This window comes from Armigeres subalbatus, unplaced genomic scaffold, assembly GCF_024139115.2.
Source record: "Armigeres subalbatus isolate Guangzhou_Male unplaced genomic scaffold, GZ_Asu_2 Contig205, whole genome shotgun sequence".
NCBI classification, from domain to species: Eukaryota; Metazoa; Arthropoda; class Insecta; order Diptera; family Culicidae; genus Armigeres; species Armigeres subalbatus.
The window spans coordinates 84,662-207,784 of record NW_026942891.1 but is presented as its reverse complement, the minus strand read 5'-3'; the positions used below and the strand labels follow the sequence as shown (position 1 = coordinate 207,784).

General features: G+C 40.6%; 2 protein-coding genes, 1 long non-coding RNA gene and 2 pseudogenes across 5 annotated transcripts; 2 read left to right on the top strand and 3 right to left on the bottom strand.

Annotated features, from left to right (window-relative positions):
* Positions 1–1,913: 1,913 nt before the first annotated feature.
* On the bottom strand, positions 1,914–65,462 carry LOC134203658 (S-adenosylmethionine decarboxylase proenzyme-like). Of its 2 annotated transcripts, XM_062678541.1 has the most exons (7): positions 64,805–65,462; positions 37,539–37,625; positions 11,643–12,183; positions 11,483–11,575; positions 5,866–5,886; positions 4,562–4,717; positions 1,914–4,344 (listed from the first exon to the last, which is right to left on the bottom strand). In XM_062678541.1, the coding sequence occupies exons 1-7, from the start codon at positions 64,954–64,956 to the stop codon at positions 4,207–4,209; spliced, it is 1,188 nt and encodes a 395-aa protein (XP_062534525.1). In that variant the 5' UTR covers positions 64,957–65,462; the 3' UTR covers positions 1,914–4,206. The 2 variants fall into 2 exon arrangements, with proteins under 2 accessions (XP_062534525.1, XP_062534526.1); XM_062678542.1 differs by lacking the exon at positions 5,866–5,886 and having other exon boundaries at positions 64,805–65,460.
* On the top strand, positions 27,094–34,526 carry LOC134203659 (LSM12 homolog A-like; annotated as a pseudogene).
* An 838-nt stretch (positions 65,463–66,300) lies between the features above and the next one.
* On the top strand, positions 66,301–68,060 carry LOC134203672 (BLOC-1-related complex subunit 6-like). Its single transcript, XM_062678550.1, has 3 exons — positions 66,301–66,820; positions 67,229–67,739; positions 67,823–68,060. Exons 1-3 carry the CDS (start codon positions 66,514–66,516, stop codon positions 67,866–67,868), a joined length of 864 nt encoding a protein of 287 aa, XP_062534534.1. The 5' UTR covers positions 66,301–66,513; the 3' UTR covers positions 67,869–68,060.
* Positions 68,061–91,868: 23,808 nt separating this feature from the next.
* On the bottom strand, positions 91,869–110,516 carry LOC134203673 (fatty-acid amide hydrolase 2-A-like; annotated as a pseudogene).
* On the bottom strand, positions 102,430–107,083 carry LOC134203674 (uncharacterized). Of its 2 annotated transcripts, none has more exons than XR_009977663.1 (5): positions 107,016–107,083; positions 106,880–106,956; positions 106,758–106,824; positions 102,850–106,701; positions 102,430–102,456 (listed from the first exon to the last, which is right to left on the bottom strand). It is a non-coding gene; the product is annotated as an uncharacterized LOC134203674 (long non-coding RNA). The 2 variants fall into 2 exon arrangements; XR_009977662.1 differs by lacking the exon at positions 102,430–102,456 and adding an exon at positions 102,461–102,588.
* Positions 110,517–123,123: the final 12,607 nt, after the last annotated feature.

Here is a 123,123-nt window from a genome sequence, read left to right as displayed (position 1 = left end):
CCGCGAATACAACGTGCCCACACATCATCTATTCATCAACTTCGAAGCTGCATATGATACAATCGATCGGGACCAGCTATGGCAGCTAATGCACGAACACGGATTTCCGGATAAACTGTCACGGTTGATCAAAGCGATGATGGATCGGGTGATGTGCGTAGTTCGAGTTTCAGGGGCATTCTCGAGTCCCTTCGAAACCCGTAGAGGGTTACGGCAAGGTGATGGCCTTTCGTGTCTGCTATTCAACATCGCTTTGGAAGGGGTAATACGAAGAGCAAGGATTAACACGAGTGGTACAATTTTCAATAAGTCCGTCCAGCTATTTGGCTTCGCCGACGTCATAGATATTATGGCACGTAACTTTGAGAAGATGGAGGAAGCCTACATCAGACTGGAGAGGGAAGCCAAGCGGATCGGACTAGACATCAACACGTCGAAGACGAAGTACATGATAGGAAGAGGTTCAAGAGAAGACAATGTGAGCCACCCACCGCGAGTTGGCATCGGTGGTGACGAAATCGAGGTGGTAGAAGAATTTGTGTACTTGGGCTCACTGGTGACTGCCGAAAATGACACCAGCAGAGAAATTCGGAGACGTATAGTGGCTGGAAATCGTGCGTACTTTGGACTCCGCAAGACGCTCCGATCGAATAGAGTTCGCCGCCGTACCAAACTGACAATCTACAAAACGCTCATTAGACCGGTAGTCCTCTACGGACACGAGACCTGGACGATGCTCGTGGAGAACCAACGCGCACTAGGAGTTTTCGAAAGGAAAGTGCTGCGTACCATCTATGGTGGGGTGCAGATGGCGAACGGTACGTGGAGGAGGCGAATGAACCACGAGTTGCATCAGCTGCTGGGAGAACCATCCATCCACACCGCGAAAATCGGACGACTGCGGTGGGCCGGGCACGTAGCCAGAATGTCGGACAATAACCCGGTGAAAATGGTTCTCGACAACGATCCGACGGGTACAAGAAGACGAGGTGCGCAGCGGGCAAGGTGGATCGATCAGGTGGAAGATGACTTGCGGACCCTCCGTAGACTGCGTGGTTGGCGACGTGTAGCCATGGACCGAGCCGAATGGAGAAGACTCTTATATACCGCACAGGCCACTTCGGCCTTAGTCTGAATAAATAATAATTGTAACTGCGTTCTTGTTGCATCTCTCGTTTTCGTACGCAACAATTAAACAATTAATGGGAAGAGAGAGAAACTACACTAGTGATCGATTTTAGTGTGTTTCCAGGTGTAGTCAGGCAGCACACCCTGACAAAACATGTGCAGAATCGAACACTAAAACTGCAACAGTGACCACACCACTATCCTCAAATGACGAGTCGACTTTCCACCGATAAACAATAATGAAAATTCATCATCCAACTACGAATAAAACCGCGGCAGAAGAACGACCACAACATGATGACGAATGGAACGACGTCGAAGACAACGCATCCTATTCATCGTCCGAGTACAATAAGGTAACGCACCAACGCCGGCGATCGAAGCGAAGTAGAGCGATGGCAGCAAAAAGTACGGATCAGTGTTACCTCAACGCGGATCGAATCGAAATTGTTGAGAAAGTGAAGGAAATTTTATGAAATAAGAATGGAAAAGAATTTTTGGAAATAAAAATGACTGTGGTAGGCCGCGCGTGTGGCCAGCATGTCGTAAAAATACTTAGTGAAAATAGTTCTCGAATTCGATCCGGCTGGCACAAAACAGCGAGGAATGCAGCCAGCAAAGTGGAACCGATCAGGTGAAAGACGGATCATCTACAGAATGCGTAATTGGCGAAGTGAAACCATGGATTTAGAGTATTTTATTGTGTGCTGAAAATCGAATTGATAAAGACGATATCATGAAGAGATTGTGCCAATAGATTTCGGATAAATAAAACATCACAATAGTTCCCAGATACCACTAATGGAAGTCTAATGTAATCTATTTTGCAAATATAGTAGAGCCAGAAAGTATAGAAAGAGTCTAAAACTAAACAAAATGAATAATTAATGATCATTATTACTAATGCTAACGTAATTAGAATTAAACCCCTAACATGTGTTAACCAAATTTGTGCGGAAAAGACATTGAACTTACCGATAAGGATTACAAAAACCAACCACTCATATCCAATTCGTAATTCAATCCTAGCTAATCATTCCAATTATCAGGTTTCCTCCTCCGAATCAATTGCCGTCGAAAAATATACATAACAGAACAATCCTCTGTAAGTCTCCTAACGCTTTGCGCGCATTCCTAACACCCCATCATCATAGCCTAGTTTAGATCCTAAAACCTCTCGCTCCTACTGCTGCTGCTGATACTAAATTAGAAACGGTTTATTTTACTTAACTATTTCAATCATATAGTTAACTTTGTTTTATCTGTGTTTTTTTGTCAATATGTAAGGAAATATTAATGAGCTTTAAGTTTTCATTCAATATGTAAACCTTCTTACTTTTTTTTTTGTTTTATCGTTTCATCAATCTTGATTTTTATTTTATTTAGACCCATCTTTTCATATCGCTTTACTGTTTTGACTTACTTGCTACATATGTAATAGTAATGTTTCATTTTTAAACTTCTTTTATATTTAATTGGCTTTTCAGCTCACTTGCTTCTTGTTTAAATCTTGTTACATTTAATGTTATTTGAAAAAGTCATCATGTGTCATATTGGTTTAACGTCATTCAAGACAGACGTTTGATTTTTGTATCATCATTTTTTTTTATTTTGGGGAGTTTGTGAGATGTTTTTGTATGCGGGATTTGATAGTAAGGAAATTGGGATATAAAATATTACGACCTTCTGTTTTATTACAGTTAAATCTGCGTTTGTATGGGTTTGTTAAAATACTTTGTATTCTGTGTTTTTCTTTTCAATATGTTTTCATGCTTGTGTAATCTTTGAAATATCAAGTGTTGATTTTCTGAATCTGAATGGATCACTTTTTGCTACGAATACATGTCCAATGATATTAGAAAAACGAATATAATATTTTCAACGAGAACCTTCTTAGTCTGCGCAATCCTAATATTGAGAATGTTGGTAAAACTGTAATCTACAACATTAAGTAACTGGTTGTTTTCATTAGCGATTGTTTTATATAGTATCTTAAATTGTTTGATACCTTGGTGGTGGTTCTCTCGGTGGTGCTGATTACATTGAACGATTACTACATCTTGCTGTTTATGCTGTTGTTGTCTGTAGCTAAACTGATCTAGAGAGAATGTGCTCCACCACCGTCTGTTGCTAGAAATTGCTTGTAATTCTTTGAATTTCTCCACTGAAATCTCCTTCGTACCATTCTGTTTGTCGCGATTGGCGACGCTAAGGATGTTACTAATATTGAACGGAACAAAAGACGACCGATATTGGAAATGCAGCACATCGCATACAGTTACTGCAGCGATTATTGCAATGATGCTTACTAACAGTTGGACAGTGATCGTGAGATCGATTCCGAACCGAGAATTGTCGCTACAACATCGACTGAAGAAATCATCTGGAAAAGCATTGCTCTGCATTCGCAGAGCGGAACGCAAACGCGAGATGATCGATAACTTGTTATTATCAAAGCAATAATAATAACGGTGAATGTGGAAATCGAGAAAGGCATCAGAACGGAAGAAGGCAACAGCTTGCCGCTCGTTTGCCGCGTGGTAGTCAATTTCAGGAGATCTTGTTGCGCCACCAGCTGAATAAAACTAGCGGTGAGCATTCCTCAATGTTCAATACAAGTACGAATGATATCAATTGGATCAGTATAATGGAGAAAAGAATGGCTGGAAGGTCCAGCAGCTTTTTAAATTGTCCGCACAACTTTACCAATTGGTCATCGTTTTTATCGCTCATTTGCTGAAGATAATCCATGCCGGATTTGTTGATATCGTTGATCGTTTTTCCGTTTTCATTGATTGAATTCATGGCATTGATGTTGTTATTATTGTTATTGATGATGATTTCGCTCTTATTGTATGCGTCAGCAGTGACGCCACAGAGGAAGAAATTTTTGGCAAAACTCAAGGAAGTCAGCACGGGGAAGATGTTGACGAACAAACGGAACAAAGCCACCGAAGAGGATAGGTAGGAAAAGGGAGAGGGACGAATGATAAAAACGTTATTCTTGGAGGGGACAGCGGGAGAGGATGGGAGCGGGGAGGCAGGGTTAGCCCCTTCGGGGGCTAGGCACGGTAAACCTCAGCTTGGGTATTTGCAGTACTGAGCGTAAGTCAGGTCGTAAGTCGGAAAACGCGAAAACTGGATATCGCGACGTTTCCACTGGTCAATAGTGCCCAGATGTTCAAGCTCACGGGACACATTCGCGGCTGGCGATGTCTGAAAAGACAAATTAGGTGTTAAATTAAGGTTTTTAGGGGACAAGTAGAAAAAAATAATGGATCAAAACGAGGAACAAGTTGACCACAGGATTTTAAAGCCCATTCTATGTATTGTAATGCTTAAAAGAAGATAATTCAAATATTGATGGATCAACTCTTTAGCATTCGATTACACTAACTTGTCGAACAATCTTCAACCAAATAATGCAACTTACCTTGTTAGCAAAAACGGTCACGATAAACTTGCCCGGCTGGAAAGTGTCAATCACACGGGCAATCAGATCCCCATAGCTTGAGGATGCAACGTTGCTCTCGAAACTAACGTACGAGAAATCGGGCTCCGGAGTGATGTGGATCGTCATGTAACATCCCTGCGGGGGGAAAAAAGGAAGCTTATAAGCAAATGCGAGATTAAACAAACCTAACATTACAATAACTTAGACAATTAGTTAACAAAAAAACGAATTGTATTGTGATAAAACATGAGCAACAAAAATGAATGTGGGTATTATTATTTAAATTTAGAACCATTGTTCGATTTGCTTCAAATGTTTTCATCTCTATCCAGCATAATCGAATACTAATAATGGAGTACCATTATTTATGTTTATTTGTCTTTGAAAGCATTATCGAACCAGAACTCTCATCATAAAGAATAATCTCAGCCCAAGAAAAATTTACTTCACTTTGTCTACCGTGCCCCAGCACTTCATCTCGGCACGACCTTCAGAAGGACAAGGGCGGGCTACTCGTGATAAAGCATAAAATAAAAGTGGCACGTGCTAAATTGCTTCTTTGGCGCCATCTCCTCTTGCAGCATCGCACTACTGTCTTGTCGTATAGAACAGGGCAGTATGTTTTCGAATTTCTTGCGATGGTAGCGTTAGAATTGAATTAGGCAAAGTGCAGGGGAGTAGTGAAAACACAACAAAGGATACAGGACTAGAACGAAAGACATAAATGATGCAAGACATGACAATAAGTGACAACATTTCAGAAATATTTGAATACATCCATAGGAAGGTAGAAAAATTGCTCGACAAGCAAAAAGTCCGTCTATCGCTTATTTAGTTAAATGTTATCAACAATCAAGAAGACGTACTATTCAATTTAATTTTACTACTTCATATAAGAAACCTGTACAACAGGAGAAATACAACAGTATATGAATTGTAATTTTATTGCTGATAATCATCTTAAATATTGAATTAATGGCTTTTAAATGCAACAAGCATCTACGCCGCTATTCAAATGCGTTCACGAATATCCAAATTGATAACGACTCAAATCGTTCTTAAATCTACTAGAATTGATTTAAAAACACGAGTGTGAAGTTTAGGTACTTTCGATTTTATTTAACAAATGACGTTTAATCGCTTCACTTTCCAGATGTTTATCAGACATTTTAAATGCGTTTCCACATATCTCCTTTACAGGCTCTACTGTAAGTACGTTGCGTCAAATGAATTGAATTGATGTCAAAAACACAAGATGTCGAGCGAACAAAAATGAAGCTTACCTCTTTGTATTTCTTTCCACACTACATGCAGTTGATAAGTATAGGTAGTTGGTAGTTGCATAGTTCGAAGACAACACCAAAAAAAAAAAGAAAAAATAGTTAAGTGAACTGCTATGTAGTAAAGAGCTCGGTTAAGTATCAAAATTCACAGAATTAAAAGAGTAAAGAGTAGCATAAATTTTGCCAGATCTTGAACGAACAAATGAACTATGAGACGAAGAACCGGAAAATTATCCTTACTTAATGATAGATTCGTCTTAGCTTTTAATCTCCTTCAATAATGATTTTGAACAAATGAATATCATCCCTTCGAAACCTATTCTACAGAAAGACATTCAGTTACCAAAAATGGTTGTACGACATTTCGCGGTAAAACATTCCGCGGTTAACCATTTCGCGGTGTACCAGTTCGCGGTCTACCACTTCGCGTTCAGTATCATATCGCGGTATAACATTTCGCGGTTAGTACTATTCTGCGGTGAAACTTTTTGCAGGTTTAATTTTACTAATGTTACAAGTAGTTCAATAATGTGTTCTTTAGCTTTGTAAAGCCTCAAAATTCACCTAATTATTATGTAAAGCGAATAATCATAGAGTTTACATTAGACCTATATAGGGGAACGGTTCGCCACTTCATCTCATAGCTCCTATTTCCATAAAAAACGAAGCAATGGAAAGGAATTTGGTTTTTTTATTATTTTTGTGATTTTTTTCAGCAGTGAGCACGCATGTTGACAAAAAGAAGCGACGAATTTTGTGCCGTATTTCTTTGTTTAGCGATGAGATGGATATATGTACAGTGAGATGGAGATCGGAACAGTTCCCCTAAATTCAAATCCCAACAAAAACAATGTTTTGAAGCAAAACATATTTGCAAATACGACTACCGCTACCGCAACGGGGGTGACAATGGGTCTGGGGGTGAGAATGGGCCATCGCTTTCACCGGCAGTTTAGAGGTCGAAGAGCAAAATCGTCCAAAAAGCTCTCTTATATTTTAGTCTTCTTGCCCTCAATCCAATCTAAAAGCATTCTAAGTGGTTGAAATAGTGACCCATTCTCACCCCCATTTGACCCATTCGCACCCCCTACGACGGTATGTAAAGAATGCGAAACAACACACTTCGTCTTATACCAGGCAAATGCAAATATTAAAAAAAAGCAAAACATAACATTTTGCTTTATACCGGGCAAATCCAAACATTTAAAGAAGGCGAAACAACAGATTTTGCGTTATACCGGGCAAATGCAAACATTTGAAGAAAGCAAAACAACACACTTTGTCTTATACCGGGCAAATGCAAATATTTAAAGAAGGCAAAACATCACAATTTGCCTTATACCGGGCAAATGCGAACATTTAAAGAAGACGAAACAACACATTTTGTCTTATACCGGACAAATGCGAACATTTGAACGAAGCAATGGAAAGGAATTTGGTTTGTTTATTATTTTTGTGATTTTTTTCAGCAGTGAGCACGCATGTTGACAAAAAGAAGCGACGAATTTTGTGCCATATTTCTTTGTTTAGCGATGAGATGGATATATGTACAGTGAGATGGAGATCGGAACAGTTCCCCTAAATTCAGCACAGCACATGATATTTCAAGACAAAATTTTCAAAACGACTTATCTGCTTTTGTAAACAAAGATTCAAACGACGATTTGACGAATCTGATAGCTCTCCCACGCAAACCAACACCATCAGGAGGTAGCGGAAACCTTCACCTACCTATTGGTGGTGTTCGTTTGCGTGGGAGAGCAACCAGATTCGTCATATCGTCGTTTGAATATTTGTTTACAAAAGCAGATATAAGTCGTTTTGAAAATTTTGTCTTGATTTCGTCTAATGCCGGCTAACATTTAAGGAAGATACATTTTGCCTTATGAATAATTTTCAGTTATTCCATCTTCTAAATTCTACCAGAATACCATAGGCTTGTAAGGTATTAAGACAGCGACCTTTATCATATGATATAGTGTATCTTTAAATAACATAAAATAATGCGTAAAAGAAAAGAGAAAAATACTTGAAAGGGAAACGCAATGAAAGAAACGGCCATATAAAGAAGAGAAAATTAAGAGTTAGTTGAAAAGAATGGCAAACTCTTAAAAATACAAAAAAAAAAGTTAATAAGATAAGCTAAGTTTGAATACCGCGAAACGGATCATCGAGAAATTGTAAACCGCGAAATAATATATATCGCGAAACGGAATACCGCCAAATTGTATAAACCGCGAAACAGATTACCGCCAAATGATACAGACCGCGAAATGTCGGACAACCACCAAAAATACTTCGTTCATCACAATTATCCACAGAATTCCAAGATTGGAGGAAACCATACTACGAAATGTTTTATCCCTAAGATAACTGGTGCAAAAAAAAGTATAACGTCCACTTTTGCCTTATTTCAGAAAAATTGATTCTTTAAAAGTAGGGACCTGAGTAGGTAGATTAATTTATCAGGAATACCTCAAAGAAGCCAGTACTACCGTGAGAGACCGAAATCCGTACAGCACCGAATTCCGTCCCCCTCGAGAGATATTACTAAATTAAAGGATGTTTAAGGGTATACAATTATGAATCATCTTATCCAGCTATCTTATCCTGATCTTATACTTGACAGTAAGCTTTCTGGCCGTTGAAATGGAAAATATGCTTTGAAATTAAAATATCACAATTGAAAAACAAATCGCCACTCAGAAAACGCAAAGTTTCAGGCGCCATTTTGTCGGATATAATTTTACCGAAGGTGACTGTGTTTAAATTGCAAATTGTGTTATTAATAGAGTAAGATCATCAGAATAAAAGTCACTTCTCAAGATGCGTATTGACTCATTTACAGGAATATCCTGGTCTGCTTGAAATTAAATATTTTGTAAGAAAATAGCTGTACGCTGTACGGATTATGATCCTATGATTCGAAATCCGTCCACTGTGAACAGAATGTATTAGCATTCAACATTTGGCGAATTACCCTAATTTTATTCATCATTTTATCATATTTTTCGTTGTTATCAATACAATACAGTGGAGCACAGAAAAAATATAGGCCCTCGGGCACCTTTATCAGTAACGACCGTTCTATTTGAGTTCGATTCGTTTTTACCAGAGCCTTTCTAATAAAATTAAATGCTTAGGTGTACGGATTTCGATGCATCACGGTACCCTAGATTTTTTACTGTACATCAATGACATGGCCTATCCTCTATAGTGTCCCGTGACGTGGGCGATCTTTCTTCAGATTATTCTATGGAAGATTACCACCTTTAGCAAAATTAGCTTCTATCTGTCTCAAACGGGTGCATTATCAACCGAGTGGTTGTGGATCCAGCAAAATCACGCACAAAAATGTACTGTAGAAACAAACATATTTGAGGTAAATTCAAACAGAATTTTAGCTTGTTCTAGCAGCAAAAATAAATGTTTGGAACAAAGTGTTACATACTTTATTTACAACTCAAACATGCGTTTTATTTGTTTCAACTCGTGGGATATTAGAAACAAACATGCATATTATTATTTCGATTGATTTTGCGATAGTCGTTTTTCGATTATATCCATTTAAAAAAAAATGGATTAAAAAAACTTTTGCTTATTAAAAATAGTCAAAAATAGTAGTCAATTTTAGAAAAACTAATTGCATAGGGTAAATCACTACTTGGGCCTATGGACCCGGTTCCCGGCTCACTGCACAGAAAACTAATGATTTATACTGTTTGGAAGCCGTAGGTTTATGATTGATATTTTTTAAAAAGTCTCCCATTTATTTTTCACAATACTCAATATTTTTCAATCACTTGTTTTACTCCTAATTGATTCAATTGTAGAAAATAAAAATGTAGATTTCAAAATTTCGCTCTCCGATGCCACACCACTGAGCCGAAGTGATTCTTTCCACTTTTACAAAACGGTATCATCAAGAAAACACCTACCTGAAAATCGTCACAGTGCTCGATACAATCATTGCTTCAAGCTTTTAATCACTACACCATAATGCTAAACACACGCACTTCAATCTTATCACTAGAACATATCACTAGAACTTATATAAAAATACTAGAATACATTTGAAAATATATTTTCAAACCGAACAAAAATTCAGCTCGGCCCAAGAACTTCTAGCTGCACCGTGCTGCCAAAAGGCCAGGATTATGAAAATGATCCTTCATCGTTAATAGGAAAACGGTCTAATACGTTGACGCAATCATGTTATTTATAATTCTCTCGATTTCAAAACGTGAAAAAAATATTGTTTTTAAGTAGAAAATTTGATGAGTAAATATATCTTCTCAACCAAATAAAAACGATTATGAATAACACCATCTGGCATCTTGTTGTCGTGGAACGTGTATATTTTTGTTTACGTCGCATTTTCTACCGTCCCGAGAGAGAATGAGAGTAAAATGTTGAGAGATTGAGTAAAATTTTGTTTAGGCCGGGAACTAGTTTTATGTATGCCGGAATGGAAATCGCTATGACTGAAATGAGTGCTGCACCTCGTTAATTTAAATCAAATAAAAGCTTTTTTGAACGATATTTAGCACGAATAGCTATTTTTAAGCAGAAGTGAACCCCAATGCAGTATTATACAGCCCACAAAATTCAGGAAAAGTTGCTTCCTGTGATAAATATCAATTAAATAATGCAGTCATACGCATGCTAGGCCGGGAATGGGGTAAGAAACCCTACTTGGTGGCTTTTTGTGACAAAATTTACATGTCCAGAATGTTTCATTGAAATCTAAGAGAGTGCTGCCTGCTCCATATACGAGTTGGCGCGAAATGTGTCTTACGTTAATTGACAATCCAAAATTACAACAAGACGCTGTTATTTCCCTTATTTCTAAAACTGCTTTAGGCTGAACATAATATAACTCTACAGCATTTGATAACAAATGCTACATCTCCCTTGCACGTTGCATACATAATATAGGAAGTTTTTTGCTTGACATCAACATTTGGAAGTTTCACTGCTGGTATGCACTCAGTCTGGTATGGACCATTTGATTCTAGTTTGTTGTCTAGGTCTTCAACTGCAAAAAGCCAACATGCATGCGGTCTACCATAAATCTGGAAAAGGGATTCTCTCCATTCAAAAGCCACCATTATCCCTTTCTCAGGGTCTGGAGTAAGTCTCATATGAAGGTGCTTGCCATTTTAGGCCTACATTCATTCTTGGGCCAGTCTTTGATCTTTCCAGTATTTAGTGGGAAGATTTTGGATTTTTTATCTTTCTTTGAGCTGCGTACATGTTCCCCTATTGTAAGGGGTCATCCACAAAGTACGTCACTCCTCTAGGGGTGGGGGGTCCAGAGCAGCGTGAACATTCATACACAAATTTTAGAGGTTTGTTACAAAAAGCATGACGAAGGGGGGAGGGGTGGTTGAAAATCGACAATTTTTGCGTGACGTACTTCATGGATCTTCCCTAAATTCTCCGATTTCATTCTTATGTTCTAACAAAAATATTGAACTTAGTGTGTAATACTTTTTTTGCCATGAAGTTAATTTTAATTTGTTCAACGATCTCATCACCTCGAATTATTTTTGCCTTTCTCGTTCAACAAAAACATTAGTATTAACGCATAAATGATTGTTTTCGAAACACTTACATTCTTGAAAACTCCATTCATTGAGTAACCACACGGATCGAACAAGTAATCGTCGATTACCATTCCGGGAATCAGCTTATGGATACCAGATTTCTGCAAAAAGATGAAAAACAATTCTTTACATGCATAAACTTCCACCCGCAAACAACCGGACACATACCTGCGTAGCCTCCAAGGCCGTGCTGCACACATCTTTGGTAAAAACAGCCATCACTTTCGGGTCCAGATCGGTCATCAGTATCTCGATGGTCTGATCCGGATCAGGTAACTGCAGAGATTCAATCAAATTCATCTTGGCTGACTGATTTTGTAGCTGAGCGAGTGCGTTGCTCATGTTGTGATTAGTATGGTGGTGGTGGTTGATATTGTTGTTCAGCATTTGTTTGTTAGCGGAGCCCCCTCCCCCGCGGCTCAACGTGTAGAGATGCCAGCAGTCACGATTAATCGCGCCCAGGCTGTAGGCGCGTCCATCTTCGAAAAATGAATCCAGGAAGGCGACTTCCTCCTCGAAACCACGATGGGGAGAGACCTGCAATTCCGGCCGCTTGAAGTTCTTTCGCGAGTAGAAGAGATTTTCTATCTCGCCATAGCCGGCGATCTCCGATGCGAGACGTAGCAGCGGTTGCAAGCACTGCAGCGGCGTCGTGGTGCCGCACGTCTTCAGGATCCAACGGCGCTGCGATACGAACATGCTGCTTTCGCTGTATTTTGTTGTCGTTCACGATTGAGTACGGGGGTTACATGTTTGCCATTGACGTCAGATGGGAAATATGAAAAACAGAAGAAAGAATATATTGCAGGGTTGTTACGACTACGCGGATTTCGCGATTTTCGCGGATTTCGCGGTTTTCGCGGATTTGGCGCGGATTTACATAAGGATTTTAGGGTTTCGCGCGGATTTGGCGCGGATTTAGTTTTAGGTGGAAACTTCTAAGAAAAAATCTAAGGAAGTTTATTTGAAAATTAGTTTTATGCCTATCTAGATGGGCTTTATTTTCATTTCCAAATGTTGAGAACAAATTTGCGTTTCAAGTTTATTAACATTATTTTTCGGATATGTCCAAGTCCTTATTTGATGGCATGCATTACACTCTCAAACATTATGTAAACAAATGTTATGAGTAGAGATACGCCACGACGCACACAAACAATGTCTATTGAAGGACATGAACACTCATTTTCATCTTGTCAATTTCTTTCTAATTCCAAGATATTTGTCAGTTTCTGATTGGTTGTTTCATTTACGATGAACCACTCAGCATATAATTTTTCTAAAGTCGTCAGGAATTCTTTCATAATGGAACACTCAGCATATAATTTTTCTAAAGTCGTCAGGAATTCTTCCATATTGGAACATTTTATTTTTCCTTTATAACATTCATCTAGTACGTATAAAGGTTTATACAACAATTGAAAACATAAAAATGTTCTGTGATTTAATGCAGATGCCTCTTAATTTAATAAGTTCTTCCGCAGAAAGTCGATCCAAAATTAGAAGATGATTCTCAAAAGTTATTTCTGGGCTCTGGCGGGTTTTTTATGATATTTTCGACTAACTCCGGTGGTATTTTACAGGATTACCAACAGAAAACGAAGAAACTGATGATCCTTGTATAAATTCCTTGCAAATAAATTTCCACAGCGTAAAGAGGATTTCTGCAGCATTAAAACCCGAAAAATTATTAAGACATTTTGAAAAAATTTCCTGGAGCTGTGACCGCAGGAATGACTATAGAAAATCGAAAACAATGCCGCCTTGAATTTACAAAAGAGTTATAGCGATGATCACAGATAATTCTTTAATAAGTGCTCAAAAATAGAACCGGGAGTTTTTCCGCAGGAAGTCTCCAATCATTTTTTGCAAGAATTCCTAAAGCGCTTTCCGTAGGAATTCATGAAGGGATTTCTGCAAGCAAGCTCTGAAGATATTCCGCAAATATTTTTGTGGAGAATTTACTTGAATTCACGACAAATTTCCCAGGGGAATTTTTGTAAGAATACTCGAAGGAATTCCCACAGATGTTCTCGGAAGAATTTCCACAGATAATTTGGAGCAACTTCTGCACTTCAGCAGATCCACGGGCAGTTGGATTTCTGAAAACATTTCCATGAAAATTTCCGGGAGAATTTCCGGAGGATGACCCGCAGAAATCTTTGGGATGAATAAGTAAGAATGGTAAAAAAAAATTCTGCCTGAATTTTTAGAAAAGCTTGTTACAAGAATTGAAGAAGAAAATACGGACTAATTTCTGTTGGAGTTCACCCAAATTATTCTGCCGTATTTCCAAAGAAATTTCTTCTGAAATTTCTAAAAATATTCCTCTGGAATTTTTGAAGAAATTTACGCTTGATTCTGACTTAAAAATCAACGAAGCTTGAGCAACTATGTTAGATTTTGTATTATTTGTTTCTTGATATGGATTCAAATATTTGTTTCACAGAAGTTTTATTTAAAAACGGAGCTTCATTGTCTAATTCCTTAATATCTAAGCAAGTTTGTCTTGTGATCAATAACTACAACGAAGCTGCCTTATCAATTACTTTAGAAGAAATTGCGGTTTTGGCAGATATTTTAATTTTTGCCACGTTTATATTTAATCAATTATGATCAAATCTGGCCTTAACATTCATTTGTAATCAACGTACCTTGTGCCGAATTTTATAAAGTTCTATCAACAAAAAAAAAGGAATAAAACATGCCAAAGCCATCATCTAATCCAAAAAGCGGTTTTTATGCAAATACTTTTGACTGTTTAGTTCTTGTTCCCTTAGATTCAGTACTTCTAGTGCCGAATAAGGTCATTTATAAGGGTTGTAATACTTTCTGCCGGTTTATTAGTCATATTAGCATTTTGATACAAACAGTTGCAGTTTAAAATCATATTTGAAATCAGTAATAATTGTAAAAAAAGAACTTGAAGAGAAGACGCTCAATAAATTGTTATACAAAAATTGACATTTAACGTATATTTGCTTAGAATTTAGATCTGGATCGCGCGGATTTGGCGCGGAATGAATTTCATGTCGCGCGGAAATGGCGCGGATTTGATTTTAGTCGGCGCGGATTTGGCGCGGAAAATATTTCAGGATCTCCGTAACAACCCTGATATTGGAAAATTAGGGCTTGCGTATAGACTGTACACTGCCAAAAATATCTGTATAAGATATATGTGTCGCCGTTATAAATTTTTGCAATAGCTCCACTTTAATATAATCGATATAGAACCACACATAAATTAAATAATTGCTAATTCGTGACCACACATAAAGTTGATTTGGATATATATGTTATTAGTAGTTCGCGTGGAGATTGGCTATGTGTGCGCTGATATACAACATAAGTTGAATCTATGGATTTTTGCCAATAAATATGTGTGGATTTTTAGTAGTGTAGAGTGTGCAGGCCAGAGCGGTTGAGTTGAAATGATGCCAAAAAGACTAAATTAGGAATTTAATTAGTTATTTACTTCCACTGGAATTAGTTTTCTGTTTTCACGTGCTTTGTTAGCGCTACGTATGGTATTGCGTAGTGAATATTTTTGTTCATAAAGTATCAAGTGTACGGCTTATATTTATCACCTAGAGTAACAAAAAAAATAACAGGACAGCCAATGGGGTCATTTCTTTTGTATTTTCAGCAGTGAGTCATCGTTCAAAATAATAATCAATCGTCTACGCTGTTTGCATTAATATGTTCTATAGAATTATAGTCGCTCTCTACACTGTGCTATCCGTATTTCGTGAAAAGGACACCGTTTCAGGTTTCTTCACAATCCCACCTGACACACGGAAAATATTTCATATCAACATTTATCGTAAGATATCCTCAATTATAAGGTTAAAGGATGTCCGATACGACTTGTGATTAATTAAATCTGCTGAACGATGAATGAGAAATTTTTAGTTGCCTCTTGGTGTGATTTGGCAGAAGCCAGGCTAAATGGTCGAGAGCAAGGATACCCGTTGTATATTCAACACAAACGCCAGAAACCAGATAACGGCGTGTGAAAAAGATTCTGAAACTTCCTTGTTGACTTTAACCTGTGGTTGATCAATTGCACTAAATGTCAAAATTTGTCCCAGTTCGTCTAATTGTCGTCGTCGATTGCGTCCGACATCACCGTCATCTCAGAGCAGAAATATGGGACATCAACGGAAGACCAGCCACTCAAACTACGAAGAGCAAGCAGTGTCACAGCTTCCGGTGATGGTCAGCCTGGATATTTGAATCATCTCAACATTTGACTATTTGGGTTCGATTTGCGATGTGAGCATTACTTATTTGGTTAACAAACATTGTTTTATGAATTCCAGAAGGCAAGCGTTTACGTACCTGACAGAGGAAAGCTTATTCTGTCGGATACATACCGCGGTACCGTCAACTGGGGGGAAGATGATCATTTTTAAGACAAAACATGCAATAACAACGTGTGTTTACATTTTAAATCGAAACAAATATTTTCAAAACATGTACTACTATACGTTGCAATAATCAACAACTTTAGTTTTCTGAAATGCATTTGCCTTTATTAAAATAAATTAAATTATCACACATTTTTTGAGTAATGTGGTTTGGGGTGAAGTTGATCAAGACAGCTCTACTAAAATCATTATGACCTAGTAGTCAAAATACACTAGGTTATTTGTATGAATGTTGAATTTACTACATAAAGAAGTCTACGAAGTCAATATTTGAACCGAAAATAGCGTCATTTATAACTATCTCTCTCTTTCTTCCACAAAATACATTTTCATGATTATAATCGAAAAACTCCGATTTCTACCTAGCGGTAACATTACTTGAACGAAGAATATTGTTGACTACCGTTTCATAAAAAAATTTGGCACTTTTGACTTACACATCAAATGATCATCTTCACCTCAATGATCTTCTTCCCCCCAGTTGACGGTACTCAGTAAATTCTTGCTTTAGCAGAAATTTGTCTTTAATTGCATTTGCAAATTATATTTGCGGATGCTTTAATAGAAATTCGCTTACCATCAAGTCGAGTAATTTTAATCCTATTATCAATTTTATACCGTAGTTACTCAAATCCCCAACAGACTCATACTCGGTACACTCGTCACATGCACATTAATCTGAGACATTTTGTTACTACCTATTGCATAAATAAACACATTTTCTCGGAAACAATCAGATCTAGGACATTATAGTTGTCCAACAATGAAATAATGTTGAAATTTTGCATTTAAGTGCATTTAAGGTGGTGTTCGAAATTTTAAATGTGTTTGGAATTTGAGACAATTTTCAATATGCGTGTTCGGCGTTTTGATACAAAGTTTGGCAGAATAAAATCATTCAGCATTAATAGTTACCATCAATAAAATATGGTTATTTAGCGTTTATATTAACTCATTTTACGATAGACAGGGATACCTTCGAGGTGGTCGAGGAATTCGTCTACCTCGGATCCTTGCTAACGGCTGACAACAACGTTAGTTGTGGAATACGAAGGCGCATCATCTGTGGAAGTCGGGCCTACTACGGGCTCCATAAGAAACTGCGGTCGAAAAAGATTCGCCACCGCACCAAATGTGTCATGTACAAGACGTTAATAAGATCGGTAGTCCTCTACGGACATTAAACATGGACAATGCTCGAGGAGGACTTGCAAGCACTCGGAGTATTCGAGAGACGGGTGCTTAGGACCATCTTTGACGGTGTGCAAGAAGACGGTGTGTGGCGGCGAAGAATGAACCATGAGCTCGCCCAACTCTACGGCGAACCCAGTATCCATAAGGTAGCTAAAGCCGGAAGGGTACGATGGGCAGGACATGTTGCAAGAATGCCGGACAGCAACCCTGCAAAGATGGTGTTCGCTTCCGATCCGGCAGGTACGAGACGGCGTGGAGCGCAGCGAGCGAGATGGGCAGACCAGGTGCAGAACGACTTGGCGAGCGTGGGGCGTATCCGAGGATGGAGAGATGCGGCCTCGAACCGTGCATTGTGGCGTCAAATTGTTGATTCAGTGTTATCTGTTTAGATGTTAACTAAATAAAAAAATTAACTCATTTGCCTAAAATTACACGCGGCACTCCTCTTGGGAATCGACGCACCGCTCTGTTTGCTGCCAGTATACACGATTTTTATGGGGAGATAACATGCTGTTTCCTAAGGTGTGGTTGCTCCTTTCGTCTAAGCGCCGCGTGGAATTTCGTGCAAATGCGCTTTTGGGAATATTACGGGCCGATATCCTCGTAGCGGCTTTTTAAGCTGCGTTCACGCCGCGTCCACGCAAGGTACCCATTATCAAATGGAGCTGGATACGTAATTAATAGTAGACAAATAAGACGGAAACAAATAAAATTATTATGGAGGGGGTTTTCAAGTTTATACTACCGAAAATATAATAAAAATTTCAACCTTCCATGAAAATTCTTCAAAAAAAACAAGGAAGTTTTTTTTTTCGTCAATTAGTTTTTACTAGACGAACGGATCTTGCTCGGGTCGTTTTATTTTTGACCTAACCAATTATTAAAAGTCAATTATTTAGATGATTGAAGCCAAGGATGTTAACGATCATTCGTAATTTGCGTTCGATCATTTAGTAGTTTGTCAATAACACATTCCAGAAGCTGAATTTCAAAATATGTTGTATGATGGACTTCTAGTGCGAAGGTTTTTCTATAACTCTGTCTAATGGTTCGTTGTTTGAATTCCACTAGTAACGGAGTTATAGCTATAGTTTCAGTAACTTAGACTAAATGAAAACAAAATTCCAATCATTTAGTTTGAATTACTGCAACTAGCGCTCTAACTTCGTTATTAGTTGAATTCTAATAATGAACCATTAGGCAAAGTTGTAGAAAAACCTTCGCACTAGAAGTCCATCATACAACATATTTTGAAATTCAGCTCCTGGAATGTGTTATTGACAAACTACTAAATGATCGAACGCAAATTACGAATGATTGTTAACATCCTTGATTGAAGCATCGCACTTAAGATCGATTTCAGGTCGAGCTTGATGGTTTTCTTTAGAAGTCATGAAAACGTAGTATTATTACATTTGATCAACTTTTCCAGTGAATTGTTCTATCATTTCACATCGATTAGTGAGATCGGTTCAGCTGATCGTGAGTTATATTGTCCCAAAGGAAATGCAAACTCATTTATATATACAGAGATTTCCCATCTACTTCATTTCTGTTAATTTCCCAAGTGCAATAAATCAAAACGGAACATTGAAAAGTAGCGAGTGTTATATTTTGTATTCAACTTTTTTCCTTTTTCGTTTATTTATTACTAGCAGATTCAACGAAATTCGTTTCGCCTGAAATTGATTTATTCTCTGATTAGCACTCGAGTTGATGATGATGATGATACTACCATCTATTGTAGCAAAGCACCTGCCGATAGCACTGGCCATATCTGACAAACGATTTGATCATGATTATGCTATTGTTTGTATTTCATCAGACTCCTGTATGAAGGGCCAAAAATGGGTGGGGTGGTTCCATAAGCAAAGACGCTTATGCGAATCCACGGGATGAATAGAGAATCTCCTTCCAGAAGAAAGTTCGTCTAATCAGTGCTTCGATATCATCGTTCTCGTTGAGACTCGGCTGAATGATGACACGCTTTCCAGCCAGATATTAGGTCCTGCTTAAGGTAGCCTCACACCTCGGGAAAATTTTCCGCCCTATGTTTTTTTAACGGGGCCAGGATTTTGATTTTCCGTGCCCAAATCCCGAAAACATCGCATAATGTAAAAACACATGGGGAAAAAATCCGCGGAACAAATTCCCGAGGTGTGAGGCTACCTTGACGAGGTTTTTCGATGTGATCGAAATTCCAACAACAGTCGTAAAATCATAGGAGGCGGGGTACTGGTTGCCGTGAATTCTAGTCTCAAATCAAAAATTGTTGTAAACTCTTCGTGGGACTGCCTCGACTTATGTCGTTTTCGTTTTTGAGGTGTAGCGACACCGTTTAGTGCAGCATTTTGCACGGCAAAAACGATCGTTTTGAGTGCAGTTGGGTTTGTTTGTTATGGATACCTGTTGGAAACCATAAAAAGAAAACAATAACAACGGGAGATACTTGACAACAAACTACACTACACGGCACACTCTGATTTTTTCTGGTGCTACACTGCTTGTTTCAGTGCAAGAAAAATGCTACACTGGTGTAGCACGAAAATCAAAAACGAACATTTTTGGTGCAAAAGTGTAGCACGAGTGTAGCTACACCGCAAAAACGAAAACGACATTAGTGACCAGAAACAGTTTTTGTGTGCGCTGTATATCCCACCCGACCGAGTCCGGAATACAGCAAACTGCAGTTCGCTTTCCTATATTTTAGAAATAGCAACTGCTTTTGATGAGATCATAGTTCTGGGGGATTTTAATCTACCAAGCATAATAAGCGTCGATGGGCGTGTGGTCTACATACCGGCCTCCCGACCCCGACGTCCATGGTTCGAACCCAGTCTGCCGCACTTTATTATACCCGTAATGCTGGGTAGACACCTTTACGTGGTGTGTTACGGGGTAAGATCTACCACGGTTACATTGCCAGCTACAGGCAAATCCTGACCCAACGAATACCTTCCTCATTATCCAACTCCGTGGTACTTATGAGGGTGTCGCTAAGTCGGTGGCCTCTCGTTAAGTAAGTATTACATCAACACTTCCTTCCTCTCCTTAGTTACGGTGAAGATGGGCGTGGCCAGGAGTAGTAATCCTCATGCTTTTGTTATTTTTGTTTAAGACTGGAATCAAGGACCACTCCCCTTCTTGATTTCTGATAGCATTCTAGATAAGGATCTCAAAAGTAAAACATGAGTACACTCAACCCTCTTTTTACGTCACTTATTGGGGGGACGTAAACCGAATGTGACGTAAAAAGAATTTTTGCTAAAATTTCTAGTATTTCACTTAATTTATTGATCGTGAGGATACTTTCAAATACATTCACTTGCGTCTTACATGAGGTATTGTAAGATCTCTCCAAATCCAGGAGATGTTATAAGATCTCCAAATCGTCCTGGAGTTTGAATCAAATAGTCTACCGAATCTACCAAAGCCTTCATGATGTCCCAAGCCGTGGTATCAGCTCAATTATGTCCTCCAAGGATTTGTCTTTCATTTGCGTCTCAAAACAAGATACATGAAGAGTTGTAAGATCTCCAAATTGCCCTGAAGTTTGAATCAAATGGTCTAACGAATCAACCAAGGCTTCATTGATGTCCCCAGTCTCGGTGTCAACCCAATTTTGTCCTCCGATTATTTGTCTTTCACTTCCGTCTGCAATTCTTGCAAATATGAAGTTGTAAGATCTCCAAATTATCCTGGAGTTTGAATCAAATGGTCTACCGAATCTACTGAGGCTTGCACGATGTCCTCAGCTGCGGTATCATCCCACTCATGCCCTCCGAGTATTTGTCTTTCACTTGCGCCTCAAGTCCATGTATATGAGGTGTTTAAAGATCTGCAAATTGTCCTGGAGTTTGAATCAGATGGTCTACAGAATCAACCAAGGCTTCCACGATGTCCCCAGCCTCGGTGTCAACCCAATTTTGTTTTCTGAATATTGGTCTTTTACTAACGTCTCAAATACAGGCATATTCGATATTGTAAGATCTCCAAATTGTCCTGGAGTTCAAATCAAATGGTCTACCGAATCAACAAAGCCTTTATGATGTCCTAAGCCGTGGTATCAACTCAATTATGTTAGCTGGATATTTGACTTTCACTTGCGTCTCAAAACAAGACATATGAGGTGTTGTAAGATCTCCAAATTGTGCTGGAGTTTGAATCAAATGGTGTAATGAATCAACCAAGGCTACCATGGTGCCCCCAGTCGCGGTATCATCCCAATCATGCCCTCCGAGTATTTGTCTTTCACTTGCGTCTCAAGTCCAGGTATATGAGATGTTTCAAGATCTCCAAATTGTCCTGAAGTTTGAATCAAATGGTCTACTGAATCAACTAAGGCTTCCACGATGTCCAGAGCCGCGGCGTCAACCCAGTTTTGTCTTCTAAGTATTGGTATTTTACTAACGTCTCAAATACAGGTATATGAGATGCTCTAAGTTCTCCAAATTGTGCTGGAGATTAAATCAAATGATCTATCGAATCAACTAAAGATTTCATGATGTCCTAAGCCGGGGTATCAACTCAAATATGTTCTCTTAATATCCTTCTTTCACTTGCGTCTCAAAACAAGACATATGAGGTGTTGTAAGATCTCCAAATTGTCCTGGAGTTTGAATCAAATGGTCTAATGAATCAATCAAGGCTTCCATGGTTCCTCCAACTGCGGTGTCAACCCAATTTTGTCTTCGAAGTATTAGTCTTTCACTTGAGTCACACATTTTAGCATGTGAGATGTTGTAAGATCTTCAAATTGTCCTTGAGTTTGAATCAAATGGTCTACCAAATCAACCAAGACATCCATGATTTCTTCACTCGCGGTATGAACTTAATTGTATTCCAAAGTTGTCCTGGAATTTGGAAAGTTTGCGAATTGCGTCTCAAATTCTGACATGTAACATGTAAGATCTCCCAATTGTTCTAGAGATTGAATCAAATGGTCTACCGAATCAATCAAGGCTTCCATTATGTCCCCAGCCACGAAGTCTAGACTTCAGATATTTCTTCGACGACCTGGAATGGAATAATTGTTGAATGCGTATCTAGTATGGATCTCTGGATCAAAATGGGATGAACCATTTAAAAATAATAATCCTGTAGACCTAAAGACCTGTACTCCATGACTTTCTTAAATTACCTGGAATGGAACAATAGTTGAAGAGGTATTCAATTTAGTCCTATGGATCAAAACGGGTAGGAGCAAGTTTTTTTTAAGAGATAACAGCCTTTGGTTACGCGTGTTGACCGTAAAGCTTAAATTTCAGGGATGGGTGATATTCATTGATTATATGCAATGGAACAATAGTTAAAGCCGTATTCACTTTGGTTCTACGGATCAAAAAGGGTATGGCCCATATGAATTGACCGAATATAGTCACAATCAAATTACTACAACCATCCCTACAAACATTTTAGTTTTATGTTGTTTTTACCGTCATATAGAGCAAATAATGGTTTTCATGACCGTTATAGAACTAAAAATGTTCCTTGGGATGTTTATCTGACTTGTGCTGCTCGGGTTGTTATCGCGGCTGGGGACATCATGAAGGCCTTGGTTGATTCGACAGACCATTCGATTCAAGCTCCAGGACAATTTGGAGATCTTAAAACAACTCATATGCCTGGAATTGAAACGCAAGAGAAAGACAAATACCCTGGAAACATAATTGAACTGATACCACGGCTTGGGACATCATGGAAGCCTCGGTTGATTCGGCAGACCATTTGATTCAAACTCCAGGACGATTTGGAGATCGTACTACATCTCATGTGTGTGGATTTGAGACGCAAATGAAAGAAAAATACTCGGAGGACATAATTGGGTTGATACCGCAGCTGGGGACATCATGGAAGCCTCGGTTGATTCGGCAGACCATTTGATTAAAACTCCAGGACGACTTGGAGATCTTACGACATCTCATATGTCTGGATTTGAGACGCAAGTAAAAGAAAAATACTTGGAGGACATAATTGGGTGGTTACCGTAGCTGAAAACATCTTGGGAGACTTGGTTGATTCGGTGGACCATTTGATTCAAACTTCAGGTCAATTTGCAGATCTTAGAACAATTCATATGCCTACATGTGAGACGCAAGTAAACGACAAATACTCGGAAAACATAATTGGCAGCGGCTGGGGACATCATGGAAGCCTTGGTTGATTCGGCAGATCATTTGATTCAAACTCCTGGATGATTTGGAGATCTTACTACATCTCATATGTCTGGATTTGAGACGCAAGTGAAAGACAAATATTCGGAGGACATAATTGGGTTGATACCGCGGCTGGGGACATCATGAAAGCCTTGGTTGATTCGGCAGAACATTTGATTCAAACTCCAGGACGATTTGGAGATTTTACTACATCTCATATATATGGATTTAAGACCCAAGTGAAAGACAAATATTCGGAAGACATAATTGGGTTGATACCGCGGCTGGGGACATCATGAAAGCCTTGGTTGATTCGGCAGAACATTTGATTTAAACTCCAGGCCGATTTGGAGATCTTAGAACAACTCCTATGCCTGGATTCAAGACGCGAGCGAAAGACAAATACTTGGAGGACATATTTGGGATGAATCCGCGGCTGAGGAGTCTAGGGAATTCTTGGATGACCAGGAAAGGAACGGCTGCTTAAGGCATATATAGAGGATCATATAGAGCATGAACCATTTTAAAAAAGTGGTAACAGCCCTTCGGTTACGCGGGTAGACCTCAAGACCTATATTGCAGGGAATTCTTGTATGGCCTGGAACGGGATTTGGTTTAATATATCAAATAGGGCATAAACCATTTTTTACAAGAGAAAACAGCTCTTTCGCTACGCTTGTAGACCTTAGGTCCTTGGTTACGCGTGTAAACTCCAGGAAATTCTTGGATGCCCTGGAATGGAACAATTGTTGAAGGCAAATGATGAATATATTAAGCATATACTTTGTTCTTTGGATTTCTAAAAGTGCCTTTTTATAGGCTTACTTTTTGATGTCAATATTGTTTCAAATTCTTTTTACGTCACGTGCCGTAAAAAGGAGGCCGTAAAACGAAGTGACGTATAAAAAACTGCCGTAAAAAGAGGGTTGAGTGTATCACTAGTGTCCAATCTACGAATTACACCGTAACAATGCTAATGCTAATAATGCTAAATTTTAATCTACCAAGCATAACGTGGAGACCTTCACCCAACGGCTATCTTTATTCGGACACCGATCATTCTTCTTTACACACCGGAACGGTAAAGCTACTCGACAGTTATAGTTCAGCAGCATTTATTCAAGTTGATTCCATCGCCAACGAAAATTATCGTCGTCTGGACTTCTGCTTCATTAGTGATCATCTAGGATAGAATGTGCCAATTAGTCATTAAAAATCACATCGATTTTCTGTCAAAATAGTACCGGTTGCTGATTACATTTTGTGCCGTGTTGCTGGGTAATTAAACGGAAGTTTAAAACAAAATTCAAAAGTTTGTTTTTTGATTTTTTGTCTATAACATTAATTTTTGCTAGACACTAGATTTGAAGCATTTTTAACCAACTTTTTATCCTTTTCACTGTAAAACTCATCTAATTCCATGTAAAAACTTTTACTGAAAACATATTTTTTTTAGATATATTATTCGGCGGATTTTGCATAAAACATATTATATTGTGAATATTGCAGCGCAAAGTTTTTCTAACATCTTGGCGTATATCATTGATCAACACGTTCCAAGAAAAATCTGTCGTAAGATAGTTAATCCTCCTTGGTACTCTAGCTCGCTGCGACGATTGAACACTACTAAAATAGCTATTTTGCGGTAGTTTTCCAAGCATCGTTCACTCTCACTTCGCAACCATTATGTTAAACTCAATTACAAGTAGAAACGAACCAGTAAGGAGTGTTACTCTCGATATCAGCTCAATATTCAACGCCACCTCAAGTCGCTTCCTAAACGCTTCTGGCAATATGTCGACGAGCAACGCAAGGAATCTGGATTACCTTCTTCCACGACGCTCAATGACAACACCTAGGACATCTGACTCTTGGCTCCATCGACATTGATGCAACGATGGTTATCAGCGCTTCTTCTCGGCTAAAATGTAGCCTTTCTCCGGGACCCGAAGGATTTCCCTCGGTTCTTCTGAAAAGACACTTGGACGTTTTGATGACCGCAAAACTTCTTCTCTTTCAATCATCTATCAACAGTGGTATTTTTCCTGCTTGCTGGAAAACTGCGAACATATTTCCGGCTCACAAGAAGGGCAACAAACGTGATATTAATAACTAGCGTGAGATCACTTCGCTAAATGCTGTGTCCAAATTATTCGAGCTGATTATTTTGGAACCACTAGAGGCCCATTGCAAACTGTTTCTCATACAACCAACATGGCTTCACGTATGGGCGATAAACAGCTACCAACTTGCTCTGTCTGACTTCTAATATAACCAATAGTATGGTACAACGTGCGCAGACTGATGTGATTTACACGAACCTGGTCGCTGCATCCGATAAAATTAATCAAGACATTGTGATTGCAAAAATGAACAAATCCGATTCACTTCAGTTATCGTTTACTGGATGTAGATATTACTCGCGTGGACCATATCAAGGATTTGGGAGTGATCTTGGATTGCCAACTTACATTTAAACAGCATGTATCGTCTAAATCTTCGTCTGCTTCTTCTTATTGGCATTACATGCCACCTCGCTGCTTAGCGTTCATCCAGCAATTCAACAGTTATAAACCACAAGGATTCTAAGCCAAGTTACCATTTTTACATTCGTATATCATGAGGCTAACACGATGATACTTTTATGCCCAGGGAAGTCGAGACAATTTCTAAACCGAAAATTGTCTAGACCGGCACCGGGAATCGAACCCAGCCACCCTCAGCATGGTCTTGCTTTATAGCCGCGCATCCGCGCTTTATAGCCGACATTTCATTTAATTTTTATTTCTATTTAGAGCGGCTTTAACGTTCCGAAACTAACATGGTCCTGGATCACTCACGCAGTTTCGCAGCGACAAGCGTATTTTTTCGAAGGCGTTGTATTTACGGTGCGAATTCCGGAATGTTAAAAGGTAGCTCACAACAGGATACATTTTTTTGGGTCAAAAATCGTTTGTGTAAAACAATAGTTGGAACAAAAATTTGCATTGGTGTTCGTCTGTATAATATTGACATTAAAAAAAGGTAAGAGCGAAAAAAAAAAGCAACTTGGCCCACAACTGGAGACGCTTCCCTACTTCATAAGTGAACACAATTTAAGCCATAAGCCTCAAAGCGTAATACCTACATAATGCAGGTTGCAAACTTTACCATTAGTGGGAATGGAATCGTAAATCGAAAATTTCTAACAACATGGCCACAATTTTGAAAACGTAGTATGTCCAAATAAGAGACTCTCTTTCATTACGCGCCTTTTCGCTAATATTTAGGCTAGTTTTGCATTTGTTGCAATATTTTTAATACAGCACGCTAGATAAAGTTATTTTCTTCAGAGCACTACTAAAAATCCGATGGTAATGTTAGTATGGCTTTGTAATAATCGAAAGTGAAACAAAGAGAGCCTTTCTTTTGTAAATTCAACGTTTTCAAAAGTCAGGCGAGAATTAAGAGTTCTCGCCCACTCTGGTTCGGTTCCTTTTTCGTATTGTACATTCAAAGGCTTTGTGGGGAAAATATGATTTATGAGTCAAAAAGATTCAAAGATTAGTACGACTAAGTATCAATGAATACTTTTTATAAATCCGGAATGGTCCCACCAAAATCGTTATCATGTATACACATTTCAAAGTAGGTAATTCCCAGCGAAGTTCCAGAAAGATCCAACTTCAATCTACAACCGCGCTGCTATCAGCAGGAGCCCTCTAAACAAGTCGTGGTTCAATTAATTCAGACTATGACGCGTTGCCAGGTTAGGCACCAGTCGTCGACCCGAACATGTGCAAAAAAATGTCCCGTTTTTTTTCGAACGAGAGGTTATCAACTCAAGTCAAGGATGCCTTGATGTTGCGATTGATCACCGTCAATGAGCATCCGACGACGTCCTTATTGAGCCTTATCAACACTGCTAGAACTGAGGAATCGAATGCCGCCACGCGGTAGGTTAGGCTTATCTGGAGCGGCATGAACGTGTCGATTGATTCCCCGTTGTGAAGTGGCGACGATTTTTTTTTTCAGAAAGATTCAGAATATTGAGAGCAGCTTATCTCTGCACTGCAAAGAAATCAACAAGGTCAAAGGTGATGAAATTTCAACAATGTTGAATCATCTGGTCTTCTGCTTCTTATTGGCATTACATCCCCACACTGGGACAGAGCCCCCTCGCAGCTAAGCACTTCCACAGTTATTAACTGCGAGGTTTCTAAGCCAGGTTACCATTTTTGCATTCGTATATCATGAGGCTAGCACGATGATACTTTTATGCCCAGGGAAGTCGAGACAATTTCCAATCCGAAAATTGTCTAGATCGGCACCGGGAATCGAACCCAGCCACTCTCAGCATGGTCTTGCTTTGTAGCCGCGCGTCTTACCGCACGGCTAAGGAGGGCCCAATCATCTGGTATTTATCTCTATTCATTCATGTTCTCAATAAGTCCAATAGAATATCGAGTATTGTACACAATTCCATTAAACCTTCTCTCCCGATGAAAAAAAATCTGCTGATATAAAATTATGCAAAGGCATCGTATCCGTATGTGATGTTTTTAGCATGTGCTCTGCATTTTTCACTTTATTGTTTATTACATGTCCTATGGGACTTATGTACCAATTACGTGAAGACTTGAGGTGCGATGAAGAATGTGGGTGGAGGGTGGTAGGTGGCTTTGTCATGTCGAACAATAAATTTGTAAAAAAAAGCGCCCTGAACGGCCGCCGCTGTCTTTGGAAAATGAAAAATGGATTTTTTTGCAATAAAATACTGAAATATCAATCGTTTGCTGATCTGCGACGCGACAGGAATGGATACTTTATCGAGAATACATGTTGGTACCCTACTGCTTAGCACGTTGTACATACAGCCCGTGCTAGCACGATCGCAGCCACTTTTTATTCTGGATAAAGGTACCATTATCTAGTTCTGAATCAGCTCATAACGTACCAATTAGCACCTAGTAGCGAATTCGCATCAACCATCAACAGCGCGCACGTTGACTCTGTCACGAAAGTCAGAAATCGATTCACATTCGCAGACAACGTCAAGCGAGCATTCATTATGCACCTACACGATTCAAGGCCATGATAGACATACATTCATATAGGTACGCTCATTGAAGGGTAATAGCTCGCTGCAAGTACCATTTTGGGATTCCCCATTCTGAGGGAGGAGTCCTGCAACAATGTAAACCAATTTTGTTTGATAGTTTTGATTTTCAAGTAATGTAATGATGCAGTTGTCGTAAAAAAAAAAGATGCATACCGTGCTGTGCCCTTATTCCGTTCACCTAAGACAATGCGCTATGTCTAAAAGCTCTAAAAAATTGCCGTTTAGTATTTTGAAGTTGCAATTTCGCTACATAGTGTCATTTGCTATATACAATTGAAAATAAAATATGTTGGGATGCATTCATAGACTTAGGCTCCTCTAGTGAAAAAAACATTGACAATTTATGTGGTCCTAATTCCAATCATCTGAAATGGCATTGTTCCTAATTCCGTTCATTCGTGTTCCTAATTCCAATCACCCGAAAAACATTTGATTTCTTAAGAATGCTAATACCAGGCATCATTTTTCTCACAAATCCATCTTTTTATTTATTATAATATTGCAAATAAAAAGCTTAAAATGTAATTTCCTTCCAAATTTAAAATCCAATGAATGATATTTCCTTAGTATAGCCAAGTTGACTGTTTTTCGTTTGTTTCACTTACCATTCGAGATATATTCAACATAAACATTGATGCTAGCTGCCCAGTTGCATCAGGTACTACAGAGAAGGCCAGATACGATTTCTTATCGGAGTTTTACACCTTATCCTCAACGTAATTTTGACTAAAGCCTGGATACTAGGCCTTTAATTCTGACCTAACCTGAACCTTCCAAAACAATGTCTCTGTTTGTTTGGAATTGTTCGTACCACTGTTTCGTTGAAATTGAATATTCTTTAAAGTTCCGGTTCTTTATAGTACCGGATAACCCTACTTCTACGAAGTATTCACGAATTTCGGTAAAACATAACCTTATTTGCAGCTCAGAGAGGGCAATGTTTTTTTAATAGAAATTCGCCAAGAAATTTCCGGATAAAGCTTTTAAACAAGAACGCCACAATTATGGATTGTGCTGTTCAAAACTGTCCATATTCTCCAGAAACCCTTTCTTAACATTGTCCATTATAAATTATCATTAAATCATTAACTGAAAAAACTGTATTTTCCCGGCACGAGTTGAAAAAGGTCCCATAACCTGTCGTTAACAGAATTTCTTTCGGTCTGCCTGCTTGCGGGATAGAATTTCAAATGTTCACCATTCACCACTCATATGGCTTCATGTACGATGTACCTTTTCTTGCTCATAGATTCTATTCTTAACCACAAAACTTTCGGAATCCATCCTCCAAACCCAATGAACGGAATAAGGAACGAGTAGATTTAGATGTACCCTTATTCCGGTCAAGGTATTTTTCACTTTTTAGAATTTTCTATCGGAAAAATACAGGCAACAATTTGGTAATCCGCTATAATGTTACCTGTTTTGTCTTGTTATGCTGCTGTGTTTGAAATCCAGGACAAATTTTCACTTAAAAATGCTTAAATATTATGACAGACGTTCTTAGCAAGTGGGTTAATAAAAACAGTCAAAATGGCGCTCGTAGTGACGACCAACAAATTTTGTTTAAATTCTCACTATTATTCGCTAAAAATGACGCTGGTTTTCATTTCATTTCATGCATACATAACCATAGAAAAGTATATATATATATAAGGGCACAGCACGGTACATAGATACGCGGATAACGGAGTATAGCGTCTTGCCTCAATCAAAACATAAAATAATGAACCTAGTAAGAGTTCTCTCTAGACTATTTTTTTATAAGTTGAGAAAACTATTAAAAAAAATCTGCAAAATAAAATGCTTAACTTATACAGTCTCTATATTCTTGCGGTGTTTCAAGCATCCCTATACAAACGAATAATGAATGCTAATTACAACAATTTCAAATAAAAAAAACGATTCGTTTTTCCTTGTCCTATATTATATAAATTTTACGTCATCATTACATTTAATATTACTAACGTATCTAAATATAGAGGTGCTACGAATAATGAACCTTATAAAAATATCAAACAAAATATCATGATTCGTTGTCTGTGGGTTGAAAGAAAAATGCACAAATACACCTAGATGAAATTACCTGACATGAATCTTTCATAAACAATTCATATCGTAACCATCGGATGCCAATTAGAGATGATCATATTTCCAAAACGACTCAATCAGAAGCTATTATTTCTTGATACTACATTAACATCCCATGTAGCATTCACTTATTATATCAGCTTTAGAGTACGCTAATCAAATCAGTTGATAGTACCTTATCAATACATGATTGTGTAATATTTGAACTCCAATCAACTCTCACGTCTAAGTCACTACCCGGCTAAATTCTGATAAGCTTACTGAATGGAGCCGAGCCAAGCCGAGTACGCGGGCCTAGCAACGCAACAATCAGCTGAAGACACACTGTTGCAAATTGTTAGCCAGAAGAAAATCCATAGGTCAACGAAACGTTATCTAATACCCAGAATATTGCACTGCTGGTAGCCACAACAGAGCGGCGATTCTGGTTCGGCTGGCCGGTTATTTTCAGATAATAACAAGTGTCTTTGGGTCGTCATCCCTTGCTTGTTCGTCATCATTTTGAAAATTTGCTTCACTTTCGATTCCTGGTGTTTATGTTTAGGTAGCTATACAGAAAAATGCTTGCTAAAATGTTTATTTTTAGTTCGGAACGGAAAGTTTCCCCCCGATCAAGGCGAATTAGAATGCCTGCTCAGACGAGAACAACAGCTGATTTGCTTTGCGACGACAGCGACGGGACTTGTTCATGATAAATACAACACTCGCATGCTCGTTAAATTTGCGTTAGCTTCTGGTCGACGAGAGGAGTTTCTGTTAGGTTCAAATACTTTGTCTGATGGGTGTTATTGTTGATGTAGGTAATCTAAACAACTTTCAATCGAATAAGCAGAAACGTAGCACACAGAATCGTACGAGAAAGAGATATTAATCATTCCTATGAACGTTTTGTTTTCACTTACTAATCTTTTACGATGGCAGGTTAGTATTGTGTAAGCAAAAGTTGGCTTTTTGCTGCTAATAACTAGTAAAAACTCGCGTAAGAGCCTGAATCATGAGTTTGAATAATCAGATGAAATGCACTACCAGTCATTTTGATATCATCGCAGAAACTGCATTCGACGGAAAATTCGGTGGTGCCTTTGGGTATTGATTACACCCTGTTACACCGATTACCCAGACATGGTACGATGATTTAGTGCGAGTTTGTTTTAATTGCCATTAGCTCATCTCAGAATAATTTCGATAAGTGATGTATGCGTATGGTGGGTCTCCAGTGGCCTTGCAATCAAAGGCGTAGGATTGCCGATCCGGAGATGACGAGTTCGATTCTCGTCCGGTCTAGGATGTTTTCGAGTTGGAAACTTTCTCGACACCCTGGGCATAGTATATCCAATATCCATTGTACTTGCCACACAAGATACCTACTCATGCTATGGCGGGCATAGAACAGCTTTCAATTGATAACTGAGGAAATGCTAATAGAATGCTGAGTTGAAAAGCAGGCCAAGTTCCGGTTGGAATGTAGAGCCATTGAAGAAAAAAAGAAGAAGAAAATGTATGGTGAATGTGTAGCTCTATATTTTGCTTTTCTCGTACAACGAAGTTGTACTGAAAGGCTATCATTTCCTTCCAAAAACAACATTTTATAGAAGCCTCGGAGTCTCTTAGTGTAGTGTTTCCCAACCGGTGGTCCGCCACCCCCTAGGGGGGCGCGCGACCGTACCAACGGAGCCGTGAGACCTTTGCAAAGAATTCACCCTATTTGAGGTTTTCATGGTATAATTATATAATATATTTTGTACAAATATCTATTTATTAGGTTTATTCACAATCAGGAGATTTGAAAGAAGAGTTTCTTTTCTGTAGTGATTCGAAAACTACTACCAAAAGCTACGAAATCCTTGCTGCAATAAATTCGTTTTTTGAATCTGATGGCAAGCAGTGGGAAAAAAGTTGGGGGAGTTTGTTCTAATGGTGCACCATGCTTGGATCAAAATTAGGATTTCAGAGAAGAGAAAATAACATGCTCGACATCACTTGTCATAAGACGAGTTTGACCATTATACCTACGCATAGTATAAATAGTGTAATCTGCGATTATTTTCTTCAAGTCGAGTCAAGTACGAGACACTGACGAGACGGCCTTACTGTTGAGGTCGAAATACGTATCTGTCAAGATACAATTAAGTGGTGGAATTCAATGGGATTGTACAAACTCGTCTTATGACAAGTGATGCTCGACATGCCAAAGGCGTTCATTGCAAGATTCACCGATATGTCCTTACTTGTAAGACACTCAACAATTACAAAAACAGAGCTGGATACTGTTAATTATGAATGAAATCTGTAGCTCTAAGCACATGTTTGAACAAAAAACTCTACAAATAAATGAATGCAGATCGCGAGGTACTTCTTTTCTACACTGCCGTTTTGTTAGTTATCAAAAGGCAATATTCTTAACGTTTTTGAATTGAGGGATGAAATCTATTTTCTTGGAAAGCTTGGATAGACATTTTTTGCTTGTCAATCTCAATGAATTCTTCTTCAGAAACGTCTTGCTCATTTTTCAGACATCAGCCAAACTCGCTGAACTTGAAGTTACAGGGCAAGGAAACCAATCTGATTCAGTTCAGAGAAATTATGCAAGCAAAGGTTTAAATTTGTTGGTTTGGTTTGGTTGGTTGGTTGGTTTGGTTGGTTTGTTTACAATGACCGTGGCTAGCTTTGCCGATGAAATCCAAAATGAATATTTTAATTTGTAATATTTGGCGGAATGGTTTATTCAGTGAAAAAAATTAGTCAGTTTTGATGAAAACCAAAGCGAGAAACAGATTGAATTATTGATTATTATTAATTGATTATGATTCGAGATCGGCTTTATCAGACATGCAAAACTCGTATGCTGGAGCTGGAATCACAAATGCAAGTACAACAATCACACTGAATTACTACTGAAGAATGTCGTATTAGATATTGAAATAAAATGACTTTAAAAAATGTAGGTTTGTACTTGATTTCAGCATGTCATATCCAGGGGGCCGTGGGCCACTTAACTTATCGTAAAAGGGGTCGCGGATGGGAACCACTGATACCTATCGACTCAGCTTGACGAGCTGAGCAAATATCTGTCACGTGCACGTGTGTATGCGTGTGTGTGAGTGTGTGCACAAAACCTAAGTTTTCTAGCAGACATTAAACAACGTTTTTGATTTGAAGATTGTGGATGCAGTGAAAGCCATCAGCAGCCAGTAGATACGGAAAAGTTTCTTTATCCATTTGGAAAAAAACAGAAAAATGGCTGGTCTGCCGTAATCTGAAAAAGTGACGTATACACCATTTTCCTAAAATGGTGTTAACGAATACTACTCATCGCGCTCTTTAATAGAAAAATGGAAAACATGCCTGTTGTAAAATGGCTGTTACGTCACTTTTCCAGATTACGGCAGTGGTGTAGTTCAGGACTGCTTCTCTATCGGAAGTACCGTGGCCTGTACAACGTGCTACAATCGGAACATCGAAGGCGAAGTGTTGGCCTTCGATCAACAGACTAAAATGTTGATCCTGAAATGTTCATCTGCCAGCAACACTTCAAAGTTGAACGATGTGTACATTCTCAATATGGCGCTCTGTAGCGATGTCCAGGTCAAAAAGGAAGTAAACTCTATACCTGATCCACCACAGTCATTGAATCTTCAATGCCTAAGCACACGAGTACGGAATCAAATAGAGCAGAAGAAGCGGCAAGTTTCGGCGCTGGATGCCGGAGTCAGTCAGGAGGGTCAGAATCAATTCCTGGCCATAGCACGAACTATCAACCAGGTATCGTGGCAAGGACCTAACATAGTTGTGTTTCAAGACGTTACCATTACACCTCTCTACCACCTACAAAGTAGATAATGTAAACGGATCACCCAAATCACGGCAGTTGACCTACGTGAAAAAAATAGTTGAAAAGCACGTTAACGATCAGGCCTCGGCGACTTCAAATATACCTTCGGCAACGGTGTCTGCCAAATAGTGATGCAATGGGATTTTTTGTTTGAAGATGAAGAGAATAGAATCATTAGCCTAGAATTTCTGGTTCACTATAAAAAGGTCAATCGAACAATTGCAAAAACCAACACATCAAAACAAGTTATTTGGTGACCATCCGCTAAAACTCTAAACACAGCAATAGAAATCGGACATCATACTTCTCATCAGTATCAATGACAGCCAATAAATTTACACTGCACCACTCGCATATCAGTCTCATAATTTTTTTTTCCAGGTGCCCATTTGCTAGAATGGACCATGTGACGATGTGCCAGGAAGCCATTTCTTAGAATAGAGCATTTGGCAGAACGTATTTCGCCAAAATATACCATTCTCCAGAAATAGTAAAACTGGAAATTCCGATTATTATTGGTGGCTAAAGAATTATATAGAGAAGGTAATTTAGTAAAACGGGGATTTGGCAAATTTAACTAATGAAGGGGTTTTCGGTATAATTAGTTTCCATAAAATGGGATTATTTAACATATTAGACAATTTTCAGAAAGATGGAAACAATTTATAAAAAAATAAAATTAACGTTTGTATAATACCCAACAAACTGTTAACGAATGGATATCACATGTCTTCGCCTCATTCCAGACGCAGACTTCATTTCAAAAACTGAATTTTATCTAGAATTAATTGGATAATATCACATTAAGTCATACTAGACAGCTATTTGCTTTCATTGAAGAAGTTATATCAACAAGTCTAGGCAAAATGTCTACTTCTAAAGAAGATGTCATATCCACAATTGCCATATTCAAACACGAGCAAACACTTTTAAAGCAATTTTAAAGAAGGGATAACATCTACCCTTGCTTTAATCGGAGCAAGCGGCCTTTTTTGTTTTAATGGATCATATCCACCTTTGCTTCATTTCTGGCAAACGCCAATTTTCAAAGAAGGGATCCACCTCATCCACCATTGCCTTAATCCGGACAAGCGCCTATAATCCATTACACTATCGTGGCGTACTGCCCAACTCAAGCTGAAGTCGGCGATTGTTCAGGGGCATCCCTTCGACGGCAAGGTCACATTCACTAGCGACCTGAATGCCAAGCCTCGAGTGTAGAGAAATAGTTGCGGTAATCGAAATGATATTATTAGGATTTTATTAGGTATCTGGCGGCGTCACATGAATCACGAATTGTACCAGGTGTATAAAGGGCTGGATATTATTAAGCTTCTACAACACAGCAGACTACGGTGGGCTGGTCACGTTGTTCGTATGCCGGAAGAACGTCAAGCGGAGATAATATTTAGTAGAGGCCGCGTACACGATGCCTTTTTGTAGTTGAAGAGGACCTGAGGGCGCTCAATGTTCAGGGCGACTGGAAGCGATTGGCCCAGGATCGAGTCCAGTGGAGAAGGATACTCCATTCGGCGTAGGTTCATCGAAGAGCTGTAGCCCATCAAGTATCAAGCATCAAGTAGTATTATTAGGAGCAACGGCCACTACTTACACGATCCTGAGACCAGATTCCCCCACATGACTGAGTCGATCTGGAGCCCATGCTACAATAGTCAAACGTCTATCGGAGCGCAGCAAAGATCACTATACGGTGGAGGCATAGAAGGGACTCCTCGGTTAACCGGCGTCAAAAGTGCTACATTACTATCGAGTGAATTGGCAGCGATTTCTACTGTTTGTTGACTCCAACGTCGACTACAAGGCGCAGCCGGAAACCCCTGAAGAAATCTACCGGCAACTGAGTTGCATCGAAAAGGCGATCTCGGTGCTCACGTGTCAACGGCAAAATTATCAAAGCCACAAAGGTGCACGTCAGCAATAATAATTTCTCCAATAAAATTTGCGCTCTCCCAGACTGTGCTAACCAATTTTGAAAATCAACCAAAACTCTAGAATCCAAGCCTCAGTCCACTTCACCTTTGATTCCATTAGATAACAATAGCCCTTAGATGTTCCGTTCCGTTTATCTGTCTTCAAGCAAGCTTTAAGCGAGAGTAATCCACATCACTGACGTAATCCTTCCTTTCCCAAAAAGTTATCATTTTATCAGATCTTTCTCAGGTTCATGCAAGCTGTTTGAAAATGGCATTCACCGCAGGCTACTTGAGTCTGTTAAGTTAATTTCTGTCGCAGTCAATCAATCGTAAACAAACATCTTTTGCTGGCGAGGATAGGGGATCTAAATGTCAACGAAGGAAAAATACATACGATTTGACAGTTAGGTACCACACATGTTTCGGACAGCAGAACAAAGGGAACCGAAGCGACAATTTTTATCTGGTAACTAAAATATCTTTTGACCCGAGTTACTAACGTTCCCAGATAGATAGAACAAGTTTGTCTTCAAAACCCACACCATGGCCTTACTAGATGCCGAAAAGGGATTCGACAATCGACAACGTTTGACATGAAAGCTTGGTGTACAAACTAACATGGCTACAATTTTCCCAACTATCTGATAAATCGTCCACAACTATCTGTCGGCAAGAACATTCCGGGTCTTAATCAGCAGAGCGAAATACTAAGCACGGGCCTCCCTCGGGCCCCTACTGTTTAACTTGTTCACCTCTGACATGCCAGAACATGCCTACAAAGGTATGTACAAGGATCAGAGCTCTAGTAAGCCTGCTGAAAAAAGCCTGATGTCTACATGCAAATAATCGTCCCGCGGATGAGATAAAGGGCCCCAGGACAAAATACTCAAGGTACAGCAACCGTTCGCTAACTGGGCTAAAACACCAGCCCAGTTAACGAACGCCGCTCTTTAACTGGGCTGACGAGGGAATTCGCGATGCATTGTTGTGATCGTGTTTTACATGAAGCAGAATATACCATTCAGAATCCCCTCGTCACCGAGTCTTTGTTGTTGTTTTTTGATGGATAACTGCTTTTTAACAGGGCTTTGGCCCAGTTAGCGAACGCCCAGTTAAAAAACAGTCCAGTTAAAAGGCGCCCAGTTAGCGAACTGTTGCTGTAACCAAAAAATATGTTACAACGGAAGATAATGAAATACAATGAATTTAACAATAATAAATCTGTAGGACAAGCTAATTCTTCCGAAAGCTCTTTACTGACATCATGTAAAGTGGATATTAAAAAGGACAGAGCGGAAAGCTTTACGTATAGAGAAAAAAAACTTACCTAAGCACATAAGCATCGATTTGCTCGTTTCTGGTGAAACTGATGATCTCGCATCGCACTGTCTTCAGCATTACATCCCACATGGCTCTGAAAAAGGAAAACAAAAGTTGCTAAGTAAAAATACTCATATTTAAAAATGGTTGAATGAATGAAAAGTGGTGTCTCTCTCATTACATTATTTAAATTTGTTACATGTCGATTGTATATCTTAATGTTGCATAAAATAGTTGTAACGTGGGGTCTGTAATTCTGGCGTCCGTCTAAATAACCCACAATGATAGGAATGATGATTTGATATTACGGCACACAAACAACATAAAGCAATTAACAAAATAAAATAATGCACGTTCTCTCTTGGTTCCTTGCTTGAAAAACTTGAAAAAAAAAACGCGTCAATCCTAAAATCCGCCTAAAATAGTCGCATAAAAAACAATCGGCGTAAATACAACCTCGTAAAAATCTACCCAAATGTTTTGACAAACGTAGTATAGTTTAGAACTTAGTATAGTATATTGTAGAACGAATTAATAAATGATTCAAACTACTCTTGAATTGCACTACGATCGAAATTAATAAAGAACTTAACACTAAAACGCCGGCTAAGTCCTTACAATAATATCAAATTGGATTGAATTGAATATACGAATTGTAATTTAGCTTAGAAACCTTGTTAGTTAACAAATGTGAATGGTTGCTATAATGGGTACTAAGCAGTATGGCAGTAATATCCCACTTGCCAGTACAGATAATGCAGTTATTTATATTACATCAGCGTTGTTTTGAAATGAATTCTCCCACTGTTCGCGAACCATATGCAAACCCTCGGCTGTAGTCGTGCTATCGTACCCATACGAACTACAACACTTACAATCCTATACAGCTGCAGCCGGCTTGCGCTTATCGCGGAGAAACACGTGCGTCGCGAAGCGGACAGCTCATTCCGGCAAATTGCGAAACCTGATGCTACACCGTCCTCATATTCTGTTGAACGAACTTGTTCAACAATTATGACTAAACGATAATATGATTTATTCGTAATTTAATCATCCATTACGTATGATAGTGGTGGCCACACGTATGTTACGTATTCCATGCAACCAGATACCTAGCAATATCTGCTAAGTCGCAAGTATTATCAGCTTGAGTGTCACCTCAGGAATTTAAAATTAAATTCAACTTAGCGAATTAAATCAATTATCGTATCGTTGTGAATCGATGGTATCGATATTGTTCCATTCTCCAAATTGCAAAAAGTGCTTTGTGCAGCTTGGTGAATAATGCAGAAGGGTATGTATAAACAACTGTAGCTTACATGCAAGCAGGGCAAATGTTGCTATGAACAGCAACCAACCAACATCAGCGTTCAAATTATTTGACTCATGTCTTGGTGAAGCAGCCGTTTTCCACTTTCAGCGAAAAGATAAGCATTGACGGTGTTTAAAAATGCCTGGTATGGAATATTCGAGAATTTTGTTTTCGTTTACCATTCGTTGTGTGTTACCAGGAGTTATTGTTGCATCGAGCACATGTAGCTTGAGATGCGTTTTACTTACTTTTGTTAGTTTGACTCTAAATATATGACATCGGTTTGATTGTTCGCTCAGTGACGCAACTTTAGCTTGTTTGGAATTGCTTCTTCTTGCTCGCATATTGTAACAAAAAGCAGACAGCTACTTCAGTTTACCGCAGAATTATAATGTTTGTACAGAATGAGAATGTGCAATTTACTATTATTTATTGTCTAGGAATAGGTTTGAACGACAAATAATGTAAGAATCAAACAATTTATTTTTAAAAAGTAATGATGCTGTGTAGTTATTATTTTTAGTACTGCGAACTTTTTTGTCGTTATTATCGAGACTTACAGTCCTAGGCTGGCTCATCTCTTCGCGCTGTGGACCTAATTTCAAAATCGGTGTTATAACCCTTCAACAAATATTTGCAGATCAAAAGACTTTACTTATGACTATAAAGTATTTAATTACGAAAACTGTCATTTGCCAACCAACATGTTTATTTCATTTCAAAAGAAAGAAATGAATCACCGTCTTAGAAAAATATGCCTCCAGAAAAAAGTTACTTTGATATTTTTGAAAATTTGTATGTCGAACTGTGTGGCCGGTGAATGCTTTGATAGCACGTGCTAAATATGTGTACTGCGGATAAATTTTACACCTTCATAAGTGCCTTGGGAAATTATTACCGAAAATTGTCATTTTGTTGCAAGGTACAATAATAAGAGGCGTGTCGCTACTGTCGTGAATTCATATACCGAGCTAGTCTGATCAGTAATTATCAACCATGTCCACATCGAACTATTTAACGCAAATTGATCACGCAAACTAAGTAATATATGGATTTGAGTCATATTATCTTATTGAATTTTTGTCATTATTCAACTTCATTGGAGTTGCTCCGCACATGTACGTTGCTCGTGAAAAACGCGTACGATATATTGCCTGTATATAGTGTATATTCATGATCACGATAGCACGGCAACGGGAGAAAGTTGCTCTCCTTTCGTATATAATGAAGTAAAAAAGATAAAACCGAAGATGGAATCAGACAATATATTCATTCTACCAGAAAGAGTTTTAATCGTTATAATAATAATCTTCTTCTATATACATACATAAAAATGAATTTCTGTTTTTCTGAACCTTATAGACTCGGAAACTGCTGAAGCGATCGGCATGAGAATTTGTATGCAGAGATTTTTGGGTCCGGGGAAGGTTCTAAAGATGGTTCGAGACCTCTCCCCGCTTTTGAAAGGGCCCTCTCATACAAATGAAATTGAAATTTCTGCATAACTCGAGAACTAATCAGAGAGTAAATCAATTTTAGGCGAAACGAAGTTCATCGGGTCTGAAGAAAATAAATTCAGTACGTGCTCGAAAAAATATACAAAGAGCTTACAGTTGATCGAATGACTTACTAAACACTCGAATATTTCGAAATCCTGCTTTTATCATCTACTCAACTCCCTATTGAATTGTTTGAGTTAAATAAATTAATGTTTATTCTTGCCTGTTTGTGAAGGTACATTTAATACGCAATCCCTGCTTCCGCACCTTTACCCACCTACTAGCATTATTATGTAAGATCGCCAGCAAACAGATTATGCAAACAAGAATGGGAACGTCTTCCGACTGACCAACCGCCCAAGTATCAGCGGCGACCTGCAAGGTAGAACAATGCAGGCTGCTAAACTCTTATCTTGAAATACCGGCTTCGTTGGATGGCAATGAAAGTTAAACAGCCACGACGCTACACGACCTGTTTGGTGGGGGTACAGCAGAGCGATGGCTGTGAGAAAAAAGCTCTCCCGACCGGTCACAAACACGAGACCGAACCGATATCGTGCGAATATGTACCACCAGCAGCCAGCAATCCAGCACATGGCTGTGCACGATTTGTAGCCCTATTCATCACACGGATGCATAGTTGGATATGGTCATACAGGTTCCAGCACATCTTATACTATTGTATAGTTAGTCCTATGTATAATAAATTTACAATAGTATGGCGGTTAGAAAAACGAAATTCGGAATTGTTATCTCTAGAGTCCATTCGAGTACACTTCGTTAAGGTGGATTTTGTAATTGGATAAAAAATAAAACGTTCGATAATGAATTATTGGCAGTGGCTGATTTTCTACCCGCCGCTGTCACATCCAGGCGCTATAGTATATGCGCAAAATAGTCAACATGAGTTAACCACCAGAAATTTGTATGGCGAAAGACATCTAACAATTTGGTTTTCTCAAAATTTGAAACTTTTCATGAAAAACTATTTGGTACAGGTTATGTAGGAAGGTGTCCTGTACTGCGCCTACCAAATATTTTTTCGATGAAGGTGCTTAAGGACGTAGTTGGAAGAGTACCACGATGGCAGTCAATATGGCACTGGACCTTCTACGGGTCAACCCCACACCTCCCGCACTCCTCTCCCACCAACATTCGAATGCATCGAACAGCATCGAACAAAAGTTTAATATTCAAATTACTAACCTGTTCACAGCATATTTATTCACTTCCCGTGATAATGAACATGTTTATCCAAAGAGTCCCATGTATTTCGGCTCGAATAATATCATAAATCAGCAGTTTCGTGCCGATTTATTGGCCGTTCGCGATTTGGTGGGTTTATCACTGCACTTCACTTCTTTTCAATGGGCACTGAAAAAATCAAGTTTTTACTCACTTCTCCGCACATGAGCAGCCCGAAATGTTGATGGAATGGAAATTAAACATCACTTTCCGAAATCAGTCACTTGTTCAAACCGAAAACTTAATATATTGCCCGAAAAAAAACGATTAAAAACTGATCGCGGAGCGAATGTAAACAACGGCACCGGCAGCAGCAAACTAATAACTAGGGTGGCTCAAAAATAATTTTGCTCCGCCACGCTCAGTCGATTATGATTTTTTAATTTGGGTATCATCCGATGGTTTGGGCTGATTTGAATAGAGTTTTACCGTGCACTGGTCGTTTCAGGTTTGTTTGACAGTTGATATGACGAGCTTGAATTTAACATTATTCTGATTCTGGCACTCCGTCATTGGGCGATGGCGAGGGGGAGTCCATATGACTGGATGAAATATTCAAGAGCTTTAACTCCATAGACAATCCATATTGGATGGTCGTTCCAATAGTTGGGAATCGATTTTTATCGAGGTTGCGAATCTTTAGCATGATAATTAGACTTCTCAGAAGGCCAATTCAAAAAAATGTGTACCCAGAATTTGTCTGGGTACACCAGGGGCAGATACTCCAAATAAAAGTGTGACATGGGAGGGGGGGCATGTGGTGAGTGGGGTATAAAATGCTATTTTTGCGTTAGGAAATCAATGGATCTTTCCTGCGGTACGGTTTTCGTTCAGTGAAGTCTCTGGAATGTTGATTTCAGTTATGCGGGTTCTCTTTTCGCCAGCGTTTGGAGGGGAGGCACATTAGCCAACGTAATAAAAGGTTCAGTTTCCCACAATAGTTTTCATATAAACTTGAACCGGCTTGCGCTCAACCAGTTTTTGTTCAAATCGGTTTTTGGAGGACCATCGGAGCATGGGACGGAATCGAATGAGCGTGGTGGTGCTGAGTCGTTTTATGAGCCACCCTACTAACATTCTTTGTTTTTTATAAATACGACACCAATACTACTACAGTATATGACAGTTTTTATTGTACCAATACTTTCAAAGCTTTGTTTTGGTACTCAATCCACCTTCACCTTAAGGCTCAAGACTCCATCACAATATTTTGAAAATTGATGACTGTATCGCTTGTTTGTAATAGTGAGGCAATTGGTACGGAAAAGTGCAGCAGCAATAGATAAATTTTGTTTACAACTGGGGTGGGTGGAAAGGGGATGTAAAAATATGCCAGCTGATGCATAATGTTGCCAGACTTGACGAAATGTGTATTCTATATCATAACACATGTTCGCGATGTATCAATTATATGGGTATTTATCGGTTTAAAACATTTATTCACCACTTGGAATGCAACAGAAACTTACATAACATGTTTAAATATTTATTTCTGGTATATTTGTTCAGTCCGACAAACAACAATGACTTTTTTCAATAAATAAATCTGGCAACGGAGAGGAGATGATTATTTTCTTTTGTATGCACACATTTGTTTGCGTGTTGGCTGGCGTATACGTTGTATTGTCCGGATTGAATGAAGTTGCATCGTGTAGATTTTGTTCTCACCATTTCACTTATTGCGCTAGTGAATTTGAGTCTTTCGCATTTTATTGCATTTACAATACGGTCGTCAAATTTGTCTCTCACTTCGATTTTCGGAAAGCAGTTTTTGACAGTTTTTGGACGTGAAGTGAATTAATCGGTAGTCAAGATTGAATAAAAAGGTGAAACTCAGTTAGTGAATATGTTTTAGGAGTGATTAAATCAAGGAAACAGTGGAAAAAGATCAAGTGAAAAATCAAGTGCGTGTGTATGTGTTTGCTCCGAACGTTCGGAGTTAGTATGCGTTCTAAAAAATGCGAATGCCGGCCCAGGAAAAAAGGCAGTTTTCAGCGTTTTTTTAGCAATTCCTCAGTAATTGATAATTTAGATAAGTGAAAAATTAATATGAAAATGTAATGAATATGCTATGATGGAGGAAGGTCGGCAAATGGCCCCAAAATATTGAATTTAGTTCAAAACTTTATTAGTATTAGTGCGGATTCGAATAAAATCATCGTCATTATCGAATTGATTACGGTTTATAGAGCCTTAATGTTGATAAATCGAAGCTTAGATGCCTTTCGCCATACTGATACTGATTTTGAAAGTTAACTCCTAGTGTGCCGCTGTAAGCACGCTCAAAGCAGGCGATTCATTGATAAAAATGTTTGCTTTTTCGAAATTTGGTTTAAGCTAAAAACTAAATCAATAGTAAAAATGTTCGCTTTTTCGAAATTTGCTTAAAGCTGCTTGAATTTAACCTTTTTCTTTCACTAGCATCGCTTTCCACAACCAGATCACTGTCGTCTCGCAGTTTGTGTTCATTGAGAGCATCCCTGAGCACTTCCACAGTTATTACCTGTTTTCAAAACGGACGCCGATGGCAGCACCGATAGCAATCCAAACGTTATCGACCCGGAAACAAGTTTCTTACTATTCTGACAAAACACTAAACGATGCTTCGCCAGCGGATTGCCCAGGCCATACTCCATACAATCAGTATTGTGATATGAGAACAATACAAATTGTATGCCGATGCTGTTGGAATTACTCTCATATATAGTGACGTTTATTTGTTTGAATTAACACTATCTTCGAAAAATGCGTCATCATCGTGAAGGAACGTCAGGATCTGTCTGGGCAATCATGATACCGTTGAGTAAGTCAAAAAAGAATATTTGTTGTTAATGAATTATTGGCAGTGGCTGGTTTTCTACCCGCCGCTGCCACATCCAGGCGGTATAGTATATGCGCAAAATAGCCAGCAAGAGTTAACCGCCAGAAATTTGTATGGCGAAAGACATCTAACGCGGGTTTTCTCAAAATAAGGAACTTTTCATGAAAAACTATTTGGTACCGGTTATGAAGGATGGTGTCCGCTACTACGCCCAAATATTGTTTCGATCAAGGTGCTTAATGTTGAGAAATCGAACCTTAGATGCCTTTAGCCATACTGATTTCAGAAAGTGTGCTAGTGTAAGCACGCTCAAAGCAGGCGATTCATTATCCCGTCTGATGCGAGATGCTTGAAAATTTAACAGTTGACATCTATCCGGGTAATGGGACCAAGGGCCCCATTACCCGGACACCTGTCACTGGCGAACAAAGCTCGTGTACTCTGCATCGAAGCTTAGAACCACTGTTAGGGCGCAATCGTTAATGCGAGCATATGTATATTCGGTTAGTTACTGCCAATAAATTCTTTTACGAGTCCCTTCAATCAAGCAGGTATCTCAAGCATACCTCATCCTTATATTGCTGCATGATTGAGTGTTTGATTTTGATAAAATATCGAAAATAAAAGTGTACATAAAAATTGCCTCCCCATAACAAAAAGGTGGTAGAGATTTAAGGTGAAGGTGGGTTGAGTACCAAAACAAAGCTTTGAAAGTGTTGGTACAATGAAAACTGTCATATACTGTAGCAGTATTGGTGTAGTATTTATAAAAAAGCAGAGAATATTAGTAGGGTGGTTCAAAATCGACCCAGCTCCACCACGCTCAATCGATTCCGTCCTATGCTCCGAGTGTATTCCAAAAGCCAATTTGAACAAAAACGGATTGGGCACAAGCCGGTTCAAGTTTGTATGAAAGCTAGTATGGGAAACTAAACCTTTCATTACACTGACTACAGTGCTTCTCTTCCAAACGCTGGCGAAAAGAGAACCCACATAGCTGAATGAAAACCGTACCTTGGTAAAGATCCATTGATTACGTAACGCAAAAAATAGCATTTTATACCCCGCTCACTCCCATGTCACACTTTTTGTATGAAGTATCTGCTCCTGGTGCGATAGATATCACAGAAAAATTCTGGCTATTTTGTTGAATTACACGTTTCACTGATGCTTTCTGAGAAGCCTAATTATCATGCTAAGGATTGGTAATCTCGAATAAAATCGACTCACAACTATCGGAACGACAATTCAATATGCATTGTCTATGGAGTCAAAGCTCTTGAATATTTCATCCAATCATATGGTCTCCCCCCTCGCCATGGTCCAATGACGAAGCGCCACAATCAGAATAATGTAAAATTAAACCTCGCCATATCAACTGTCATACAAACCTAAAACGACCTGTGCACTGTAAGCCCCTATTCAAACCAGCCCAAACCATCGGAAGACACCCAGAATATGAAACATATTCTGACTGACGACAGAGCGTGGCGGAGCAAAATAATGTTTGAGCCACCCTAAATATTAGTTCAGGGATGCCAGACATACAGACATGTCTGTATTTATACAGACATTTGGTCTTGCATACAGACATCATACAGATTACAGACATTATACAGACTTTTGATTGAAGTTACAGACTTTTACAGACATTCAGTTTTTTGAAAACTTTAGGCTGCCAAGCAGAATCCTGTTGCCCTTTTCAATTAAACCATTTTGGGTTTTCAAACAAAATCGTTATGGGGATTTCGTACGGAATTCTATAAAGTTTCCAAACGATATCATTATGGAATCCCTAGCGGAGCCTTTTAGCACAGACAAGCAGACGTAACACTGATGGAATTTCTACCGTCCATGCTCTGAACATGTTTCACACCTAGAGGCGCACGCATCGTATATCTTTAAATTTGACATCTCACACTAGCGCCGTCTGTTGACATTGTTTTACTAAACAACATTTTGTGCAACATACACACTGTATGGTGGTAAAGTAATTTGGCGATTAATTTTTACGAAAATTTTTCTAGCTGTTACGTCTGTTTGACTATGCTTTTTGGCTTCAGAACGGGATCCCTTTTGGGTTCCAAACACGATTATTTTAGAATTTCAAACGGAAATATTATTTGATTCCTTTCGGAAACCTAACAAGATTCCATTCAGAAATCCAAAATTAATCGATTCTGATCGGAATCTTCTTTAGTTTCTGGACAAGGGATTCCGATTAGAATACTTATGGATTTTTTTTGCCGAAGCCGTAAAAGGAGTTTGTTAGGAAGCGCAAAAGGAATCGTTTAGAAAACCAATAAGAGTTCCTTCCGAACGCCAAAAAGAGCTTCGTTGAGTAAACCAAAATATCTCGATTCGTGAACCAAAAACGAGGTCTTTCTCTGGGTTTCCGAACGAAATCAATGGGAATTCTAGAAGGTATTCTATTATATTTCTGAACGAAATTCTTTTGGGCTTCCAAAACCAATGCTTTATGAATTTCCGAATGGAACATTGCTAGGCTTCTGTACGAAATTATTTTTGACTTTACTTTCAAACGGATTCCTTTAAGACTTTCGAAAGGAATACTTTTGGATTTCCGAGTTGGGCCACCTGGACTTCTGAATAGATTTGTTTTGTTTCAGAACAAGGGATATCCTTTTAGGGATTCCGAAGCTTAAAAAGATTCCATTCGAGAGCGAGAAGGATTTTGTTCAAAAGCACCAAAAGGGTTCCGTTCAGAAGCCCAAAAAAGTTCGAAAGACCAAAGGTTCTCCGTTTGTAACTTTGTAAGCCCAAAAGATGTTCGTTCCGTTCTTCAGGTCATAAACGGATTCATTCCTTCTGTGCCTCTCCTACGAACCGAACTCTTTTGGACTTCCCAACGAATTTTCAGTTAGAAAATTACGTAAGTATTATCAATTTATGCTAATGTAACAACATACATATTGATAAAAACATTATTATCATTATTATCTTTATTAGTGAGGTGCCTGCCTAGGATGTGGTGGGGTTTGACAGTGGGCCCTGTTAAACCTCTATAAAAAGCTGCATGTATCCGCAAGTAGGCTCCGCCAAAGCGACCGTGTGCCGCTCAAAGTGCACAAGCCCAAGTCCTGGTGTTAGGTGGGACGCTAAACAGCCCTGACACGACGGCCCTCCGGCGAGACAGGAGGTTTGCGCAGGCCCAATAAGCCGCCTGGAAAACCAATAATTACGAACAATATAAGAGATAAAAGGCGACGAATAAAGGATCACGATTGGAAGCTTGGAACATGGAACTGCAAGTCGCTAGGTTTCGCAGGTTGCGACAGGATGATCTACGATGAATTACATCCCCGCAACTTCGACGTCGTGGCGCTGCAGGAGATTTGCTGGACAGGACAGAAGGTGTGGAAAAGCGGGCATCGGGCGGCTACCTTCTACCAAAGCTGTGGCACCACCAACGAGCTGGGAACCGGCTTCATAGTGCTGGGAAAGATGCGCCAACGCGTGATTGGGTGGCAGCCAATCAACGCAAGGATGTGCAAGCTGAGGATTAAAGGCCGTTTCTTCAACTATAGCATCATCAACGTGCACTGCCCACACGAAGGGAGACCCGACGACGAGAAAGAAGCGTTCTACGCACAGCTGGAGCAGACATACGATGGATGCCCACTGCGGGACGTCAAAATCGTCATCGGTGACATGAACGCGCAGGTAGGAAGGGAGGAAATGTATAGACCGGTCATCGGACCGGATAGTCTGCACACCGTATCGAATGACAACGGCCAACGATGCATAAACTTCGCAGCCTCCCGCGGAATGGTAGTCCGAAGCACCTTCTTTCCCGCAAAAATATCCACAAGGCCACATGGAGATCACCTAACCAAGAAACGGAAAACCAAATCGACCACGTTCTAATCGACGGTAAATTCTTCTCCGACATCACGAACGTCCGCACTTACCGCAGTGCGAATATTGAATCCGACCACTACCTCGTTGCAGTTTGCCTGCGCTCAAAACTCTCGACGGTGTACAACACGCGTCGAAGTCAGACGCCGCGGCTTAATATTGGGCGGCTACAAGACGGTAGACTAGCCCAAGAATACGCGCAGCAGCTGGAAGTGGCACTCCCAACGGAAGAGCAGCTAGGCGCAGCGTCTCTTGAAGATGGCTGGAGAGATTATCCGCCATTGGTAGCACCGAAACCGCTGCACTTGGCACGGTGCCCCGGATCGGAGAAACGACTGGTATGACGGCGAATGTGAGCAGTTAGTAGAAGAGAAGAATGCAGCATGGGCGAGATTGCTGCAACACCGCACGAGAGCGAATGAGGCACGATATAAACAGGCGCGGAACAGACAAAACTCGATTTTCCGGAGGAAAAAGCGTCAGCAGGAAGATCGAGACCGTGAAGAGACGGAGCAACTGTACCGCACTAATAACACACGAAAGTTCTATGAGAAGTTAAACCGTTCACGTAAGGGCCACGTGCCACAGCCCGATATGTGTAAGGACATAAACGGGAACCTTCTTACGAACGAGCGTGAGGTGATCCAAAGGTGGCAGCAGCACTACGAAGAGCACCTGAATGGCGATGTGGCAGACGAAGATGGCGGTATGGTGATGGACCTAGGGAACGCGCGCAGGACATAATTCTACCGGCCCCGGATCTCCAGGAAATCCAGGAGGAGATTGGTCGGCTGAAGAACAACAAAGCCCCTGGGGTTGACCAATTACCAGGAGAGCTATTTAAACACGGTGGTGAGGCACTGGCTAGAGCGCTGCACTGGGTCATTACCAAGATTTGGGAGGAGGAAGTTTTGCCGCAGGAGTGGATGGAAGGTGTCGTGTGTCCCATCTACAAAAAGGGCGATAAGCTGGATTGTAGCAACTACCGCGCAATCACATTGCTGAACGCCGGCTACAAGGTACTCTCCCAAATTTTATGCCGTCGACTAGCACCAATTGCAAGGGAGTTCGTGGGGCAGTACCAGGCGGGTTTTATGGGCGAACGCTCCACCACGGACCAGGTGTTCGCCATTCGCCAAGTACTGCAGAAGTGCCGCGAATACAACGTGCCCACACATCATCTATTCATCGACTTCAAAGCCGCATATGATACAATCGATCGGGACCAGCTATGGCAGCTAATGCACGAAAACGGATTTCCGGATAAACTGACACGGTTGATCAAAGCGACGATGGATCGGGTGATGTGCGTAGTTCGAGTTTCAGGGCATTCTCGAGTCCCTTCGAAACCCGCAGAGGGTTACGGCAAGGTGATGGTCTTTCGTGTCTGCTATTCAACATCGCTTTGGAAGGGGTAATACGAAGAGCAGGGATTAACACGAGTGGCACAATTTTCAATAAGTCCGTCCAGCTATTTGGCTTCGCCGACGACATAGATATTATGGCACGTAACTTTGAGAAGATGGAGGAAGCCTACATCAGACTGAAGAGGGAAGCCAAGCGGATTGGACTAGTCATCAACACGTCGAAGACGAAGTACATGATAGGAAGAGGTTCAAGAGAAGACAATGTGAGCCACCCACCGCGAGTTGGCATCGGTGGTGATGAAATCGAGGTGGTAGAAGAATTTGTGTACTTGGGCTCACTGGTGACTGCCGAAAATGATACCAGCAGAGAAATTCGGAGGCGTATAGTGGCTGGAAATCGTGCATACTTTGGACTCCGCAAGACGCTTCGATCGAATAGAGTTCGCCGCCGTACCAAACTGACCATCTACAAAACGCTCATTAGACCGGTAGTCCTCTACGGACACGAGACCTGGACGATGCTCGTGGAGGACCAACGCGCACTCGGAGTTTTCGAAAGGAAAGTGCTGCGTACCATCTATGGTGGGGTGCAGATGGCGGACGGTACATGGAGGAGGCGAATGAACCACGAGTTGCATCAGCTGTTGGGAGAACCATCCATCGTTCACACCGCGAAAATCGGACGACTGCGGTGGGCCGGGCACGTAGCCAGAATGTCGGACAATAACCCGGTGAAAATGGTTCTCGACAACGATCCGACGGGCACAAGAAGGCGAGGTGCGCAGCGGGCAAGGTGGATCGATCAGGTGGAAGATGACTTGCGGACCCTCCGTAGACTGCGTGGCTGGCGACGTGTTGCCATGGACCGAGCCGAATGGAGAAGACTCTTACATACCGCACAGGCCACTTCGGCCTTAGTCTGAATAAATAAATAGTGAGGTTTTCGGCCCTGGGCCGGTTCACCTCGCATAGATAAGAACATTATTCAGAGCTTTGTAGTGGAATATCTTCATTTGTCATAAGACGAGATAGTATTATCCCATTTAACTCCACCACTGGATTGTATCTTACAGTAACTTCCAAAAGACTTATTTCGACCTCAACAGCAACCTTACTTGTCTTCAAAATCTCGTACTTGACTCGACTAAGTCTTACACCGACTTTTATTATTGAAACCTTTTCTAATACCTTCTAAACTTCATACAGACAAATACAGACATTTTGCTGAGATTGATACAGACTTATAAAAATTGTATCTGGCATCCCTGTATTAGTTTGCTGCTGCCGCTGCCGGTGTTTACATTCGCTCCGTGATCAGTTTTTAGTCGGTTTTTTCGATCAAAAATAGCAGTTTATATTAAGTTTTCGCTTCAAACAAGTGACTGATTTCAAAAAGTGATGTTTAATTGGCATTCCATCAACATTTCGGGCTGCTCATGTGCGGAGAAGTGTGTGAAAACTTGATTTTTTCAATGCCCCTTGAGAGGAAGTGAAGTGCAGTGATAAGCCCACCATATCGCGAACGGCTATTGAATTGGCACGATGCTGCTGATTTATGCTATAATTCGAACCGAAATGCTTAGGACTCTTTGAAGAAACATGTTAATTATCACGGGAAGTAAATAAATATGCTGTGAGCAGGTTAGTAATTTGAATATTAAACTTTTGTTCGATGCTGTTCGATGCATTCGAATGTTGGTGGGAGAGGAGTGCGGGAGGTGTGGTAACGACCCGTGGAAGGTCCGGTGCCATATTGACGGCCATTGTGGTACTCTTCCAACTATGTCCTTAACACTGTTGTTTACATTTTAGAACCAAATCCAGATGTCGCACATATCGGGGTAGGGCTTCGATGCTCCGCCTTCTCCCCCTGAATATTGACTGGATCCCTCCAACACAAACCTCCTAGGTAGTTAGCGCAGTGCAAACCAAGATGAATACAGTACTAGGTGCAGGTCCTCCAATCTGTCAAGTTTGTGGAAGAGAAGAAGGCGAGGTAGAAAAATTCATTTTCAGTGCAAAACGAAAACAAACCGGCTGGCTCTCCCATTAGGTTCTGCAGCGTCTGTATCTAACCTCAAACTGATGACAGATTAGTAGTACTTCGCGTTGGACTCGGGGGCAGCCAACCAATCACGAACTCGAACCTTGTCGGAGTTCTCGTCGGAGTCAGTGCAAAGTACTACTGAACTGTCAAAAAAGTTCATTTGACGAGGACCGAATTCATTCGTGACGTCATGCTGCAGAACCTAATACTAAAATCCAAGATGGCTGAATCGTGAATTTGGCAGATTGGAACACCTAGTGGTGTTTTCATCTTGGTGCAAACCTTATAAACTTCTGCTGTACTAGTTCGATAGAAATAATGTATGTCAGTTGATATGGGGACCAGAGCATAAAATATTCACTTTCATGAAACACATTCGCTCCGAGTTTTGACATTCGTGTTTTGATTATTCAAAACATAGAATGACTTTTTTCATAGATTCACTCAATTGATTAGCACTGAGTATGGTAATTACGCGCAAAAAAAAACATATTTAGCCTTGATTATACTGACATTTTCCGCAAAAAAATGCCCCTCAATTGTACGTTGGGATTATATCTATGGGTGTATTTATTTAAATAATCAAAAATGTGTTCAGTTTTACGATTATTTAGCTCCTTGGACTGAATGCACACTGTTCACTAGGGTAATTTTCATTATGTACTGGTGATGCATGCATGAAGGGTTCCAGTAGAGTGAATGCACTTTTTGAAAGGGACAACTAGTGGCACGCTGCGCTGATCTGCGCCACCTTAGTAAAATCTAGCTCAAGATTTTTTTTTATGTACAGGTTATCCGACTTCGTCAGTAGATGGGAATAACCAGCGCGGGGGGGAAACATAAATTTTCAGTGCAAAACGTAAATAAACGAGCATAAATTCCATACAAAAATCCAAGATGGCTGAGTTGTGGATATTGACAAGTCGGATAACCTGACATAAAAAAATCTTGGTCTAGCTCCTTGGACTGAATGCACACTGTTCACTAGGGTCATTTTCATTATGTACTGGTGATGCACAGGGTTCCAGTAGTGTGAATGCACTTTTTTTGTGTTGAATCATATCAGCATTTTATCTGTACCAGCCTACAGCTCTTCCTCGCAGTCCGTTTGGAAATAAATCAAGCGGTCGCCGAATAATGTAAGGGAAAAGTGGGTAAAACGGACACCTTAGGCGACTTCACAGCTCCCTAATCTATGAAGCTATTTTTCGCTCTAAAATTTTCATGCAACCATAATTTGGTCCTTTATGCATAAGTCCATGAGGTCGCATGACAATATTTCTCGATAGAATTTGATTTCTGATGAAACGCGAACAGTCCATTTTCAAGCCGAATCGGATGGGGTGCGGGTAAGATCGACACCCTGTGAGGGTCAAAACCAACACACCAAGTCGGGATGGAAACGATTATAAAAAAAAAATTAAATGAAATAGCAACACAATTGAAAATCTAGGTACTCGTTTCAAATTTCAAGCTGAAATACAGTTATGCCTATTTGAAAAATGTTTAATAACAGTCTCTCGGAAAAAGTTTTTAAATGAATCCACAAAAGTGATTATAGGGCAATTCCAATAAAAAAAATTTCGAGGGATTCTGGAAGAAATCCGAAAACTATTCTGGGGGAATTGCTTAAGATTCTTAAAGGAACTCAAAGATTGCTGGGAAACTCCCGGAGAAATCTTCCAGTAATCCTAGCAAATCATGTTTGAATGCATGACAGAAAAGATAAACTTGCGGGAGATTTTCTGGAGGGACCCCTTGAAGAACATACTGATTAATTACTAAAAGAACCTTCTGAAAGATTCCTGGAAGACCTCCTTCTTGGAATAACTTGCAAAAAAAAGAAAACAGTATGATTTTCTTTCACGAAACATCCATAAATAATGTGGGCTCTGGCGGGCGCCGGTGTGTATCGCTCCTCATCGTAGCTGATCTATTACTGTAACTGTAACTGCATCTTCTTGGCGGAATTGAACTGGGGGTACGTGATCCAAAAATTGAAGAAAAACAATTTTTATCAATACTAAAGTGACGTTCCACAAAATAGCAACCCTGTATAGCAATTTAGCAACCTAGTATCGGGTGCTAAATTTGGAAAATGGCGGCTAATTTTGAGTTGCGTTCTTATTTCACAATCCCGTTTAGATAGTACCGGTGTAGAAGAGGGTCCCTATATCTTCTTCTTATTGGCATTACATTCCCACACTGGGACAGAGCCCCCTCGCAGCTTAGTATTCATTAAGCACTTCCACAGTTATTAACTGCGTGGTTTCTAAGCCAAGTTACCATTTTGCATTCGTATATCATGAGGCTAACACGATGATACTTTTATGCCCAGGGAAGTCGTGACAATTTTCAATCTGGAAATTGTCTAGACCGGCAACTGGGAATCGAACCCAGCCACCCTCAGCATGGTCTAGCTTTGTAGCCGCTCGTCTTACCGCACGGCTAAGAGCTCGATGAACTAGTGGCTACCGCTTCTGCCTTATAAGCAGGAGGTCGTGGGTTCAATTCCATGCTCGTCCCTTTCCTACTTTGTATTTCTATCTTAGTTCTTTCTGTGTTTCACGTTCTACCAAAACGATTCCTACTGTTATAACCAGTGGCGTTTCCCTAACCTCAATCTACCTGTGCACTGGACTTAAATTTAAGGACCATCATCACCGTCATATTTTCTTTAGTTTCTTCAATGGTATATTAATGTTAAAAAGACAGAAAAAAAACAGAATCACCGTCTTCGACCAGAGGTCACACAGACTGAACATCTGACATCTAGCATTAGACAAAGGACAAGGATATTTGCACATGGACCAGTGGAGAACTTTTCGCTTTACCAAACTTTACTTTACGCTTTCCTTACCGGGGTGGGAATCGAACCCACACTCCACAGCACATGCGTTTAGACGATTGATGTCGCTAACCGAACGGCCACGGAGCCCACATAGTTAGTTACAAAGTTAGTAACAAATTTAGTAACTAATGTAAATATCGATCAAAATTTCAATTGTTATTACATATTTTAAAAAGCTGCAGCGATTTGAAGTTTATTGCGTATGGTGCAGTAATGTAATGTGAAATGAAAATGAAAATGACTAGCTTCGCATGTGACAAGCTTTATGTTAAAAAGGATGAAAATGGATCACGAAAGTACAACACTAGAGAATGGATAAGGCTTGCTGACGTTAATCATCTATCTCTTGCACGAGCACGGAGGGGATAGGATTTGTTTCCCGAGGAAAACAAATCCTATCTATTTTGTGCGCGTAGAAGAGAAAGATGATCAAACGTCACCAAGCTCTATTGAGCATATACTGTTGTTCCTGACCTAAAATACGGTTCTTTTTTTATTCGACCTGCAGATTATCCTTTATGACTTAATATTACCCTTCTAAACCTGTCACGTCCATAGCATAATCAATCTCTTTTTTTTTTTTTTTTTTTTTTTTTTTTTTTTTTAACTAATTTTATTTGCTAATTATCTAATACATGCATTCATCTCTTAGACTAGGTGTTCCGTGTTTTCTTAACTTCTTAACACTATCATCCTTATTTGCTATGTTACGCTATTATTAATACATTTCAATTGCCTCTGGCAGTTAGAATTTTTCCTCTGGTTGAATTGAACCATGTAGGAATTACAATGTTTTCAACTTAAACTAAACTTAACCTATTTTATACTAAGGGTACAAGGAGTTAATCGTTGCAATAGAAGATTGCAACGATTTTTGTCTAAAATTGGAAATTATTTTGTTGGACATTTGTTGCAATGTCTCAATATTAGAAATTCTATGAAGTTCATTGGTACTATACCACGGAGGCAACTTCAGAATCATTTTCAAAATTTTATTTTGAATCCTCTGGAGTGCCTTCTTTCTGGTATTGCAGCAACTAGTCCATATTGGCACAGCATACAACATGGCAGGTCTAAAATTTGTTTGTAAATCAAAAGTTTGTTCTTAAGACAAAGTTTTGATTTTCTGTTTATAAGTGGATATAGACACTTAATATAATTGTTACATTTGGCTTGAAGGCCTTCAATGTGATTTTTAAAAGTTAAGCAGAAGTCCTAAATATTTAGCTTCGCTAGACCAATTAATTGGAACCCCATTCATAGTGACAATATGTCTGCTAGAAGGTTTCAAATAAGAAGCTCTCGGCTTATGTGGGAAAATTATAAGCTGAGTTTTGGAAGCATTCGGGGAAATTTTCCATTTTTGCAAGTAAGTGGAGAAAACATCCAAACTTTTTTGCAATCTACTACAAATGACACGAAGGCTTCGCCCTTTGGCTGAAAGGCCCGTGTCATCTGCAAACAAAGATTTTCGACACCCTGGTGGTAAATCAGGTAAGTCAGAAGTAAAAATGTTATACAATATGGGCCCCAGTATGCTGCCTTGGGGGACACCAGCCCTTACAGGTAATCTATCAGATTTAGTATTCTGATAGTTTACCTGCAGCGAGCGATCTGATAAATAATTTTGGATCAGTTTAATGATGTACAGAGGAAAATTAAAATTCATCAATTTTACAATCAAACCTTTATGCCAAACACTGTCAAATGCTTTCTCTATATCAAGAAGAGCAACTCCAGTCGAATATCCTTCAGATTTGTTGAGCCGAATTAAGTTCGTAACTCTTAATAACTGATGAGTGGTTGAATGCCCATGGCGAAAACCAAATTGCTCATCAGCAAAAATAGAATTGTCATTAATATGAACCATCATTCTATTTAAAATAATCTTTTCAAACAGTTTGCTTATTGAAGAAAGCAAACTGATTGGGCGATAACTAGAAGCCTCAGCTGGATTTTTGTCCGGCTTCAAAATTGGAACAACTTTGGCGTTTTTCCATTTATCTGGAAAGTATGCCAATTGAAAACATTTGTTAAATAAATTAACCAAAAAGGATAAAGAGCTCTCAGGAAGTTTTTGATAAGTATGTAGAAAATACCATCATCACCCAGGGCTTTCATTTTTTAAATTTTCTAGTAATAGATCGCACTTCATCCAAATTAGTTCCCAACGAAGGGTCAAAAACATTCTCTTGATTGAGAATGTCTTCGAAGCTCCGTGTAACCTGATCCTCAATTGGACTAGTGAGACCTAGACTAAAATTATGGGCACTCTCGAACTGCTGAGCAAGTTTTTGAGCCTTTTCGCCATTTGTTAATAAAATTTTATTTCCCTCTTTAAGCGCTGGAATTGGCTTTTGAGGTTTTTAAGAATTTTTGTTAATTTCCAAAAGGGTTTCGAACTCGGATCCAACTTCGAGACATTATTCTCAAAGTTGGTATTTCTCAGAATAGCGAAACGTTTTTAATTTCATTTTGCAAATCTCGCCAAATAACTTTCAACGCGGGATCGCGAGTTCTTTGGTATTGCCTTCTTCTCACATTTTTAAGACGGATCAGTAGCTGAAGATCGTCGTCAATAATAATGGAGTTGAATTTAACTTCACATTTCGGAATTGCAATGCCTCTGGCTTCGACAATTAAATTTGTCAAAGATACGAGAGCATTATCAATATCACTTTTGGTATCGAGAGGAATATCAACATCAAAATTCCTATCGATATACGTTTTGAGATAAATCCCAATCAGCTCTATGATAATTAAAAGTAGAGCTGATTGGATTATAAATGGCTTCTTGTGAGATTTCAAATGTCACAGGAAGGTGATCAGAGTCAAAGTCAGCATGAGTTACCAATTGGCCACACAGCTGACTTGAATCCGTTAAAACCAAATCAATTGTCGAAGGATTTCGAGTGGATGAAAAACAAGTTGGGCCATTGGGATATTGAAAAGTATAATATCCCGCAGAACAATCTTCAAATAAAATTTTACCATTGGAATTGCTTTGAGCATTATTCCATGAACGGTGTTTGGCATTGAAGTCACCAATTACGAAGAATTTTGATTTTTGCGAGTCAGAATTTGAAGATCAGCTTTCAACAAATTCTTTTGCTGCCCATTGCATTGGAAAGGCAAGTAGGCTGCAATGAAGGAAAATTGTCCAAAATTTGTTTCAACAGAAACTCCCAAGGTTTCAAAAACTTTGGTTTCAAACGAAGAAAATAATTTATGTTTGATACGTCTATTAATGACAATGGCGACCCCACCACAGGCGCTGTCAAGACGATCATTTCTGTAGATAAAATAGTTTGGATCTCTTTTAATGGAGAGTCCTGGTTTTAAATACGTTTCAGTTATAATGGCAATATGCACATTATGAACTGAAAGGAAGTTGAATAATTCATCTTCCTTACCCTTTAGAGAGCGGGCATTCCAATTTAGAACTTTCACACAATTATTTGGATCCATTGAAACGGAGTCCGATAACAATTTTTTGTGTGTACTTTATACCAACCTGAACAGCTTCAGGAATGGTATTTGCTTTGAACATTGCATCAATCATGTGATGCAATTGTTCAGCTAAAAAATCAAAATCGGAAGCAGTCATGCTACCTGAATCGGCAACATGACCGTTATTTTCCGTTGGGACATGGGTATAAACCTCATTTTGAGAAGAGAAATTTTGTCTACCAGCAGCGATGTTTGCATACGTAGGTACATTCGAAAAATTGGAATTTACTGAAGTGCTTGCTACCCGTTGACGAGCGGCAAAATTTGTTTGTGAATTGTGGTGGGTATGAATTGCTCGACCGGTAACCGGTTTCGAAATTTGAGCGTTTGAAAAATTTCTACCCGTCGAATCTGGGATCCGATTGGAATTTCCCGTCATCAATTTTGAACGGGAATTCAAAACTTTTTTGCGTGAAGGGCATTCCCAGAAATTGGATTTATGATTGCCCCCACAGTTTGCGCACTTAAATTTATTGGGATCTTCTCTCACAGGACATGCGTCCTTGGCGTGAGAGGTTCCACCACAAATCATGCATTTAGCATCCATGTGACAATGTTTGGTTCCATGACCCCACTTTTGGCACTTACGGCACTGGGTAGGGTTTTGGAAATTTCCCCCAGGCCTGCGGAAATGTTCCCATGTAACACGGACATGAGACATAATACAGGCCTTTTCCAACTTTTTCATATTATTTAGTTCACTTTTGTTTAAATGAACTAAATAAAATTCTTGAGAAATGCCTCTGGGAAGTACCAGAATGGGATTTCTTTTTCATCTTAATTACTTGGACTGGTGAAAATCCAAGTAATTGAGAAATTTCAATTTTAATCTCATCCAGTGATTTGTCATCACTGGGGAGACCTTTCAAGACGACTTTGAACAATCGCTCAGTTTTGTCGTCGTATGTGAAGAATTTATGGCGCTTCTCAGTTAAATAGTGAAGAAGACGTTTGCGATCGTCAAAGGATCCCGGCAAAACGCGGCAGTCACCCTTCCTAGCAGTGGCGTCGCGTGGAATAATTGGGAACCTGTTCAAAAATGTTCAACAATCAAATATCATTCTTAATAACCCTTCAGCACGTGCGCGGTGTGGCGCCACTCGTCGCTAGCACGCTTTGTTGCCAAAGGCAACGTTCTTGCAACAAATGGTGCCCTACCAAATAACTATGACTGGCGTCACCAGTGAGCATTGGAAAAATATCTTTATGAAGCTCACTTTTCGTTGTTGGCCGTTAGCAAGGGAAAAGCATCATGCAACCATTTGATAACCAATAAGTTTTCATTGAAAGAGTAAGGTTATGCACATCACTACATCTATATTTGAGCCACATATGAGACATCCACATGCAGAGACATCCCCGAAATATATGAACTTGAACAAACAATATTGAAATAGAAGAGAACCATTGACGATGAGAGAACTACGTTCAAATAATTATGCTGAACCAAGCTGCTCCCCACGAACTAAGTCAAATATGTAACTGTTGTTACTACTGGCATTCGTATAATCTGTAGTTTTGTATTCCGCGCATAGTTGAACGACAGAAGAATATGTCTTTTGCTCGTTCAAATTTGAAGTTGAACGAGTTGCAACGAAATGTGAGAAGGCGTCGATATTATGCTCGCAGTGTGTTGCAGCACTTCGTTCCCAAACAGACGAATAGAGAGAAAATTTTCCTCATAATTCTCTCATATTTTCTTCTTCGTTCACGTCGTAAACTTGAACGAACTGCGACGCCGTTTCGTTGCAAGGTTTGTTGCATCGCTTCGTGTTCTACATGTAGGCGGGCAGAGACAAAAAAAAACACGTGTTTTGATGCAGGAGTGTCTTTTTGTGCATTGGTAGGACACAAACAACCAAAAGCCTGAATACAAAAAGGAAAGCTACATGTTTGCCTATGTTTCAAATGTGTTGACTGGTTCAGAAACAAAATTGAACGTAGCTGTTGCAACAGCTCTCTGTTTTCTGCCAACCGGTGCAACTATGTTTTTGAACACAAGATCAAAATATAATCTTCATTAGTTGGCCTACCTGTGCAATGAACAGGTTGAACAGGCCGACCAGACGCCACTGCTTCCTAGCAATCTGAAATGAAACCTTGATCCCCTGAAGGTTACTCAAAATCTCATTCCGGAAGCCAGAAAACTCGGCAACAGATACCACAATTGGCGGAATCCTTTGCTTTTTCGCATGAATCGAATCACCTGGGCTAGAGGTAGATTCGATTTGCTCAATTTCATCATTAATCAAATCGAACTGATTGCTCAGTTCGATTGGAGAAGAATTATTTCCGATATTAGAGTTAGAAGGAATATCTGAAGTTTCCAGCTTCCTTCTATTTTTTCCGCGCTTGGGCAGGACGGTCTTGAAACCTTGTTTCTTTGAAGGAAGTGGAGAATTCAGAGACTCCCCCTTCCTCTTGTTTTTGTTAATACTCATTGCTGAGCGTGGAGACGTGACCTTCTAAGAGGTTTTTTCCCAGAACGGTGTCCCTGCAGGATTACCACCGCTTGTCGGAATTTTACTTCCGCAAACGGGTCCAACGTAAAACGAAGGCACGGGTCCTTGCAAAGATCGTAACGGGATCAGTGGGTACAAATAGCGCTAAGAAGCACCGTTGAAATTAAAATAGCTTCGGGTAGTATTAAAAACTTCCTTCCGCAAAGAGAGAAAGAACCGCACAGCACGAAAGCACGATGCGGTCTGATAATCAATCTCTTAGTTATATTATCCGGCTCTTATTACCTCGTTTCTTTAATACTTGAATTACATTATGCATCTGATGAGTCCAGTAAATCAGAGGAATTTTGCGATCCGAAGGCAAGTGCCGAACTTACCTCAATTGGTAGCATAATAATGATGAGCTACATGTGGATGTTTATAAAATTATTTAGAAAAGTTAATTATTTTCCCACAAATTATACAAAATGATGTTCAATTATGGATCAGAGATGGATTACATACTGAAAATCAACAAATTATAGTCGAAAAAGCTTATACACCGATACAAAAATTTTAGATAACTCATCTCGTCAATGGTGATCAATGCTATTTTTGGTTTATTTCGACTGTTACGCATCTCCGCCAGTTACAAAATGGCTAGAAATACAAGAAATCGAAAGTTTATTCAAAGTGTGTCAACATTCTGTCAGACAATCACCTGAAATCAGAGATTTGAAGAGGTGTTGGTTTTACCCACAATTCCCGTACGCTTCCTCGAGGTGTTCTAGAAGATATGCGTATTATCCGAGAATGTGTGCTGTTGACAGCCACGACGCGGACGCTTGTCGGCCAATGATGTATGATAAGATCGATTCCGTAAACTATCATCATCATAATTCTGAGAAAACAATAATCAGATGTGGAACAGTATCAAATGCCTTATCAAAGTCTATAATGATGAAATTCACTTGTCGCCTTGATTCAACTTCTTGTGATACTTCAGTTGTGCATGACGTCAAGTTCGACGTCGTGGAATGCTGATTCATTAAGCAGTGCTGAATATTAGAGATGAGTGAAGACGCTATTCCGCATACGATTTTGTGAACTAGCTTTTCCAAAACAATGTTTTTGCAACAAAGTATTGTGGCACCTTTATACTACCGTAATAAGTATATTTGTATCATGTTTGCTAGGATTTCTATGCATATGGGACAGTTATGCGTAGAACTGCAATCTAGTTGTCGACACTTCTGCAGTTGCTTTACCAGTAGATCGGTGCGATTCGAGACATTTTCCATACCGTCGGTAACTTCCTTCCTAGTTGAGATTTTTTGAAATCGGCTCATTCAGGACTGTGGCATAGTTCTTGTAAAGGAATGGGTGAAAGCCGTCCGTGTCGGAGCCTTATCAATATCAAGATTTTTTAGGGGACCTGTACAGTACAGGCTGAACTAAACATCATATGGGGAAGGCTGAATGAGCATGAGCATGAGCATGATGACCGTGCATTTCGTAGTTGCTACTCCGTGATCGACCAGAACAATCGCAATTGCACAGGGAACCAATGGATGGAAGCATGGGATTTGCATTCCAACCTCAATGTGCAGGTCGATAACGGCGCTGGCCACGTCCTCACGGTCATCGGGGATGGGAAGGAATTGATGATGCAGTCACTCGCCCACTGCAAGCCGAGAACACCTCTGCACTCGCCACGAGTTCCTGCGGAATTTCATTGGAATTTGGGGGTTAGGTTTTATAGCAGAGGTTCGTCTTGGTTAACGGGTTGCCAATGTGATAGTGATGAAGGGGTGGTGTAGTATTCTAATTGGATGCCGAAACGAACTTTTTCGCTCATTTCGAATTCTAACAGTTACCTCCTAGAACTAATCAAGTTGTAGTTATAGTGGATAGAAGATAGAAACGGTATGAAGGCCCATTTCAGTTCTAGCGATTGCTAGAACATGAGAAATATATGAAAAGATACAAAGTAGGAGAATGGAACGGGCCTGGGATTGAACCCACGACCTCGGGTTTGACCAAATTTCGTTTCTTTTACCTTTGAAAAGAAATAAATTCACTCCTACAACACTCCAGTAAAATGCTAATATCTTTGCCTAATAAACTCTTATCTTTTCGCGGTTTTCAGCATAACATTCTGTATTTAATTCTACAAGAACTGAATGAGTATCATTGTTCTTGATCGTAAATTGTGCCATCCAACTGCAAATCACTGTTTTTGGATGATTCTGCATACATTTTTCCATATAAACTTCCAACGAGTTTAGCACCGCCCAAACGTTGATCGATTTAGTTGAAATTTTGTCCAGAGCATCAGGGCATCAAATAGAACCGAATAAGAGGGCGGCCAATCAAAAAATTTGAAAGTGTTTTTTGAGCCACCCTAATGATCGTCGATACTATGTTTTTTTGTAGAAGATTTAAACCACATCAACAAATCTTTTGTTCACAACGTTGAAGTCGCTTGTTTTGAAATCCGTTGAAGTTCAGGGGGCAGTAGGGACTATGTCGACAATCCCTCCCCAGGACTACTGCGAGTTGTGGTGCTCGTCTAAGATGAGGTAGGGTTTGACAGTGGGCTTTGTAAAACTTCTATAAAAAGCTGCATGTATCCGCAAGCAGGCTCCCCCAATATGCCATTCAAAGCGCACAAGCCCAAGTCCTGGTGTTAGGTAGGACACTACTGACCCGACGGCCCTTCCTATTGTAATACTGTAATACAAACGGCATAAGAGATAATATGCCTCGATACAATCGGTAACTACCTAGGCGACGAATTAAGGATTACGAATGGAAGCTTGGAACATGAAACTGGCAGTGGCTATGTTTCGCAGGTTGCGGCAGGATAGTGAACCACGTTCACAGCGCAAAAATCGGACGACTGCGGTGGGTCGGGCACGTAGCCAGAATGTCGGACAATAATCGGGTGGAAATGGTTCTCGGCAGCTATTCGACGAACACAAGAAGGGGAGGTGCGCAGCGATCAAGGTAAATTGATCACGTGGAAGACGGTCCGAACCGACTGCGTGGTTGGTGACGTGCAGCTGTGGACCGAAATAAATGGAGAAGACTTTTATGCACTGCACAGGCCACTCCGGCCTTAGTCTGAGAAAATAATAACCAATAGATGGAGCATGGGAGTTGCTTTCCAACATCAATGTTCCAAAGTCCGAGAGCTCTAGACTTTTTCAACGGTCAATTACGAAATTGTTGAAGCCACGACCTCCTGCTTATAAGGCAGAATCGGTAGCCATATGATTACCAAGTCCTGCGATTTATTTCTCATTTATGGAATCGATAAACTTAGTCTAGGATTTGTCTTTCGCTTCCCTGATCATCTGCTTGCAACTGTTGCGGGCTCCCTATGATCTTACTACATGCAGCTTTTTTTCCTCGCACTACTCTGACTGCTCGTTTAGATCGCCACCGCCGGTCGTTTATGGCATCTCGCAGCCGCTACTAAGAATTGGTCACGCCACTGATAAATAATTTCTCAATTTAGAAATTCAAGTCGTTGAAATTCAGGTGAATTTTCTATATAAAGTGTTCGGAGTTCGGAGATTTTTTTTTTTTTTTTGAGATACTGAACGAACATTTAGTTTCAAGTGCTAATTAAAAGCCTTGATTGTAAACTTAACGTGGTCGTTGAATAGAAGTTGATTATTGATGAAGATAATTCTGTAGTAATAAATTATGTGATTATGTTCATCATCTTTTACCTAAACTGGAATCGCTTTAAGGCGGTTTGGTTATCTACTCTGGTCTTTGGATTCATTAGAAACATTGAATTGACCCCATGAAAAAATCCACAAAATATCGAAGAAAAATTAAGAGACGGTAATTATTAAGCATGAAATTTGAGAAACCCAAATATTGGTAAAATCAAACCGCGTTAAAAGCGATCCCTTTTTTTATTTTGGAAGGAATGTTGTATTTTTAACAATAAAAATCAATAAAGGTATCTTCATTCTTCATGCAACAACCCCGTTATTTCCGGAGTAAATATTATTGATTCATTAATTAAACAATTTTCTACACGGTCAGAATAGTGTATTTTTAGTAGAGTACCTATTAATTTAATTTCTCTACAACAGGAAATCGAATTCACCGTAGCTTATCATATACCCCCACACCCATCAATAAGCGTACCAATCTACCTATATAGGTAGGTAAAATAATTGACTGCAGGTTCCAATAAATTCAACATGCAAGGACAAGAATTGCCATGTAGCGCTACGTCGGAGTAGGCAGTAATAAAGGAGAAACAAAAAACGACTTACCTGGGAATTTTCCTCAGATCAGCATTTTTGTTGGACGGATTCGGCTCGAACCAGATCTCCAACAGCTTCTCGACTCCTTCGAAAAAGTGCATGTCCTCACTGCTGCTACTACTACTACTAAGACTATTACTTAAATCTTCATTTTCCGCCATGCTTCCAGCGTTCCTCCGGTACGCGGTTCCGCCTTTCACGAAAGGAAATATTCCACCCAATTCAAGAAAAGAACGATCCGGTTAAGGATCGCTAGACAAGGATTAACAATCGAATGAAAGAAAAACTTCCGAGGTCACTTTTACTGCTGACCGCACCAACACCTTAAAATTTTTCGGACAGACGTGGGGACTGCAGATTTTTCATCCGCGATTTTCGACCGGAACCAAAAGCGGACAGATTTGAACGCAAAAAAAAGAATACCGACCAAGTGGGACTAACGAAAGAACCCAAAAAACGAAACAAAAACGCACAGACAGTACACAGGGACTTTGCTATTTTCAATGCCTCGTTTTTGGCAAATTAATCACTTTCAGCCACTGGGTATTTCTTCTTACTTTTCTTCGAAAATCGATTGGCCGCGAGAGAGAGGACTTTCTTCTGATCGACTCAGAAAGCGCTACTGATCACAACAAAAGTCAGTCCAAGACTGAAGGTGCCGAGCACGCGCCTGGACGATGATACCTCTACCTCGCGCTTGGTTCGTGCTTTTGACATCGACGTCAGCCGTCGCCGTCGGTAAAGAAAAGGACGTCGCGATAATTTCACAGTGTTGCCAGATGTTTACAATTATACATGATATTTAGCTAAAAAAAAAGGCACTGCCATTTTATGAAATTAAGTTTTATTGTTCATTTGATTTAATAATGAAAATTATTGTTTAACCTCTGTAAGACTCCGTCGAGGAAGTTAATCAAGTCACTTCCTCTTCAAAAAAATGTACATAAATCAAGTGGCAAGTCGATGATTAACAAGAATTTAGTGGGTTTATATGCGATAGCAAAAATGATGCTGTGCGAACCGGCTTGAAGAATTTGTTGGTACTATTATCTTGATGTCAAAGTTCATTCATCTTATTTTCGTTTCCCATGATATCACATAAAAGATATTTTCGTTACAAGATAAAGATTGTCGCTTCGATTCCCTTTGTTCTGCTGTCCGAAACATGTGTGGTACCAACTGTCAAATAATGTTTCGGACAGCGACGACAGCGACAATGTTTATCTTGTGACTAAAATATTTTATCACATCAAAAACCTCATAATTTATTAGAATATAAGCTATTAGGTAGTAATTTTTGATGTTTTGTTTCAAATTTAAAAAACAGGCTCTAAAGGCATCATTAATTGGAATTAATTGGGAATCAATTGGATTCTTTGGGGAATTTGGACGGCAAAGATTAAAAATCTTTTTTTTTTCTGTGCGAGAACTTTTGTTATACGATTCGCGTCGCGCGTCTTGATATCCTCTCGATCACCCTAATTGTCAGTGTGTACTGTGCTGAATGTAAACAAGACGCGTGAAAAATCATTCTTTTCTTCACGAATTTAGTGAAAGGATTAGGAATGAAAATAAATTTTATAAAATAATACGAATAAAATCCCAGTGTTGTTAATGTAAAAAGTATGATAAATCAAAGTTGAATTGTGGTAACATATTCCGGTTACGTTACTGTGATTACATACAGTTGGATATCTCCGAAGGTTAATTTAGTTTGGATGTCTGGTGAACTTAGAAATCCATTTATCGATCAGTCGCCTCAGTTTCAAGCCAGAAACCCGGATGGAGAGGTGGAAAATGAGGCCACCGAAGTCCCAGACGGGGATGAGGTAGAGGATATCCCGGCGGCAATGACGGAATCGTACAGTGAAATTGCTTACACGCAAAATTTCTTCGGTGGCACCAACAATGGGGAAGAGCATTCCGGCGGTGATGACGGTCAACACGTAGGTTCCGGTTCGTCATCGTCATCTTCGTCGCAAACTCGGAAGCGACCTGATTCACTCGATTGTGATAAGAGGAAAGGTAAGTCAAGGGGATTCCCGTCCTGAGCAAATTGCTTTATTATTTCAAATTACATTACAACCAAATTTAGGCGAAGTGATTTCAGGGCACTTCAATCGAGAATCATATCTCAAGCTCCTAAAAGCAATGCTATTCATATATCAACATGAAAAAAGATTGTTCAAATTCTGTTTTGTCAAATCAGACTCAGACTTAGAAGATGTGCCCGAATTGGATGAGGGCTTGAGCAAAATCTTTTTGTTAACCACTCCAAATTGCAGTACCTAGTTTCAAAGTTTCTTATTGATCCTGGACAACTTATCAGATCAATAAAACCTCGTGAGAGTGCAGAGGCCCTCTTGGGTCTCTTGTCAATCCTGGTCATGCTCGCTATCGTGGTAAACTATGAATCAACTATTTTAATTCCAGATGCGTCTTTCCCCTACAATCTGGAAGGGACAGTCCGAGTGGATGGACACATGACACACTTTGTTGCCGAAAACCTCGAGTACAAAATCAAACTAGCAAGTCCAGTGACAGTCACGCGGAAGGATTCTAGCAATCCGTGCGGTTCTCGACAGAGTACACCATCGGCAGCTACCGGTGGATTGGGTGGCCCCGGATCGAGCGCCTACGGTCTGATGCCGAAGCCGTTTATGATGCCACCCCATCTACACCAAATTGATCCCAACGTGCTGAACGAAATCGAACGGGAAGCGCAAGCCCTGGCCGCGTCGGTGGACAATCTTACCGAAAACCTCTGCTCGGTGCTGCATTCGATTTCCTCGATCACAGCGGATAACGTGGAGATCTACAAAAACGCAGTCACCAAGCTGACCGATTGTATGGATGCCAACATCAAGTGCATGTACACGATCATGGCCAAGGCGGAAGAGATATCGAAAGCGATAAAGCCGGCCGAAGCCCTGGCAGCGCGAATGTAAGTAAAAATTGATGCTTTATTCACTCGTTTCCTGAATGTTACATTATTGTTCCGTATTTCATGCATTTGTGCGCCCACAGACGAGAGATCAAGCGACTCGTCGATATGTTCGAAAGTTATGTTTAAATTTTCGATAGGGACGACATTCCATTTCTCTGACAAACTTTACTGTGCAGTTGAAATCCGTGATTAGAAAAGTATAATTTATCCTTATCGTTCCCGACTACAACACTTAATCTGTTCGTTGTATCATCGTATGTTATATGTAAAATATGAGTCATTTGATATAACTTAGAATTAATATTTATTTCCAAGCCATGTCTAATGTAATCCTTCTTGAACTTAAAAGAAAATCCACCGCATCCATATTTCAGTTAAAAAAAATCTCGAAAAAAACAATGATTTTTCAATAATTCCGAAATGTAATGTCCGATAGGGTCAATAACAAACACTTATGGCATTACATCCCCACACTGGGACATTGCCGCCTCGCTGCTTAATGTTTATTCAGAACTTCCTCAGTTTTTACCCGAAGGTTTCTAAGCCATGTTACCTTTTTTTTATCTTTATTAAAGAGATTTCCAGCCCTAGGCTGGCTCATCTCTATCGAATTAAATCTAAATATCAATTACAATTCATTTAATATTTCTCAACATTATTGATCGTTTTCTTTTATCACGAACTTGTTTTTTCTGAAGCCAATCAATCCATTTTTCAGGATTCTCATCGTACTCCGGTTCTTCTTCTGACGTCTCCATTCCAGCTTCATCGGTTGAAAGGTCATTTTGCATTACTACGGGTCGTTCCATAGCGGGTGGTTCGGGTTTTTTATTCACTTTCTTCCTAGGTGGCGATCTCGCAGTTGTCGTGTCGCTTTGCACCGCTGTACGTTTCGTTTTCTGTTGTCGAAGCGTTGGTTGCTGCTGCAGTTGACGGTCGATTTTATGTTTGCTCCCTACGTTCTTTTGAACAATAGGGCCACTGGGGGGTGTGTTATCCAAAATAGCTGCTTGGTTGGAACTAGTTTGCGCCAAGAGCTTTTTGTTCATGGCGCAAGTTTTACCGATATGAACTAAATTCGTACAATGCCGACATGTGGGCGGCTGCGAATTATAAGATAGGTAAGTTCGTTCACTTTTTATTGTGACATATGATTTCAGGTGTTCTTTCAATGTCATTTGAACAACCCGTACACCTGAAGGAATTCCTCTTCCAGCGAAAGTTTTACCCCATATAGCTTCCTTAACACTGTAGACTTCGCCATACTGCTGTAAGTATGATGTAATGTCGGTATTCGTCACGTTTTCAGACAGATCGTGTATTTTAATTTCCACTCTGTTGTCATCCATCGTAAGGCGCACTTTGTACCGCTTCCCGTTCACCTCGAGCTTGTGACGATCATTGTTGCTCAACCACCATTTGAGCTGTTTCAAGTTAGTCGCATTTTACATGCACACAGCACTGAATATGATTCATTTGCAAGCGTTCAGCACCGTAGCGTGCGGTTGGCTGGGTTGGCTCCTGCCAAGGGCGCCTGCCTCTAGGGGGGCGCCAAAATAAAAAATAACCGTATTTTACTAAGGGGCCGAAAAATAGGACTAAAGTCCAAAGATCGATTGGAGAGATATTTTGAGTAATGTAGAGCAAACAGTAATATTTCTTTATTTTCACATCAACATGTCATATGAAAAACTTTGAAGTCCCAATATCTATTCTGGTTTCTCGGGGACTTCCGGAAGCGGTTACAAGGGGCCAGTTTGATAAAAAGTATCCATAAGTATCATCTTCAAATTATTATTTGAGTGTAATACCTGCACTGATGAGTTCCATTTTTCCACTATCACCCAGGGACCGTGATGTACTGCAATAGTGAGGATAATTTACTTTCAATTTAAATTATTTGAAATAACTCAGCTTTCTATGCAAATTCTTACATGGGCTTCAGCTGGTTAACCAAATTCTGAAGAATTATTTTGCTCTAATAACTAATACCTACCAGAAAAAAACTAGTATGAGCGGCATAGGTTTTGTGTAACCTCGAGATTATTGTTATTGTTTTTATTATAGAGGCTTGCAGCCCAAAACTGGCTCATTTTTTTATGGATCCTGTACACCGGTGGTGCAAAGGGCCGACTTGAAAGATCTCCATCCTGAGCGTTGCCCGGCTATCGCTTTAACCTGTTGCCAGGTTAGAAACTGGCTCATCTCTGAGATAAATTTGCTTGTTTTGTTCAGAAAATGTTCATGTGATCTGAAAAAAGACCATGAGAATCATCTTAATGTCCTCAGTGTTCAGTACTGATTTTTCCTAAAAAAAACTATCAGATATTGGTCCAAAGTTGTATTTTTCCCTTGTCCTGCTGCTTCTGATAACGACTCCGACTATCAACCAACTCAGTTTAGAATTATATTTTATTGACTCAACAATTTACATAGCCCAGTAGTGCCTCCAATTGACCGACAGGCTCACTCACTCACTTAATTCGAATAGGTCCAATGTCGATTTCGGTCACCAACCAACCCACTCAAGAGTTGGGTTTTTCTTGATGGTCCAATAGCGACTTCGATCATCGATCAACCTACTTTTTAGCTGAATATCATTGAACTAACAAGTCCAATGGTGTTTCCAAACCATGGACATACTTTAGAGTAGATTTTTTCTTGACCTTAGTCTCAACAAACAAATTAAGCTGATTTGGCAAGTTTTTTGGCTGAAGAATTAGTCTATTTCACACTAAATATTTTAACGCTTTACCAGCTTCTAATGTTTGTTTGCAGGTCCGATGGTGATTTGGGCCATTAACAAATCCATTCCAGAGACGGGTAACAAGCAGGGTTCTGGTGATTCCTACCATCGGTCTACTTACGTCAGAGTTGGATTTAACTAAGTCCAGTAATATTCCTTCAAATCATCGACCAGCATAGAATTTATCCAAATAGGGCCGATCGGGATCTCGATCATAGGGCTTTTCGTGATCCAATTAGCTCCGACAAGGACTCTTACCATTGACCATCTCACTCCAGAGTTAGATTTTGTTGATTCAACTAGGGTTCACGAAAACATACATTTTCTTTTTGATTTGCGTAAGTATATATTTGGCAATCCATACTGCCTTGGCCATATACGTACATAGACTACAGAGGGCTTTTAGAAATTATTGAAGAAATATTTATAAAATGTGTAACGATCATTTTTTTTTATTTTCACCCCCTCACTATTCTCAAATTTCTCAACATGGTTCTGCTAAGGTCCCAGAATATTATGCGAATAGTCAAAAAATATCACGAAAATTCCAACATTCTTAGGAGGATTTTCTGCAATCTACAATTCCTGAAATTTAAATTGTTTTCCAAATGTAAACTATTGTACATTTTTACCTTAGTAGAAAAGGGGCGCTCAATGAATGTTTCGCCAAGGGCGCCGGGATTCCACGCTACGGCTCTGCAAGCGTTGAATCTGTTTTGGCCGTAAGCCAAGAGTACGGAAGATGAAATTATGCACATCTTCATAACTCGGACGTTTCTCGAAATCTCGGAAATCCACTTTGAATGTATTTTCACGAAGTGGCACCATGTTCACGATAAGAAAAAATTGAATATCGATTGTGGTGCTCAGTACGAGCACATCCGGACGCAGCAAAGGCTTCAGCACAACTCTGCCCATGATCACATAGTTGACGTATAAGCCAAAATGACCAAAACACACTTTTTTGCGGATATGGATTCTTCGTACGATTATACATATGCTCCATGAAAAAATATTCATGTTTTGTTCGGAAACATTCGAGTTATGGCGATAATTGTTTTTGGAAAAATGGTCATTTGATCCCATAAGTTGACGTACCTCCATTACCTGCTGCAATATGCAGCAAAAGCCTGTCTCATATTTTTTCGACATTCACAATCCACTAATTAAGCACAACAGAGGTTTTCGTTTTACTTTGTTGTATATCAGGACTACTCTATGATTTGGGCGTAGCTGATTTTGTAATCAAAAATTAATATGCAAGTTTCTGCTAAAGCAAGCATTTCTTGTGAAATCCACGGTATAGTCCGACAAAATAAGCTTTCATCCATCGAGGTGAAGCTCTGGAGATAAACGTTTACATTCTTTTGAATCAATGAAAATATTGTCGCCAAAAGTTTTGATTTAAGACAATCGCGATCATTCAAAAGGAAGTATAATATAAAAGAAGAATGAAAATCCATTAATTATGTAACGCAATGATTAGCCATTTGTGTCACACTTTTTTTAGAAGCATATCAAAATTGTGTATGGGAAATCACACTTATCCAAATCCCCATTCCTCCTCTAAAGTGTAGTAATTTATGGGTATTTTCTGTGCATATCAGAACCAAAATCTAGCATCATTTTTTGCGTGGCAGGAGAGGTCTGCTACTGAGAACTTAACACATAAGAATTAGTGCGTGTTAAATGGCTTTTTATTTGTACCTCAGCTTGATAATATTGGTATGTATATTTCGAGCCCATTTACCGGGAAGGACCCTAATATATTCCACGGCTGTTATTTTAGTTTTTACAATTGCAATGCAATTCTTATTCATGTTTTTCATTACCTTACCCGGACAGAACTGAATTATAAAACATGATATAGACTTTGATGTAAGATTCAAAAGAGCAGGTAAAAATATCAACAACAAAATGCACCGAAGTGTTATTTAAATATCCAGATGTGTTATGGATAAAAACAAACTAGCCGTTCGATAACTGCAAAATGTTTACTTTTCAGTTAACGAATGCCGTTCGATATATTAAACACTTCTTTCAAATACCATTAACTGATAACCTCACTTAAAATACTCGGGTATTTTAAAATAGGGATTGGAACCATGTTTGCATTAAATTTGGTTGGAACAAGAGCTTTGGCCAATACATGAAAACGGTAACTGCTTGCACACTTGTTACATAACCATTCTAATGCTGTAATAGAGCAAAAATCCCCGTACGGTACTGATCATTTTTTTTTGCAACACGAACTCTTTCACACATTATTTTATCTATACCACATAATTTTAATTTTCACGGAAAGAGCTATCCGAAAAACCTTTCCCGGAAACTCGAACTTTTCAAAAGATTTCCTTTCTTCAATCATAAATCGTTGGAACTAACTACAATTATTCTTTAGCGCTATATAACCACACATAGTAGCCTGGTTTTTACGCCATGTTATGGGAACAAACATTTCACAAAACGTTTGTTTGATCGCATAAACTGTAGTATGCATATTTTGACCATTTCAATCAAAGGAATAATGGGCCAAACACAATTGATACGTTTGCGTCCCATAACAGTTAATTCCCCGCGGCCTTAAAATAACTACTAATATTGTCCATTTAGACAGATTAGTTCATGTTCTTCTTCTTCATATTGGCATTACATCCCCACACTGGGACAGAGCCGCCTCGCAGCTTAGTGTTCATTAAGCACTTCCACAGTTATTAACTGCGAGGTTTCTTAGCCAGGTTACCATTTTTGCATTCGTAATATCATGAGGCTAACACGATGATACTTTTATGCCCAGGGAAGTCGAGACAATTTCCAATCCGAAAATTGCCTAGACCGGCACCGGGAATCGAACCCAGCCACCCTCAGCATGGTCTTGCTTTGTAGCCGCGCGTCTTACCGCACGACCAAGGAGGGCCCCAGATTAGTTCATGTATTTTGTTGATTGATATGATGATTCGGGTAAAATTAATAAAAATGCGTTTCCCCAACATCGATGGTGCTGGTTGTTACGTCAACTATAAAATCATGGGCAGAACTGATGTTATGTTACCACACAGATAAACAGACGTCTCACTTAGAACAAAATGCAATCAAAATCATCGTCATGAAAACATTATCGCCCAATGCTAAATACCCTGTGTGTGGTCAAGCGGCAACCAGATGGCGTTAGTGAGCAAACGTCAAACACAAACAAAACCGATGGAAGCGCCATCGGTGGCCGATCGACCACCTACAAAAGATTGAATCCACCGTTAAAAAGCTGAACGATGGAACATGTGTTGAGTGAGACATCTGTTTCTCTGTGGTTACCATTTTTGCATTCGTACATCATGAGGCTAACATGTATCACATGAAGTCGAGACAATTTCTAAAACCGAAAATTGCCAAGACCGGCGCCGAAAATCGAACCCAGCCACCCTCAGCATAGTCTTATAACCGCGTATCTTACCGCTAGGCTAGTCATCGGTATATAACACAATGGGTCTCCGGACCTTCTGTCAAAAGTTCCTAATCAGGGGAAAAACTGATTGCTTTGCAAACGTGTTGTAAGTCATGGCTTACTGACGCTCAAAAACTTTTCTCAAACATTCTAAAAGCAATTGGGCTCCGTGGCCGTGCGGTTAGCGACGTCCATCGTCTAAACGCATGTGTTGTGGAGTGTGGGTTCGATTCCCGCCCCGGTAAGGAGAAAACTTTTCGTAAAGTGAAAAGTTCTCCATTGGTCCACTGGTCGTTGTGTAAATGTTCTTGTCCATTGTCTCATGCTAGATGTTAAATGTTCAGTCTGTGCGACCTCTGGTCGAAGACGGTGATTCTGTTTTTTTTTCTTTTTTTTTTTAACGGTAAGCAGTTGGACTTTTCTTCTACTGTATAATAAACACAATATTTCTATTCGAAATTTTATTTTGTAATATTACGCTTAAAACACAGTATATACATATTTTGTATCCTGAAAGTATTTTTCAAAAATCTTGTTCGCAGGCATATAAAGATTGGATAGATGATTTGTTATAACATAAATATGACTAATTTCAATATTATATTCATCCTTTATGACTTGATGAACATTAATTATACGATTTCCTTTACCCGCACTTGCCCCACTGTACCTTATAAGAAAAGTCCAACCCCGTACTGCGTACAGTTTTCAATTAAATTGCTTTCAAATTTTTTGATAATAGTTTTAAAAACATCTTCGTAAATATGGTTTGCCGTGGAGATTTTTTCGATTATCATCTTTCTGCTTCTTCTTCTTCATGCAACATCAAAACGCCAATTCAAATTATGCCGCGTTGGCGCGGTTGCGTATGGCGAGTCACGTGAGACGTAAGATCGATAAGATAGATATCGACGGATATACTATTATATTTAAAACACTGCCAAACGAGAATTCAAATAACCATAAATTAATGGGACACAACATCCACAATTTACACCCGAATTTCATTGGAATTCAAATCACCACCATATTTTTTATCGTTGTTTTTTTTTCGCGTTATTGGTACCTCTTACTCAATCTACCTTCTTGTACTTGTGCTGGGCGCCCACTTTCGAGAACCATTTTGATTAGTTCATTGTCCGACATTTTAGCATATTCCTTGTTACGTTGTTACCGGTTTTCATTTACATTCCATCTCCAAGGTAGTAAGCAATTTCTTTCAAAACAAATACCACCCATCTGCGACGAGTAAATACAGTTCAGCACTCATGTTCATTATTCATAGAGGATTACAGCCTGTAGTTCTCGACGAGCATGCTAAACAATATTTGCTCGTTGAGAATTGGTTCATGGAGTGCAGAACCTTGTACAAATCATGGAATTGTTTCACTCCAAAAACATGCATGTTCGTGCCTATATTAATAAGTCGTTCTGAGTAGAAATACTACAATAAGAGATCAGCGAAGACGCCATCTTGTTTCCAATCGAATCGTTAAAAGCGGTTTCAATTCGACTTGTTTACATTTTGCACCCATAAGGCTTCATGACATGTCATTCAGAATGGCTGCCTTGCGGCATACCAACACAGTCAAACAATCACCCACCCCACCCACCCCGATATGCACAGATAAATTTAATTAATATATTGCCTACATACCTGACCATCTTCTCACTAAAAAAGTAAATCTGGACTTAGTTCTGACTTCAATCTATGCGGCGGTATGATGATATTATCACATAGCGCTAATTTAGGGAAGATATATAAACAAGTGAACAAAGTGAAAACATCCCCCCAGTAGCGCACTATGCCAACGACGTCGTCGGTTTCTACACTCTTCACGTCGTCGGTAGCGTCGTATGGAAGCAATCATTGATCAGCAGCAGACAGTGATGTCGATATGAACTATTGTGAAATCATAGCGGAAACATGTAAAATATCGATTTAATCAATCAATCTTTTCCTAACGCATTAAATACTGATGCAATAATAATACCTTATTGATTTTGTTTTGGGTGCATTGTTAAAAATTGAAAAATCGGGGCAAAAAATGATCTTGTTATTGGTGCGTTTGAGCAGCTGGCAACAACAGTTGAGGATGTAAACATAAACAGCCAGCATCGTGAAAACATAATTCATAAATATTCATCTAAACCAAAGAAAAACTGATGCTTTTCTGACAAATTCCATCAGTTAATCCCATGCTTAGACCGTATTGATTAATACTGTTTCTAAATTGGGCAGAATTCTTCCGAATGCGTGCAATGTTTACTGTTGTCGGATGTTAACAAAAAATGAATCCCACGTGTATGCTTACTGAATTGGTATTGGAAGTGTCCACCACTACAAATCCGTGGTTGATGATTTTTATCACACAATCACATTGCAATTTGAGTGTCACAACGCTTCACCATAAGCAAGCAAAAAGTTCAAGTGCGGCCAGTCTTATTCTTACGATATCGTGCATTTTCATACGTTGCCATTTCGACAGTTTTTCACTCCGCCGGTCTCTGGTTATAGTGTTGCTAGTTCTGAGGAAGCTGCTGTTCCTACGCGAAGAATCTTTCCAAAAAAGAATGACATACCTACGAGTTGGGGTTGCTGATTCGAATGAGAAATGTGCGAGCAAAGTTTGAAATCAAAATTTTATAACATGATGTCAATTGCCCGAGTAAGTTTGCAATCGAAACATCATGACGTCAATATTATTAGATCACTCCAGTTTTCCCGAACGTTCTGGGTCCTCAGGTCCGATTTTACCGCGTGCAGTCAGCGTGTTCTTGGCCTTCCACGAAGTCGCCGGTCCCTATCTGGTTCTCTGGTTAATATTGTTTTCGCTATTCTTTCTTCCGACATTCGCACTAACCAACCCACTAAAGTTTGCCGTATTTTATACGATTCACAATATATTTTTTCTTTGTATACTTAATACAGCTCGTGATTCATGCGTCTGCGCCACGCACCATTTTCTAATATCCCTCGAAGTATTGTACGCAGCACTTTTCACTCGCAAACCCCGCCTCCCCGCTCTCCGCCTCTTTTAACGTCCATACTTCATGTTCATAAAGGGCCACTGGTAGAATCAGAGTTTTGTATACGTAGTCCATAAAAGGCCCTATTCGCAGCAGCAATACATCTTTTCACTTCACGGGAAACGTCATTTTTACATGTCACAAGCGTTCCAAGGTAAACAAATTCTTCAACAACATCAAACACTCCCCATCAAGCACTACCTCAGCACCAACACCACTAGGTCTTCCTCTATCTCTACCTGCCACCATGTACTTTGTCTTGGTAGAGTTGGAACAAAAGTGGAAGTGGAACAAAAGCCTCCACTACTGCTCTGCGATCGATTCCAATTAGGTCGATGTCATCCTCAAAACCCAGGAGCATATGCGATCGCGTGATGATAGTGCCGTTCCTCTGCACGCCAGATCTCCTAATAGCGGCTTCGAGTGCAATGTTGAAGAATAAATTTGAAAGTGCATCACCCTGCTTCAATCCGTCTAAGATCACAAACGAGGTTGACACTTTGTCTGCAATCCGAATACTTGATTTCGAGCCATTCAACGTTGCACGTATCAGTCTAATCAGTTTCGCCTGGAAAACATGTTCGGACATTAGCTGCCACAGCTCATTTCTTTTCACTGAATCGTACGCTGCTTTGAAATCAATGAACAGATGGTGAGTCTGCAAGTTGTACTCCCGGAATTTATCTAGGATCATCCGCAGGCTAAACATCTGATCCGTCGTTGATCGGCCCTCATGAAAACCTGCCTGGTATTCGCCGATGAAGGACTCCTCAAGCGGTCTCAGTCTGTTAAACAGGATACGCGACAGGATTTTGTACGCCGAGTTCAGAAGGGTGATCCCTCTGTAATTGGCACACTCTAGTCTGTGCCCTTTCTTATAGATATGACGCCATCCAACCTCCCATATTTTCTGGATAATGTGGTGGATTGATTGATGCAGCTGCTTACTTCCGTGTTTGAGAAGCTCGACCGGGATCTCATCCTTCCCAGCAGCTTTACTGTTTTTCAGCTCGTTTAGAGCCTTCTTTACCACGTCCAGCGTTGGTGGTTCCACAGTTTGACCGTCGCCGACTATGTCCAAGTCCATTCTGCTCCTTAATACACCTTCATTTTCACCGTTCAACAAATCTTCGAAGTGCACCTTCCACCTTGCTGCCTTGACAGTTGACAGTTGCGTAAAACCTCCACATATCGTTTCTATCCATGTTCTCCTGTGCTTCAGCTGTCACACTCTCTTCGTGTTGCCATTTTCTTTTGCGGTGGATTCGTTTCTCTTCTGCCCTTGCTACACTACACTGTACCGCTCTCTGTTGGAACGGGTACGAGCCACTAGCATTCGACTCCTAGCCACATTTTTCTCATCCGTCACTCGCTGCCACTCCTCATCAAACAAACCATTTCGTGGATATTTTACCACAGCTTCGTGGATATTTTACCACAATCTGTTGACGTCGCCAGATCCGGTTGCATCTCCTATCCGCTCGTCCAGCTTATGGTGGTACTGTTCAGCAACTCTTTCAACTGACAAGCGTTGGATATTGAAACGCATCGTTCTGGTAATTCGTGAATTCGTGACGCTGGAAAGTCTCGCCAGATTTTTTGCAACTACATGGTAGTGATCCGAGTCAATGTTCGGACCTCTGAAGGACCTTACATCTATAACATCCGAGAAATGTCGTCCGTCGGTCAGCACGTGGTCTATCTGTGAGCAAGTGTCTCCACTGTTGCCAGGTGTGATTGCGGATATTCTTACGTGCGAAGTAGATACTGCTGATTGCCATCCCTCTAGCAGCAGCAAAGGTTACAAGTCGCAGACCATTATCGTTGGTACCGGAATGAAGGCTTTCCGTACCAATGACAGGGCGAAAGAAACTTTCTCTTCCGATCTGCGCATGACAATCTTTACATCGTGTGTTGGGCACTCTCCGTAGGCCTTATCAAGGCTCTCATAGAACTATCCTTCTCGTCATCAGCCTTATCGTTCGTTGGAGCATAGATGCTGATCAGGCTATAGTTGAAGAATTTGCCCTTCATTCTCAACACGCAAATGCAGTCGCTTATCAGCTTCCACCGGATAACACGCTTTATCTGCTTCTCGATCGCCATGAAGCTAACTCTGCGTTCTGCTCTGTCACCGCCGCTATAGTAAATGTGATAAGGTACCCCGGGGCAAGTGAAAATACGGGGTAAGTGGGTACTATGGCTGCTGATCAATCGATAAACGTTTTTAGAGGTAACAATCTTCTAGAAAGATGAAGCAGGACTATCAACGAATACAGCCCACACAAAAATATTTGGAATCAAAACCATTTGAGGCACCATGCTAATGCTATTGCTTGATCATGACTTTAGACTACCGGGAAAATCTATTACTTATATTTTAATTCAATGGATTTCCACCATAATAGTCGTATCTAAATTTATCATTGATGTGGAAGGTGAATAATTTGAGCAATTAAATAATTGTGTGACATCGAAAATGATTTATAACTTTTAATTTAAGACAATATTTGCAATTTTCACTTACCCTTTAGTTTTAACATACATGGGGCAAGTGGGACATATTTGAACAACAATTTTGATAGAGCCCTTTTAATTGTTTTTAAATCGTTGTCTAGTGAAAAATAACTTCGACACTCCTATATCATATGGATCTGAATCAGATGTAGTTTGCTTATTGTTGGTTTCGCTGTTAAATAGTATTGTACAGTTGATTAACAAATGTGTATTATTCATTCTAAAAATTATCTCCCGCAATAGTTATAACAATGCGATATTTTTCCGTTTACAGTGCAAATAATCTATTTGTTCAACGATAGGTCAACAAAATTTGTCTTGTGTTTTGTTATTTTCAAATTGCGCATCAAATTTACAGATTTTCAGATACATAAAGTGCTCAACACATAAATTGGCAATTTCATTAATCATTCCATGTCGAGCTACCGTGCGAGACAGTCGTCAGTCTTGTACCTCCGGATCCTTGTTCGGTTTTTTTTTCTCGTCGTTCTTTCGAGTTTTTACCGCTTGTGTCAAGTGAAGGATTTCTATTAGCTGTGACAATGAAGCGGAGCTTATTTGCGAAGCAATTAAGTATCCGTTAATTGAGTTTTCGCGCTTTTTTTTGCAAAAATCGCGTGTTTGCAAAGCCAGCGTCACCGTGCGCATCAGCCAAGCCAATCTTCATCGCTTCATCGCTGCCCGCGCACGCCGTCGTCTTCCGTGGTGTGCAGGTAGACAGCAGCAAACGTCGATCGGATCATCGCCACCAGTGCAGCCCAAGCCATCCGTTCGCAGTGTGCGGTTGGTGAGAAGAAGACCAACACATACGCCTCGGGCGTCGTACCACGTGCTATCGTCTAGTGCGTACTGCAGCAATCGTAAGCAGCCGTCGACGCAGCAGTAGAAAGTTAAGTGTTTGAAATTTCCCCTCGTTGTCTCCCTATTCTTTACCATCTTTATCGATAAGTTATTATAGTCTGTAGTTAGTTATTGTTTCTTCCATTCCCCTCCCTGTTAGATAAATAGTTATTTTTGCGTTATTTTTTTACTCTCCCTGTGATAAGTGTTCTTTAAATAAGTGTGTGTGGGCCTCGCTGCAGCGGGACGCTTGGTCTCCGCAATGCACGAAGGCGAAGGCGGTGGGGGTTCGTCGAATTCCCTATCCAATGACCCTTTGTTGTATTCTGGTGTTCCATCCCAGAGTAGAATGGAAATAAGCAACACTACCACCATTAAGTCCAGTGAATAATGGTACTTCTCCCCTCACGACCCTCCGCCTCAAGGCCTACCCTCCCGACTCTAGTGGGCCATATGTTGTTTTTTTCCGACCCAAAGGCAAATGCTTGAATATTAGTCAGATCAGCAGAGATCTGGAAAAGCGATTTTCGTCTGTCATGACCATTGACATGGTCGGGTCCAGCAAGCTCCGTGTCACGGTCAGTGATCGCAAACAGGCCAACGAGATTGCCACCTGTGAGCTTTTTACTCTCGAATATAGAGTTTACTTACCGTCAGCAGCGTGCGAAATCGCGGGGGTGGTGACGGAGGAGAGTATGACATGCGACGATTTGAAACAAGGTTTCGGTCGTTTCAAGAACGCTGCTTTGCCTCCTGTTGCGATACTGGATTGCAAGCAAATGTATTCGGTATCGCAGGAGGGAGAGAAGCGAGTTTATTCTCCGTCTGATTCTTTCTGCGTCACTTTCTCCGGGTCCGCGCTGCCTGACTACGTAGTGATTGGCAAACTTCGACTACCTGTTCGGCTGTATGTACCGAAGGTGATGAATTGTGTTAATTGCAAGCAGCTGGGCCACACCGCTCAGTACTGCTGCAATAAACCTCGCTGTGCATCATGCGGAGAGAAGCATGTGGGTGGCGCGTGCAAGACGGCACCGAAATGTGTATATTGCAACGAAGCCCTCCACATGCTCTTGAAGCTTGTCCGACGTACATACAGCGGCGAATTCACCAGAAACGGTCTCTTCAACAGCGGTCTCGTCGAAGCTACGCCGAAATGCTGCGGAAGGCCGCTTCGCCGGTTGTTTCTGAAACCATCTACTCGTCTCTTCCTTTGGACGATCAAGGTAGCTCTGACTCTGAAATTGGAAATGGGGCCTTTGTTTTCAAAGGCTCAACGAAGAAACGAGTAAAACAAAGCCAGCGTCCCTCGAAAAAGCCTAGAAAACAGCCTCAAAGTGAGCCCCATTCCAACATGGCGAAATCAAACGCAGGTGGAACTCAAAAACGTTCAACTTTTGTGGTTTCACATCAGGATGAACGAGAGTTCCCACCGCTCCCGGGGACATCTAAAATCCCAGATGCCCCAATTTTTGCGATTTCTCAGCCAGAAAGAGAGCATAGAGAGCGAGCACAACAACCTCCGAGCGCTCCAATGTTCACACTTTCTGGCATCGTGGAGCTCATCCTCAACTTCTTCGATGCTTCCGACCCCGTGAAGAACATGGTCAAAACTGTTCTTCCTATTCTGACTCCTCTCCTGAAGCAGCTGGCTTCAAAATGCCCCTCCTCGAGTCCTCCTTCGATGACTAATTTCGTCGATAAGGCTCATATGATTTCGATTCTACAGTGGAACTGTCGAAGTATTCTTCCAAAATTAGATATTTTTAAATTTTTAGTTAACAAATTACAATGCGATGTTTTGCTTTATGTGAAACATGGCTAACACCAGATGTAAACCTTCATTTTCCCGATTTTAACATCATTCGCCGCGATCGGGCAAATCCATATGGAGGGGTGCTTTTAGGGATCAAAAAACAGCACTCCTTCTATAGGGTCGATTTTGCTTCGATGTCAGGCACCGAAGCTGTCGCATGTCAGGTGACTATCCGAGGAAAAGACCTCAGTATCGCCTCGATATATCTTCATCCAAACACCGCGATATCTCGTAGGGATCTCTCGCACATCTGCTCGGTTATGCCCGAGCCACGGTTGCTCTTGGGAGATTTTAACTCCCACGGAACAGGCTGGGGGGAACTGTACGACGACAACCGTTCATCAATGATATTCGACCTCTGCGACGACTTTAATATGACAATTTTGAATACAGGAGAAGTTACACGAGTGGCTCCTCCAGCAAGAGATAGTCGTCTAGATCTTTCCATTTGTTCGAGCTCATTATCGTTGGATTGTACTTGGAAGGTGGTCCAAGATCCCCATGGTAGTGATCATTTGCCGATCGAAGTTTTAATTTCCAATGGACCTAATCAATGCGCTTCTATCGACCTCTCATATGACCTCACAAAGCACATCGATTGGGGGAAATATGGGGAGGCCATCACTGATGGCATACAGTCGATAAAAACACTTCCACCGCGAAAAGAGTACCAGTTTCTATCTCAGTTGGTTATTGACAGCGCTCTCCATGCACAACGCCGGCCGGTGCCAGGAGCTTCGGTTCGTAGGAAACCACATAGTCCGTGGTGGGACACTGCGTGCTCACAGCTCTATCGTGAGAAATCCAACGCGTTTAAGGAATTTCGGAAACACGGATCGATCGTTCTTCACAAACGGTACATCGCGCTCGAGATCCAGTTCAAAAAGCTGGTCAAAGTGAAGAAACGTGGATATTGGCGCACTTTTGTTGAAGGTTTATCGCGCGAGACCTCAATGAAAACTCTGTGGACCGTCGGGAGAAGAATGCGCAACGCGTCGTCCGTAAACGAAGATCGTGAAAGCTCGTCGCGGTGGATACTCGATTTTGCGAAGAAAGTTTGTCCGGATTCGGTGCCGGTTAAGCAAGTGTCACGTGATGCTTTTGCTGACAGGGATGATATGGATCGGCCCTTTTCGATGATTGAATTCTCGCTTGCTCTCCTTTCATGTAACAATTCTGCTCCAGGGATGGATAGAATAAGGTTCAATTTGCTCAAAAACCTCCCAGACGTCGCGAAGAGGCGCCTATTGAGCTTGTTCAACCAGTTACTGGAGTGCAACATTGTTCCGGATGATTGGAGGCAAGTGAGGGTGATAGCCATCCAAAAGCCTGGAAAACCCGCGTCGGATTGCAATTCGTATCGCCCCATCGCGATGTTGTCCTGTCTTCGGAAGCTGCTGGAGAAGATGATTCTCTTCCGGCTAAACGAATGGATTGAATCGAATGGTTTGTTGTCAGATACACAATTTGGTTTCCGCAGGGGTAAGGGAACGAACGACTGTCTTGCGTTGCTTTCTTCAGAAATTCAGCTTACCTTCGCTAAAAAGAGCAAATGGGCTCAGTGTTTTTGGACATTAAGGGGGCTTTTGATTCAGTTTGCGTCGATGTCTTATCCGACAAACTCCACGAGTGTGGACTCTCACCAAATTTGAACAACTATTTGTACAATTTGTTGTCAGAGAAGCGTATGAGTTTTTCTCATGGTGACTCGGCAACTTCACGAATTAGCTACATGGGTCTCCCTCAGGGCTCATGTTTAAGCCCCCTTCTTTACAATTTTTACGTCAGAGATATTGATGAATGTCTCATGCCAAATTGCTCGTTAAGACAGCTTGCAGATGATTGTGTTGTATCCGTTTCGGGGCCAACCGCAGTTGATCTGCAAGGACCATTGCAAGATACTCTGGACAATTTGTCTACTTGGGCTTTAAAGCTGGGTATCGCATTCTCTCCGGAGAAAACTGAGATGGTTGTCTTTTCAAAAAACATAAGCCGGCACAGTTCCCGCTCCAACTGATGGGTAAGACAATCACTCATAGCATGTCTTCTAAATACCTCGGGGTCTGGTTCGACTCGAAATGTACCTTCGGGAAGCACATTGTGTATCTGACACAAAAATGCCAGAAAAGAATCAACTTCATGCGAACGATAACGGGAACTTGGTGGGGAGCGCATCCCGAAGATCTTATCACGTTGTACCGAACAACCATTCTGTCGGTTCTCGAATACGGTAGTTTATGCTTCCAGTCCGCGGCTAAAACACACATGCTGAAGCTTCAACGGATTCAGTACCGCTGTCTCCGTATCGCGTTGGGTTGTATGCATTCGACTCATACGATGAGTCTGGAAGTACTTGCGGGAGTACTGCCTCTGACAGATCGTTTCGCGGAATTATCGCTCCGGTTCCTCATCCGCTGTGAGGTTCTCAATCCATTGGTCATTGACAACTTCGAGAAGCTGCTTGAACAAAACCCTCAATCTCGATTCATGAGTATTTACCACTGGTATATGACGCTGGAGGTAAGCCCATCTTCGGTTGACACCAATCGTGCTAATTTCTTAGACCCTTACAGTTCCTCTGTTACTTTTGATCTGTCCATGAAGCAGGAGGTTCATGGAATACCAGACTTTCTTCGTGCGGAGGTCATACCTCCATTATTTGCAAGCAAATACGGGCATGCCAGCGACGAGAGAAGCTTTTTTACAGACGGGTCAAAATTGGATGACTCCACTGGTTTCGGTGTTTTTAACGTTTTTCATAGCGCCTATTTTAAGCTGAAAAAGCCTTGTTCCGTGTATACCGCTGAGCTAGCTGCGGTACACTATTCACTTGAGCATATTGCATCCCTACCTCCTGACCACTTCTTTATCTTCACCGACAGTCTAAGTACCTTGGAGGCTGTTCGGTCAATGAAACCTGTAAAGCACTCAGCGTATCTTCTAACCGGGATACGGAAAGCTTTGAGTGCTTTATCAAAAAGGTCATTCACAATCACCATGGCTTGGGTCCCTTCTCATTGCTCGATCCCGGGAAATGAGAAAGCGGACTCTTTGGCTAAGGTGGGCGCTATGGAAGGTGATATTTACGATCGGCTAATCACCTTCGATGAATTTTTCTCATTAGTTCGTCAGGAAACCTTGATCAGCTGGCAGCAGAAATGGACAAATGGGGAGCTGGGTAGATGGCTGTATTCAATTCGCCCACAGGTGTCGAAGCGTCCATGGTTCAAAAAATTGAATATAGGACGAGACTTCATTCGAACCATGTGTCGTCTAATGTCCAATCACTACACTTTAAATGCACATCTTTTCAGAGTGGGGCTCTCGGAAAGCAATCTCTGTGTTTGCGGCGATGATTATCAGGACATTGATCATGTCGTGTCATTCCAGTTCGAGACAGCAACACGTACGGACGTGTTTTTTGCTCGCGCATTTTTTCGAAGTGTTTTTTCTCGTTCGTTCGCTGTTTACGTTTTCGCTTGTCGCGTTGGCGTTATTTTCTCCCGGACCCGTCATGGGAGACTCGGTGGCCGATTCGGTCGCTGGAAAAGTGCCTAAGCGCACTGCTCTTGGAGGCGCGGGTAACCCCTCCAAGCAGCTTTTGCAGAGCAACGTGTTCTCTCCGTTGCCACTTGATGATGCCGGCAATCCGCCGAAAAAGAGGAAGAAGCAGCAATCGCAGCTGCCGCAGGTGCAACCGGAGCGGAAGGAGAAGTGCCCGCCCGTATTTGTGAAGGGTGATCCACCGGAGTTGCGCCCAAAAATTCGCCAGCTGATCGCTAAGGGGCTGAAATATACTTTTCGGCTCTGCAGCGAGGGTGTGAAAGTGATGCCGGCAAACAAGGAACATCATCAACCCGTCGTGGAGTTCCTCGAGGTCCACAAGTATGAGTACTACACTCATGACCACCCCGGCACGAAGCCGCTCAAGGCTTTGCTGCGAGGACTCCACGACATGAAGGAAGAGGAGCTAAAAGCTGAGCTCGAAAGTTGCGGATTGAAACCGGTGGCCGTGCACAAGATCGCTCGTCACGACAAGACGAGGAGATATCGCGACCAGCTTTACCTGATCCACCTGGAGCACGGCTCCACCACATGGAAGGACCTGAAGCTGGTCGGCGTTATAAATTACACCGTCGTTGACTGGGAGCGATATCGGCCAGTGCACCGCGACGTCACGCAGTGCACCAACTGCTTCAATTTCGGGCACGGCACCAGGAACTGCCGCATGAAGCCGCGCTGCAACAAATGTGGCGAGCTCCATCCGACCGATTAGTGCGACAAGATGGAGGTTGCTGATCCCAAATGCGCCAACTGTGGCGACAAGCATCGGGCTACAACCAAGGACTGTCCAAAGCGGGCGGCGTTTTTGGAAATCAGGAAGAAGGCCTCCACCAGGTCCCTGCCAAAAAAGAACCGAGTTCCTGCTCTCAACGAGGTGAACTTTCCGGCCATCCCGGCTCCCCGACGAGCGATACCAATTCTTCCACCTTTGCAGCCACACAAACGGCTGGCGGCTGCTGCAGCATTAGTTCAAGCTCCAACACCATCCACCAGCGATTGGCCCCCGCTTCCTCCCCCTGGATTCCGTCGTCAGGATAATGAGCCCCTTCCGGCCGAGGGCGACCCACCGCTCTACACATCGGAGCAACTAGTTCCGATTTTCACCCAACTGGCAACGCGACTACGCGGTTGCAAAACTCGCTTCGACCAGATCTTCACCCTGGGCATGTTCGTCATTGAAAATGGCTGCTAGGGTGGGTCTGGTCAATTGGAACGCTTGCTCACTAAAGAGCAAAATCATCGAGCTCAGCGATTTCCTTCAGGAGAAGGAGATTGACGCCGCTTTCATCACCGAAACCCACCTGAAGCCCTAGGTAAGTGCAACAATTCCGGGTTTTAGGTTGGTGAGGTTCGATCGAACAAGCTCCAGAGGGGAGGAGTGGCAATCGCCTTGCGAAGCCACCATCGCCTGCCGCCTGCTGCCGGACTTCAAGCTTAAACTCATCGAAGGCGTTGGAGTGGAAGTCACCACTTCTGTCGGAGTCGTCACTCTCATCGTGGCTTACTGTCCCACACAAGCCAAAGTCGACGATGGCTCGTCAGCTGAGCTACGAAGGGATATAGTCAAGCTCACTCGGCGGCAAGGGCAGTTCATCATCGCCGGAGACCTGAACGCAAAGCACCAATCGTGGAGAAACACCGTCTCAAACCGGAACAGAGTCGTCTGGTCCAACGACGAACTAGAGGGCCACTACACCATCCTGAGCCCTGACAGCCCTACCCGGTTGACACGGTCCGGGGCCCATGCTACACTCGATATCTACATCACGAACATGTACGATCACGTTTCCCAGCCGGTCGTCTTCCAAGAACTGAGCTCGGACCACTATCCGGTGGTGGCTGAGGTTGGATCTTCAGTAAATCGACACGAGATAACAAGGCGAAACTACCATCGAGTGAACTGGCAGCGGTTCCAGCAGTGCGTCGACAACTTCGTCGATTACGAGGTGCGTCCGCCGACGCCAAAAGGTATCGACCGCCAGCTGTGCGCCATCGAAGAGGCAATCTCGGTGGCCCGGGAGCAGCATGACCCGAAGGCTCGACAGGTAAGCAACTCCTTAAACATCGATACACTCACCAAAGATTTGATTCGATTGCGGAATGTCACTCGCAGGCAGTTCCAGCGTACAGGACTGTCTGAGCTTAAGGCACGCTGCAATCGAATCACAAAATTATCAAGGCCAGAATGGTGGACCTCAAAAATAACGACTTCTCGAATAAGATCCGCACTCTCCCAGATTATGCTAAGCCTTTCTGGAAAATGACCAAAATTCTAAAATCCAAGCCTCGGCCCATTCCACCTTTGATCCCACTAGACAATAATGGCTCGAAGGATCGCTTAATAACTCCTGCAGAGAAGGTCGCTGAAATAGGTCGTCACTTCGTCAGCTCACACAATCTTGAGCAGAACATCGCCAGTCCTCACGAAGCAGCCGTCAACGAGCATGCAAACAACATCCATTTGATTCCCAACGACTTCTCGGAGGAGTTGGAGATCTCAGCTGGCGAATTGACGGCCTATATCAAATCGTCGAAGAACATGAAGGCCCCAGGCTTCGACAGCATCCTGAATCTCGAGCTCAAACACATGAGTGCTCCGTTCTTTGAGCACCTCTCACTGATCTTTAATCAGTGTCTCCGGCTCAGCTACTTCCCATCGTCCTGGAAGTCAGCGAAAGTCATCCCCATCCGGAAGCCTGGGAAGGATCCTTCCTCTCCCAAAAGTTATCGACCCATCAGCCTTCTCTCAGGGTTATCCAAGCTATTCGAAAAAGCTATTCATCACCGGTTACTTGAGTCTGCCGAAAATCTCAACATCTTGCTCGAGGAAGAGTTTGGTTTCCGACGCGGTCGGTCAACTGTACACCAACTGACCCGAGTTACCAACGTCCTCAGACGGAACAAATTTGTCTCGAAAACATCCGCCATGGCCTTACTCGATGTCGAGAAGGCATTTGACAATGTATGGCATGATGGCCTGGTGTACAAACTACAACGCTACAATCTTCCCAGCTACCTGGTGAAAATCATCAACAATTACCTGTCGGCAAGGACATTTCGGGTCTCAATCAGCGGAGCGAGTTCCAATGCGCACAACATCGTCGCAGGCGTCCCCAGGGCAGTATCCTCAGGCCCCTGCTTTTCAATCTGTTCACCTCCGACATGCCAGAACCTCCAGAAGGCGGCATTCTGTCTCTGTTCGCAGATGACACATCCATCGTCTACAACGGTAGAGTGATCAGAGCGCTAGTGGCAAAACTCCAACGAGGCCTGGATGCCCTGACAGAGTACCTCACAAGCTGGAAGATCTGTATCAACGCGGCGACGACGCAGGTCATCATTTTCCCCACTCCAAATCCCTAAACTTGTTCCGCCTGGGGACTGTAAAATCATCCTCAATGGCACGACTGTGGAATGGGCCAATGAGGCAGACTACCTTGGCTTGACCCTCGACAGCAAGCTTATTTTCAGGCAACAGGTTGACAAAACGGTGACAAAGTGTAACGTTTTGTTGAAACTACTGTACCCTTTGATCAACCGCCGGTCGTCATTGTCGCTGAAAAATAAGCTTGCTGTCTACAAGCAAATCATCCTCCCTGTGATCGAATACGGCATGCCGGTCTGGGAGAGCTGCGCTAAAACCCACCACCTCAAACTTCAACGGGTCCAAAACAAATTCCTGAGGATGATCCTCAACACCCCTCCCAGGACAAGAACATCCGAGGTCCACCGTCTGGCCGGAATAAAAACATTACATGAACGCTTTGGTGAGTGTAAAGAAAAGTTTAGGGTCCGTTGCTTGCATTCGGATCAGGCTCCAATTAGGGCGCTAGTTCCAATTAAGGTTATCAAATTTTTATTGTAAATATTAGTGTACATAGTAGTTAGGTTATCAAATTTTACAAACAAATCAATGCCTCCTAAAGGCTAAATTGCCAAACTAGAAAACTTTTTAAATTCGTAAACTAGAGTAAAACTTTGAAAACATAGAACTAAAGCTGAAGGGCCAACTAGCCAAACACTTACCATGTTACATTTTTTAAAAAATATCTGGAAATAAACATGAATTTATTGAAAAAAAAAAAAAAGATCATGTCGTGTGGGCGTGCGAGGAGAATCGCGGCCCCAGATCTGCATTAACTGAACATCTCCGGGTCCGAGGAAAACAACCGAAGCCTATTAGGGAAGTGTTGGCGGGCCTTGATCTCGAATACATGTCCCTCGTCCACCAATTTGTGAAAGTTGCTGATGTAAGATTGTGATCTTAGTCTGCCCACCCCCTTGTCTGTCGTTCCCCATATCGAATGTCTTCCTCTTGTTGTTCATTTCAATGTCTGTCGTTAACCCCTTTCGTATGTCTTCCTCTCATTGTTGTCTCCCAAAAAAATGTTTGTCCCGTTACAGATGTGAAACATCGCCAAGAATGTCAACTATGTGAACATCAGCATCGTAATTACTTAAGCACCCTAAATTCCCTTCCTTTCCTACTATATTTTTGTATTCCCTAACCTCGACCAAACCGCGAGTCTTTCGGTTCCCTAAAACTAACATTATGTATAAGATTTAAGAAATTGTTAAACTTGATTTCGGCTCCGTAACGGCAATTGAGCCTCCAAAATAAACGAAAGAATAAAAAAAAAAAAATTGGCAATTTCGTTCTATTACAAATTTTTAACAGTGCGCATAGCCTGAATAAAAACGTTTCTTTTGAAGTACTGATTTATGTAATAATCTGTGCTCTAAACACAGAAACATTCACTCGAATGGTGAATAAAGATTTGCTTATCCTTTCCATCTAAAACATTTGGTACATAAGCAACCCAGTGAAAAGCAAAACAAGAGCCAATTAAACAGTAAATCGGCTGTTGTCTGGTGTTCATATTTGCTAAAATTATAATCCCTTCCTTGTAGCAAAAACAAAAGCAACAAACCTCCATCCATGATCTGAAAATACTACGACTCAGAAGTAATATGAACATTGTAGATTCCTTTAATTAGTTTAGTTCGACAGTATAAAACAGAATAGGTCCCACTTGCCCCGTTTCAAGGGGTAAGTGGGTCCTACAGGTGAATTTCTTTCTTTCACTACCAATATTTTTTGTAATTGAATAAATGGCTTACAACACGTCTACACTTCAACAACGGAAGCATATAATGACGTATGCGTGGTTAATGTTTTGAAATATCGTGTTTTATAAGTATGCGTTAACAATTTTGCTGAACTAGCGTTTTTTTAGGTCCCACTTGCCCCGGGGTACCTTACTTGAATGAAGTGATCGCTATGGGATCCACCGCCCGGAATTCACGTTCTCCAGTTCTACCGTATTTCCTGGATTGCTGCCACACTTACGCCGACCTTCTGCAGCTCACGAGTCAGGAGCCCAACACTTCAAAGTTCTCACGTTCCAAGATCCGACTTTCCAATCGTTATCCTTTATTAGTTGCCGGGTCTGTTGCCGTTGAATCAATCAGTTTGCTCTACTTATGTCATTTTTGATAACTGTAGAATCTTCGGTAGGCTACCTTACCAGGGTTACGCTACCTACATTGCGTTGAAGGGGCTGCCTTCTCGATGCTGATACGATGGATGCAGCATGATGTACACAGTTTAGTTTAAAGTCCCTCGCTGGCACTCGAACGATGGTCAGCCGCCCATATCATGGGGAACAGACGCTGTTGTGAGCCGCTCCTAACATGGAGATCAGACGCTCGATCAGCAAATATTCGTCGATTCCCAGACTAAACGTTTTAATCACACGACTTACCATTGTTGGCTGCACGATTCCGACTTACGCGAGGTATTTCAACGGAAGAATAACATCAAGTTGAATGCTGCACGAGTTCGACAAACATGTGAGAATCTATTGTGACTTGGAGGAAGAATACATCGCTCTGAGTAAAGACTCACAAGAAGTCATATGGCTACGACAGCTGCTCGAAGATTTTGTAGAAAATCAAAAGTCACCAACAGCAGTTACAAATAATGACAGATTGTATAATTGGAAAGGACTTCTAGAAAATTAAAAGCTGACGAAAAACCAACAAAAGACATATAATAATTCTCAGAGAAAATTCTAATTAAAATAAAACTCAAATCGTAATAATGGTTTTGAGTGTAATTTCTAATAAATTTGTTTCAAATGTTATTAGACATCGTCGTGGGTATAAAAGTTTATATAGTAATATATCATATTTATTTGGTTCCATTCCAACATTGAATTACAAACAATAACTAATGTTACTTGAGTTTACCTCAACATACACCTACAGTACAATAACACCTGATCACCGGAGCCTAGTAGCACCTTATGAGTAATTAAAAACAACGAAACAAGTTAACAATAAGAAATAAGAATCTCTCTTACAGTCTTAATCGATGATAAACGGTGGGATGTGCCCATTGAACTTCCGCTCGATCTCTTCGGCAACGGCCAGGCAATGTCGGTCACGTTTGCGGCTGGCTACAACCTGTATTCCCAACGGCAAACCATCGGGATCCAAACCGAGTGGTATCTGAGTGGCCGGTACATGCAAAACGTTGAACAGACACCAATAGCTGAAGTTGTAAACATTTACGAACGCAGAATAATGATACGGTGCGGTGTGGGTCGTACTGTGATAAAACAAAACGCCATCGTCTCCGAGCAGCTCTGTTAGCTCCTGGTCACATTGACGAGTAATTTCTTTGATTTTATCCGCATTCTCCTGTGGCAGGATGCTATCGATTAACGAGTAGATGGAGGCCAAGGTGTAATCACTGTTTCCGACGAGTTTCTTTGCTAGTTCAACCAACGGTGTGAGTGGCTTTCCGTTTCCTAGCAGGGTGCCAAAATTGGCCGGTTCTTGTGTCATCCAATAGCGCCACATGTTGGTAGTTTTCTCGGTTCCTCTCAAGCTTACCTTCTCTACGCCACCGGGAGCAATTTCCTGAAAGTGCTCCACGATACGATTCATAGCGCGTTGTAACTGCGGATGCACCGAGCTACACTTGATGTCTCCTGAACTGGGTATGTAGAAGTATCGTAGTTTTTTCAAATCAGTTTTTTCGTCCAACTTAAGGAGTTGAGATGATTTTGGTCCAACTAGGATCTGGGAAATAGAATAAAGCAGAATATGGTTGCTGGAAAGTGGAGAGAAAATATATCCAGAGCAAACCTTCATGATTGGCCGTAAATCGGAAGCGAAGCGAGTCATCGGTCCGGCTACAACCATCGTGGTAGCTTCCCTGCCGGTACGTAGGGAGCAGCCCCGAGTGTTGACAATATTGGTCGACGGCTTATGACCATATATTCCACAGTAGAACGCTGGCATTCGGATGGAACCTCCAATATCGGTTCCTAGAACCAAAACGTAGTAAACGTATGATGATATCGTTTAATCAAGGGGCCGTACACATATTACGTAAGCACTTAGGGGGGGGGGGCGGTCAATATCTTACGCTTCATGTAAATAAAAAATCATGTGTGAAAAAAATCTTACATGGGGGGAGTGGGGGTCAAAAAACTCAGAAAAATTGCTTACGTAATAAGTGTACGACCCCCAAGATTCCATATGTGTCTAAAAACGTCAGACTAAAATATTCACGAAATGATTGAATAATATTTAGCACACGGACAAGGAGTAACGACAGATAGTCTTGGACGGCGCTTCATTCTTGGCACACACACAAACGTTGCCCTTGTGCTTACTCGAGAATTTATGAAATAGCATGTTGAGACAGAATATTACATTTTACGGTACGGTTGGTTTGCCGTTTTCGTGGAGTATTTATAAAGAGCCTACCGAGGATACCTACTAGCATAATTGAAAAAGATAAATGGCATTTCTTTCAATTCCTGAACCAAATGATTTTTTATGGCTTTAGCGTAATTAGTATAAGCAAGGAGAAGAATAACACGACTTTGGGGGCAAACTATCTTTAAAGAAAAAAATGATCATGTTTGAGGTGGATGAAACAAAACTATACCTAAAATTAATACGAGCATATGAAAAAATATAGCAAAACCAGGTATCCAGTTTTCCGCGAGCGGTAATGGCCGCCAGCATGCCTGCGGGTTAGTCTCTGATTTGACATTTCTGGAGGTCAACTGCACCCACCGCTCCGAGCATTCTGACCAATGTGGCATAACAGAAGGTGCTGATTAAGTGAATTCAAGCCTTTTTATATACCACATTGATCAAAATGCTCGAACGGTGGGTGCAGTTGACCTCCAGAAAAGTCAAATCAGAGACTAACCCGCAGACAAGCTGGCGGCCATTACTGCTCGCGGAAAACTGGATACAGCTGTCAAAAAGGAAATTTTCCTTAAGAATTGAAACTAATGGATATTTTCCTCCTATGGGTTATACTGGCGAATCAATTTAAATAACTTTTTGCCTTTCTCGTACACTAAGAATGCATAGGATCATTGGAGAAAAAAAAAACTTTTTATATGAGAAGAGTGTTGTAGTAGACCCTCAATCATGGGCGTAGCCAGGATTTCAAGAAGGGGGGGTGGGCAACTTTTTTGGTCTTCTAAATCATAGTTTTATAGTAGTTTTATAAAAACACATGAATATCCAGTTTTCCGCGAGCGGTAATGGCCGCCAGCTTACCTGCGGGTCAGTCTCTGATTTGACGTTTCTGGAGGTCAACTGCACCCACCGCTCCGAGCATTTTGACCAATGTTGCATATAAGAAGGTGCTGATTCAGTGAATTCAAGCCTTTTTATATACCACATTGATCAAAATGCTGCAATGGTGGGTGCAGTTGACCTCCAGAAATGTCAAATCAGAGACTAACCCGCAGGCAAGCTGGCGGCCATTACCGCTCGCGGAAAACTGGATTAACACATGACACCAAATCGAAACAATAATGGATTTAAAAATGCGTGATTTATTGCTCATCAGATATTTTTAAATAAAGTGATACAAATATTAACGAACTTAGTATTCAGTATAAAATCGGCTATATTAATTATTATAAAAATCCTGCATTCTTCCATAAGTTTAAGAAAACTAGAACCATACATCTGAGTTTCAAAACAAATCCTCTCTGAAATAATATTTATTATAAAATAGGCAGAAAAATCAATATGCAAGCTTTCTCCAGGAATTCCTTCGACAATTGCTCCTGGCATTCTATCCGAAATTCTATCAGGGATTCTTTAGGAAAGCCTCCAGTAACTTCTTCGGCAGTGTCTTCAGGAATTCCACCATAAATTTTGCCGGGAATTGATCCGAAAATTCCACCATTATTTACTCCAAGAAAATCTTCACGAACTTCTTTATAAGTTCTGCAGAATTCCCTGCAATAATTCAAATAATTTCCCCAACTAACAATTTTGGTGCTAAAAGCTTCAACTTCTAGCCTTTAGCTGTATAATATTTGAATAAAAGCAGCCAATGCTGAATAAAAGAAAAGCCTCCGCAAATAATCCCTTAAACTTCAACTCGACTATTATCCAAATATCTATCAGCTAGTCAGTGTGTTATAAAACAGCTCTGCAACAAAGCTTATCGGTTAAGAGCTCATGTATGTAACTGAGTTGCTTGTTAGCAACTTCCTATATTAGGGTGGGTAGCATTCACAATGAAATCGTTTTCGTTTTTTATAGCACTAACAATATAGCGTAATGGCGCTATAAATGAACTAACGAAGCTTTCAGGCTACTTCTGTATCTTTGAAGATTACACAACGTTTAAGTAAACCTTATACTGCTTCTTTTAATAGCTTATCAGTATGGAATGTCAAAACCGCAATGTTTACATTTGATTTTTGTTGCCGGAGCTGTGTATGAGCTATTGGTTTCTGTAATGCAGCTACCAAGGTATTTACCTGCTCTTATAGCAACTGACAAAGCGCTGTCATTAATGCTAGCAGATAGCGTAAGAAAACAAGCCATTTAGAAGCGATATTTCTGTTGACGGCTACTGTTAAACGATTAGCAGCAGAGTAGCATCTATACAGGTGAGAAAATGTTGCCTAAAAACAATTTCAGCGATTCATGATGCATAAAAGTTAGCCAACAGAACATGCTGATAGATGTTTGAATAATGGTTGAAATAATGCTGAAAGCATAATTTTTAAGCTTATGTGCTGAAAGCAGCATGTAAGCCTCTTTCTAACGTTTATACAGCATGAATCTGAAAATAGCGTTAGTAAAACAACCTATAGGGTATGCGAAGAAGGACATCCATAATTTTCTTTGTAATTTACATATGTCTAAGTGACGGTGATGATAGAGCAGCGGCCATTGAATCAGGAGATCAGGAGTTCGAATCTAGGTAGCAACAAAATTGATATTTGAGTTTCCACAAAAAACACATTGAATAAACTCTATTACTCTCCTCTCAAATTATATTTAATCAAATTGAATTCAGTGGCTGTATAAAACTTATTTAACAGATTCAAAAAATCTGAATAAGCGCTATTGAAGCGAATTATATTACTAAATGGTTTAGTAAATATTGAGAAAAAATTGTGTAACATGCTGTAAAGTAGTTGTGCAGACACGACAAAAACAGCTGAATAGATTCGCCAGATTTGCTGGTAAAAGCATTGAATAGAAGTTCTTGATCATATGTGTATAGCACACATATTCCGCTTGAAACCGTATAGATGAGTTGAAATAACATTTACATTGACATTAAATGTTAGTTGGGTCGTGCTGTTTCCCATAATTTTTAAGAATAAGAATATTCCGTGGAAACTCCGCAGAATTGTCAGTAAACATTCCTGAGAATTTCACGAAAAATCTTCGAATTTCTTGTTTAAATTCCACAAAATTTCCCGTGAATTGTTTCGAATAATTTCTTGTGAAAATTTCAAAGAATTTCTCCAGGAATTCCAACGGAAATTTATACAGAAATTTTACAGAAAATGAAATCAACAATGGAATTTTCGGAGGAATTCCTAGATTAATTCGCAATGAAATCCTGAAAGAATTCCGGTGGAAACTTCAAGACTGATAGATCCTCCAGGAGTTTCTCCGAAAATTCCTCCTGGAATTCTTGCAGGAGTTCCACCGGCATTTCGACCAAGAATTTCTCTAGGATTTCCTTCGAGAATAATTCCGGTAGTTCTATCGGCAGTTCCTCTGAAAATTCTTCTGGGAATTTCGGCAAAATTGGAATTTATTTAGGCTTCTTCAGGAATTTATATAGGTTTTCCACCAGAAGCTCCTCCGAGAATTTCTCTGCGAGCTCCCCAGGGAATTCTCCGGGAGGTCCTCTGATGATGATGGTCCAGCTACAAACCCCAATAAAGGTTTCAGCTAGACGAGATTTGTCTATAAGATAATGAATTCTCTTGTTTCCGAGAATGCTTCTGGTAGTTTCCCCGGGATTCCTTTGGAAATTCTCCCGGGAGTTTCTTCAGAAATTCTTCCAGAAAATTCCTTCGAGAGTTCCTCCGGGGATTCCACCAGCAATTCATCCGGGAGTTTCTCCGGAAATTCCTCCGGGAGTTCCACCAGAAGCTATTCCAGGAAATTATTCAGGCTTTTTTCAGGAAATCAAAATTCCTCCCGAAGTTCTTCCGATAGTTTCTCTGGGAGCTCATCTGGGAGGTCCTCTAGGAATTCTTCTAGGAGTTCCTCCTGAGATTCCTCCGGCAGTTCCTTCGGGAATTCCTCCGGAAGATCCACCAGCAGTTTCTACGAGAATCCCTCCGGGAGTTTCACCGGCAGTTTCTCCGGGTGTTTCTCTGACAAGGAACTCCCGGAGGAACTCCCAGAGTAATTTCCGGAGGAACTCCCGGAGGATTTTCCATAGGAATTTCCGGAGAAATTATTAGAGGAATTCTCCGAGGAACTGCCGGTGGAACTTCTGGAGGAATTTATTGAAGAACTACAGGAAGAATTTGCGGAGGAAATCCTGGAAGAACTCTCGTAAGAATTCTAGGATGAACTCCCGAAGGACCTTCCGTAAGAATTCCAGGAGGAACTCCTGGAAGAATTCTTAAAAGAACCTCCCGGAGGAATTCCCGTAAGAACTCCCAGAGAAATTCTCCGAGGTACTTCTGGAGGAATTTGTAGATAATGGAAGTCCTGAAATAATTCTTAGAAAAGTTCCTAAAGGAATTTCCGAACAAATATCTGAAGGAATTCCCAGAAAAATACCAGGAGAAATTAATGCAGAAATTCCCAGATGAAATCCTGAAAGTATTCCCAGATGAATTGCTGAAGAAAATCCCTGCGGATTGTTCCGAAGAAATTTCTGGAAGAACTCTTGGCAGATATCCGAGTAAATTCCGAGTGAAATCCAGAAGGAATTCTAGTACACTTCCGCGGAAAATCTCCCGGGAAAATTTTTGAAGGAATTCCTGGAGAAGTACCTGAAGAAACTCCCGAAAAAATACCTGTAAGAATTTCTGCGGAAATACTTGGACGAATTCCAGGAGAAATTCATGAAGATATTTCTAGAGGATTTCTTGAAGGATATTCTGAAGTAATTGCGAAAAGAATTCCAGATTGGAATGCTAGATGATTTCGCTACTGAATGTTTGGAGGTATTCCCGGAAAATTTCCTGGAAGTTCCTAGAGAATTCCTAGGAGAAGTTCCTAGAAGAATTTCTGAAGGAATTTCTTATAGATTTACAAGTGAAATTATGGAGCTAAATCGGAGGATTTTCGTCCTAAATTTTTGAAGAAACTTCTGGTAGAATTTTGGGAAGAAATTCCGTATGTATTCTTGACGGAACTCTCGAATGCATGCCTGAAGGAAATGCCGGATTCTTCCTGAAGAAAGAATAGCCGAAAAAATATCTAGAAGTAAATCTTGGAGAAAAGAAAAGAAATCTTCAAGGAATTTCCTCGTGAATTTCCTAAAAAAAATTAGTGGGGGGTTTCTAGATAAGGAGGAATTACAATTACATGAGAAAGATTTTCGAACGATTTTCAGAGGAATTTGTGGATAACTTTCCGGAGGAATTCAGAAGTTCCCAGGGGAGCTTCTAGAAGGATTTCAAGGAGAATTTTTGAGCCCGAAATGTTTCGAGTTGTTTTGAACTTTCATATATTATGGATCCTGGATACCCTAATCAGTTTTGGGAATCTTTTGAATTTCAACCACCTATTTCTGTATATGATTGGATCGTAAAGTGCACATGTTTGAGGGAATTCATTTCAGTACCCATTCAATCTTTCCACAATTTAGGGGGGAGGCGACGGCCCCGATTGGGCTGCACCTTTGAGTTTTTATCACTTCTCAAGCTTATCCTCGCTTCAATACTCTTTAGGAGGTGATCTGTTAGACCAAGACGAAACTTTGCCATAAAATATTCTCGAATTGGACGCGGGCAGTATGCCCAGAGGATCGAGAATGTTTCCCACCCGAAAACATCCTAGACTGGACCGAGAATCGAGCTCGCCATTGGATTGGATTTAGATCCATTACATTGGATTTAGATCCATATAATATATGACTGTCGAAGTTATTTTTCACTAGACAACAATCTTAAAACAGGTAAAATGGCTCTATCGAAAATGTTGTTCAAATATTTTTCACTTTCCCCATGTATGTTAAAACTCAAGGGCAAGTGAAAATAGCAGATTTTGGTTTAAATAAAAACTTTTAAATCGTTTTCGATGTCACACAATTATTTAATTATTTAATTGCTCAAAATATTCACTTTCCACATCAATGATGAATTTAGAAACGACTATTTTGTTGGAAATCCATTGAATGAAAATAAAAGTAGGTAATAGTTTTTGCCGGTAGTTTAATGTCATGATTAAACAATACCATTGTAGTATGGTGCCGTAAATGGATTTGATTCCAAATATTTGTGTGTCAGGCGAATTCGTTGATAGTTCTGCTTCATGTTTCTAGAACATTGTTACCATTAAAAACGTACACCGATTAATCGGCAGCCATAGTACCCACTTACCCCGTATTTTCACTTTTCCCGGGGTACCTTAAATATAATAAATCCATAATTGCCCGCTGGATTTTAATCCCTAAAATATAACCGGGCTATTGATTTGCCTCCTAGCAATGTAGGAAAAGGGAAGGAATTGATGCAATTGCCCTCGTCCAATTTGAGAAATTGGTATTTTATGGCAAAGGTTCGTCTTTGGTCTAACCGCCTCCTAAAGAGTATTGAAGCTTGGATAAGCTTGAGAAGTGATAAAAAGATTATGAAAACGGTTTCGCGTCCGTTGCGAGTTTAGCAAATGCTAAAACCTACAATAAATTATGATTTACTATGTACTGAATCTATTGAGTAACGTACATTGTCAAATTTACTGAAATTTTGAACTGTTATCTGTTATTCAATGTGATTTTTATGGTATGAATTAATAAGCAATAATAACTTATCGATCTCAAAAACATTTTTATTGCTTTAATATGGCCAATGCGCATTAAAAGCTATTATTCTTTTCAATCAAAGTTAATTGCCTATTTCCGGGGATTAAACCACCCGACTTGGACGTTAATTTACAATGTTATGAGAACTCATATATGAATATGTACGTTATGTGGAAGATATTGGTTTGGAAAAGGTATTGGAGGTAACCACTTTCCCTTCGATGGGACGGTGTTGAACTTAATCTAGAATTAAAAAAAACACCTTAATAAAGAAAAAAAAAAGAAAAAAAAACCTTCGATGGGACTCGAACCCATGACCCTACAGTATGCTAGACTCGTTCAGCTCGTTCAGCTCAGTGCTCAGCGTAGTGCTCGTTCAGCTCAGAGCTCGTTTAGTAGTCGCTAGGTTGCGAAGGACGACGGAGGTCCTTCGTAGCTTAGTTGGTATTGGCTTGAGAAATGGATTGCGAGTGATTTGACCATGCGTCCAATCTGGGAATCTCGAGCTCGTTCAGTAGCCGCTAGGTTGCGAAGGCCGACGGAGGTCCTTCGTAGCTTAGTTGGTTAAAGCACCAGTCTAGCGTACTGTATGAGGGTAATGGGTTCGAGTCCCATCGAAGGGAAAGTGGTTACCTCCAATACATTTTCCAAATCAATATCTTCCATATAACGCTATTATTCTTGTTAATATTAATGCTCTAATACATTTCAGATGGAAATCTAGGAACTTTTTTCAAATGGGCGTAATTGATTCTGACCTTAATTTTTGGAACGGCGATTGTGCTCTTAATTCAAACTCTTTCAGGAATTTTTGTGTCTAACAGAAAGAACAGATTCCGATCTATCTAGTAGTAACGTCAGTCCAATACCAAATTTTCAAAATGACTTATCTGCTTTTGTAAACAAAGATTCAAACGTCGATTTGTCGAATCTGAGAGCACCCCCATCAACACATAGGTGAAGACTTCGACTACCTGTTGATACTCATTGTTTGCGTGGAAGTGCTCTCAGATTCGAAAAATCGACGTTTGAATATTTGTTTACAAAAGCTGTAAGAGGGTTCGTAAGGGGTTTCCTAAAACCTGGCTTATGCGCCAGACGGTGGAAGCCGTCTGCCAGAGTTTCTGGTCAAATTGCCCAGCTAGCTAAATTATTTCCTCTTACGGATCCTACTGATAATCGACACGTTCCAACAAAACCAAATTCCCACCCAAACTAGATTATCTTTCCCAAATTCAATTAATAAAAATTCCAAAATCCTTTAGTTTAAGTCTGATGCACATTAGATTTATTCAAAAATTTATTTTTCTAGTGTAATGAACCCATTAAAAGAAAATGTTTCATGAAAACGGTTATTTAATTTCTAGGGTTGGTAATTTGTGTTCAAGGCTACTTTCAGGTTTAAAAAAAACATGGTTTATTACCGGCAAAGATGCTAATTTGGTACGACATACTTCAAGGCAGTCTGACTGCATTCAAAATTCTAAATTTTGCCTAATGTGACGTCACTTGTACATGTGTGTTCTATTTGAGCTCTGTGAGTCGTTAGTTATTTTGCATGCTACTTTTTGCTCTTAATTTCTATTTACAATGATCGGTTTTAACGATAGTGGCGAGGGTGCTTGATCGTGTAGGTGCAATAGAGTGCTGTTTCGGGTACTTACAACTGTTGAGCTTGTCTGTGCTGACCACTGGCTAGGTAGCAGGTGCGTCCATGTGCCGATCGGGTTTCGCTGAGATTGCACCGTCGAAGGCGAGTCGACCCGTCTAGGGATCGGTTATTGCGTCGCCGCCGGCTTGCGGATGGCAGGAGAGATCGACGTCTAGCACGTTATGGAGAGGACGACGGTTGGCGGTCGGTTGTACTGGCCGCACAGGTGCGTCGATTGATGTGTTCGTCGGCACAGAGTTCTTGGTCCGACGTACCGATGATGGAGCCAGTGGGGTTTATGCGGGAAGTGAGTCGAAGTGCGATTAGATCTGATTCTTCTATCCCGGGGCGTGAGTCAGGGCGATACACACTGGCTGTGGCAAGCTTTCCCCATGCAGAAACTCTCGCAGATTTCAGGGACCACTTGTGTAACAGGTGGTTCTTGCGAGGCCGAAACTATTCATTCGATGACCACGCTCTCTGCATATGCTCTTAGTGGCCGCAGCCACGAGGCGAAGAACATACACAGGGGATCGCCCACAGTCTAATCGATAGCACAACGTAATAAACCTTTTGGCTAGACACAGGGAGCCGGCATATAGATCGCTTGCCGGTGCTCCGAGAGGACCAGCGGTCCTAACCTCCACAAACTCACCACCGACACCCAATGCTCAAACGTGGTCACAGCTAGAGACTATAACAAAAGATATTTAGCACCGAATAGCACCAACAAACTTTCTTCATAATTACCTCACGTTTTTTTTTATACAATTCTTTGGTAATAAAGCGTTTATTCCGACTCACGACTCACTTCCCTAATAATTAAGACTGATTAAAAACCATTCTACTTTACTTGTCACTTAATCTTACTGTTTAAGGAATTCCTTGGAAACACGACTCACGACTTTTAGGGCAATTTTAACCACTTTAGAAAACTGTGAAAATAGCTTTAAACATATTTTAATTAATTTAGATTCACCAGTGTTAAGTTAAACAATATAATTACATTTACTTTTAATTAGGTTTAAATCACTTTTAAAATTCACTTTGGAGTTTTTCTCGTCTTTACTGTTCGGCAGTCTGCACGGGAAAGATCGAGTCGGAGCTCAATCAATCCGGCGAGGCCTCAATTCTTCCGAGATTCCTTTTAATTTCCGATTCTATTTTCTTGAAAATACATTTCCTAATAAATATTTTATTTGTATTACCTGATAAGCTACCAGTTTCATCATAAACTACGCTATACCCATCCCCACTTAATTCCCACTGCAAAATGATTCGAGCACTTATTCTATGGTAGTCTGCCAACCAGGCGCAAATTCATTTTAAAACTCGGGATGTCCATGAAACTACTGCAAGTCTGTTTCATCATCCCCCACTTTCCCCAAAAATTGTGCAACAATTTTTTTCATTATCATAATTAACACTTAAACTATCTTCCACTAAACTAACTATCATCCGAAATTCTTAACTATGCAAAACCGAACCGATATTCTTAAACTTATTAAACGGAAATTTCTTGGAACGGACCCGAGATCCATGCTTTCAGGATCATTTATTCGATACTAACTGAGGCTAACACTTTTGACTCCAATATATTTATTGGAAACTTTCGCAATCAAATAGTTTACTCCAATACATTTACTGGAAAACCGAACGATATCTGTACATATCTAAATCAGCTCAAAAACGGATGAATCTCATCATTATTCGTATTGGTGATTAGAAAAATGTATCTACCAATTCCCAAATCTATATACCATATTATGATACGGATACGAAAATCTTCTCTTGAAGTATTAAATATCACCCTACTCTCCTACTCCCTGTATAATCTACATCTCTCTCGGGTTAATTTTATTACATTTGTGAGTCTTGATTATTGCGTCTATTGAACTTCTGAACGTTATAGTCGGTATCGGTATGTCAATGCAAGCAGTCCGTACTGCTGTCTATTGTGCAGGTGAACTACATGTATGATCTGGGTTATTGACCTTGTATGATGTATTTTGGATGTGGAAATTTATCTGCTTCACCAAAAATGTAAGTATCCTATTTACAGATTTAAATATTCTAATCGAATTCCATTTCATTCTAGTTGCATCTATGAATTCAAACCTTCAATTCCATATATTTCAAGCCTCATCTTCTACTTTTTTATTATACATTGGTTGATCTCTGTGTCTAGATTCGATCGAATCTTTACTGAGTCAACCGAAAAATCTGACATACTTTGTAATCTTTTCTTTAAAAGACGCAAAGCCTTCAATATAGTCCATTGGTCATAGCAACAATTTTATTTACATATTTACAACTTGTTTTCTTTTAGCACAAATATTGTCGAGGAATCATTTTACGCCAAAGTTTGGTTTCCAATGTATGAAAATTTTGTGATTTTTGGTAAGTAGATATTCTTATTCTCTTTCAGTTTTTTGATTGGGAACCATTGCCTTGACTAAACCGATTCACTTCTAATTTTTCTGATTCCGATTGTTCGTGTTTTCTTGGCTATTAGAGAATAGTTTTCTTTGTTTATTTACATAGCTTTCTAAACTTCTTCTAATTTCCAATTCAATTAATTCTTGTTATGCATCATAGCAGTAGTAGTTTTTGTACATAGCTTTGTAATTACTCCATTTGATTTTTTTTATTTATGTTCTTATTTTATGTCATTGTATTTTTATTATTTTTATTATTTCATTTTTTTTTTCTTTAGTTCCTATGTCACATATTTTATGTGAGAGTTGCATTTTGTCTGCTTTGTATTTTTTTCATAGCTTGTGGTATTCTTTATAATTATTCACTAAATTTTTCATGTTTCCATTTTCTTCTTATTTTCTTTCATTTCCCGATTAAACGTATTTTTGTGCCGAGATTTTAATTCTCATGGCTTAGTATTTTGTTTTTTCATAGCTTGTTTACTTATTCTTATTTACAACTTTTTCAGTTGGGATACGTGGTACAGTCCTAGTGATTTTCCATTCATATCTTGCAAAATATAGCACACCTCTCCAACTTTTCTTTTGATGATTGCTTCCGAAAATTTGGGGGCCAATTTAGCATTGAAAGCTTTCGACTTGTCGGACAGAAGGTGATTCTTTTTTAGAATTTTTTCACCTTCTTCGAATTCAAATATTTTCCCAGATCTGAGGTTGTAATATTTAGAATATTTGTCATAAGCTATTTTCAAATTCCTTCTAACGTTTTCGTAAATGTTTGCCATTTTTTCAGAATGTTCTTTTTCTGTTGGCGTAACACCATTATTGGTGTCCCTTAAATGCTGATATTCCTCCCCAGAACTGATCTGATTTCTACCGAAATTGACAAAATAAGGAGAAAACCCACTTGATGCGTGTGAAGCATTGTTGATTGCGTTAGCAATTTTATAAATATTTTCATCCCAATGATCTTGCTCTTTTTGTATCAATGACCGTATAGCCGAAGTTATAACCCGATTTGTCCTTTCCGCATTATTAACTTGGGGAAAATATACTGGTGTCATCCATTGACTAATTCCATATTTTTCAAGTAAAGCTTTGTATTCTTTAGCGCTAAATTGAGCGCCATTGTCTGATAAAATAACCTCGGGAACTCCAAATAAGAGGAAAACCATGTTTTCGAGGAAGAACACTAGTTGTTTTGTTTTTGCCTCTTTTAAAGGTTGTATTATTACAAACTTAGTAAAAATATCAACAATTACTAGAAGACAGGTATTTCCTGTTTTCTTGGCTCTTGGGAATGGCCCCACGTTGGGCGCCATTTGTAAGAGGGTTCGTAAGGGGTTTCCTAAAACCTGGCTTATGCGCCAGACGGTGGAAGCCGTCTGCCAGAGTTTCTGGTCAAATTGCCCAGCTAGCTAAATTATTTCCTCTTACGGATCCTACTGATAATCGACACGTTCCAACAAAACCAAATTCCCACCCAAACTAGATTATCTTTCCCAAATTCAATTAATAAAAATTCCAAAATCCTTTAGTTTAAGTCTGATGCACATTAGATTTATTCAAAAAATTTATTTTTCTAGTGTAATGAACCCATTAAAAGAAAATGTTTCATGAAAACGGTTATTTAATTTCTAGGGTTGGTAATTTGTGTTCAAGGCTACTTTCAGGTTTAAAAAAAACATGGTTTATTACCGGCAAAGATGCTAATTTGGTACGACATACTTCAAGGCAGTCTGACTGCATTCAAAATTCTAAATTTTGCCTAATGTGACGTCACTTGTACATGTGTGTTCTATTTGAGCTCTGTGAGTCGTTAGTTATTTTTGCATGCTACTTTTTGCTCTTAATTTCTATTTACAATGATCGGTTTTAACGATAGTGGCGAGGGTGCTTGATCGTGTAGGTGCAATAGAGTGCTGTTTCGGGTACTTACAACTGTTGAGCTTGTCTGTGCTGACCACTGGCTAGGTAGCAGGTGCGTCCATGTGCCGATCGGGTTTTCGCTGAGATTGCACCGTCGAAGGCGAGTCGACCCGTCTAGGGATCGGTTATTGCGTCGCCGCCGGCTTGCGGATGGCGGGAGAGATCGACGTCTAGCACGTTATGGAGAGGACGACGGTTGGCGGTCGGTTGTACTGGCCGCACAGGTGCGTCGATTGATGTGTTCGTCGGCACAGAGTTCTTGGTCCGACGTACCGATGATGGAGCCAGTGGGGTTTATGCGGGGAAGTGAGTCGAAGTGCGATTAGATCTGATTCTTCTATCCCGGGGCGTGAGTCAGGGCGATACACACTGGCTGTGGCAAGCTTTCCCCATGCAGAATCTCTCGCAGATTTCGGGGACCACTTGGGTAACGGGTGGTTCTTACGAGGCCAACACTATTCATTCGATGACCACGCTCTCTGCATATGCTCTTAGTGGCCGCAGCCACGAGGCGAAGAACATACACAGGGGATCGCCCACAGTCTAATCGATAGCACAACGTAATAAACCTTTTGGCTAGACACAGGGAGCCGGCATATAGATCGCTTGCCGGTGCTCCGAGAGGACCAGCGGTCCTAACCTCCACAAACTCACCACCGACACCCAATGCTCAAACGTGGTCACAGCTAGAGACTATAACAAAAGATATTTAGCACCGAATAGCACCAACAAACTTTCTTCATAATTACCTCACGTTTTTTTTTTTATACAATTCTTTGGTAATAAAGCGTTTATTCCGACTCACGACTCACTTCCCTAATAATTAAGACTGATTAAAAACCATTCTACTTTACTTGTCACTTAATCTTACTGTTTAAGGAATTCCTTGGAAACACGACTCACGACTTTTAGGGCAATTTTAACCACTTTAGAAAACTGTGAAAATAGCTTTAAACATATTTTAATTAATTTAGATTCACCAGTGTTAAGTTAAACAATATAATTACATTTACTTTTAATTAGGTTTAAATCACTTTTAAAATTCACTTTGGAGTTTTCTCGTCTTTACTGTTCGGCAGTCTGCACAGGAAAGATCGAGTCGGAGCTCAATCAATCCGGCGAGGCCTCAATTCTTCCGAGATTCCTTTTAATTTCCGATTCTATTTTCTTGAAAATACATTTCCTAATAAATATTTTATTTGTATTACCTGATAAGCTACCAGTTTCATCATAAACTACGCTATACCCATCCCCACTTAATTCCCACTGCAAAATGATTCGAGCACTTATTCTATGGTAGTCTGCCAACCAGGCGCAAATTATTTTAAAACTCGGGATGTCCATGAAACTACTGCAAGTCTGTTTCAAAGCAGATCAGTCGTTTTGAAAATTTGGTATTGATCTGTTCGAAATATGCTGAATTGGAAGAGTATTAGCCGTTTCAAATTTCAAGGTCAAATATAGTTACGCCTATTTGAAGAAAAAATCCTAGAAATATTGTTTCATTGATGGGTTACCTTCTTGCGCCGTAGTAATACTCTACTCATCTTGCCCCGTAGTATACATTATTTGAACCAGTCAGTTTTATGATTCGTGTTCTGGTATATGTATATGCTAAATAAAATGCAACAAAAAAAATTGTCGTATTGTAACATAGAAAAGCATGCTTCCTGAGACGGTATTAAGTATCATACTTATAATATTAATTTTACTCAGCAAAAAATCGTTTTAAAGAAATTAGCACCGAAACTTTCAAATTCTTTGACACAGATCGATACTTTCAGGCATAACTTAAAAAATGCAGAACATTTTAGAAAAAAAATGTTTTTATTTTCAGTTGGTACCTATACGTATTTTTAAACGAGGATTCAGAATATATATAAAAATCTCATTTTGGCCAAAAATGTCACAACAAAGCGGTTCGAATGTATTCTCTGCTAGGTTCCTGAGAATGTTCCTAAGGATTATAAAGATTTTTGAAAACTATCACATTTTAGAGAGCCAATAGCTGTCGCATGACATTATATTTCTTCATTTGTATGTAGGTAGTCGTCGGAACAATTTATAACTTGATAAAAAATCAAATTCGAAAGCTTGATATGATGTCATATACCTGAAGAATCAAATTATTTCAGCCAGTAAAAAATGGAACGATATTTAAAATAGACATTTCACAAGACCTAAAAATGAAACCCAGTTTAAATGCTTATAAACAAAAATTTACTTACACAAACAATTATTTACAAAATAATACAATGATCACAAGTCTAGCAAAAGAAAAGCAAACGCAAAAAGAGTAGCATAGAATTATTGTTTTAAGATAGTGCGGTCAACAAAAGTGGAGAAGCGTATACCATGAAAAAAACTGACAACTAAAGACCATCACCACCCCGAGCATCGATCGTGTTTATAGAAAAAGGATAGGTGTCACATAGTGATAACAGCATATAAACCGGTTCCAAGGAAAAACAAGACTGAGTGTTAACAAACAGTGAATGCTAAAAAGCATGCCCAAGCGTGTGCAATTACAGACAGCCCAACCACGACGCTCAATTGGTAAGAGTAAATAATTTTAAACCTAATCCGAAGGCAGTGCCGCACGCTGCAATAAGAGCTCCTTCTCCTCCGCTAGAGCCCCCGACAGTGCGTCGGCTATCATAGGGGTTATTGGTCTGGCCGATCAGATTGTTTCTCGTTTCTTGCCTAGTTAGGATAGAGAGAAACAGAAATGCATAATCGATCAGCTGATCATACTAGGGTATCCGAAAAAGCACTGCTTACACAAAACATTGGAACCCCAATGCAGGTACATTATCAATCCATAAAGTTTCATAATTATGAAACAAGTCGTCTAATCGAAAGAGTTTTGAACAAAAGTAAGACTTAGCTAAAATTTCAATATGCATTGCACAACAACATTTTCAAAAAAAGATTAGTTTCACACAATTTCTCTCTGCATATTTTTAATTTGTTTTTTAATTTAGTGCAAAACCATAATTTTTAAAACGATTTGTTTTTTTGGAATACTCTAATGAACACGCGCGTTATCATTTCCTTACCATCGATTTATTTCCGGGATGCTCGTCGTAGCGATAATGATAGCTCCAGCTTCCTTCATAAGCTTAACACATTCAGCGTCTTCTTTGGCCTTCACGTTTTTGCGCGCGGTAATACCGAGTGTATGCAGCTTATCCTTAACGGCGGTACTGTCCTTGGTGGTGAAAGGCACCCCGAGGAAGGGCTTTTCGACAAATTCATTGTCCGAAATGAGCCCCCGCTGTAGGCGATCGTCAATCGCTTTGGCTTCCTCTAGTGCCTCAATGAATGGCCCATCGATTACGGCATTCACCACCGGATTAACTTCATTCAGACGATCGATGTAGGCGGTGACAACTTCGAGGCAGGTCACTTCTTTGGTTCGGATCATTTTGGCAAGCTCTTGCGCACTGTAGGTCACTATGATACGTTTCCGTTGCAGCGGTGGACATCGTGCGCGACTCGGCCCCAGTACCATTTTAACACCAGCTCAACCAGTTTATCAATTAGCAGATGTATTATAACGAAAATGTTGAACACTACGCTATATGCTATGTCCATCATTATTTGGTTCGGTTTGTTCCGTTTCTGCAATAAAATGAAAAACCGTTCACTTGATACTGCAACATATGTTCATCATGTTATTCGTCTATCATGATGTCATTCATTTCCATAATTAGGTAGGGTTATTGCTCTAGTCACAAGGTTTCACTTTAATCAGGACGTACATACTAAGTAAGTAGTTGTTATCTTTTTTCTAGTTAGGTATATACTAGAGACCAGATTAATATTTGGAAAATGAATCTGAGTGGGCTCAAGATTGTATTTTTATCGAACACTGAATAATTTTGTGCATAAACACCAGTAATGTTAGATAATGTTCTCGTTTCCAACATAATTTGTTTTATAACTAACAAGTTCCGCAGGTGACAAGGGTTTTAAATTATTCATTTATGCTAAACATCAGTTCAGATACTGAATTCATTAATGGTAACTTTTGAAATGTGGTTTAACCACATTTAACCTGTTCTAGAAATGATAATGTAAAGAGCTTTCATTCTTCGATGATTTTGTTGCACCCTAATGCCTGTTTAATCAGTTCGTTAACTGATCCGCATTCAATATTTCGCAAGCAGTTTTAATTGCACAAAGTTGTTGCTCTTTACCTACATTTCACGACGTCATCACAATGAAATGTTTTGGAGTTTGCAACCACGATTGCTTGCATATCAAAATACTTACATTCCGGCTTCCTCGTTTGTCACTACTGGTGGACATTCTGATGCAGCCGGGTTTGTTCCTGTTCTAATTTTCAGATCTAATACATGCACTTGACCTCAGTGCACTATGGCTATGACCAACCAGCGAACTACACTACCACAATTCGACAGCAGCTGGAAGGTATCCGTCGTCACACAGATGGAACCAGATCGTTCCAAAAGCAACTACCTACTTGCTGTCGCCGCTTTCACTTCGCGATTGACTGCGCTCATCGTCAGTCGTCGTTTTGAAGCAACCATCGTCTCTCTGTTCTCTCTGCACAGGAAACTATGGGCAGAGAGGTGTAAAACTTTATTCAAACGTTGATGAGAAGTTTCGATATGCCGATGAAATTGGCGTTGTAAAAAAATGAAAAATATGAATTATTTTTTACAAGGCACCCCCTATTTCCCGGGAATTCACGATTAGGTAATTCGTGATTCATGAAGTCAAAGTTCATCATACCCCTATGAGTGATATCTCAAATATTAAGTTATATGGCGTGGTAAGCAGCCAATGTCAATAAAAGAAACTGAATAATCTAAGAAAGGGTAACTATTACAAACTACTACAGGCCTTTCTGGTTCTCCAAAACGTTCTGGAGTACAAAACATGCGATCTACCTGATCAACAAAGTCCTGAGCGATGTATCCGTGTATTGATAAACATCCCAGCAGGTCCATTGAGCCGATAGAATTCCACTTATTATGTTTACTAGCTGCTACAGACTTTGTTAGTTCTCCTAACCGCACGGGAGTTAAAAATATGCAATCTACCCGATCAACCAAGCCCTACACGATGTATCCGTTTAGCGCTAAACATCACAGCATGTTCATTGAACCGATACGATTTCATTCATTATTTTCACATGCTACAATAGGCCCTCCATGATTAGATTTTCTACGACTCGATATCGACTAGTGAAAGCAAATGATGCCATTTTTTTTTGTTGGGGCGTAGAACCACTGCGTCCATTTAGTTGAACTTTTGTGGTATACATAGTATACATGTGATGCCATACTAAAAATATTTTCTCGGTCACTCTGATCTTTCGAACAATTTGCCAAGGAACTTCCATTCCACATCTCGATGTATGCTTGAGTCAATAGTCCTTCCATTAGCGATTCATAACGGAGTATATTATATACCCTTTTTGAAGCTCTGATCATTGTGCATCTTGACTCAAAATCATTTTGGAGCACCTTGGACATTGAATCTCATGCTCATGGAAATAAGGGTCATATGCTTATTACACCGGAATGGGTAAATACCGGTAATGAGGATATTCCGAAAGTCTTGATTGATCTGCCATTGGAGTATGATTAACGATTGACGATCGTGACGACGAAGACGACGATAGTGGATTAAGGATGGAAAAGTGGAGTTTTTTTTATAGAGGGATGAAGGCAAAACTGTCTAACTTGGGTGCTCTCCCTCACACCATGTGAGACTAACTTGGATGCTCACCCTACCACCTAATTCACGCTCTAGCACACAAATCTGAGACTTATTTGGGTGCTCACTCTAGCACACCCTGCCACTCCTCCTGACACACCATGTGGGACTTACTTAGGTTCTCACTTCTGACATGCCATGCGAGCACCGACGAACCGACGTGTCACCCCATGCAAAATAATTCAAATTTGCTGCCCACGACGCCATGATGAAAAATCAACGAACACTACCGCCACCCCCATAATGGCTCGCGAAGTTTTCGTAGCTCAGCCACCAACCTACGTGCATAAACATTGCAGCAGAGTTGTGTCTTAGCTCATTTGACAGGAGCGATCGCCCGCAAAAGCGATTGACCGTTAAAAAGTTTGAGACAATCAGAGAGCGCCAGTGACACGTCGGTTCGTCGGTGATGCGAGTCTGACTTGGGTGCTCACCTCTAACATGCCATGCTGACTTGGATGCTCACTCTACTCACCTCTGCCATGCCTCGAAGTGTCGATAGCGATAGGTATCAACAGTTCAACGCTAAGACCCTCCTACTTCGGCATATGCAGTCCTTACTAACACCTATGCGGTCACTGGGACACTCTTACCTCGACATGTCTGCCGTAATCTGAAAAAGTAACGTATATGCCACTTTCCAAAAATGGTGTTAGCGAGTAGCACTCATTGAGATCTTTAACAGAAAAATGGAAAACATGTATGTTGTAATTTGGCGTATACGTCACTTTGTCAGATTACGGCAGAATATGCAAACCTCTCATTCACTTCCCCGAGCTGAGCCTGTTTTCGCTCTAACTAACCAATCACAAGTCAGTCATGCTTGTCGACTGCTGCTCGGCGCGCAAGATTCTCTGCGTTCTACTGCGTTCCACTTCTCCACCGCTTGGCACATCCTCTGGATAAAGGTATCCGGGTTGTGTCCCGACCGCAAACGTCTAGCATAGCTCGCACGCTATGTTTAAAGGCAACTATTATGCAAAGTGAATGCACCTCTGATGTTAAGCCGTTAGATCATAGTTATTGACCTCTAGTTTAAGGAGCTGCGTCAATTAAAATATTTCATCGGTGAAATTTTGACTTTTTTACTGTTTAAGGTAATATTTTTAACCTAAAAAACTTTTCCGATTTTTTATTTTTATTATATTTTATATTAAAATTTTTTTTGCAACAAGTTATATAAAATCCAACTACTACCTTTTTTTCCTGATGCTTTAAGCAACATTTTCATATAAAAACCTTTTTCATATGATGAAAATAGTAGAAGTTGTATTAAAATTACTGCAAGTCTTAAATGTTCTTACGGTATATTATGAATAGATCTGTAGCCTTCCTTAGCCCTGCGGTGAGATGCACTGCTACACTGCAAGACCATGCTACAAGTGGCTGGGTTCGATTCCCGGCCTTGTCTAGGAAATATTCTCACCTTCCCTGGGCATAAAGTATCACCGTAGCCTCATGATATACGAATGCGAAAATGGTAGCTTGGACTAGAAATTTCGCAGTTAATAACTATGGAAGTGCTAAATGAACACTAAGCTCCGAGGCGGCATATGTCAGAGTGGTTGATGTAATGCCAATAAGAAGAAGTATTATTAAATTTAAGAACATAACATCACTCTTTAAGGCCCAAGTCAGTGGCGCATCCGTGGCGCGCCTGATCAAATTAAATCATTATTATGTCATATTTGAACAAGATTTTCGGGATTCCAAAAACACTTGTCCCTTCAAAATTAAGTAATTATCATTTTTTGTGAAGAAGTGATACTGAAAAAACTTATAGTTTTTGGTAAAATGACTTTTTACCGTGAAAAAAAATATAAAAGTTCAACACATGGCTTTCTTATACAGGACCTAGAGATCATACAGGGCCATATTTCGAATATCGAAGCACATCCATCGATAGCTATTTTCCAAACGAACAATTTGGTGACATAAATTTTCCAAAGTACTCAGGCAAACTTTAGAAAATGACTTTTTTAGTAAAACTAATATTGTCTCATTTAGATCATAAAAGTAGCCATCTTTGTAAAGTGGAAATGCATGAACTATCAAAATGAACATGATGAATTCTAGGACTCATCCACAGTATAGTGTAATTAGTTGTTGCTTACGGCTGAATTCCGAAGAAATATAAAATATTTTAGAACTGAAATAATTTTCTCGAAATAGATAAAACAATCTTTATTCCGATTAGGTTTAGTTGGCCGAACACCATTTTACGAATGCCATTCGCAGGCATTACAAACCATCCCATCATTTGATCTTCTGAGCAAAGATATTTATGAAATCATGGGATATTGATCTCAGTTATATATCCACTCAGTAAAAAAAATTCGATGTGCATCTAGGAGAAACATTTTTTCATAACTTTTGTTGTAGCAAAACCTTCGCAACGTGCACAAACCCAAACTGCGCTGGCTATCATCAAATGTTCAAATGATAATATATTTGGGATAATATCTTTGCATAAGCAAAGTAAGTAAAATTATAATTTGATCAAAGCTCGTCTGGCTCGTAAAGTAATCAAAAAGAAACACAACTCAAATGTGATGTTTGGGGGGAGGCAAGGTTTGTCATATCACATCGGTCAAATGTACAAATATTGAGATAAACAATGTCCTATTATTGAAAAATGTCTTTGGATATGTATTCATTTCAAAACGAGGTGAGAAGTGAAATAAAAGATATTTTAGTTACTATATAAAGATTGTCGCTTCGGTTCCCTTTGTTCTGCTGTCCGTAATTTTTTCTCATCCTCTGCAGTTAGGATAAAGACTTGCTGCTTTTTGGCATTTTGAGCAACAAATACACTCCACAAGCACAATGAATATGGCTAAATGCGAAGATCCACCCTAACCTTTGGACAAATGAACAGCATTGATCACATTTGATCTGCGGTATACGTATGTATGTATGGGTGCGCTTGAGAATATAATTCTGTTGCACCCAGAATTACTCTATTTCATATTTAGAATTATGCAAAGTATTATACATCAAAACAATCGTAATAAACTAAGCAATTTGATGGTACCCTTTCTACAATTCTTAAAAATGTTTCATAGCATACTTTTTCAATTTCTAAACCATGCGCAAACCTTCTTCGCTTATAAAACGTGGCTGTGGAAAGCAGAAACAAAAAATAACGATGTACAGCAGCAGCAAAAGCAACATGAGTTCATCCTCCTACATGCCTGCACGTGGTTGCTGCATGTTGTGAGAGATGAAATTATTCAAATATTCTGTGTTCGTTTGCAATTCTTGATGAAAAAATTGAAGTACTGGGACTAATATTTTACTTTCTTTTGTTGAACATTATGATTTTTTTCAAATATTTTCCCAACCAAAGATTGATTTCTTGAAAATTTCAGCAATAGAACATGAAATATCGTTTCAGGATTTACGGCATATTGGACGTCTTCGATAAGTTATAATTTTTTTTAACGAATCTGTGGAAATTATATCTGAGAATAGAATCGCTGAATATGATAAGATTTTATTTTTTTTCAACACACTAAGGTTTTCTCTACCATTCAGGTTGCGTGGTAGAATATTATGAAAATATTTTGTAATTAATTTTGTAATCAGGCAGTGATTCATTTTGCCCATTATTTCTCGTTTTTGATACTTGCAACATTTTAGATGATTCTATGAAGTAACTGAGAATAGCCTAGATGAGGTAGAAAAAAAGAGTTTTTTCTTAAATTATTGTAAAAATAATCAATTTAGTTGAGGGTTCTTGATACGAAATAATATATGCTACAAATTATTTTTTTATCATTGAAAGAATGATTGACAATCTTTGAGTTATTCGGATTGTTTGTAGAACAAGTTGAATGTTCTAAATATTTCTTTTCAAAAATCGGATTCAGGATAAACAGCAAAAGATTGCTGATGCCGTAGTTGATATTATTTGACAACTTCAGGTTTAAAAAAAAATAATTCTGAAGTAATTCCTGACGAATTTCTCAAAAGAAATCGAGAAGAAATTCCAAAAAAATAGTCATTGTGAAAGATTTTACGGATTATTTTTTAAAGAATTTCTTGAAAGAATGTGCCATCATAATTTGTATCACAAAACATAATTTATATCACGGATTGTATCAACGAAACAGATCAACACAAATCAGTTACTGACATAACGGGAATGTTCCTTACTGGTACCTGAAAAAATGAAGTAATGAACAACAAAAGGTGGCTTATGCGCTTAGCTACTATAATGTAGTAGCGTAACCTTGTGCGGTTCGTTTAGTGGCCGGAAAGTGTGAACTTTGTTTTATAATGGTGTTCAAAAAAACGAAGCTCTGTTTCTCAAATAAAGCGGCACAAAAAAATTAAAAAAGATGAATTGTAAATACATCCGTATGTTCGAGTACGGAGTCTTTCGAAAGTGCAAGATTAGAAAGTGTAGAAGAACGGAAAGCGATTTACGATCGACAGATGCTCGAATTAGAGCCAGAAACTGAAGGAAGTGGGAGGAATTCCTGGAGGAACTTCGAAAGGAATTCCTGGAAGAACTTCCAAAGGAATTCCTGGAGGAACTTCCGGAAGAATTCCTGGAGCAACTTCTGGAGGAATTCCTGGAGCAACTTACGGAGCAATTCCTGGAGCAACTTCCGGATGAATTCCTGGAGCAACTTCCGGAGGAATTCCTGTAGGAAATCCCGGTGCAATTCCTGGAGGACCTTCCAAAGGAATTCCTGGAGGAACTTCCGGAGGAATTCTTGGAGGAACTTCCAGAGTAACTTCTGGAGGAACTTTCAGAGGAGCTTCTGGAAGAATTTCTGGAGGATTTTTCGGACGAACTTCCGAAGGAAATCCTGAAGGAACTTTCGGAGGAATTCCTAAAGGAACTTCGAGAGGGAATTCCTGGAGAAACTTTCAAAGGAATTCCTGGAGGAACTTCCGGAGGAATTCTTGGAGGAACTTCGGGAGGAATTCCTGGAAGAACTTCCAAAGGAATTCCTGGAGGACCTTCTAGAAGAATTCCTGGAGGAACTTCCGAAGGAACACCTGGAGCAACTTCTGGAGGAATTCCTGGAGGAACTTCCGGAGGAACTTCTAGAGAAACTTCGGAAGGAATGTCTGGAGGAACTTCCGGAGGAATTCCTGAAGGAACTTCCGAAGGAATTCCAAATGGAACTTCCGAAGGAATTCCAAATGGAACTTCCGGAGGAATTCCTGGAGGAACTTCCGGATGAATTCTTGAAGGAACTTTCAGAAGAATGTCTGGAGGAACTTCTGGAACATCTACTGGGGGAATTTCTAGAGGAACTTTGGGAGGAAACTCGGGAGGAGCTTCGGGAGGAATTCCTGCTAAAACTTCCGGAGTCTTTCGAAAGTGCAAGATTAGAAAGTGTAGAAGAACGGAAAGCGATTTACGATCGACAGATGCTCGAATTAGAGCCAGAAACTGAAGGAAGTGGGGGGAATTCCTGGAGGAACTTCGAAAGGAATTCCTGGAAGAACTTCCAAAGGAATTCCTGGAGGAACTTCCGGAAGAATTCCTGGAGCAACTTCTGGAGGAATTCCTGGAGCAACTTACGGAGCAATTCCTGGAGCAACTTCCGGATGAATTCCTAGGGCAACTTCCGGAGGAATTCCTGGAGGAAATTCCGGTGCAATTCCTGGAGGACCTTCCAAAGGAATTCCTGGAGGAACTTCCGGAGGAATTCTTGGAGGAACTTCCAGAGTAACTTCTGGAGGAACTTTCAGAGGAACTTCTGGAAGAATTTCTGGAGGATTTTTCGGACGAACTTCCGAAGGAAATCCTGAAGGAACTTTCGGAGGAATTCCTGGAGGAACTTCCAGAGGGAATTCCTGGAGAAACTTTCAAAGGAATTCCTGGAGGAACTTCCGAAGGAACACCTGGAGCAACTTCTGGAGGAATTCCTGGAGGAACTTCCGGAGGAACTTCTAGAGAAACTTCGGAAGGAATGTCTGGAGGAACTTCCGGAGGAATTCCTGAAGGAACTTCCGAAGGAATTCCAAATGGAACTTCCGAAGGAATTCCAAATGGAACTTCCGGAGGAATTCCTGGAGGAACTTCCGGATGAATTCTTGAAGGAACTTTCAGAAGAATGTCTGGAGGAACTTCTGGAACATCTACTGGGGGAATTTCTAGAGGAACTTTGGGAGGAAACTCGGGAGGAGCTTCGGGAGGAATTCCTGCTAAAACTTCCGGAGGAATTCCTGGTGGAACTTCCATAGGATTTCCTGGTGGAACTTCCGGAGGAATTCCTGGAGGAACTTCTGGAGGAACTTCCGGAGGAAATCCTGGAGGAACTTCCGGAGGAACTTCCGGAGGAACTTCGGGAGGAATTCGTGGTGGAACTTCCGGAGGAATTCATGGTGGAACTTCCGGAGGAAATCCTGAAGGAATTCCTGGAAGAAAGGAGAAACTTCGGGAGGAATTCGCGGTGGAACTTCCGGAGGAATTCCTGGTGGAACTTCTGGAGGACTCCGTGGTGGAACTTCTGGAGCAAATCGTGGAGGAACTTCTGAAGGAATTCCTGGTGGAACTTCCGGGGGAATTACTGGAGGAACTTCTGGAAGAACTTCCGGCGGAATTCCTGGAGGAACTTCCGGAGTAGTTCGTGGAGGAACATCCGAAAGAATTTCTGAAAGAGCTTCCAGAGGAACTCCTGAAGGAACTTCCGAAGGAATTCCTGAAGGAACTTCCGGTGCAATTACTGGAGGAACTTTCAAAGGAATTCCTGGAGGAACTTCCGGAAGAATTCCTGGAGCAACTTCCGTAGGCATTCCTAGAGGAACTTCCGGAGCAATTCTTGAAGAAACTTCCAGAGAAATTCTTGTAGGAGCTTCTAGAGAATTTCCTGGAGGAACTTCCGGAGGAATGCCTGAAGCAACTTCCGGATGAATTCCTAGAAGATCTTCCGAAGGAATTTCTTGAGAAACTTCCGGAGTGACTTCCGAAGGAAACCTGGAGAAAATTCCGGAGGAATTCCTGGAGGAACTTCCAGAAAGAATTCCTGCAGGAATTTTCCAATGAACTTTGAATGGAACCTAAAATAAATTTTTGGAGGAATTCCTGGAGGAACTTCGATGAGAATTCCTGGAAGAACTTCCAAAGGAATTCCTGAAGGAACTTCCGGAAGAATTCCTAGATCATTTTCCAGAGGAATTCCTGGAGCAACTTCTGGAAGAATTCCTGGAGCAACTTCCGGAGAAATTCCTGTAGGAACATCCGGGAGAATTCCTGGAGGAACTTCCGGAGGAACTTCTGGAGGACCTTCAAGAGGAATTTCTGGAGGAACTTCCGGAGGAATTCCTGAAGAAACTTCCGGAAAAATTCCTGAAGGAACTTCCGGAGGAATTCCTGAAGGAACTTCCGGAGGAATTCCTGAAGGAACTTCTGGAGGAATTCCTGAAGGAACTTACGGAGGATTGCCTTGTGGAATTCCTAATGGAACTTCGAAAGGAACTTTTGAAAGAACTTCCGCAGGAATTCCTGGAGGAACTTCTGGAGAAAATCCTGGAGGAACTTCTGGAGAAAATCCTGGAGCAACTTTCGGAGGAATTCCTGGTGCAACCTACGGTGAAATTCCTGGAGGAACTTCCGGAGAAATTCCTGGAGGAACTTCCGGAGAAATTCCTGGAGGAACTTCGGGAGGATTTACTGGAGGAACTTCCGTAGAAAATCCTGGAGGAACTTACAGAGGAATTAGTGGAAGAACATCGGGAGGAATTCCTGGAGGAACTTCTGGAGGAATTTCTGAAGGAACTTCTGGAGGACATTCTGAAGGAACTTCTGGAGGTACTTCTGAAAGAAATCCTGGGGGAACTTAGGAAAAAAATCCGGAAAAATTCTTGGAGGAACTTCCAGAGGAACTTCCGGGGGTACTTTCAGAACAACTTCTGGAGGAATTTCTGGAGCAAATTATAGAGGAACTTCCTTATGGAACATCCGGAAGAACTTATGGAGGAACTCCTGGGGGAACTTCCGGAGGAACTCCAGGAGGAACTTCCGGAGGAACTCCTGGAGGAACTTTTGGAGGAATTCCTGGAGGAACTTCCGGAGGAACTCCTGGTGGAAATTCCGGAGGAATTCCTGGTGGAACTTCCGTAGAAATTCCTGGTGGAACTCCCGGAGGAATTCCTGGTGGAACTCCCGGAGGAATTCCTGGTGGAACTCCTGGAGGAATTCCTGGTGGAATTCCCGGAGGAATTCCTGGTGTAACTCCCGGAGGAATTCCTGGTGGAACTCGCGGAGGAATTCCTGGAGGAACTCCCGGAGGGATTCCTGGTGGAACTTTCGGAGGAATTCCTGGTGGACCTTCCGGAGGAATTCCTGGTGGAACTTCCGGAGGAATTCCTGGTGGAACTTCTGGTAGAACTTTCGGAGGAACTTCTGGCTGGAGGAACTTCCGGAAGAATTCGTTGAGGAACATCCGAAAGAATTTCTGAAGGAACTTCCAGAAGAATTCCTGGAGGAACTTTCGGAGGAATTCCTGGAGGAACTTCCGGTGCAATTCCTGGAGGAACTTCTGCAAGAATATCTGGAGCAACTTCCGAAGGAATTCCTGGAGGAACTTCCGGAGAAATTACTGAAGGAACTTCCGGAGAAACTGCTGGAGAAAAACCTGGAGCAACTTATGGAGGAATTCCTGGTGCAACTTCCGGAGAAATTCCTGGAGGAACTTCTTCAGGAACTTCCGAGGGAACTTCTGGAGGACCTTCCGTAGAAAATCCTGGAGGAACTTCCAGAGGAATTCCTGGAGGAACATCGGGAGGGATTCCTGGATGAACTTCTGGAGGAACTCCTGGAAGAAATACTGGAGGAACTTAGAAAAAATCCGGGGAAATTCTTGGAGGGACTTTCAGAGAAACTTCTGGGGGAACTTTCAGAAAATCTTCTGAAGGAATTTCTGTAGCAACTTCTGGAGAAATTTCTAAAGGAACTTCCGGAGGAAATTTTGGAGGAACTTCTGGAGCAATTCTTGGAAAAACTTCCGCAGAAATTCTTGTAGGAGCTTCTAGAGGATTTCCTGGAGGAACTTCCGGAGGAATTCCTGAAGCAACTTCCGGATGAATTCGTGGAGGATCTTCCGGAGGAATTTCTGGAGAAACTTCCGGAGTAACTTCCGAAGGAAACCTGGAGGAAATTCCTCCGGAAGTTCCTCCAGGAATTTCTCCGGAAGTTCCTCCAGGAATTCCTCCGGAAGTTCCTCCAGAGATTCCTCCGGAAGTTCCTCCAGGAATTCCTCCGGAAGTTCCTCCAGGAATTCCTCCGGAAGTTCCTCCAGGAATTCCTCCGGAAGGTCCTCCAGGAATTCCTCCGGAAGGTCCTCCAGGAATTCCTCCGGAAGGTCCTCCAGGAATTCCTCCGGAAGTTCCTCCAGGAATTCCTCCGGAAGTTCCTCCAGGAATTCCTCCGGAAGTTCCTCCAGGAATTCCTTCGGAAGTTCCTCCAGGAATTCCTTCGGAAGTTCCTCCAGGAATTCCTTCGGAAGTTCCTCCAGGAATTCATTCGGAAGTTCCTCCAGGAATTCCTCCGGAAGTTTCTCCAGGAATTCCTCCGGAAGTTTCTCCTGGAATTCCTCCGGAAGTTCCTCCAGGAATTCTTCCGGAAGTTTCTCCAGGAATTCCTCCGGAAGTTCCTCCAGGAATTCCTCCGGAAGTTCCTCCAGGAATTCCTCTGTAAGTTCCTCCAAAAATTCCTCTGGAAGTTCCGCCGGAAGTTTCTCCAGAAGTGCCTCCAGGAATTCCCCCGGAAGTTCCTCCAGGACTTCCTCCAGAAGTTCCTCCAGGAATTCCTCTGGAAGTTTCTCCAGGAATTCCTCCAAAAGTTCCTCCAGGAATTCCTTCGAAAGTTTCTTCAGGATTTCCCCCGGAAGTTCCTTCAGGAATTCCTCCGGAAGTTCTTCCTGGTTGAACATCCGGAGGAATTCCTGGAAGAATAACTGGAGGAATTCCTGTAAGAATAACCGGAGGAATTCCTGGAGGAATATCCGGAGGAATTCTTGGAGGAATATCCAGAAGAATTCCTGGAGGAATGTCCGGAGGATTTCAAGGAGGAATAATTGGAGGAGTTCCTGAAGGAATATTTGAGGGATTCTTGGAGGAATATCTGGAGGAATTCCTGGAGGAATATCCGGAGGAATTCCTGGAGGAATATCCGGAACAATTCTTGGAGGAATATCCGGAAGAATTCCTGGAGGAATATCCGGAGGAATTCCTGGAGACATATCCGGATGAATTCCTGGAAGAATATCCGGAGGAATTCCTAGAGGAATATCCGGAGGAATTCCTGGAGGAATATCCGGAGGAATTCCTGGAGGAATATCCGGAGGAATTCCTGGAGGAATATCCGGAGGAATTCCTGGAGGAATATCCGGAGGAATTCCTGGAGGAATATCCGGAGGAATTCCTGGAGGAATATGCGTTGGAATTCCTTGAGTAATATCCGGAGGAGTTACTGGAGGAATATCCGGAGATATTCCTGGAGGAATATCCGGAGGTATTTCTGGAGGAATATCCGGAGGAATGCCTCTAGGAACTTCCGGAGGAATTCCTGGAGGAATATCCGGAGGAATTCCTGGAGGAACTTCCGAAGGAATTCCTGGAGGAACTTCCGGAGGAATTCCTGGTGGAACTTCCGGAAGAATTTCTGGAGAAACTTCTGGAGGAACTTCCGGAGGAACTTCCGGAGGAATTCCTGGAGGAACTTTCGGAGGAATTCCTGGAGGAACTTCCGGAGGAATTCTTGGAGGAACTTTCGGAGGAATTCCTGGAGGAACTTCCGGAGGAATTCTTGGAGGAACTTCCGGAGGAATTCCTGGAGGAACTTCCGGAGGAATTCCTGGAGGAACTTCCGGAGGAATTCCTGGAGGAACTTCCGGAGGAATTCCTGGAGGAACTTCCGGAGGAATTCCTGGAGGAACTTCCGGAGGAATTTCTGGAGGAACTTCCGGAGGAATTCCTGGAGGAACTTCCGGAGGAATTCCTGGAGGAACTTCCGGTGGAATTCCTGGAGGAACTTCCGGAGGAATTCCTGGAGGAACTTCCGGAGGAATTCCTGGAGGAACTCCGGAGGAATTCCTGGAAGAACTTCCGGAGGAATTCCTGGAAGAACTTCCGGAGGAATTCCTGGAGGAACTTCCGAAGGAATTCCTGGAGGAACTTCCGGAGGAATTCCTGGAGGAACTTCCGGAGGAATTCCTGGAGGAACTTCCGGAGGAATTCCTGGAGGAACTTCCGGAGGAATTCCTGGAGGAACTTCCGGAGGAATTCCTGGAGGAACTTCCGGAGGATTTCCTGGAGGAACTTCCGGAGGAATTCCTGGAGGAACTTCCGGAGTAATTCCTGGAGGAACTTCCGGAGGAATTCCTGGGGGAACTTCCG

Excerpts from the sequence above, each read along its gene's own strand:
- LOC134203658 (XM_062678541.1), bottom strand. The coding sequence starts at position 64,956 with ATGGCGGAAAATGAAGATTTAAGTAATAGTCTTAGTAGTAGTAGTAGC. Across the intron at positions 5,887-11,482 it reads TGAATGGAGTTTTCAAGAAT|TGTGGAAAGAAATACAAAGA; the intron begins GTAAGTGTTTCG and ends AACTGCATGTAG. Across the intron at positions 4,345-4,561 it reads TGACCGTTTTTGCTAACAAG|ACATCGCCAGCCGCGAATGT; the intron begins GTAAGTTGCATT and ends TTGTCTTTTCAG.
- LOC134203672 (XM_062678550.1), top strand. The coding sequence starts at position 66,514 with ATGTCTGGTGAACTTAGAAATCCATTTATCGATCAGTCGCCTCAGTTT. Across the intron at positions 66,821-67,228 it reads CGATTGTGATAAGAGGAAAG|ATGCGTCTTTCCCCTACAAT; the intron begins GTAAGTCAAGGG and ends TTTTAATTCCAG. Across the intron at positions 67,740-67,822 it reads GAAGCCCTGGCAGCGCGAAT|ACGAGAGATCAAGCGACTCG; the intron begins GTAAGTAAAAAT and ends GTGCGCCCACAG.